The sequence below is a fragment of the Acomys russatus genome, chromosome 16 (genome assembly GCF_903995435.1).
Source record: "Acomys russatus chromosome 16, mAcoRus1.1, whole genome shotgun sequence".
Lineage (NCBI taxonomy): Eukaryota > Metazoa > Chordata > Mammalia > Rodentia > Muridae > Acomys > Acomys russatus.
The window spans coordinates 35,168,516-35,312,694 of NC_067152.1; the positions used below are offsets into that span (position 1 = coordinate 35,168,516).

The 144,179-nt window shown below is 47.5% G+C and overlaps 1 protein-coding gene across 1 annotated transcript; it reads right to left on the reverse strand.

Annotated features, from left to right (window-relative positions):
• Positions 1-43,167: 43,167 nt before the first annotated feature.
• On the reverse strand, positions 43,168-111,950 carry Rgs9 (regulator of G protein signaling 9). The gene is made up of 19 exons (XM_051158949.1): positions 111,731-111,950; positions 96,367-96,463; positions 91,570-91,620; positions 90,629-90,735; positions 90,354-90,405; positions 90,046-90,104; positions 88,343-88,419; positions 84,690-84,771; positions 76,726-76,788; positions 67,796-67,825; positions 66,611-66,672; positions 65,809-65,922; positions 64,250-64,365; positions 58,768-58,855; positions 57,946-58,084; positions 54,817-54,902; positions 52,227-52,344; positions 44,581-45,065; positions 43,168-43,318 (listed from the first exon to the last, which is right to left on the reverse strand). The coding sequence occupies exons 1-19, from the start codon at positions 111,785-111,787 to the stop codon at positions 43,168-43,170; spliced, it is 2,034 nt and encodes a 677-aa protein (XP_051014906.1). The 5' UTR covers positions 111,788-111,950.
• Between the last annotated feature and the right edge of the window lie 32,229 nt (positions 111,951-144,179).

Here is a 144,179-nt window from a genome sequence, read left to right on the forward strand (position 1 = left end):
ATGATGCTAGAGTGCCTGCATACACACACACACACACACACACACACACACACACACACACACATGACAGGCCCCTTATCTTCCATAAAGATAACTGTTCCCTCCTCCACTCCTTCCCTCCCTTCCCACAAATATTTACTGTAGTGTAAAATTGTTAGCTCATAAAGCAGTCGGGTAAACAAAGGCAGAAAGATCAGTGCCTGTTGTGTGGCTAGCTCTGCAGGAAACCAAGATTAAACAACCCTAACCCGCTTCCAGGAGAGCCAGCTCCGTTGATATTAACAGGTGACCCGATTTAAAACAACCATCATAAAAAGGGGCATTTCCGGGGTCAAGTGAAGTGCTTGCAAGCTCAGTCTGGAGCCAGATTCCCAGATTAGATGCTTTCTTACATTGCAGAGCAGCGCACGCCTGTCAGCTCTGCCCTCCAAAGGGAGGGCTAAAGCTGAAACCCTCTGAGTTGGAGGCCAGCCTGGGCTCTCATTGTGAGACCTTTTCCCAAAGTAAATAATAATAATAATAATAATAATAATAATAATAATAATAATAATAATAATAAACAATAATAGCCTTCTCTCCTTGCTATCTGTGTCACAAGATACTTACTGAGAAACTTTGTGACTCAGTTTCCCTATTTGCAAATGGTGTTGAAGGAATTTTAACAGAGCTGTTTTGTGTAAAGCGTGTGGATTCACACTTACTGCAGAGTAAGCATTCAATAAGTGTCTGTGTGGGATGTGTTTTTTTTTTTTTTAACTAGTAATGAGGTTTTTTTAATTGTATTAATTTATTCAGATTACAACTCAATTGTTATCCCATCACTTGTATCCTCCCATTCCTCCCTCCCTCCCTCCCGCTTTCACCCTATTCCACTTCCCTAGGTCTATGACCGAGGGGGATCTCCTCCCCCTCTATATGGTCATAGGGGGACATGTTTAAAGGTATGTTTGAGTTTTATTTCAGAGCAAAACTTCTCAGAGCCTTTAACCAGTTTAAGTCTGCTGTGACCCACCCCCTTTGCAGCAGGGAGTAGGCAAAATGCATATTGGTTTCTAATCTCTCTTGACCACTGTTTTACACAAGGCCCTTTAGAAAGCAGCAGACACTTTGTGAAATGCAGCCTTAGGGCAGTGTAGGGAAGAGAAGGGAAGGGGGACAGGTAGTATGCTTTACAATAATACGGTTGCCCAGCAGTGTGCCCACTGATGTGCAGGATCTCTCCAGACTGGCTCCAAGGAGGACCTGCATACCAGAGCAGTGTCCCTAGGGAGCATGAGGACCTAAGTTCAAATCCCCAGCTCTCATGCAAAAAGCCAAGTATTGGTCTCTCTCTCTGTCTCTCTGTCTCTCTCTGTCTCTCTGTCTCTCTGTCTCTCTGTCTGTCTGTCTGTCTGTCTGTCTCTCTGTCTCTCTCTCTCTCTGTGTGTGTGTGTGTGTGTGTGTGTGTGTGTGTGTGTGTGTGTGTGTGTGTGTAAGAGAGAGAGGTATATGGAACTCTCTCGGTTGGCTCCCTACACACAAGCTCAGACCTGGTACAACTCTGAGAGCCACACATCCTGTTGCAGTGAGGAGTGGAGGTATAAGGACCCGTATCAAGCAAACAGAACATCATAACGTGGGAAAATATGATGCATTCTGGGAAAACCTGACCTGGTTTGGTGGGATGTGCTAGCTATTCTTGGTTGTTAGACACGTGGGAAGAGGAAACCTTAACTGAGAGATTCCCTTTATCATATTGGCCTATGAGCATGTCTGTAGGACATTTTCTTTATTGCTAGTTGATAAAGGAGGGTCCGGCTCACTGTAGGCAGTACCATTACTAAGCAGATGGGCCTGGGCAATATAAAAGGGTAGCTGAGCAAGCGAGGGGTCACAATCCAGATGCAGCATTCCTCTGTCATCCCCGCCTCAATTCCCACCTGAGTTTCTGTTCTGACATCCCTCAGTGATGGACTGCAATTGGGAAGTAGACGTCCCCGTGTGCTGTTTACTCAGGTATAGGAAGAGCAGCCAAGAAGGAATGTCTTGTGTAAGCTGTAGAGCCAGAAGGAGTGGGCAGACAAGAGAAGATGGTGTGAACGTGGGAGACGATGGTGTGACCAAGGGAGAAGATGCTGTGAAGGGCTATGGCATGGAGGGGTTCCTTAGGAGGACTCACTTCTAGTCATCATTTGATATGTGTCTCCTCAGGATGCCCAGCATCAAGCAGCTCAAACTGCTTGTCCTAAAACAATAGAAAAATCTCCCCTTCTCGGGTCGCAGGCTGGAACTATGAAACTATGATGTCTCGTGACAGCTTCAAGGGAGGGGACATCTCCACCTTGTCCAAGCTTCTTGTGGTTACAGACAGGCCATTTCTTTCTCTTCTCCCATTCTTATTCAGTCACACCACCACCTCCACCACCATCACCACCTCCACCACCACCACCACCACCACCACCATCACCACCACCACCACCACCACCCACCACCACTACCACCATCACCACCACCTCCACCACCACCACTACCACCACCACCTCCACCACCATCACCACCTCCACCACGACCACCACCACCACCATCACCACCACCACCACCACCACCATCACCACCACCATCACCACCATCACCACCACCATCACCACCTCTACCACCACCATCACCACCACCACCACCACCATCACCACCATCACCACCACCATCACCACCTCCACCACCACCATCACCACCACCATCACCACCACCACCACCACCACCACCCACCACCACCACCACCACCACCACCATCACCACCACTACCACCGCAGCCTTGCATGCCCTAAGGGCTCTTGTCCTAGTGGATCAAAGGCTCACCCTCCTGAGGAATGAACTCAACTCTTTCCACCCGCCATGATCCTATTTCCAATAAGGTCACAGTCTGAGTTTTTGGAAATGAGATGAGTGTAAAGAGGATGCCACCTAACCTTGAAACGGGAGGAGCAACATGGACAGAAGCTCTGGCCAAAGATGGCATCAGAGAAGCCAGAGTCTTTTGAGGACAGAAGCAGCAAAGATGTGGCTAGAGGGGGAACAAGCCTGGTCACCGAGAGTTTCAGGACCCAGGCTTCTTTCCTCTGAACACATATGCCTCGCTACCTTGTGGAGGATGGTTTGTGGAGATCTAAGTTAGGCAAGACGACATGAGAAGACTTCAGAGTGGAGGAGAGACCTGAGAGAGGGTCTGGCCACAGACATACAGACAGACATTGCAACTGGGCATGAAGGTCCTGACTTCTTCCTTTCTCTGATGGAGTGGACGGCTATACACTGGATGGACCCAGAAGCCCAGGGTGGGGTTCCTGATCTGAGAACAGGCCCACCCACAGTGAGAAAATGAAAAACAGGGCTACGAGATGAACAATTTCCTTCCCAGATTGGACTAGAATACACTGAGCCCCAATCCTGTGGTCTGAGTGAAGACATCTCTAGAAGGACCCTCAACATCTCCTAGAAACTTCTGGAATGTTCCTGGAGGTGGACTTTTATCAGTAAGCTGCAGAAGAGCCTCTGCTACTGTCTCCAGCGGAGTGGCTGAGGTCTCTCCATCTGTGGCCTCTGCCCCCTCCTCCCTAGTGCTCCCTAAACACAGAGGTGGGAAATATAGACAAGAGCTTTGATGGAGAATGCTGGGGTCAGGAACTGGGGGAAAGAATGCCAATTATAAAAGGGCTCTAGTGACAGGAGTTAAGATGTGGGTGGCAAAAAAATAAAAAAAATAATGTGGGTGGCTGCAAGTTGCAGGGGATTTTTAGAGTTAAAGGCTTTCTGAAGACACTTCTTCAAGGTCAGGAGGGTCTGGGCACATCTCATGACTGCTGCCAAGGATTTTTGGAGGGCAGGACCTTCTTCTGGGAACCAAGGATGGAGGAATTCTCATGGAGTCCCTTGATGGTGGCAAATTCCATCTTTACCCATATTTTCCTCTTCTGGAAATCAAAGCTCAAGGACATTCCATCTTGGGGTGGTAGAAACAGGACTCTGGGTCCCCATTAGGAACCATGTGGCCATGGGCAACTGGCCAAGTGGATGTGGAGAGGGACTCAGATGCCATGCACAGTGTGAGGCACCTACAGTAGGTGCCTACTGTCACTGCCCCCACATAGTCCCCGCCGGCGGAGTATCTGGCTAGCCCACCGCATGGTTGTGCTCTACTGAACACACATTGAACCACTTAAGTGAACGAACAAACAAGGACCAGGGCTATGTAGCATATTTGTCTTGTGAGCACAAGGACGTGAGTTTGGTACCTGGAGCCTACACTGGCATGGTGGCATGTGCTGAATCCTCCCTAGCCCTGGAAAGATGAAGGCAGGTGGATGGTGAGGCACACTAGCCAGCCAGTTCAGTTTAGCCCAGTGGCTCTCGACCTTCCTAATGTTATCACTCTTTCATACAGTTCTTCATGGTATGGTCACTCACCCCCAATCATAAAATGATTTTGTTGCTACCTCATAACTAATGTTGCTACTGTTGTGAATCACGCTGTAAATATCTGCTCTGTAGGATAGCTGGTGTGGGACCCCAAGGGAGTCAAGACCCACAGATTGAGAACCACTGGGCTAGTGGAAGAGCTCCATGTAAGTGAGAAATCTGATTTTTAAAAAAAAAGAAAGGTAGATGACACCTGAGAATGACACCCAAGGTTGATCTCTCACCTTCATCTACATTTACACATATGTTACATGTTACACACATACATACACACATACATACACATACAGAGAGAGGGGGAGAGAGAGAAAGAGAGAAAGAGAGAGAGAGAGAGAGAGAGAGAGAGAGAGAGAGAGAGAGAGAGAGAGAGAGAGGCTGATAAGACATCATTGAAGACATCATTGTAGAATTGTATATATGGCCTTATGGAACTGGATCAGTAAGATTTCATTCATTCATTCATTCATTCATTCAAGAAATAATTATCAAAATACCACTATCTGCTAATCACTGTAACAGGCTTGAATGATTGAGTGATGATGCAGAAATAAAGGGCCGTGGAGCTTGTGTCCTAAGGAAAGGAGACATGTGTAAGCAATCAGATAAATAAATATATATCAGTGGTGAGTGTTAAAATAAAGGTGATTCATGGAGAGACATAAAAGGACAAAGGTGACCTGTGAAGTAGGGATAGCATGGAAAACCTTAAGTCAAGCAACCTTTAAAGAGAGAAGAGAATGAGTTGAGTGGCAGAGATGCAGAGGACAGCAGGCCAAGCAGAGAAATCCATACTTGAAAGTCCCTGGATACAAGCAGATACCAACAAGAAACCAGAAGATGCATGACCTATGACCAATTGTAGCTGGTGACAAATAATGATAATTGGGCTCTTTCCAGGTATAAGATGAACTGCTTCACATAGACTTAACTGTCCCAGAGCCCTATAGGTGTAGACTTTCACCATCTTCCTTTCATGGGTTGGAAAACCTCTGCATGGCAAGCAGGGTTAACTGGTCAAGACTCACCCAGAAGTTCTTGACTCAACGTCTTCCTTCCGCTTTCCCATCCTGCCTCCAGTTGTCTAACACTTTTCATTATCATCAAAAAAAAAAAAGACCATGGAAAGAATCATATGTAGACAGAAAGAAGTGACCAAGATGCATCTACAAGCCAATGAGCAAGGACCGCCATTGGTCACTAGAAGCTTAGAAAGATGCGTGGAACAGAGTCTCCTCAGTGTAATGTGCCAATGCTTTGATTTTTTGGACATCTGGCCTCCAGAGCTCCGAGAGAATAAACTCTTGTTGTTTTAAGCCCTCAGCCTTGTGGTGATTTGTTATGGCAGGCCTAGGAAACGAACACAAACTTGCATTGAGTAATGGAACCAGCCCTGTACTTAGAATCAAATGACTCAAATTTGTAGCCTAGCCATGGACTTCCTCATTGTGGGTCCCTACACAAAGCCCTCATCCTCAGCAATCCTTAGTGTCTGCCTCTGGAGAGGAATAGGGTGTTACTATTGCCTGGCTCTCAGCATTGTGGCACGCATGAAAGGAAGTCCAAAGGTAGCAACAATGCAGTTTAAGCCATCTGGAGGAGTTGGCAGAGCTCCTGCTACACAGAGGGTGGCTTTGAGGGAGGAGACGACAGCCTGGAGCCCCTAATGCTCAGGACTGGTCTCAGAAGAGAGGTCGGAAGTAGCAGCGCCCAAGCATTGGCTTCCAAAGGCACCAGTGTGTGTAGTTGGCAGAATGGCGCCTCCTGACATCACCCCCTGAAGAGGGAAAGTCCAGCTCCTGGCCAGGCAGAAGTAACCGTTTGGAGAATGAGTCAAGGAGCCCTGGTACTTGGATATTGAGTCATTACTTCCTGCCAGGAGTCTGGGTGTGTGTGTGTAGGAAGGAGTCTTGTGCCAAGGGAGTCTTTGGGCTTCAAAGCCAAAGCAAAGGCAATTAACTTTATGATGGAATTAGTCAGGAAACTGTAAACCCAGGGCATTACCCCTGTACAGTAGATTCTTTTTAACACCATGTTAGAACATACTGAACAGTCTGGACCATGCTTCCAAATTTGTCTCTTAAATATATATATATTTAGAGTCTAGACAAAGTCACGGTGATTTCATTGCCTCCCTGGGTCTTCACCAGGTGGAGGCATGTGTCCAGTGATATTTCAGATCCTGGACCCCCTAACTCTCACTCTACCCAGATACACGTGTAGCTTCTACTTCCCTCATTTGGGGAAGCACAGGCCATAGAATAGAGATGGTCAGTTGCATAGTAGATCAGATACTGCTGTAACTCAACCTCCCACAATGACTCAGACTCGCCTGGCCCCACATAGTCTCAATGGGTGAAAGCATACTTAAGCATCCGTAATGTTGTCTCATGGGACATAAACCATGGATAGACATGACCAGTTCCTAATCATAAAAGGATCAACTACTATCTCAACAAAATATAATAATTCTGGACATGTATTCTCCTAATATCAGAGATCCAAAATACATGAAGCAAAATCTAACCAGACTGTAGGAAAAAATGGACAAGTCATTATAAATTGGAGATTCCAATTCTTCTCTTTCAAATATCGATCAGTTGTAGTTGTGGCTGAAATGTACATTGTCTCCCACAGATTTCTGTCTTTGAGCACTTAGTCCCCAGCGACTGAGCTATGGTGGAAACTGTAGAATCTTTAGAGGTGGGGTCTAGCGGGAGAAAGTGAGTCACTGCTCAGTAAGCCTTGGGAACTATGGTCCAGCTGGTTCCAACCTAGTCTACCTGCTTTCTTGACTGCTAACTTTATGTAACCACCCGCCATGTGTTCCCAGCACCATGGAACCATCCACCCCACCCCTTCCCAGCATAATGGAATGTACTCAATAAATCCTTTCTCCATCGGATTGTTTTCATTGTACATTTGGTCTCTGTGACAAGAAAATTAATACTCCTAAAATGAGACTAAGAAGTGAGGTAGAGCTGGGCGTGGTGGCGCTGTGAGTTCAAGGCCAGCCTGGCCTACAGAGCAAGTCCAGGACAGCCAAAGCTACACAGAGAAACCCTCTCTCATAAAACAAACAAACAAACAAACAACAAAAAAGTGAGGTGGCTGCTATGACACAGCTGGCCATGTGGTTCCTATGCTTTGGAATTGGTTTGTGAGAAGAGGGTGGGAGAGTTTGGAGAGGCAGGCTAGTGAAGTCCTAGAAAGCTGCAAGCAGAGCTCGATGAGCCATTCCGGGGGGAGTGTGGGTGACTGGAATGCCAAGACAAACTCAGGAAAGAAGAGTCACGCTCATGAGGATTCAAAGAGGAACAAAGATGCCACCAGGAATCGCACCACAGGCCATTCATGCTGCATTCTGGGAAAAAATCTGGCCTTGTTCTGCCCATGTCCTGAAAATCTAGGTGAAGCTGAGTTAAAAGGTAATGGGATAAGTCACTCGGGGGAGGAGTTTTCAGCAAAGCGGAACATCCAGGCTGTGGCATGGTTACTGCTCACCGAATTCAGCCAAGTTTACCGATAGTGTGAATTCAAATCAGAACATAGAGCAGAGGGGAAAGTAGAGTGGAAATCAGGGCGTTTGGTAAAGAAAGACCTGTGAACAGACATAAAGTTGCAGGCAGGTCACACAGTGCAGTTCAAACAACACACCATAATTGTTAGAAATCAGTGCGATTAATTTTTCATTCAGCACTCTGCACTGGGACAAGAGGGAAAAGAAAGACCTGGTCCATCGAAAGCTCCAGGGGTAAGAATGCCTCCAGCTTACCTTGCACAAGCAGGAAAGTTTTCTCAGGCTCCTACAGGAAGGCTCCCAGAGCCTGCTGCCACTTCTTCCAAGGGACCAAACAGGCTACATCTCAAGCTGACAGCAGAACTTGATGTCATCCACGAGGTGCTGGCTGTGGAGGTCTGCAAGATGCAAGAGCAAGGGGACTTGTGCCAAGGTTTCAGAAAACCACTAAGGCCAAGCAACATGTCAGGCTCCATTTTTCTGCAAGGAGCCCCAGGAGGAACTGTGTGTAAAGCTGTAAAAGCGACACGTGCGTTTCAGCAGAGACTCCAGAACACGGGCACTGCACTCTGGAAACTTAACTGAAATGAGCAAGGGATGAAGAAATAGATTCACACAGAAAGGCTGTGGTTGTGTGGGTTGTACAGCTTGGAGACCTTAAGAGAAGATGAGTTCCTGGCTATCTTGATTGGTGTGCTGAGTTTTCAGATGTAGGTAGATCAATAGATAGATAGACAGACGGATGGATGGATAGATAGATAGATAGATAGATAGATAGATAGATAGATAGATAGGAGGATGGACGGACAGACAGACAGACGGATGGACAGATGGATGGATGGGTGGATGATGGATGGATAAATGGAGAGAGAGATATACTGATCAGTAGTAGTAGGTAGATAGATGATAAATAGGTAGATCTATAGATTGAATTTTATAGCATTACTACTTGTATGAAACCCACATATATAGGTTTACAAAGTCAAAATTTGTCTAATTTTAGACCTATGTTCAGTTTGTTTTTTGTAAATTATTCCTCAATAAAGTTATTTCTTAAAATGTCCTAAGGCTCTAGTTAAAAGGATAAGAGAAAAATCCCAGCTTGGAAACCTTGTCTTGAAGGTTGTACAACTTATCTGGTGCCCAAACTCTGAGATAGCAGGCGTCAGTTGTATAGGCCTAAAATGTTGGTTTGGGGTCAGTTTCTCTGGGAGAGGTAGATGTCAAGTGTCTTGAGTAAAACTACCTTCAAAAAAGGAAATGAATGTGGAAATGAATAGTTTGCAAGCAAATGCAGAGACTGTGCTGGGGCAGAGCGATAGTGGACTTTAGATACTCACACCATCTAGACATTAGACGCCCTCTCCCGCCACGTGAGCCCATCTGGGATGATCTAAGAACTAAGGCCCACAACTAACGGTCAACTTGGAATGGAGGGGCTGGACAGAACCACTGGACCCCTAAAAATTCACTAAGCTTTGCTGAAGGAGTTCGGTCACAGCATTCAGACAGACTCCGCTCTAGGGCTAAGACCAGGGTGAGCAGCCCTAGTTAGAGCTTGCCGCTCAAGAGCCTGGCGAATATGTGGCTACCGAGGAGGAAAATGTCTGTTTGCTTGCTTGCTTGCTTGCTTGCTTGCTTGGTTGCTTGGTGTTTTGAGATGGGAGTCTTACCATGTAGCCTAGGCTAGCCTCAACATTCTTGCCTCAGCCTCTTGTGTACCATGATTACATATGTATATCACAACCCAGCTACAGATAATTTTAGAGAACTGGAAAAAAAAAAAACCTCACCAGCCCCATACACACTAAAGCTTGTGTTTTACATTATATACTATTTTCATCTCCTACCCAGGGTCTGCAGATTACTGGCTTTGGACTGACTCCAGCCCACTGGCATTTTTTTTGTAAATAAAGTTTTATTAACATATAACCCTACCCATTCCTTTACATATGCTCTGCAGTAACCACAGTGCCACATCACAGTTGCTCAGTTGTTTGATTACCACAGATGCCAAAGGGTCTATAAAACCTAAAAAGTATTTGCTATCTGGTCCTTAAAGATAAGATTGCAGATTATAATGTTAATAGTCTATTTCATTAAGTAAGCAACAATATATTTCACCTAAAAAAAAAAAAAAGATAAGTCAGGCATGGTAGCTCATTCCCACAATCCAAGCTCTTTTAAGGGCTTAGGTTGGAGAACTGCTGTGAGTCTGAGGGCAGCTTGGGCTATATAGTAAGTTTGAGGGCAGCTTGAGGTAGCAACATAGTAGGGACCCTGTCTCAAAAAAAAAAAAAAAAAAGGAATTGAAAGGCTAACAAAATATGATACAAGCACACAGTGGAATGCTACTCACTCTTGAACAGAAAGGAAACCCTGCTACCGGCTACAACATGGACAAAAACTTGAGGACATTTTACTGACTGAAGTAAGTCAGTCACAAAATAGGCGGATATGGGTCTGATTGCAACACGTGGGGGCACACGTAGTCTGATTCTTGAAGACAGAAAGTAGAGTGATGGCTGCCAGGAGCTTAGGATGGGGTCATGGGAATTAGGTGTTACCGTTTAATGAGCACAGAGTTCCTGCTATGCAGGCTGAGGAGAGTTCCGTGGGCAGATGATGGTAACGGCATTGTAAGGATACAGATGCAGTCCATGCTGTGGGACTATACAGTTATGAGTGACTACAAGGGCAAATGTTACACAATGCATGTTTTCCTGCATTTAAAACGAAGAGGAGAAAAGACTTGTCATATAGAATATGATTTTCCACAATTTTAAAAAATTACATTGTATTGATTGATTAATTGGTTGACTGATTGTGTGGTGTGTACATGTGGACTATGGCACAAATTGTTGTAGTCAGAGGGTGACTTTTGGTAGTCTATTCTTTCCTTTGACCACGTGGGACCTAGGGACTGGACTCAAGTTGTCAGCCATGGTGACAACTGCCTTTTCCTGCTGCATCATCCCGTCGGTCCTCTACAAACATTTAAAAGTTTAAAAAAAAAAAAAATCACATCAAGGAATCATCAGACATCATCCCTTCTCTCTGAATAAAAGACATAGAGGTAGAAGCTTCTAGAAGCCCCAAGACATCAGAACCACGTGCCAAGTGGCAGCCTTTCCATGTATTTTAAGGGGGATCATCCAGTCACATTCCTGCTTGTTATAGGCGAATTCCCTCCCTTCGGGCTTAAATGAAAGTCATGGAGCTGAGTGTGGGAGTTGGGGGCGGGGAACAGGGCTTGCTGAAGGAGGGACTCCCTGAAGTGAGCCGTCCAACATGGTTGACACCCAGGTCTGACATCTCACCCGTTCAGATCAGTAGGGATCTGTTGGGAGAACCCCAAAAGACAACAGAAGCAGATAGGGAACATCCTTTGAAAAAATTAAAGCACTGATGGGTGTGTGTGCACGGGGGGGGGGGGGGGGGGTGTTTCTCCAGCTTCCAAGGCCCCATATGTTTGTGCAGGTGGGGCAGATTCACCAGCATGGGCCGGGGCTCTGAGGGCCTCCAAGCAGGGTCTGCTACCTGCTGCTTTGGTGACCTTTGGCACAGCCTGTCATCGATTTGAGCCTGCTTCCTGTATGTAACCGAGACGCACTGGGTCGTCATGACAAATCAGGCCAGTGTTGTATAAAGTTCCCAGTGTCAACCAACTCACTGGTAGATGACAGGCAGGTAGTGCATTTTCCTGCAGGCCACTCCAAAGACTGACCTGTCATCCCCTCAAACCCAAGGAGGGCTCTTTACCGGGAGGGTGGTCTGAGTGGGGTTAGCGGACACCTGCTCCAAATATCAGGATTCAAGCATCTGAGTAAACTTGCTCCCATCCTGTGCCCACAGGCCTGCCAGGGTGATGAGTGAGACCATTACGAGAAATCTCACAGGTCAACTGACTTCTAAGTTAAAAAAAAAAAAAAGACCTGGGTGGCACAACCTAGGGCAGAGCTGATTGTTGTGGCAAGCTGATCTGCAGGCTGTCATGGAGCAAATGTCACGCAGTTTGTTAGGATGGAGCCTTTTCAGCCAAGAAAAAAAGAAGCTGCCCGTCCACAGGTGCTTCTGAAGCACAAGGCCACCCCCTCCTGGCCTATGAAGGTATTGCACCTGTGCAGCAGCCTCGGAACTCCTTGGCCTGGGGTAGCAAGAGCCAGGTCTGAAAGGCCAATGCACCCTAACTGTTCGCCGCTGCTTTATAGCTAAGGGAAGAGACAGACTCATTCTTGCAATGCTAATGGTACCGGGATGTAACAAGATTCTCTTCTGGTGGGAGATGGAATGAGGTACTGTTGAGCTATTAAATTGGATGGGAGAGAGGAGGAGGAGGGGGGGGGGAGGGGCAGGAAAGGGAGGGGAAGGGGTAAGAAGAGGAGGAGAAGGCCCTCTTGAGGGTGCCTTTGCATTAGGAAATGAAGAATCCTCAGTCTTCTTTCTGTGTGTATGAGTGTCCTTCATGGTGGAGCTAGGGAGATGGTTCCATGGGTAAAATGCTTGCTGTGAAATTGTGAGACTCTGAGTTCAAATCCCAAGAACCCACTTAAAGCTGGTGTGGATCCCCAGAACACATAATGCTCGGTATGAAACCATGCAGCTACAATCCCAGTACATCTCTGATGAGGTAGGGACAGGTTTTTATGGGACTTCTCGGAAGCATGCAGCCCCATTAGTCTGTCACACACAGTGACAGTCAAAAAAGTGGATGGACACCCAAAATTATCCTCTCACCTCCACTCTTGTATGGTAGTACACACACACACACACACACACACACACACACACACACACACACACACACACACACACACACACACACCAAAACAGAAATCACAAATGGAAAGTATAAAGCACTTGGCTGTAAGCTACTTCTTCTCATCCCATTTGCAATCGTGCCAGTGCATCCACAAGGGAACATCCACTTTCTCCTCTTTTTCTGAGTACAGTTGAATTGTCATATGACACTTTGTTGAAAATATTAAAACCCAGAGGTCACCTGAACCAAGCTTGAAAGCAGAAGGTATTATTTCGTCTCTGAGAAGTGCATATTTGGAATATTAACGCAAATTCTTTGGTGACAGACGTGCCTTGTTGACAAAGGCAGACAGAATGTTTGAAGGGAGGTCCCACTTTAATTTTTGACAAGTGCTAGGAAGGGTTACTCTGCAGTTTAAGAGACAGAAAGAATGAAAGTCAGCTTGCAGCGAAGAGAGCGAGGAGAGGGGACAAAGAGACAAGGTTGGCTTCTGGAAGAAAGTCACTTGATTTCTGCCTCTGCTGAGCCTCTCTCTCTCTCTCTCTCTCTCTCTCTCTCTCTCTCTCTCTCTCTCTCTCTCTCTCTCACACACACACACACACACACACACACACACAAGACAGAGAGAGAGAGAGAGAGAGAGAGAGAGAGAGAGAGAGAGAGAGGTGAGTATTTCTCTGTCAGATGTCCAGAAACATGAAAATCATCCAGTCACCCAGCCAGGGAAGATAAATGGCAGAGCATGAGCCTCGCCAAGGGCCCTGCTGACACATGAGCTGAACAGGTGCCCCTTACATTGGACGATTAAGGAAAATCCTGGAGTGACCAAGAACGAGTCTTGAGGCTTCTTAAGCTCTCCTGGGGTCCTGCTGATGGTCTAATTCAACTGTTCAAATCCATTTCCATGGCTTCTTCTTAAAACCTACCCACAATTCACATCCCATCAAATTTAGCTGTTCAGAGTGTTGGAGCAAAACCTCCAATCATTACAGAACCTTTTCATTGCTCCCAGAAGATATTGTACATCTATTGGCAGCCACTCTACCGCACCCCCAACCCCACAGCCCTGGGAAACTACTAAGCTCCTAGGGATTTGCCTGTTCTGGATCTTCCCTATAATGTAGCTGGTTGTGTCTGACCTCTGAACTTTTCCTAATGTTTTCAAGGTTCACCCAAGTGGTAGCATGCATCAGTACTCCTCTCTCTCTCTCTCTCTCTCTCTCTCTCTCTCTCTCTCTCTCTGTGTGTGTGTGTGTGTGTGTGTGTGTGTGTGTGTGTGTGTCTTTCTCTCCTATCTGTCTCTGTCTCTCTGTCTCTCTGTGTGTGTATGCATGTGCATGTATCTGAGTGTGGAGCAGAGGACAACCTGTGATGTCAATCCTTGCCTTCCAACTCTTTGACACAGGATCTTTTACCACACCGTGGTGTGTGTGCCAGCCAATCTAGCTTACAGGCTCAGGAACTCTGAGGAGTTCTCCCAGCTCCTGCCGCCTCTCCCACAGAAGTACACACAACTTTACAGTTAGTTCTAGGCACCTAAACCCAGGACCTTGCACTTAAGCATCAAGCACTTTACCCACTGAGCCATCTCCTTCAGCCCTCATTTCTTTTTTTTTATGACTTAGAAGTAGTTCATTGCAGATGATACTACACCTTGTTAATTCATCAGTTCATGGATATTTGAGACTCAGTTCCTGCCAGGCAATGGTCTCCCGGAGGCTAATGGAATCCCACAGGGCTCCGGTTCACCATGGCAGGTGAATGGCATTAGTGCCTCCACACAAATCAGCACAGCCAGGGAGCACTTTGTACCCACCTGTCTTCATTATGGAAGCGTACAACGGGTTTTCAGTACAGGTATGGATAGTAACAAAATGCAAGCTTGCCTGGAAGAATTAGTACACTCAGAGTGGAATTTTAAAAATATTATCTTGGTCACAGAGGAGGTAAGTCCAATTACCAATCTCTAAGTTTCCACATGGACCTTCTGGTATTTCAAAACCTGTTCTCATCCTAAGAAATGCGGGGGGACCACTGCTTTAGTCCCTTCCCGTGGGAAAAGGCTGGAAGAGAGTAAAAGGCATTTGATGTAATCAGAGGGCAGTGGTTTAACAGGAATCAAACCTCAAGACAGAGCTGTTCTATGCTCCATGCTCGCCAGCACTTAGCTCTACTGCAATCTATCTTGAGAACTTCCTAATGCAGCAGATTAGCTTTATTCTATGCTCATGGATCCCCCAGAATGAAGGAACGACAGCCACACTTGTCCTAGTTTCCTTTCTAGTGCTGTGATTAAAAAAAAAAAAAAAAAAAAAAAAAAAAAAAAAAAAGAGCCAGGCGGTGGTGGCTCTTTAATCCTAGCACTTGGGAGGCAGAGGCAGGCAGATCTCGGTGAGCTCGAGGCCAGCCTAGTCTACAAAGGGAGTCCAGGACAGCCAAGACTACACAGAGAAACCCTGTCTCAAAAACAAGCAAAAAAAATCAGAACAAAAACAAGTTAAAGGACAAAGAGTTTATTTGGCTAACAAGCCCTGGTTGCAGTCTATCACTGCAGGAAGTCGAGGCAGCAGGAACTTGAAGGAGCTAGTCACATCACGTCCACAGCAGCAGAGTGCAATGAATTCACTCATGTTTACTTGTTTACTTGTGCTCACCTTCACTTTCTCTTTTCATACAGTTCAGGGTCCCTTGCCAAAGGGATGTGCTGCCCATAGTGGGCGGGTCTTTCAACCCCAATCAACATAGTCAAGATAATCCCCCAAAAAACATGCCCGTGGGCTAACCTGATGGACAGAATCCCCTCATTGAGATTTTCTTTCCACCATTCTAGACTGTTAAGTTCACAATCGAAACTAACCGTCACAGCTCCTTCCTCTTTTGAATTGTAATCGTGTAGAAGGTCAGCGCTGTTGGCACTTCAAAATATCTACTTTAGTGATTGTGTCAGTAGCAATTATTTTGCCATAAAGTTTTTAAAAACACTTTCATTGCTATTTTTACTTTTTTCCCCTCATGTGTAAGGGGCATGTGGATATGCATGTTTGCATATGTGGAGGCTCACATGTGTAGAGGGCCAGGGATTGCAATCAAGTGTCTTCCTAGATCACACCCCATTTTATTCACTGAGGCAAGGATCTTGCAATGGAAGCTGGAGCTCACGGATACAGATAGTCTGGCTAGCCCATCTGTGGATCCCCATCTCCAGCTTCTGAGTGTTGGGGTGGTAGGTAGGCCACGCCCACTTGGCACTACTATGTGAGTTCTGCGGATCTGAACTCCTGTCCTCATCTTTGACAAGCATTTTAACCTCCGAGCCATTTCCCCAGCCCTTACCACAAACTTTTCATCAGAACTACAAAACAAGAAAGAAAATCAATTTCCGTAACTTAATGGAGAATGGGTGAGTTACCTGACACCTTCCTGTTGGATGTCTGTCTTAAGGGTACACATTGTAGGGCCCTGGGCAATGATTCTCAGGAATAAATAATACCAGCAGTGTCTTGATCCCAGACCCCATAGCTACCTTGATCATGGGGCATCAGGAAACCAATACTTGGACCCTCAGCCTCAATTGCAAACTAAATCATACACATCTGCCCTGGAAAGGTCCTAAAAAGATGGCTAGTAACATACACACATACATACATACATACATACATACATACATACGTATGTACAAAATAAAATTTTTAAAGGCTGAACAGGTGCATCAGCCTTAAATGCCTCATGATTTGAATGAGCCTCAATGGGGTTTGGTTACCATACCTAGGCTTTAAAGGTCTGTATGTTGTATGTTTTTTAAGAAAGAAAGGAAAGGAGTAAGAGTGGTATGGGAACAGAGGGGGGGGAGGGAGGGAGGGAGGGACGGAGGGAGGGAGAGAGAGAGAATGTGCCAGAATGCAGGCATCCCATATACCTCAATTGTAACTAATGTGTTCAGGTTAAAACTTGCTGGGGAGGGGGGCGGTCCACCCTCCCTCTTTTCCCTTACTCCCCTTTGCTCTCTCCCCTCTTTTCCCACCACTTTGTTTTCCCTGTGAACCCCTTGAGTCCACCTGGCCTAGGTCCCGCCCCTGCAGTCTGGGCCCACAGCTGCCTGCTGAGCAGAGAGGGCCGACTCCATCTCATGTCACCCCCTGGGCAGTTCCTTGGCAGAGATTTGAAACATTTCTATTTAAATGACATTTGAACAAACGCAGAGGGTTCGGTTGCACTTCAATCAAATTCCGTGGGATCCAGTTGGGAGCCTGGTCCCTGTGGACAGTGTGCAGGGAGTTCCCTGTGTTTTCTGATTTGAATTGCTTTGTTCTCCTTCCAGCAAGGGGGAAAGAGGGGGATACATTTGGCCGAAAATGAAACATTTCCCTTTTAAGTCAAAAACTTGAACATGGCTTGGAGGAGAGAGCTTAAGTTCCATCATCCCCGGCCCTGAGCAAAGCAGAAGCATGCCTGTAATTTCCTCTCTGCGAGGGGCGGGAAGCCAGGGAAACAGCTTCTGGGTAGAGCAGCCTGGAGCCCTCAGCAAGGCTGCTTGCTTCGCATGCTCAGGGGCCATTGCACAGAAATTGCATTCTGCAAGGCAGCTGGATCGAGTTCCTTTGGAAGTCCACACAGAGCTGCGCAGTCTCTCAACTGCTGGGAGAAGGAAGAGGAAAGAAGAAAGGAAGTGAGGCGCAAGAGAGTGGGGGGGGGGGGCAGGAAGGAAGAAGGAAAAAGGAGGAGGAAGGACAGAGTGGGGAAGGGAGGGAGGGGGATAGAAGATGGCAGCCTCTCTCTTAGTGTGAGAGGATTCTGCCCACCTGGTGGGAAGGAGGGCGTGGCTGCAGGAGCCACATCGCCTCTGTAGTCAGCACACAGAGAGATGAAAACTGGGACTCAGTTTGCTTTCTCCCTTCCCCCTTTCATTCAGGCTCAGGACCTCAGTCTATCAGGTAGTGTGGTGCACATTCAGGCTCCCTCTTGCCTCTCAGGTTAACCCTCTCTGGAATTGCTCTCACAGGCACGCCCACAGGTGTGTCTCCTAGGTAACTCTAAATCCATTCAAGTTTAGAAGATTAGCTGTTGAGAAAGGAAAACACCTGCAGCTGTCCTGTGCCCTTTCACCTTTCTCCCCACTCCCCCGTGCCTGGATGGGCACCCACAGCACTCACTACCACACAAGCTCCTTCAGGTCTTCGTTAGACCAGCTGCCAGTATCTGCGGGTTCTGCCCACGCGCATGCTCAGTCCAGGCCCATCAGCCACCGCAGCCCTGGTTATATGATCACCACGGCAAGGAAGAGAAGGAAGGACAAGATCTTTAAGGAACTCCTCGAGTTTGGCTTTTTAGGAGGAAATTGAAGCAGACAACCTTCTGGGGAGTCATCCATTTTGAAAACCACTTGAATAATCAAGTGATAGTATTTAAAGAAATTGTGCCTGGGGAACTCAGTTGGGTTTTACCATTTTACAAGTGATAAAGAGGGCACCTAGAGCCGGGCATGGTGGTGCACGCCTTTAATCCCAGCACTAGGGAGGCAGAGACAGGCGGATCGCTGTGAGTTCGAGGCCAGCCTGATCTACAAAGGGAGTCTAGGACAGCCAAGGCTACACAGAGAAACCCTGTCTCGAAAAACGAGAGAGAGAGAGAGAGAGAGAGAGAGAGAGAGAGAGAGAGAGAGAGAGAGAGAGAGAGAGAGAGAGAGCACCTAGAAGGATCCCATCTTCTAGGTAGAAAAGTGTCTTATTCATTTGATCTGTGGCTCACCCCTTTCTCTCAGGAAGCCTTGACCTCAGGAAATGTTTAATCGGTAGGCATTTAGATGGATGGATGGGTGGATGGACGGGTGGGTGGATGGATGAATGGATGGATGGATGGATGGATGAATGGATGGGTGGATGGATGGATGGATAGATGGACAGGTGGGTGGGTGGGTGGGTGGATGGATGGATGGATGGATGGATAGATAGAAGACCAACTTGACAAGTACTGACAAGTATGTTCTGTCCTTCCCAGGGTCTAAGTGTTCTTTCCCTCCCATTCCCCTCCCATGTTGAGTCTACCCACCAGTGCGCATTAGGTGGCGTGGCCTTCAGGAAATGATTAGCCCATGAGTTTGGAGCCCTGCTGATTTCTCAAACAACAGCCCTGCCCCTTTTCACTTCCACCATTGGAGGTCAAGCTTGAAAGCACCGTCCACAAAGCAGCAAGTAGGGCTACCACACACCAAGTCTCCTGGGCGGGGCTGTGATTTTGGACAGCGTAGCTTCCAGAACTGTGGGACATAGTGATATTCACAAAGCACATGGTTTGCAGTATTTTCTGGTAGCGGCGTGAAATGGACTAAGACAACTGGATTATTAAATTGACCAGAAGTAACTGTCAGAAACAACACAGAGCCAGTCCAGGATGTCTTCTTCATTTAAACTCTTACTAAACATAACTCCCTTCCTTCCTTCCTTCCTTCCTTCCTTTTTTTCAAGGCATGATCATTTATTTGTTACTCTTAAAGATTTATTTTTGACTGGACTGAGACTTAGAAGTAGAAGCTCTCAGCCAGGACAGCCTCCGTGTCTCGGCAATCTGTTCCTGGCGCTTGTCTTTGGCTTCCTTTATTCTCTTGGCCGCAAGTTTAGCGTATTCTGCAGCCTCCTCCTCGTTTTTCTTAGTACGCTGTTTCTTCAGAGCTATCCACAGATCGGCTTGTGTTTCCTCTCTCCAGTTGTCCCTGGTCTATAACAAGAATGCCCCTTACTCAGCAGCAGGCACACTCTGCAATGGGTCAAAACACCTTGCTTCCTGGGAAAGCCTTGTTTGTTGTTCCCACCACTGATCCGGACCGCATAACCCTTCCACTTTTCACCCAGAGCATCAGCAGCTACGTCTGTGGCCGTGCGCTTCTCACAGAATGTACGAAGCTCAGGTCCAGCGTCCACTTCAGTGAGCTTCTGGAAAAGGTATTCAGCTTCGTCTTGACACAGCTGACCACCTAGTAGGCGCCACGAAAAAGAGTATAACTCCCTTTCTTTAGGGCCTGGCCTTGACTCTCTTCATGTGCTCAGAGGAGAAACATATACATATGCTCTGCAACGATTTCACATACTCAGAACCTTGGGGAAAAAACTCCAAGGAGAACATTGCAACTTCTGATTAAATATCAGAAGACTTTGGGTTAGAAGGAACTAATTTGCTGGAGAGATGGCTCAGTGGTTAAGAGCACTGCCTGCTCTTCCAAAGGACCTAGGTTCAATTCCCAGCAACCACATGGCAGCTCACAACTGTCTGTAACTCCAAGATCTGACGCTCTCATATCAATGGACATAAATTAAAATTAAATAAAATATTTTTTAAAAAAAAGAAGAAGAAACTAATTCAGCCTTGTTGAAGCCCGAATGAATTCCCCAGAATGCGTAAACCAAAAGCCCAGGCATCCATTTGCCTCACGTATAGCTGAAATCAAGGCCACAAACAGCACAGTGGGAAGCTTCCTCTCAAGGGTGGATAGAAAAGGAGAGGCTGGGTTTGACCAGTGCACAGTGCAGACACATGTGTAGAAATAGCCCGCTGAAACAGATTAACAGGTACAATCAATGCATACTAATAAATAATTAAAGGACAAGCTCTGGGGGATAGACAGAGTACTTATCAGATAAAGACACTGACTGCTCTCATTCTCAGCCCCCACATGGTGACCACAGCTGTCTGTAATTCCAGATCTAGGAGATCCAATGTCCTGTGTGTGCCCACCTCCTTCAGCATCTGCAAGGGCTACACAGACATACATGCAGGCAAAACACCCATACACACAAAACAGAATACACTTTCTTTTTGAAGTTAAAGAGAAAACTCAGTCTCTCCATGCCCCAGGTTTGCTCCTCTCTGTTTGGCCTTCTTCTTGGGACATTTGTTAAACATGTGGCCATAAAAAGATGCTATACAGCATATAACACTGAGCCTTTTGGTCCTTTCAGCCATGGCCATGGTGAAAATATCATTGTCTTTCTCAGTGGTTCTCAGCTGCAGTCTTACCACTGACCCTATGGGCCTGGGTTGCGTCAGGTGCCCATTCCTGAGCCAATCACTGCGAGGAGAAAATTGGAAGGGATATTCTGATTGGTCAATAGTGATGGTTGATTAAGAATGGAGCGGGAATAATTAGAAACATGAAAAGGGGAGGATGCTCTATCCAGAAGGAAAGATTTGGGGTGGGGGCACAAAAACACCTTCCAGCTCCGGCAGCCACTTAATGAGTTTCTCTCCCCTGCCCCTTGGATATGTTCATCTTCATAAAAACCATAAATACTCAGGGATGCTTTGACTGAAGAGCGTTGGGAAGCTAATAACTCGTCGGTGAGGTCATTGCTTAGCATGCATGTGGCTTTGTGTTCAAATGCACACGCACAGTCTACCAGGAAGGTAAAAAGTCTTTGCACTGCAAATTGACAGAGGACATTAACAATGACACAGAAGAATGGAAAAACAGTCTGTGTTGACACTGCAAAACCTACTATTGTTGCAATGTCCACACTGACACCTAAGATGATCTATTGCTAGATTCAGTGCACTCTTTTGTCAAAAATTCCCATGGTGTTTTTCATAGAAATAGGGAAAAAGCAATTCTAGAATTGGATTGTAATCACAAAACTCCTAACTGGTCGAAGTCCAGCTAGTAAGGCTAGTAGTACCATACTACGCCATCTCAGACTCTACTACAAGACTGTAGTAAGCAAAGAGCTTGCTTAGTTGTCTGCCATCACCAAGTGGCAGGCCCTGTCCTGAAGATGACACACATTTTGATTGCAGGACACAGAGACATTAACCTGCAACTGACCTGGAAACTTCTTCCCTGCCAGCCAGCTTTCACAGTGCCAGGGGTGCTATGCATTCTGGTAGGGGAGCTACCAGGTCTTTCCTACACAGAGATGGACTGTTCTAGCTTGCTTTCCGTTGCTGTGATAAACGCTGGGATGAAAAGCAACCGAGACAGGAAAGGGTTTATTTCCACTCAGGGAAGCCGGGCCAGGAACCTAGAGACAGAAACTAAAGCAGAGATGTTTTGGTTACTTTTCTGTTGCTGTGATAAAATGCCACAACTTTATAGAATGGAATTTATGTTGGCTCCCAGGGAGTGTCTTAGAAGAGGGGGCATAAAGGATGTAGGAGGCGGAGGATGGGGGAGAGCAGCTGTGGTGATCTGCACAAGACTTGCATAAGATCAAGCCCATCAGCCTTCTAGCATGGTGGGGGAGTGGCACCGGAGGCTGGCTTCTACCTGCGGAGATACGGGCAGCTGATGGCTACTGTGGAGGGGAGAAGAGCCCTGCGTTCTGTTTTCTTAGAAGAATAACCCCTGGCAGGTTGCCCACAGCCTGGTTGGTGGTCCTGTATGCATATGTACACAGGCAGCACTAATCAGATTCAGTGGGAGAGACAGAGACAGACAGACAGACAGAGACAGAGAGACAGAGAGAGAGAGAAGAAAAAGAAGGCATGAAGGTAGGAGACTTGTTGGGGCATCTAGAAGGAGTGGGAGGGAGAATGAGGTGTGGGTATAACCCAGATTCGCAGTATACATAAAGGAAAATGTCAAAGAATAAGTAAAAAACAAGCTTTAAACAGAACAGCGTGGTATTGGTAAAGAAAAAAATGAATGAACTAGTGGAACAGAACAGGGTCGCAGAAATTCGCACATATGTGGTTCATTGACTTTTTTCTTCATTGGCTTTGTAGGGGTTTTTCTTTTCTGTTTTTAAAACACTGTAGCTCAGATCTGGTGCTCACTATGTAGCCCAGGCTGGCCTTGAACTCAGGGTTCAGCCTCCCAATTTGATGTCTGACCGATTTGCCAATGGCATACAATGAGACTGGACAGTGTGCTGGGAAGTTGGATACACACACGCGTGGTTCTTGCTGAAACCAAGGCTTAAAGAGAACCAGGAAGGTGCGACTGATGAGGCCGGGACAGCCATAGGAAGACACACAGGGAGAAGAGACCACTGTGTGGCAGCACCTGGCCAGAGGGAGGAAAGCAGCACCCAGTCACAGCAGCGAGTGTCTACCAGCTGCGCAGAAGACCACTGTTCAGAGGCAGCCAAGCTTGTGCTGGATGAGGGGGCTGCTGCTGCAGCAGCACCTGGCAGGCTGGGGGATGTTGCAACTCTCGTGAGGCCTAGCTCCTAGATTGCCTTTATACCTGTATCTCAGACTCCCTTAACCGTGGTGACCAGAACCTGCCGCAGCTCCATACCACTCCAAACAACCTGCCATGGTTTTCTTTCTGCTCCTCTCTAACACGTACATGCTTAGGCAGGTAGCTAACAAAGGAAGTCGAGGTAGACATATTGTACCTTAGTGGGTACCTGAACTTCTGTAATTGGAAAGAGGGCTGGAAAGATAGCTCAGCACTAAAGAGCACCGGCTCTTCCAAAGGACCCAGATTTGATTCCCAGCGTTCACACAGCAGCCCGCAAATTGCCTGTAATTCCATGTTCAGAGTATCCAACAGCCTCTTCTGGCTTCTGACGACAGTGCATGCAACTGATGCACAGACATGCATGCAGGCCAAAGACCCACACTCCTAAAAATCATAAGAGTGTGTGTGTGTGTGTGTGTGTGTGTGTGTGAGAGAGAGAGAGAGAGAGGGAGGGAGGGAGGGAGAGACAGAGAGAGAGACAGAGGCAGAAAGACAGAGGCAGAGAGAGACAGAAAGAGGAGTACATATGCTATGACATCCATGTGGAAGTCAGGGGACAACATTGTGGGTCCCAGGAATAAAACTCAGGTTGTCAGGCTTGAACTGCCAGCTGTCACTTTTACTCACTGAGCCATGTCACTGATCCCTACATACGTTTGAGCAAGGAGGGGAAAACACCTAGACCAGTATCTAAAAAAGAAAAGAAAGAAAAAAAAAAAGCAATAGAAGAAGCTAGATTTCTACCATCTGCTGAAGATGATAGTAACTATTGTTTCAAATAGCACTGCCACCGGGTATAGCGGGGCACACCTTTGACCCTGGCACTCAGGAGGCACAGGCAGTGGATCTCTGTGACTTTGAGGCCATCCTGATCTACGTTGTGAGTTCCAGGTCAGCCAGGGTTACACAGTGTGACCCTGACTCAAAATAAATAAATAAATAAATAAAAAGTGCTGTCTATAGTAGACTTGACTAGGACTTCATAAAAAGAGAATATAGCCAAGTGACCGACAAGCATAGGGAAAAAAGCATTTATGTGTTTAAATTCCTTAAAATAATATCATGGGGCCAAAATAGAAAAAGGCAAGTAAAAGCTTGGTCCAATCACTTTGATGGTAATGATTCACGTAGGACATGCATTCACCCCACAACTGAGCATCCCATTCCTCAGAAGAAGCTCAGAGATCTGCTCCCCCAGGCTACGTAAAAAGGGGAGGAGGGATGGATAACAGAATCCGTCAATTTTACTTTCTCTACTCTTCACACACAACATGTATCCACTCAGTGGACTAGTAAATTCTGCTCTGCATATGTTTAAGAGTATGCAGATGACACGCATATAGGTATATATGTGTGTATGTATGTAACAGGATGATAGATAGATAGATAGATAGATAGATAGATAGATAGATAGATAGATAGAAAGATAGATAGATGATAGAAAGATAAATAGATATCTGCTCAATGAATATTAATTAATACTATATACAAATATTATGATAAATCTCAGTAAAATGCCTTGTGATCCATCTAGATAAATTTTAAGAAGTCTCATCTACATGAAATACAAAAACATTCTAGACGAGTCTAAAGCGTTAGATGTCAGGGTCATGACTACTTCTGTTAAAGGGGACATCGCGGGCTGAGGGCCCAAGAGGGTTTCTGGGTGTCTCAGAAGACGTGCTCCTAGAGCTGCAAGCCCCCTCACACGAGAGGGTCCCCTTTGTAAAGTGTCTACGCAGCTGTACCCTGGTTACCCTATGTACTTTTGCACTATTTATGTCAAACTTCTATGAAAACGCACCTTTCAAAAATACTGCCTGTTTGGAAGGTACACTGAGCAGATCAATGCTGCTGTGATTCATGTGCCTTTGCCTTTTAATAACAGTCCCGTTCTCTCAGAAAACAGTCCCTTTCACTGTGACATCAGTGTCATCCATCAGGCACGTCCGTCCTTGCCGCTGTACAGACAGCTGACCGGTCTCACGCTGACCGGCCCTTTGTGCGCGCGGTCTGCTGTTTATCATCAAGGCCAGCTCTGCTCAGCACCTAGGCTCACACGCAGCCTCCTGCCCCTTCCCCAGACGCTTGGCTAGTTTTGTGTTTAGCAGATGAAGTTCCACTGATAGACAGCGGATGAAACAGAAAGATCACAGAGTCCGAACCTCATGCCTCCTGACTGTCACCGCCCTGCACCAGCCGTTTGACTTACTCTGAGCCTCGAGTTTCTTATCTATAGAACACAGTAATGGCAGTGCCTACCGCATCTGAAGAGGCCTTAGTGAACACGAGTGAGCTTTGTTACTGTCGTTGTTGATGGAATAGGAGGAGACAGGTTTCAAATTAGCTTTTTTTTTTTCCCCCTCCGAACTTCAAAACTAATGTTTTATTGGGGAGAAAAAAACACATGAAATGCACACAAAAGAAACAAGAGCTAAAAAAAAAAAAGAAAAAGAAAAAGAAACAAGAGCTGAGGGGACCAGTCAGTCAATAAAGTGCTTGCCTCGAAAGCATAGAGATCTTGAGTTCAGTCCCTAGAACCCTCGTAAGATGCTGAGTAATGTGGTTCACCCTCCTAACCACAGTGCTAGTGTAGTGGAGACAGAGAAGACCTATGAAGGACACTGGATGGCCACACCAGCCTAACTGACGGGCTTCAAGGTACCAAGAGAGACTCTGTCTCAAAGGAGGTGGACAGAGGCTGGAGAGACGGTTCAGCGGCCAAGAATGTCTGCTGCTCTTCCAAAGGACTGCAGTTTGGTTTTGAGTACCCACAAGGTGGCTCACAACCATCTATAGCTGTAACTCCAGGATAAATGACACCTTCTTCTGACCTCTGCAAGCACTGGACACATAAAATATTTTTTTAATAGGCGACCACATTCCTGAGCATAACACCCAAAGTTGTCCTCTAGCCTTCACACACATGTGCATTCGCACCTCCATATACATGTGCAACTGCATGTGTACACATTTGTGCACATGCATACACACACACGCACACACATTGTTTTTCTGGAATGTAATTCTGTGGTGGGAGAACAAAGCCTCGAGAAAAGCTGCATTCATATTAATATATGAAAGATGCCAATGGATTGAGCTAGAAATGATCATAATGAGTGAGTTAACCCAGAAGCAGAAAGACTCAAATGGTATATACTCACTTATATCTGCATACTAGCCCAAGGGGCATGTCCCACGAAAGCCTTCACTTAACAGGAAACTGGAACAGAGGGGAAGACATCCTATTGGGACTCTAGATGAGAGAAGCATGGGAGAATAGCAAAGTAGAAGGATCCAGAGGGTCCTAGAAACCTACAAGTAGAACATTGTGATAGGCAGATTTGGGCCCAGGGGTCCCACTCAAACTAAGGCACTAGCCAAGGACAATACAGGTGGTAAACTTCAGACCCCTACCCAGATCTAGCCAATGGACAGAACATTCTCCACACTTGAGTGGAGAGTGGGATATGACTTTCTCACGTACTCTGGTGCCTCACATTTGACCATGTCCCCTGGAGGAGGAGACCTGGTGGCACTCAGAGGAAGGACAGCAGGTTACCGAGAAGAGACTTGATACCCTATGAGCATATACAGGGGGAGGTAATCCCCCTCAGGAACAGTCATAGAGGAGGGGAATAAGGGGAAAAGGGGAGGGAGGGAAGAATGGGAGGACACAAGGGATGGGATAACCATTGAGATGTAACAAGAATAAATTAATAATAAAAATTTTAAAAAAAAGAAAGATGCCAATTGCTAGAGAAAAACTGGATGCCCTGTCCCACCTGGGATTCATACAACAAATAGAGCTGGAAAAGCATATGCTATACAAGTGAGGGAAGAGTGGGTGTTATGTCAGTGCCCTATAACTGGTCATAAGGTTCCTGGTCCAATGCCCTTGGGGCTTTCCTTCCTACCTTCTGGTCCAGCGTATTCTCAGAGTGGTTTCCCTTTCTTAATAAACTGTCTCTCTTTCTTTTCTAACCGTGGGTCCTTGGGTGACTTTTTTTTTTTTTTTACTGTGGCACACAAGAACCTGGCTACTTCAGCGGGTGCCCCAGGATCCACATCCACACCTATAACACGCATCTGTGTGTGTGGTGTGCCTACATGGATGTGTGCATTTGCACAGTGCAAGGGCGCAGCCACAGATATGTGCAGGTGCACCTCGAGATCCCAGGTTGACGTCAGGCGTCTTCCTCCTTGGTTCTATACCTTACTCATTGAGGCAGGCTCTCTCAGCTGAACCAGAGCTCACTCATAATGGCTGATTTAGCTAGACCGCTTGCTCTGAGGAGTCTCTGCCTCTGCCTTCCAAGCAGCAGAATTATAGGCCTGTGCCACAGGCACCTGGCATTAATGTGGGTGCCAGGGAACCAAACCCACTAAGCTCGAAGGCCTGGTTTTTCCATCCTGCAGTGCATTATGGGTCCATCCCTGCATCATCACAGAATCCTTTTTTTTTTTTTTTTTTTTTTTGGTTTCTGAATCTTTATCAACTGCTCATCACACTGTTCTACAGAGGTACCATTTACACTCTGCTCAGTGTAGGAGGAGTAGCTTGTTCCCCAACTTCTATAGCTACAAACAACACAGGCATCAGCATCTCTGGATGTGACCTCCTCAAGCGGTTCAGAATCTCACCGGGCTTCAGTTGGAAAGAAGTAAATGGGATTACATACGTGAGGTATCCAGAAATGACGTCATCAACCAAGGATGACGGGGATAATAAAGATGGAGACCAAAACAACAGAATGTGTCTTATTTGGTTCTTGAGACAGAATTAGCCCAGGTTAACCTTCAGTTCACCATGTAGCTGAGGCTAGTGTTGACTCATCTCTTAATTCTACTGCCTCTACCACCATGCCGGGGTGACAATAGAACTTCTTATAAAAACAGGTCTTCCTTGAGACAAAACTTTGCAGATGGCTAGTCTTCTGGTAAATAACTTACTTTGCCCTCAGAACCTCCCTGCCCAGATCCTCTCTGCAGGCTGACACACACCATCTCCCAGCTGCTGCGGGCACTGACTACAAAAGGCTCAGAGAAGAAGCCCGAGCCATTGTCTGAAAAATTGCCATTGGCCTAAGGAACCACTTAAGTGGGACACTTCTGAAATGTCACCTGCTACACACCCACACACACACACACCATAGCCACAGCCATCGGATGACTGGTGTACAGTACTTAAGACCCCAGGGGAAACACCATTCACATTGCAAAGCACCCATGCAGCCAGGGAAAGGTCTGACTTCACCAGAGCCCTCTCTTCACCGGCCTGCATCCTTCAAGTTTCTGGCCCAGAGTTTTCTCTCAACCGTTCGCAAGAGAACCCTTGTTTTGAGTGACCCCGCCCTAAGAATACTTCCTGGGGAAGTGTATGAAATTAAAACAACGTCTTTTACGTCAAGCAGCATAGCCTGGGAGCTCAAGAGTGAGATGCTACTTAAACCAGGTTCGACATCCCGTAACTTCCTGTTTAAAATACTCGCAAACTTAAATGCAGCAGATTCCCACATCTAGCAACAGAGGAGCCTGTGAGCCACTTCATGACCAACAACAGGCCAGCGCTCAGAGGAGAATGTGACGTTCCGTGACCCCACCACCACTACCACACAAAGAGGGGCCAAGCAAGCTACCTAAACGGGACCCAAGGAAGCCAGGGTGCCTTGCAGGGCTGGCAGGCTAAAGGCAAAAGACGATACCATCAGGACAAAGTTCAGAGCAAGGCCAAGGTGAAAAGTGAACTGTCTGACCTGGTTCACAGGCACCCGCAGGACAAGGACGTGCATTGATACGGAGCCACCTGATGCTTGCCCAGTACAAATAGCCATAATCAAGACACCTGCTACCGCCTTTGGGTGGATGCGCCAATGCCTTTAATCTCTTCCTTTCTTTCTCCTTCCCCCCTTGGTGACTGGAGTACCCACTCTGTGGGGCCTTCTGCTAGAGCCATACTGGTAATAGTGACAAGACTTTGATGCCCCCCCCCCACCCATTCAACAGAATGTTGTTTAGTTCAAAGTGAGGAACAGAGGCAATTCTTTGCTTTTAAATTATTAGCTCCCTGAGTCTTCTGTAATGATATAGTTTGACTGAAGTGTGCAGTTTATTAACTACATAAAGACGACATTATCAGAGCGGAGGAAGGCCGCTGCGAGTTTTGCCTTTCAGCCTAGCAGCAGGGGTTCCTGATACTTTGATCTCAATCAATGCTAAATGTCTTTGTGAGATAGAGGGAGCTGGCTGAAATTATCTTTGGCAGGGCGGCAGCATCAATTATTCAAGCCCTTTTCCTTATGAATTAAAGTGTTCTTCAACTTCTACCCCACTTGTGGGCTTGGGTGGGGTTTTTTTCCCCCTTTTATTGTTGTTTTTCTAGTCAGGAAAGGCACTTGGAATAAATCTCCAGGCACTTGATAATCATACTCCAGCTGACCTTTGAAAATCCACACACACACACACACACACCCTCCTCCTTCCTAATTGCTCTCTCCACCCTCAGTTCCCGCCCCCCCACCCCGGTCTTCTCTGAGGCAACCCAAAGGACTCTTCAGAGAAAAGGGCACCGTTGTTTCCATTGGGCTTTGTGCCAAAACGGTCAGCAGAGACCAATGAAGTAACCTCTTGACAAGAAGTGTCCGTTTGAAGCTCAATGAAGCAGAGGCGCCCGCCCGCACGCCACTTGAAGCCCTCCTGGCTGCCCTCAGCAGCTCACTGGCTCCCCGGAAACGGCTCCATTCTCAGATTGCCCATGTGATCCTGAGCATGGTGCCTTCTGGGATGTGATCTTGAAACTACAGACTAATGTCCAAGAGGGAGTCATCAAAACAAACTAGGAGGTTGTATTAGGAAGTGGAAGACAGGAAGAGGAGGGAGAAAAGGGAAAAGGGGGGAGGGGAAGGGGGAAGGGAGGAGAGAGGGGAGGGGAGGAGAGGAAGAGAGGGCAGGGGAGGGAGGAAGGAGGGAAGGAGGAGAGGGGAGGGGAGGGAGGAGAAGGGAGGAGAAGGAAAGGGAGAGAAGGGGAGGGGGAGGAGAAGAGAGGTCAAAGTGCATTTGATGTGTAGTCATCCCTCAATAGCTATAGCAAATTGGTCCTAGAACCCCCTGAGATACCAAAATCTACAAATGCTCAAATCCCACGTACATTTGATATGATTTCTTTTTTTTGTGTGTGTGTGTAAGAACTTGCTCTGAGCACTGTCCCTCAAATAATCTTAAATAAGCCTAATTCGTCTCTAGGTTGCTTTTTAATATAACGGTTTTATTTATTGTTTGTAAATTTCATGCAATATGCTTTGACCGTATTTCTCTCTGCCTACCCAACTCCTCCCAGATCCTCTTCCACCTCCTCAACCCACTCAAGTTTATTCACCACCCCCTCTTCAGAAGAATCCCTTGGGTCCAGCTTGTATGGCCTGGCTCCTCTTGAGCATGGGCCCTGCCCTGGAGGGTGGTTGATATACCCACTGTCCCTCCACTGAAGAAAACGGATTTTCCCCTCTCTCCCAGAAGGTATCAGTGGTAAATCGCTTCCTGTCTGGGGCTGGATTGCCCCCACCCCATGCTCCTCCATGCTGGGATTTTATCTGGCTTGAACGTGTTTGGGTCTTGCACCTGATGCTGCAGCCTCTGTGAGTTCATCTGCTCTGTTATGTCTGAAAAAGACTGTTTCATCCACCTTGGTTATCTCTAATACCTGCACTAACACAAATATGGCATAAGTGCTTGTCCTCCATATTGTCTAGGGACAGTGGCAAGGAGGGAAGTTCTGGGCATGCTCACCAGGTACAGTGGTTCTCGGAATATTTTCCAGTTCGGATGAGTTGAATCTACAGCCCCAAGATCGGCAGAGAGAAGGGGTTGACTGCTGTGGGCTAAGGATGGCTTTTGGACACCTTTACTCTGGCTCACTAATCTTATCCTGCCCTTGTCCTTTCAAGTGTGAGGAATGGCCCGAGGAAGTACTAAAGCAAAGCGAGGGGCTGGAGGAGATGAGGCAAGAAGCGAGGAAGGGAGCAAAGGGGGTACTATTGCCTCCTCAGTGATGGGGGGAGGGGCGTCACTAAAGATGAGTCCCACCAGGAACCCTTCCCGAGATTCTGTGGGACATGGTTTGGAACTGTCTCGTTGAAGATGAGAAAGTTGAAGTATTGCTGCATCCTCTGTTGAGTAGGATCTAGCCTAGGCATGAGGCCCCTAGCACTAGACATCAGAAATATTAAGTGTGCCCACAGGGCAGAGACTACCCTTAGGCAGAAAGATGTTACACAGAGCATCCCTGTCATAGTGGACGGGGGTGTTCTACCAAAACCCTGGGGTACACCAAAGGGATGCACATGGAATGCCAACAGCACTGTTGTCATGGGATTTCTTACCATAGGTGGCAGTCAACAAATGCTCTCTGTCTCCTCCTGACTGTGGATATAGCAAGCTGTTCCTCCCACCCACCTTGACTTCCCTGCCATGATGGGCCATGACCTAGAACTGTGAGCTAAAACAAACCCTTTCTCCTCTAAGTTGCTGCTGTTAAGGTATTCTATCACAGCGGCTGATAACCCAGCTAGAACACTGTCAATCACTTAGAAGCCATCTCAGCAATCAAATCTAGTGTCCTGGTTTTCCCGGTGCCTGTAATTAAAATAAATCTGTTTTTACACGTATAACGACCCCAACCTGTAAGCATAGTGGTTCTCGCTCACATATGCCAAAGAGGAGCCAGTCATTGAAGATTGAAGTTTCATTTTAGGTGTATATAACATGTTTAGAATAAAACAGTGTGTTGGAGGGTATCAGGGATACTGTCCACGATGTCCAGTATCTACTCATGGTCTTGGGGTGTGTGCTCTGCTGATAAGTGGGGTTTGCTGTAATTGGGCCAACGCATTTGCTGATGAAAATCTGTGACACGGGAGGGTCGCCTCACAGACTATAAACACAAGATGCCCCCCAAGCAGCCCTCACACTCAGCTTATTCACTCTGGATCCTGTTCTCCTCCAAGACTCTTCTAGATCTCTCTCCTCACGCCATCAGCCATCTTTCCCTTGTGTCTCCTCTCTGGGGAAGCAGAGGCCACCAGAACAGAGCCCTCTCAGGAGCCTGCTGCTGCAACAGATGGCTCTCGGCACAGATGCCTGTGAGCTCAGCCCCCTCGCTTCTTACTGAAAGGCAATCTGTCTGTGCTCCAGCAGAAGCCCATTCCCCCTTATGCAGCAGGTCTCATCCCCTTTCACACACTTCGGGACACAATCACTCACTCCCCTTTTTCTCCCTCTACATCTTCTTCCCGCACCTAACTATTGGGCCTGTCCCACCAAAGTAGGAGCAAGCCAGTTTTTCTCCCACCTTGAAACCTCTCCCACCTCCTCGGTCCTATAAGCAGTGCTCTTGTTGCTCTTCTCAGAACTTCCTGAAAGTTTTCTTGATGCACCATCTTCTATCTCCCTCGTACTCTCTTGAATGAAAAGTCCACTGGGCCATTGCACACCCCTCACTTCCCCGAAACTGTCATCATCAATGTAACCAGTGCTCTCTACCTCACCAAAGCCATGAATTGGAAAACTGGCCCATACCTTATTTGACCCATCAAAAGCACTGGACAGGCCTAAAGGCATAGCTCAGTTGGTAGAACACCTACCCAGAATGCAGAAAAGCCTGGATCCAATCCCTAGCATCCATTGTGCTGGTGGCCCACCTCTAATCCCAGCACACAGGAGGCCAGAGCATCGGATGTTTAAAGTCTGTGCTTACCGTGCCTTAAAAAATGAAAACAATTTAAAAAGAGCATGAAACAAAGTCATTGCTCTCTCTTCTGTGAAACACTTTCTTTACGAACTTCCAGCACTCTGGTCTTATGGCCTTTCTCCTCCTCATCCATCACTGTTCCTTCTCAATAGTCTTTGCTTGTGATGCCTGGCCTCTTCAGACTGTCTCCTTGGAGACCTTTTATCTAAACAGCACTCGATTGCTGATCCTATCTACATATGGGAAACTTGGGGGCTGGAGAGATGGCTGAGTGGTTAAGAGCACTGGATGCTCTTCCAGAGGTCCTGAGTTCAATTCCCAACACCCACATGGTGGCTCACAACCGTCTGTACTATGATCAGATGCCCTCTTCTGGTGTACATGAAGACAGTATACTCATATACATAATAAATAAATATCTTTTAATAAATAAAATAAGGGAATATATACTCACTTATATCTGCATACTAACCCAAGGGGCATGTCCCACGAAAGCCTTCACTTACCAGCAAACTGGGACAGAGGGGAGGACATCCTATTGGGACTCTAGATGAGAGAAGCATGGGGGAATAGCAAAGTAGAAGGATCCAGAGGATCCTAGAAACCTACAAGTAGAACATTATGATAGGCCCAGGGGTCCCGCTCAAACTAAGGCACCAGCCAAGGACAATACAGGTGGTAAACTTTAAACCCCTACCCAGATCTAGCCAATGGGCAGAACATTCTCCACAGTTGAGTGGAGAGTGGGATATGACTTTCTCACGTACTCTGGTGCCTCACATTTGACCATGTCCCCTGGAGGGGGAGACCTGGTGGCACTCAGAGGAAGGACAGTAGGTTACCGAGAAGAGACTTGATACCCTATGATCATATACAGGGGGAGGTAATCCCCCTCAGGAACAGTCATAGGGGAGGGGAATAATGAGAAAATGGGAGGGAGGGAAGAATGGGAGGATACAAGGGATGGGATAGCCATTGAGATGTAACAAGAATAAATTAATAATAAAAATAATAAAAAAGAGGTTAAGATGTTTTTAGGTCTAGATAGATGTTTTAAGTTGATAATGATGAGATATGACAGATATTGATTTACATTCAAAATTTTAGACTCACTAAGATAGGAAAGATATTTTCTTCAAAGCTTCCAAATATAAATAGCCAAAACACTATGAACATAAAAAAATAAAAATAAATAATAAATAATAAAAAAATAAAATAAGGGAAACTTCCAGACTTTTAGCTCAGGTACAAAGGCACTCCCCCAAGCCCTGGACTGATACTAACTTCCCTACTGAATGTCTACTAGGTACCTACATGTAACAAGGAAGTCCTGATCCTTTCAATAAGTGTTCTTTCTAGCTTGCCCCACCAGCCACAAAGAGCCAAATGGTCATGTGTGTTTGCTTTTCTGCTCCTTCCCAAATTGTGGAGTTGTTCTTCAGCCTTCCTTGTGCTCGTATCCCATATCTAAGTCGCCAAGGATACCCTTGGGTTTAACATCAGAACAAAGAGATGGGGTGCTAGCTCAACTGGTCAACTGCCTACTAGACAAGCATCAAGACTTGAGTTCAACACCCCACAACCCATGTATTAAGTCCAGTGTGGTGGTGCATGCTCGCAATCCCGGTGCTGGGATTAAGGCAGAGACAGGCAGACCCTTAGGGACCCTAGACAGCCAGCCTAGACAATTTGGCAAACTTCAGGCCAATGAGAGACCCTCTCCTAAAAACAAGGTGAGGGACAACTGAAGAATTGCTCTTGAAGTTGTCCTCTGTCCTCCATGCCCATGGGAACACACACACACACACACACACACACACACACACACACACACACCATCACTCACCCCATTGCCACCTCTCAGTTCTAACATACCATCGTTTCTCACTCTGCCATCTGGCAGCCTCTCAGCTTGATCCTGGCTTCCACTCTGTCTTCCCAATCCAGTCTCGCCATGACAGCCAGAGAGAGAACTGCAGGTCAGCTTGCATGGCTTTCCCATGAGAGAGTTCCCAATGGTTTCTCCTTGGGTCCAGAACATGTCTCCTCAAATGGGTCTTCTGGGTGATGTCTTCCCAGGCTGCTTAACCAGACTCACAATGCACACCCTCTCCTCTCTATCTCCCAGCTCTATTTCCGACATTTCAGTACTTGGTCTTCTTAGTGCTCTGGAATGTGAAGACACGCCATTCTCTTGTCACTTGATAGAATGAAAGCATCCCAGCATGGGTACCAGTTTTCAGCTTGTACAAAGGCCATGAGAGGAGATGGCAAGTTACGTGACAAGGAGGTTGAGGTGCACTAACCATTCACCTTACCTATCTTCAGTCCCCTAAATCCCCCTCCCAGCCCCAGAGATGAGTGTTATGCAAGGAGTGAGTGGGTGATTCTTGAAGGAGTCATCACAGCATCTATTGGTCCACTCTTGCCTTCTTTGCCATGGCTTTCCCCCGTAGCTTTCTTCAAGACCTGACTTCTGTATATTTCCTTTCCAATTGCTCAGTTCCTCATGACCCTCCAATGACCTCCTCTACCCGTTATGTCCCTCATGTCCCTCAAGGCCCTGTCTCCAGCCTTGTCTCCCTTCCTGGAGGCCAGTTTAGCATTTGCTAGCACGAGGCCACAAGTATGTCTTCTGCCTTCTTTCTCCTCTTCCCTTTCTTCATCCCTTGGAAGGGCAGCCCCATTCCCCAACATGCCAGTCCTCACTCAGTCTCACCTCCTACTCTCCTAACTCTCTTCGCTGTGAGCATTCTTCCCAGAGCCCACGCTGTGCTCCCTGGTCACCTATTTCTTTCTTCTCCAAGCCCCGGGTTGTCATGTCACCCCAGTCCCTTTCCATCTTTGATTCTATGTAAGGTTCAAGTTTACCCTGTCTTCACTTCTCAGTCCTTTCCTCATTCTGTGCCTGTTTCTTTCTTCTAAAGTGTGGTTCCAAGCACACACTGTCTGGCTCAATGGCCCCTTGTGGCTCCTGGTCACCTGTCAAATCCAATCCAGCCTCTTTAGCTGTCCTGAGATCACCTCAATGGCTGCATTCTCTCTCGTTGTCCCTGCGTGCACAACCATACCACCCCTAGTTTTTCTTCTCTCTCTTCTTGGTGTCATTCACACTCCAACCCAGCTTTGCCTGTGAAGACTCCAGCCCCACCGAGGTGTTGGTTCCCACTCTTGAGTTGCTATATTTTGTAGCAAATGATCACATTCTGTACTGTATGATTCTAGAATACACTTTAGCTCCCCTAGTTCCTGGGAAAGTCCTTGAGGGGTTAGGGCTACAGTCATAAGAGCCATTTGCACCCCCCCCCCCGACTACTGATCGTACAATGTGTCCTTAACTAATGGGTATTGGATGGATGGATACATCTGTGTGTATTTGTGTGTGTGTGTCTGTGTGCAGATGTATGTATGTTGTCATCTGTGTGCATATGTGTGCAAGTGTGTCTGTGTATTTATGCATGTGTGTATGTTTGTGTGTATGCATGTGTGTCTGTGTGTGTGCATGTGTGTCTGTGTATTTATGCATGTGTGTATGTTTGTGTGTCTGTGTGTGTGCATGTGTGTCTGTGTATGTGCATGTGTGTCTGTGTGTGCATGTGTGTCTGTGTGTATGCATGTGTGTCTGTGTGTGTGCATGTATGTCTGTGTGTGACATGTGTATTTCTGTATGCACATGTTTGCTCATGTGGAGACCAGAGGCTGACACTGGCCATCTTCCTCGGCGTCCCCAGTCAGTCTTCACCTCTCTCATTCAACATCTAATCCACTGATTCTTCTGAAGGGGCCTGGCCAGCAAGCTACAGGGTCACACCTGCCTCTGCCTCCCCAGAGCCTGTATTACAGATGCCAGCCACCACAGCCAGCTTCTTACCACGATTGAAGTTTATAACTGAACTATCTCCCCAGGATGAACAATTCCTGATGCTAACTAGCTGAACTAACCAACTCATGTGTCTTTATAAACCTCTTTTCCTTAGCTCTGCTCCTCACAACCCACACAGGCATCTCATCTGAGCTTGTCTCTCTTCCGTCTGTGTGTGCACATCCTCTCATTACGGAGCCATCTGACCCCTCTTTCTTCAATCCTGATCGCTTGCCCTCAAGGGTTTTGAGCTGACTCCTTCAGATTAGAATCTCAGGGCTAAGACTACTTCTGAGCATCTCCTCTGTCTTTCTACCCTCCGCTTTCTGCTTCTGGGGTGATGCTCGGGGCCCTGGAGCAAAGGCAAAGCCTGGTCCCAAGGCAGTGTCCCCTCAGAAGCAGCCAGAGAGCAAAAGAAACCCTGCCTTTCCTGAGATCAAAGCTTTATACGGGCAGGATCGCCATGGCCTAATGCCACGCTGCTATGGCAACGTGAATTTTAAGCAGTCACCAACACAGCCGGTCTCTTCTATGTCGGCAGCCCTGGAGCCAGCCTCTCCAGGTGGGACTGCCACAAGAAGGGACAGGCTGGCCCCCAGGCATTGGAGGCATTTTCTGAGGGCAGACCAGCTCACCTTGTGGCTGACATGTGAGGCCTGACTGGCTAGGGGAGGGGGAGGCCAGAGGCATGCCATTATTAGGGAAGATACAAGAGTACCAGCAGCCTCAGAGGCAGAACCCCAATATGTAGACTGATAGAGATCCCGCCTCTGTCTCCTCAAAGACAGATTCCTCTGTGTCTATGGGGTCTTCCTAGTCTCTGATCTCAAAGACTCCATGCTCTCTCTAGGAGATAAACAATTGGTGGCATAATAAAGATGCCCTGGCTTGACTATGGAATTTGACACGGGGGCCAATGATGACAGTCACACCAAGCACATCATGCTGGGTCACCTCTTGGGGCTGAAGCAACGTCATATGTTTAAACGCACAGTCCCTGGCTGGTGGCGCCCTGTGAGATGGTTACATAGGCTAGGTGGAGCCTTGCAGGGGGGGGTGTAGTCACTAGGGGTAGCCTCTGCGGTGTTATAGCCTGGCCCCAGTTCTCACTCCCTGCTTCCCTGTAAGGGACTGAAATGTAATCAGCCAGCTTCCTGTTTCTGCGACCATACCTTCCCTGCCTGTTGCCATGTCTCCTCCTCCATGCTAGACTCTCTCACTAGAACTGCAACCTAGAACAACCCCATTCTTCTCTAAACATTTTAATCACAGTAACAAAAATAAAACTAACGCAGGGGTCCAGAGGACGGGCAGGGAGTCACATGGCCGGAAGTCTCTCTGGTCATCTCCTCCACTCTCCATGTCCTCCTAAGGCTAGGAATTGACAGAGGGCTCAGGATCCTAGCTTTGTTGGCTTCTAGAGGGACACGCTGAGCCCCAGGTGTCTGCATGCTACAGTAGATGCTGGCACACTGTCAATGTGCCAGTGGCAGTTGTGGCCAAGATCTAAGAAACTGATCACCCTCCCACACATACGTGTGCTCTCTCTCTCTCTCTCTCTCTCTCTCTCTCTATATATATATATATATATATATATATGTGTGTGTGTGTGTGTGTGTGTGTGTGTGTGTGTGTGTGTGTGTGTGTGTATGTATGTATGTATGTATGCAGGTGCTCTCAGAAGCCAGAAGAAGGTGTTGGATCCCCTTGGAGCTGAGGTTGTAAGCAGTTGTGAATTTTGATTGGAGAATTTCTCCTACTGGTGAGTAGAGAGGTCACACCTGCAGTGTAAGGAAGGTGATGCTATTGCCGCACACTATAGTGAGGAATAAATTCATATGCGCGAGAATTCATGAGGGCTCTTTCAGTGAACCTGCAAGCTGTGGGTGGCCAACTCCCTAACGGCCCGAGACCAAATCCTGCAGGACAAGATTGCTTGGTACCACTACAGGTAGAGTGGAGGGAACAGAAGTCGGTAGGTAGATGACTGACAACATTTCTTTCCTACACATTCTGTGCAGACCACTGCTGGCATCTGCCCAGGCCTGGGCCACACAGTGGCACGGTTACAGCAGCTGAATCCCAGGCTACCTCAGCTACCTCATCTCCCATGTCATCAGTGAGGTTCTCAGACTCTCATGCTCATCAATGGCATCAAGACTCCCCCTGGCCCCCCCCCCCCAGTTTCACCACTGAACTCCTGTTATCTTCCAGGGCACTCTGGTCTCTTTAGAGGTCATAAGACTCTTTCTCCTTCACTGCTGCCTCAGTACACAGCCACAGCCTCCCACACGTGCGACACACTGACACTCCATGCGTACACAGACAGGATGTGGGCACGTGGCCAGGGAGCCTGTGTGCGTAAACTTCCCCTAAGCAGGGCCTTGGCAGGGCCTCTGAATTCTTCTCCTCCCCCCCACCTCCCCCCACCCACCCCCCACTTATACAAGGAGTCCCTCCCATCAGCAGAGAAGCTGAAAAGCATGGTTATTACACTCCTATTACCCCATGCTGGCCTGCCTGACCTGGCTAGCCCAGCGCCCAGCTTCCCTTCTCAATAGAAGAACTCACAAAGGCCCTCAGGCTTCCATGAATGAGACTCTGTTGGTCTTCAGCCCAGGGTATTCGGGCTGGCCACAAAGAGATGCTACCAGGGTAACTCTCCAAGGCTGGGATGCTACTGGGCCCTTCCAGCCTCTCAGCCCTCACCCAATGCCACCAGGGATGGAGTCTCTCTCCCCTGACACTATATGCGACAACAGATAGGAAACCCTGCTGCCGGGGCTGTTGCCAAGCTCCAACGAGACGAGACGAGACGCTCCTTCAGATGGATTTCCTCTATAAGTGACTACAAGGGTTCTGGGGAGAGAGGACAAGATGACGGCGTACACTACAGAGCCCACTCCTCTCACTGCCCTCCTCTGAAGAGCAGGCAGACCTCCCTCCATCCTCCATTTCCAGCACAGAGCTCTGAACAGAAGAGGGGAAATCCCAGCCACCTCTCTTAGGGATCTGTGGGCCTGAAACTCCCTCTTCTGGTGAACTGGGAGGAGGACGGACACCGCTATGGCAGGCTGGGCCCCTGAGTCAGAAGTATTTAAGGCTCCCCAGTCACCCTCCTCAGATGATCCAGCCAGCCCACCGAGACCCCAAAACATGGCCACCACAGGTTCCTTACTCTCCTCTTATTTCTAGAAAACAAGCAATGCTACGGTTCACGCAGCTCACCCAAAGATTCCATTCCCAGAGGGCCAAGGGGCAATTGCTTTGGGGTCCCTGGAGAAACTTGTTGTGGTTGTAGGTCGTCAAGAGCGGGAAAACAAGCATATCCCTGGGGCCCTGGCAAGTGGGATTAGTTGCTGATAGCAGACCCTGTCCCTACCTCTCCCGTGACTTAAAAAGCAAGAACACACAGGAGGTACCAGCCACCATCAGGTACCTGGTCCCCTAAGGGGCAGGCCTAGCCATGATGACTGTCTGGAAGTCACTCCGGAACTCATCCACTGAGAAACAGGTGCTTTGCCCTCTCATGAGGTGGCTGAGGAGACCATTTATATGCTTCCAAACAATCCCAGACACCCCACAGCTCACAGATGAGCAAAGAGAAGCCATGTCCCCAGTGGGAAGGAAGTCTGACCCCGTCTTCCATCGGGGAAATAAGTCCATCCCAGCTGGCCCCAGAGCAAGGAGAGCAGCTGCGAAAGGGAATGGGGTTAGACAGACTCAGGACCTCTCTCAGGGTTTGGCATCTGGCAAGCTTTTGTGCAACCCAAGGTAGCAAAAAGCCTGCTATACCGGTTAGCGTTTTTTTTGTCAACTTGCCCCAGTCTCGTGGTCCCCGGGTTTCCTCTCTTCCTTTGAGTCGGCTTGCCCTGGACTCTCCCGTCTTTGGGCAGCTAGCTACATGTCTGACATGGAAACGTGCCGTACATGAGCCACCTCCTACCTCCTGAGGCCTGTTTGTTACTGAACTTTAGACTATCTTTGCCGGTACATCAGCGGATGCCGGAACCTTGGTCGTTAGCCCTAGGGACTCAGAATGGCTTGCTTCCCCTCAGAATCATGAGGGACGAGAGGCACTGCCCTATAAGCTCAGACACCCAAGTCCAGACTCGTGCGTCCCCTTGTTTCTGGACACACTGGTTATGGTAGGTTTGGGGGTCTAGGTTGGCCTCACTTACACTCTCATTTTAAGGGAGCTCTGCAAATAAAAAAGCATCAAATAAACCAGCCCCTGCTCCCCTTCCCCTCCCCCACTTCACTATTTCAATGACAGAAGATGAGGAGTGACGGCCTTGTGGGTCCAGCGGTATAGATTTGCAGAATCTAAACTGAGCAATGCCCCTGAAGAGGTGAAACACGATCAGTTTCCCCGCAAGGGTCGGCAAGCCCACGTTTTGCTCACACAGCTGCCCAATATTAATTTTTAGAAGCGCATGTGTGGAAAGATTATTGAGCAGCCCCCAGTATTTACATCCTGCATATGATGAGCTGTCAGAGGTTAAAAGCAAGTCAGGAGCTCTTACCTGCTAATTGAGTTCTGATGCACTTCAGGGTTAAAAGCGAGCAAGGTAATGAGTGCTTTAATAAACCACTAGAAGTTTCTTCTCCTTCCAGAACTCTCCATGTGAGGTCGAGAACTGTTCTACTCAGCATTTAGTTCTTAGTCTCTGCCCACGGTGAGATCCCACCACAATCCCTGGAGGACCCTGGGAGACAATACTTCCGGGGCTGGCAGGAGCCAAAGACAAAGGTATAGATTGAACTCCCAAATTCCTTCCTCCCTTCCTCCCTCCCTTTCTTTTTCTGGTAAAGAGTGTAAGAAAAAAAAAAAGAGAGAGATTTAATCAATATGACCACATCGGGAAAAGGGACAAAGAGGTTGTGTTGTGGAACCCCTCCTCACCTTCCAATAAGAACCAAGGTTTCTCAGTGGTGGTGCTCCCTCGTATTTTGGACAGTCTTTTGTTATGAGCTCTGAGCATTGTGGGATATCAAGCAGCAGCCTTACTTACTAGCCACTAGTAGCAATGCCCACCCCCCACCCAACCTTGACCTTCTAGATTGTTCCTAGGCATCATCCAACATCCCACAGAGGGACAAAATTGACCTGATGGAGAACCGTTACATGGTTCAGTGCCAGGCACCCAGTAGAGACTCACTTAATAAACACCTGTTGGATGAGTACCAGTGGGGAAAGGTAGTCAGAGCATACTAAGGCCCACACACCTCCAGCCTGGTGCAGTAGACGAGAAAAACGCAGTGTTTCGCATTCCTTCTGCAAAGAGTAAATGACTGAAGCCCTGGTTGCTGCAGCATAGCAACCCTGCAGGGTCCCAGCCAGTGACTACGCACAGCTGAGGTCTGATGTAGGACCATTCTCAGGCTCCATGGGACTTCTCTGACAATGACCTTGACTCGGGGATGCCCTACAGATGGCCTGTCCAAAACATTCTTGCTATTGACCTGTCCCCGCACAGTCCTTCCCTTCTCCCCCAGGTCCCACTCTTCAGTGGTTAATCTGCGTTGTCAACTTAATGGCAACCATGCCCATGTGTCTATCCGTGGGGAGAGTTCCCAGGAAAGTCTAACTGAACAAGAAAGACCCATCCTGAACACGGGTCTTCACATGAACAGTACCATTAGCTGGGGTCTCGGACTAAATAGGAAACAGAAGCTGAGCTGAGCACCGCTGCCCAGTCTCTCTGCTCTCTGTTTCCTGATGGCAGAGACGATGAGACCAGCTGCAGCAAACTCCTGTTGCCATGGTGTCTCCGCCATGACCAGCTGTATCCACAAACTGTGAGGCAAAACAACCCTTCCTTTTTCCTTATGTTGCCTTTGTCAGATGTGTTGTCACAGCAAGGAGAGTAGCAGCTAAGAGCTGGGGAGATGGCTCGGTGGGAAAGAGGCCCTGCTGCTCTTCCAGAGGACCCAAGTTCGGTTCCCAGCACCCACATCAGGGAGCTTAGCAGTGCCTCCAACTCCAGGCTCAGAGATCTCTGCAGGTACCTGCACTTATGTGTGCACATACCTACACACGTCCCACACACGTCCCACACACATCGTACACACGTCCCACACATGTCCCACATTTATACACATAATTTTAAGAAAGGAAAGGCAGAAGGAAGGAAGGAAGGGAGGGAGGAGATAAGGAAGAGCACATGTTTTAGTCTCTCTCAAACCAACCCTGTTTTGTGAACATCTTAGAGAACCCAGTGTTCTAAGTGACCCCTGCCCTAGCTATTGCCCTTTCTGTGCCATGCCACCCTGGGGAACTGCCACCTTGGAACTCAATTAAATGAAGTCCTCAGGTCCAAACCAGTTCATCACGCTTTGATGTGACTCAGTGTCCCTTATCCACAAAACTGAAGACATGAGTTTAAGTCACAAGTAATGGGTTGGGGATACTAACAAACCCAGGAATGTACCAGCCCCCCCCCCCCCCCGATCCAAGAAAATCTTCCAAATGACCCATTTATTGGTTTTAAGGCAACAAGGGATGCATTCTGGCCAAGCAAGGGGAAAGTCAGGGAAAGGGAAAAGGTGGGAGTCAGCCGGAGCACATGGTCCTTTTACCCCACCCCACCGGCTTTTGCCAGCCCTCCGATGCCAGTCTAATGCATGAGTGTGCCCCAGGTCTGATGGTGTCTGCTCAGCCTGCCTTCCCCTCTGACAGGCTCTCCCAGGGACAGATGACTTCCTTGTCTGTGGTCTGGTCACCAGACTCTCCTGCCCCAGTGTCATCGGAGTCCATCAGGCAGGGCCCACTGTCAGTAGGCATTTCCATCTTGATCTGGAAAAAGCTTCAGGCACAAAAAGGAAACGGGTGATGAAACAGGGAGAGTAAGTAATCCCCACTGTCCCAGAGGGTAGCATGCCAGAGACAGTGACACTCACAGCCACTGGCTCTGGGAACTCCTTTGACTGGGAGTTATATATATATTTTTTCTGCTAAATGAAAGATGAGCCCAAATATGCCTTATTTTGGTTTTTCAGTCTTTATGGGTTTGATGATTTCAGCCTGTCCCTGTGGACAGTACTTAATCCCCAAGCCCATTTAAAGGGTCTCTTGAGGACACTGGAAAGGCAACCTTTAAAAAAGCCCCATGCTCACGTGTGAAGTGGGACAGTGGCTGTGGAGCTAGACCATTCTCCCAGCAGGGGCCAGCTGAAGGAATCACCCAGGATCCAGTCATTTTCTTCAGCAACAGAGCCAACCTCCCTTCCTCTTCCTCTAAGCCACACAGGCAAGAAGGGGATGGTAGCCAGTGCTCCCTGCTGTCGCCACACCCACTCCACCAAAGAGGTAATGCTCTCTCAGTCTCCGTGGCAATCTAAGACTTCTGCCTGACATTTCTTTCTCTGGGCCTAGGCAAAGGGGCCAAACGTAGGGTTGTGTTGATTGGTGGGGGGGGGGGGGTGCATCTGAATGTCCCCTCCAAATCTCAGTGAAGCTGCAATTTAACTCTCAGCTGTGGATCCAGGTACTCTCAAAACACCCCTCTGGGCCTCTGATCTGCACAGAGAGACTGCCTCAGGGCATGTGGGGGTCTCATAGTTTTCCAGACCTGGAAGCTGACACACATTATCTTAGGCTTCCACAGGAGCAAGTACCTCTTTGAGGCCCCTTAGGAGAGCAGGCAGGTAGCTATGAGAACTAAGGAAGCCATGATACTTAAGATACAGAATGAGGACAAGCCGGAACCCCTGAGGAACTGTGTCTTGGGGACATCATAGTCGAGGGTTACTTCTGAGGCCCTTTTCAAATGCAGTGAATTTACCTGACTAGTAGTCTTGGGACTGGGAAGATATGTGGAGGAGATCGGCAGATAAAGAAGGGGGAGGGGGGAATGCCTGCCCCTTTCCCATCTTTGGAAGACGGAGAGATGAGGGAACTGAGTTTCTGGGGACATTCAGTGGTTTAAAGACTACTCGTGTCTGGTCTCCACAATCCTCTTCATTTCAGCCCCATGGCTCCAACATTACCATGAAGCCACAGTCGGTACCCACACCCACACCCACACCCACTATCCGCATGCGCACACCAGCCCCTTCGGTTTCTTACTTGGCTACTTTCTTGGGTTTCAGCCTGGGCAGCTGTTGGCCCATATCCCCCAGAGGCTGCACCTTCCCGTGTGAAACAGCAGGGCACTTGGGCGAGAGTCTGGCAAAAACCGGTGATGCCAAACAGCCCCTTCTCAGAAATCTGCCAAGGGACAGGGCCGCACGGGCCTTGGGAGGGGCCCTGGGCTGGCCACGTGGTCCCGGGTGGTCTACAGAGGTCTCGCTGCTCTCAGTGACTGGGGGCCCACAGTTGACACCAGACCAGCTGGTTTCCCCTTTGGTCTCCAGTCCTGAAGAACTCTCCAAGGCCACTCGGATGGGCGAGGGGCAGATGGCGATGCTGGGACGCCGGATGAAGCGACTTGGTGAGGGAAAGGGCTTCCTGGGGGAGCGACAGGATGGGGAGAAGGGGCCGGAAGGAGAGGGAGGCACGCAGGTCCCTGTATACACCGCCAGGTGAGGGCTGGGAGCCAAGTGCTGACCTGACTGTGGAGAAGGAAAAAAGAAAATTCAGTAATGAGTCACGTCTCTAGCCACCAGGGCTGACAGGCTAGCCTCATCTAACTGGATCTCCTTCCAGCGGCGACAATGCAGATCTGTTCTGGCTGCCTCCTAGGGGGATTGATTGAAAAGGTGTCTGTGATAGTGGCACAGCCATACAGAAACCTATTGCTAGGACCTATCTGCCACAAAGTGACCTTCTCCCAGGCCTGGGACCCTGGAGTATAATCACGATGAATTTTATTACCCCTCAACTCAAGTCTTTCAATGCCTTGTATCCTTCCTATACCATGTCAACTTTTCTTGTTTTTTTAAAATATATTTTATTAATTTATTCATATTACATCTCAATTCTTATCCCATCCCTTGTATCCTCCCATCTCTTCTTCATTGTTGACTGTAGCTTTAGACCTGGTGGCATTTGACACTACTTTGTTGTTTTCTAGGGTGTGTGTGTGTGTGTGTGTGTGTGTGTGTGTGTGTGTGTGTGTGTGTTGCTGGGAATTGAACCCACGAGTTTGCTCATGCTAGGCAAGAGCTTTGCCACTGAGCTGCATCCCCACTCCAAACTTGAACAGTTTAACTTTAACAGCACAGTACAAATGGGGAGACCAGCAACTGGCCCCCTCCTGAGCCTCCATGCCTGAGACTGCACCCACCCATGTCCACCCTGGAAGTGTGTTAGGGGCTGCAATCCTAGCACCTGCCCAGGCCTCCTCTTAAGACTGGGAAGGGAAAACTGAGGGAGGAAAAGGGGCTGGGTGTAGAGCCTCGGTGGCTTACAGGAAAGAGGCAATTCTAGGGGAGGAGGGGAGTCTATGGTTCAGCAGAGAAAGGAGAAGTACCTCATTGTTTTGGCCATCATGGCCCCAGAGTCCAGAGTGTTGGGAGGGGTGATGGGGGGGGGGGGTTAGGGTCTGGCACTTCTTCAGCTCAAGGAACCTGAAGCTTAGTTTTGTCCAAGTTGAGCAAGGAAATTAAAGATAAAGTTTCCACTGAGCTCTTCACTGTCCCTTCTTCCCTTGTAGGCCACAAGGGTCATTGGTGTGGGCTTCTGGGTCCCTTCTAAAGGCCTGCTATTGTCATATGCTACACAAAAGCTTGTCATGGACAGGAGTCATGAGGAGAGGTGGGTGGTGTCTTCGGAACAGCTGAGCCACTATGGCTTCCAAGAGAGGCCTAAAAGGGACGACAGTGAGACAGACATTCTCTGCAACAAGCACAGAGATGTCTCGCTCAGAGCGCTCTGCTCATCCCTCGGACCCTAAGACTGAAGGAGGTTGCCTGAGCTCTGGGCAGGAGGCCACTGACTTCAGAGTAAGGCCTAGTCTCAAGGTCACTCCAAACAAGTCAGGCCCAGGGTAGAGTCAGGTGGACTCAAGGGCAGTGGAGAGCAAGGAGCTCATTTGTTGCACAGCAATAGAAAATTAAGGTATGACTAAATGCCCTTCGGAGCCTAGGTGTGAGCCAAAAGCCCCTGATGTCCCCACTAACATGTGTTGCCATCCTATATGGTTTCTATGTCCTGTAAAGTGCACACGTACACACACACACACACACAGAGACAGAGACAGACAGAGAGAGAGACAGAGACAGAGAGAGACAGAGACAGAGAGAGACAAAGACCAAGAGACAGAGAGACAGAGAGAGATCAGTGAGGTACCTACTAAGCTCACTTGAACCTCACTGCCCTGGAATGTGTCATGTGTCATGAACTCCTAAAATCACTCCACCTCACAGATAAGAAGTCTGAGGTTCCTGGAGACAAAGGGACTTAACCAAGGTCCTAGGGCTCCACTACCGCTTTCTCCTCCTCTCCCCTCCCTCTCTCCCTTCCCCCATCTCCCTCCTTCTCCAGAATCCTCTCCTCTTCAGGATGGATGACAATGCAGGTAAGGAAGTTGGCCACTACCTTCCCTTCTCCACTTACCGGGCCTGAGATGGTCCCTTCTGGCCCAATGGCCACTCTCCCAGTTGGTGCACGATGGGTTTTTTTTTTTTTTTTCCTAGCTCTTTCTCACAAGGAAAGCATGAGCTCCCACTCTGTTCCTTCCCGTGGAGGCCTGAGCTTGTGCTCGGTTAGCCAGTCCTCCGCTTCATGCGCCATCGACAATGATATGAGCAGCGAAGCAGTGGCATGCAAGACAGGTGGCGAAGAAATGCGACAGGACACAGACAAAGCAGAACGTGCTTTAGATTTGGTGTGAGCAGCTTTTTTTTTTTATTGTGCAAGAGGGACCAAGAGAGGGATGCGGGGGTGGGGGTGGGGGAGGGCATGAAATGAGGTGGTACATTAACAGGAAGACACAATCACAGGGCTTTTCATGAAAGACAAAGAAGATGGTCCAGCATCTCTACTCATTTTTGTTCTGTCAGAAACTGGTTGAGAAACCAAAGACCTGTGACGCCCCCCCCCCCCCACCGCCACAGGCAGCATGCAAGGACCCACACTCCCTTCAGTCTCTTCTTGTTGTCCCCTCCCCTCCTTCTCCAAAAGCAAGTAAAGTTGGTCCCATAAAGACAAGTCAGCTTAGGTAGTCATATCATTGCTCTGGCTAGTCATCTCACTGAAAACTATCGGGCACAAGACCTCCCTAGCTGGGACTGGCCCTCACTTCAGCTATAAAACTGAGAGCCCCAGGTCTGCTGGTCACTACACTGCTATTCATCAGCCCTCTCTTGGAAGCTGTAGTTAGAGGCTGTAATGCCTCAAATATCACCTAACGCTGTCTAGAGAGTACAAACGACCCTCAGAGAGCAGAGAAGTGAGATGGTTTTGGGGACAATAATGATTTAAATATTCCTCAGGTAATACCTAAACACAAAAGATTAACGGTTCTATGTGTTGAATAACACCTGACATAAGAAAGCAGCTGCTTACGTCAAGGACTGGAAGCATATAGGGAATGTAACCATAATGGTGGTGATGGTGGTGATCATGATGGTGGCGGTGGTGGCGGAGGAGGTGATGGTAATGTTGATTCCAGTGCTGAGGATGATGGGAATGGTGGTGATGAGGATTGTTATGAAGGTGGTGACAGGGAGATGGTGATGATAACATTGACCTTGACGGTGGTGATGATAGTGATGCCGATGGTAAAGACAATGGTGACTGGGATGTGCCTGGCATGCAACAGAGACCAAATATAGTTGTGGAATGTTGAGTGGTCATGACGCACAGAAGGAAACTAGTGCTGGACCCTTCTTTTTTATTTGTTTGTTGTTTGTGTTTGTTGAGAAAGGGTCTCACTATATGGGACTTGTATGTAGAACAGACTTGCCTCAATCTCATAGAAATCTGAGTTGTCTCTGCCTCTCCAGTGCTGGGTTTAAAGCTGTGCACCACCACGCCTGACCTAAGCCTCACACTTCTAATCGCACATCTTCTAGAAGTTTCTCTCAAGCCAAACAATTCTCTCCCAACTCTTGGCATTTTACACAGTTAAACACAGACAATTCCGTAATCACACTCTGCTCATGGTACAGCCATTCGCGCGCGCACACACACATACATACACACACACACATACACACACACACGCACACACACACACACTGAGGACAAAGACCAGTTTGCATATTTTTATCCCCCATAGTCCTTCTACTAATTCTTTTTTTTTTTAAATGGTCTTTACGGGCCACTTGTCCCTTAGTCCCTGCACTTTGGAGACATAGCAGGCAGAGCACTGTGAGTTCGAGACCACCCCAGTAAATGAGTTCCAGTCTAGCCAGAACTTGTCTTATATTGCAGACTCTACTCCCTCTCTCTCTCTCTCTCTCTCTCTCTCTCTCTCTCTCTCTCTCTCTCTCTCCCTCCCTCCCTCCCTCCCTCCCTCCCTCCCTTGTTAATTGCTGCCCTCTCTACAGACCTTCCTTTGTGTAGATCATGCTCGGATCCTTATTTCTTCACCCATTGCCTAGAAAATGCTCACCTACTCTGTCTAGTGCCTGTGACTCTCAGTGATCGCAGGACCAGTGATGAGTAGGTCCCCATTTATGTAGGAAAGAACGTGAATCAGGACACTGTTGCCAGTCAGAGAATAGCAGGCCTGAGAAACACAGGCATGGGGAGAGGGATGGCAGGTGGACAGACCAAAGATGAACAGCATGGTGGCAGCAGTGCTCTGAGGAGCCACCACGCTGCTGGCGCGATCTCAGCTCTCGTGGAGTGATTAGGAGGGACACCAAGCAGTCTCTGCTTTCCTGCTTCTCCAACTTTCCCACTAAAGTAGGCCAAACAGCAGGAGGGCCGGGTAAACATGCATCCCCCAGGAGTCTTAGGCGGGGCAGTGCCTGAACCTGCATAGTCACGCATGAAATGGCTTTGATGTCTCCAACGTTAGCCTTAAAAATTCATGCACATCTTGCATTCTATTTCATAATATATTTATGGTTGTTTTAATGTAAATTTTTTAAAAATTACCTAAATTTCCTCCTATTCTGAATATTCAAGTAAAACTGGTTTCCCAGTTCTGGAACTGATCTTGAGACAGCCCCTTTTTTCACAAATGACTAAGACGCAGAGAAAGCCTGTGAGCCATTTAAGAATGCATGGCTTGTGTTAGAACTGGGACCAGGACCCAAGAGGCTTCCTCAAAATCCAGAGCTCATTCGTTCATTCATTCATTCACCCATCCGGTCATACAGCACACATGTGTAGACCTTGCTTGGTCTTGGGTATCAGCCCCCAAGAGGGAAGCTAGATTTTGTCCCTTTCCTAATACCACTCGGTTTATAATAGTTCATTACCAGGCGCTTCTCCTGGAGGGCTTCAACATTCTTCAAAAGAGTGCTTAAGCCGGGCGGCGGTGGCGCACGCCTTTAATCCCAGCACTTGGGAGGCAGAGGCAGACGGATCTCTGTGAGTTCGAGGCCAGCCTGGTCTACACAGCGAGTTCCAGGACAGCCAGAGCTGTTACACAGAGAAACCCTGTCTTGAAAAACAAAAAAAAAACAAAAAACAGACAAACAAAAAGAGTATTTAAAAAGCATGTCTCTTGGTGCCGTCTCAGAGTAACTTGTGAAATTGGGGGGTGGGGGTGTTTGGTCCCCTCTTTGGGGTGGGTGTTATCTTGCTAGCATGGAACCAGTGACCACAAACTACTCACACTGGCCTAGACGGACTTCAGTGACCTGGCCCCGCCCACCTCTGGCCCCGCCCACCTCTCTTGTACCACTTCCTCCTCAGCCACCAGGCTCCATCCACCTGGGTTTTCAGTTCACTCTGAACCATTTCTCATATCTGGGCTTTGTCCATATAGTTCCTCTCTGTGGGGCATTCTCCTTGCTTGGCCCATGTCCTGGGACAATTCCTTCTCATCCTCTGTCCCTCTCAGTGCTTCAAAGAGGCATAAGTTCACACAAAACACATCTTGTTTACGGTGGTCTCACATCCACTTCCTGTATAACCTATTCATGGGTTTTATCCTCTTTTTAAGTTAATAATTATTACAATGAGCTCAATTCTATGCCCTTCCTATATCCATGTATTTCTCAGTGGAACTCTGACACATTTCTACTAAAAAGAGTAGAGCCTATTCCCTCTTGGACACAGGATCTCATGTGGCCCGGAGCGGCCTCAAGTTCACTATATATGTCAGGATGGCCTTGAGCTCATAGTAGAACCTGCCTTCACCTCCCACGATGTAGGATTACAGGTGTGTACCACGGTGTTTGGTTTTATGCGGTGCTGGGGCTTGAACCCATGACTTCATGCATGCAAAGCAAGCACTCTACCCAGCGACATGCACCTCCAGCCCTGCTTCCTCACCTCTTTAATCTAGGAGGCTTCTGTGACTTTCTCTGGCCAAGAAAAGATGGGTGAGACCACGGGGAGGCCATATGCGGTTTTTTTTTATGGTCTCCCTTGCAATTCTGCCACCACCCTAAGACCACACCTAGGTAGGGCTGTTGGAGGATAAGGGGCACATGAAGCAGAGTAGACATTCATTTCAGCTTCTGTAAGCCAAAGTCTTCCAGTCATAGGGGAAAAGCAAGCCAAGAACAATAGAGCCATGGAGATGACCCCATAGGTACGAATAACAAATGCTTACTATTGCCTGTCACTCTAGTCTGTGGCCTAGTACTGTGCTACCAAGGCAACTGATAGTTTAATTGCTTGCGTCAGTCCTAGACCACAAACTCTACAAGAGAAGAAAAATGTCACCCTTGTTCATGCATGGGCTGCACATAGAAAGTACTCAATAAATGTATGAGACGTGTGAGTGTTCCTGCTTTGGAAGACTGGTCCCGTTCTCTTTTGCCTACAGGCATATGGGATTTACTTATCTTCAAGGACAACCTTGTGGGACTCAAAGTCATGGATTGAGCTAGCCTCTCCCCTGAGCACTGAGATAGCCTAGTCTACAGAGCGAGTAGCTCCAACATCTAGAAAATATTGCCAAAAGTTTATCTGATATCCACCGTCCTTCCTCCTGGACGCAACCATCAACCATCAGTGCCTTTGTTCTTTGACCAAAAAGATACCCTCATCAGGACATTTCTGCTTGCCACCTCTGGTCTGAGCCCTTCATTCCTGTAAGCTGTTTATTTGTACATTAATGCAGGAGGGCATGGGAAAATGGAAAAAAGGAAGTAACCATGAGCTTAGACAGCTCCCTAGGAAAGGTGTCCCAGCCACGCCTGCCTAGGCAGGTATAGCAGAGGAGACCAGGGAAGAGCCTTGCAAGACCCCTGGGGAGGGCTCTCAAGTTGCTTCCAAAGTGGCATCTAAATTGGAGAGACAGGGTGAGAAGTTTCGCAAAGCTATCCTAAATTCCGAGAAGTAGTCTTAGAGGGTGCAGGGTCACTGTCTGGATAAGGTGTTGCACCATGTAACAACCCTTTTCCCCTATGCTTCTCCCGTGTGAGCTCCCTAGAGTGACATGGGTGGGCACTGCTACTAACTTGGCCACCTGGAGTAGGAAAACAAAGCTGTGTAACTCTTGGCCTGGGAATGCATTCTGAAGCCTACAGTTTGCTGACAGAGAATGGGCCTTCTAAACACTCATCCTTTTATGGGGGGCGGGGGTGTCATTGCCTCTCCCAAGCCTACTCTCCACTACCACCACGCCCACTAGCATCAGAAATTCATTTAGGAGGCAGCTCCTTTTTGAGTTGGCTCCTGCGGTCCAGCTTGCTCATGACCTGGGTGATGTCCACGGTGTTGGCTGCTTCGCGAGCTTTCTCTTCTTCTTCCAGTTGCCTCAGGATGACAGGGCTCGGGCTGGATCGTAGGTGACGCCTCATAAATGGGAGGGTGGAGCTACATGGAAAGATAGATGGTGAGTGGTTGGTAGAAAGTCATATTGCTTGCCCAGCGACACTGACATCTCTGGGGGAAGTTGGGCTAGAAGGTTAGAATCTGGACATATCCCCTCATTTTCCCAGTGAACTTCCAAGAGGACCTTCAGAACCATGGTCCAACCTTAGTTCTTTTTCCTCCAATGGAGGATGGGACTACAGTGAATACAACTGATACTAGATTTCAGGAGAGGCACCAGGGAGAGTCTTCAGGTGATGGTGATGGTGGTAGCAGACACATCTTCTACAATTTAGGAATGGATTTGTCTTTAAGATCTCAATGTTATCTCTGAAATATCTTCAAAGAAGAGGGTCCATGGGCTTGGGTGATGGGTGCCTGAGAGCTTGAGTCTTGAGGAAGGGTAAGAGCCCAGGGCACTGGTTTAAAAAGTGAACGTGCAAGGATGTGAAGGTAGCTCCCTTGAGAGAGTAGGGACCAAAGCCTGATCCCCAGACCCATGTAAAAAAAAACAAAACAAAACAAAAAAACAACCAGTGTTGTGAGGCGCAATTATAGTCCCAGTGCTGGGAAGAGAGGAGTATGTGGAATGCTGGGGTGTTCACCAGCCACCCAGCCTGACCTACCTGATTAGCTCTGGGCCAGTGAGAGCTTCTATGTCACAAAACCAAAAATCAGGGGATGGAGGAATAACAGCTAAGGTTGTCCTCTGACCCTCACAACCATGTACACACAGAGAGAAGTAAAGAAAGCTGAGCTGTCCCAAAGGGCTGGGCTCCCACGGATGTCTCCTCAGAGGACTAGTAGGTAGCAGGCTGCAGCCACCCTTTCCCACATGCCATACCTCAGGATGAATTAGAAATGTATTCCAAAGCCAAACAAGGATTCCTGTGATCAAACTGACTACCACATCCTAGAAACCAGGATAAGGCTTAAAGGGCTTATGGCATGGAGCTGAGAGATACAGCCTCGGGGCCCACATGGATTTGGGGAGCTAGCATTTCTATAGCAGTAACAGACTAAAGACCCAGGATCTACCCCCAATTTCTGGACTATCTGAACCCTCAGATCCCTTGTCTCTACACCAGAAAGGTAGGATGCCTTTCCTAAAAAGAACTAGCCACTAGCTATGCTGTCGGCTCTATCAAAGAGGACTTTGATACTTGAACTTCTAGTGGATTTTCTTATACCAATGAGACATGGAATGGATTCCCACCTCCCCCCCCCATACACACACACACACACACACACACACACACACACACACATCGCATCCCTGCCTGGATACAAGTCAAGTGTCACACTGTGTGAGCATTCATACCTGATCTCACACACAAGGATGACAGGATTCCCAGATTGTTACACCCCCTTGCCAAAGTCAAGTGCTCCTGCTGGGGTCTCTGAATTCCCATGCCTGCCCCCAACGTATAACAACGTTAGGACGGAAGCATGTGACAGTCAACATCCTACCCCATGCCCAGCTCCTTTCTGGCAGAATTTCTGGAGTTATTGTGGCTCTTTATTGGAGTTCCTGGGGCCATCGGGCTCCCTTCCTTACTCTGTAACCCTAGAACATTGCCACAAGACCTTCTTCCCCTCACAGGGCAGGTGTCCTCAAGGACAAGGTGCTGTGTTCTCTCACACGATCCTTTGGTAAAATCTGGCCCTCTCCCCGTCCCGCCCACCCCTTTTGAGTTGACTGGAGATGCTGGAGATGGGCCCAGCATTGATTGAACAAACAGGAAAATTTATTAACCACAGAAATACATGGTCCATGGGTGACTATGTTTTGAAGAAGGAAAAAAAAAAAAAAAAAAAAGGCCTGCCAGAGTTTCACAGCTTTGTTCAAGCTGTTATTTCTTACTCTTTTAAATCTTTAAATAATCCTTGTGGTACCCCAGGTGTATGTAGAGGGGGAGGGAGTTCAATTCACATCTCAGAATATGATCCATTGTCCCAGTGTCTCTATAAGATGAGGTGATCGAAATTTTCAACTAGTTAACGGACTTCTAAAAAGTAGTCCCCAGAGGTACCAAGAATACTTGGGGTGTTACTGTTGGCTTCTCCTAACTGGCTAGCATTTTCTCTCAGTGTGCAATTTCCGGCTCCCCCTCTTGGGTCTCGGAACACTGGAGATACGAAGGTGTAACTTAATTTACTCTGATTCATCAGTTTGGTGGGGTGGATGAAACAAAACAGGAAAACGAGATGCTTCCATTTGTGGTACTCGTAATTACCAGTCTGATAATCAGGGCCCCTCAGAACCAGAATCAGGGAAACAGAGCTTACTGGAGGGAAGCTTGCTGGAGGGCATCTCTAAGCAAATGAGGCACTCATTCACTGCACAACACTTTCCAGCCCCCAACACTATCATCAAGCAAATCACCCCTCTCTAGCCATTTGGCAGAAAGAGGCCCTCAAGTCTCTAAAGTAAACAGCAGGCAGCGGGCAGGTGATTAAAGACACTCCACTTGCCTTCTCTTGGTGGTTTCCTGCGGTTCGATAGCTTTGGCCAGCATTTCTTTATAGATTGGAGATTTTAAATAGCGAGCATAAGAATCCTGGTGGGAACAAGAGGAAAACAGTGGTGATGAGTCAGGGAGGAGGGATGTATGGGATGGAAGACTGGTGATGAGTCAGGGAGGAGGGATGTATGGGATGGAAGACTGGTGATGAGTCTGGGAGGAGGGATGTATGGGATGGAGGACTAGTGATGAGTCTGGGAGGAGGGATGTATGGGATGGAGGACTGGTGATGAGTCAGGGAGGAGGGATGTATGGGATGGAAGACTGGTGATGAGTCAGGGAGGAGGGATGTATGGGATGGAGGACTGGTGATGAGTCAGGGAGGAGGGATGTATGGGATGGAGGACTGGTGATGAGTCAGGGAGGAGGGATGTATGGGATGGAAGACTGGTGATGAGTCTGGGAGGAGGGATGTATGGGATGGAGGACTGGTGATGAGTCAGGGAGGAGGGATGTATGGGATGGAGGACTGGTGATGAGTCTGGGAGGAGGGATGTATGGGATGGAGGACTGGTGATGAGTCAGGGAGGAGGGATGTATGGGATGGAGGACTGGTGATGAGTCAGGGAGGAGGGATGTATGGGATGGAAGACTGGTGATGAGTCAGGGAGGAGGGATGTATGGGATGAAGGACTGGTGATGAGTCAGGGAGGAGGGATGTATGGGATGGAGTAGCATATGCTTGCCACTTCTGAGCCCTCCTCTCCCCACCACTCTCCTTCCACCACCCTGCCAAGACAGCAAAGTTAAGAGAATCTGTTTCCTTGAATGAGGGGCGTTTAGGGAGGTGCTAAGAGCCCCTGTCTTCAGCTGTGGAACCTAAGACCAAGCGGTATCAAATTCTCCCAGAAAACTCAAATGCACATTCCTGGGGTCACCCCAGTCCTTCCTACTCTTGCACTCCAAGGGTGGGACAACCCTTTAGGACCATAGTTCATCACCCCCAACACTAGGATCCTCCTCAGAGTTGTGAGCTGTGGAGAAGGAGAGATTGTATCTGGGACATCAGCTGAGGAGGGGGAGATCAGCTGGGTGCTCTCTCTACCTCTCTGAGCTAGCAGGCTTTCACCCCAGCATCTGGCTCCTGAGTCTTTATTGGTAAAATCAAACATTCAAGATTTTGATAAAAACAACATAACCCTGTTAACACTCATCATTGGCCGGTGTTTAGGGTAGAAAGGCAAGATACTACAGTGCAAAATAACCGAAAGAACCAAGGCTTAGACTTTTCTTGGGGATGATTCCTAGGATCTGAACAGGGTAGGGAAGTTGCTCCCCAATTTATTTCCTAGGCAGCTGAAAACTCCACTTACAAGTAACATGGGACAATGCCCATCACAGCAAGCCAGCAATTGAGAGCAGTCTCAAAGATGCATTAAATCCTAGAGATGAGTTGGTGGTAGAAACCCTTATGCAACCTAGAATGGAATCTGGGAATCGGGATAATGAAGCCATTGAGTCACGTGGCACTTGTCATCACACGGCCGCTGGAGATACGGAGTCCACTGCAGACAGACATGAGACGACTCTGCCTGATCCTGGCTAGCATGCATGTGTCGGAAGAGGGTGTGTGAATCTGCGCATATGCATGTCGTGGCCAACACTGTCCTCCTTGGTCGTTCTCCACTTTATTTTTGAGGCAGCCTCTTGCTGAGCCTGGAGCTCACGTGCCTTGGCTATGCTGACCAGCAAGCCCCTGGGGTTCTCCTGTCTCTGTCTCCTAGCATTTGATGTGGGTGCTGGCGATACAAACTCAGGTCCTGGACCGGGCAGTGGTGGCGCACGCCTTTAATCCCAGCACTCAGGAGGCAGAGGCAGGTGGATCACTGTGAGTTCGAGGACAGCCTGGTCTACAAAGCCAGTCCAGGACAGCCAAGGCTACACAGAGAAACTCTGTCTCGAAAAACCAAAAAACAAACAAACAAACAAACTCAGGTCCTCATGCTTGCACAGAAAGCACTTTGCCAGCTAAGCCCTCTCCCTAGCCCCTGAAAACTACATTTTTAAAAGTCAAAAACAGTTTTAAAATACACTAAGGAGGACTACTATTAAACAGACCTCATTACAGATCTTCTAGTAAGAAAAAACACAGGGAACACCCACTGGGGAGAAACATGCTAAGAAACAGCTGAAGTGGTTTGCCAAAAGTTGCAAGTTTAGCAAAGGTGCTTATCACCAAACTTGATGACCTGAGTTTGATCCGAGGATTTCACATGGTAGAAGGAGAGAACAGACATACAAATATACACACGCAATCAATTAATTAAAAGTTTAAAAAAAATAATCAGGCCAGGAAGATGGCTTAGTGAATAAAGGCACTTGCCAACAAGCCTGAGAACCCTCATGGTGAGAGAGAACTGACAGCAAGTTGTTCTGAGAGAGAGAGAGACAGAGAAGAGACAGAGACAGAGAGAGACAGAGAGAGAGAGGGAGGGAGGAAGGGAGGGAGGGAGGGAGAGGGGGAGAGAGAGAGAGAGAATTATTTTCTCTCAGATTCTCTTTAAGTTTTCGTTGACAGTTCCTTGGAAGCTCCTCCTCTGTTCCCATTCATTAGTGATCCAGAAGCTACCTGAATTATCACAAGGTCATACCGAACTGTCTAGACACTAAAGCCGCCAGTACTGTGTTTGCTCAGGCCCATGAGAACTGTGACCATCCATGGTAGAGACCAAGAGCTGGGCCTCTGGACCAGTCAGAGGGGAAGCTGGCCTCCTATCTTCATCCCTGCTGAGACCTCAGGCAAGCCCCGACTCTGGAGGAGGCTCCCTCAGTCTCACTCTACACAGAGACCGTACCTCAGCAATTATCTTAATCTGCCTTACCATCACTGATCCTACCTGCAACAGAACTACAGCATGAGGAATCTATAGCCACAAACAGCTTCTGTGGTGATTTCCAAGGCCAGAGGAGCCTGGAGGTCAAGGAAGATCTATGCTGATAGATAAGGGGACGAACCAGCGGGCCGTTCTTCCTCGTAGCAGAACCAGCCAGGCAGCATCCACATGTCACCTCCCTTCTCTCCTGGTAACCATGAAGGGGCTCCCTGGCCACTGAGCATGCTCAGCACAGGCCTGCCTACCTTCTTCATAAGCATGTAAATGTGGGTCTGTGCGGCATCCAGCACATAGCGGTGGGGGTGTCTCAGCCCCTTCACGGTGATGTCCATGGTCTTGCCGTCTATATTGATCCATCGTCTTGCGCCTGGCGCCAGGAACAGCCTGGGGAGGGAGGGAGATGTTGTTGCAACAGGCCCACGGTGGTTAGGAGACACTGGAGAGTTTAAACTTTGAAGGGGTTGTCAATCAACTTGGCCCAGGAGCCAGAATATGGCCATGGAGGCCTTGGGGATGGAATGTTTAACCTTGATGTTCTAGGAGACCAAGCCAGAAGCTGGTGGGGGGGACCTGGGGAGGAGGGGTGGGGTGGGGTGGGGTGGGGGTCTGTGTAGTTTGGAGGATGAATCGACTTCCAGGGACACTGGAGAAATAGCCCACTTGTTGCTCTTGCAGAAGACCAAGAGTTCAATACCCAGAATCCCTATCGGTTGGCTCACAAGTGCCTGAAACTCCAGCTCTGTGGGAAATCCAGAACCACCTTCTGGACCCTGAAGACACACACACACACACGATTTGCACTGTGGTCCAGGGTGCCTTGATTTCGTAATCCCTGGACACAAATCCATGGGAATAGGAGAATCCCACCACCCATCTCACTTGATTTCCTTCCTTCAGAGGAACCCTCAAACCCCCCAAACACTGGGGAGGCACTTAGGGCATGGCACATCCAATGGGTGATGCTGACCAGAGCCTAGCCAGCCACAAGGGTGTGGGTCCGCCCCCTACTCCCAACCTCATCCCACCCACATGAGGGAAGTGCTCCCCAAGATTCGACCAATCCTCACTTGTAAATCTCCTCTGCTTTCTCCTTGACCTTGGACTGATCTCCATACTTCAGGTCCTCACAGGCCTCCCAGAATCCCAGGTTCTCCCCTGCGTGGGGAGGACGGGTCCACGGAGACGACGGCCAGGCAGGAAATGAGTGGAGAGAAGATGAAATGAAGGTCAGGGTAGCTCAACTCGCTTGTTGAGTGTCCCTGCAAGAGGAGTCACTGAGCACAGGGACATCAAAGCGCTGCATGTCACCTGCGAGCAGGAGCCACGACACCTCACTTCTAGGATATGGGAGTAGGTGGGTCCCAGCAATGGCTTGGCCCATAAGTGGTCTCTGCCGTAAACTGGACTGACTCTCACCACGCTTGAAGCAGCTATCCACTCACAACGTGGGTGCTGCTCTGCCCTCCAATACAGAGGGCACAACTCCTAATAGCCTCTCCCACATGCCCTCCTCCTAAATTGACACTTGTTTGTTTACTGGTGGGTATGGGTGTGGAGCTTCAAGGACAAATTGCGCAGTTGGGTGTCATCATCATGTAGGCCTCAGAGATTGGGCTGGTGTCATCCGGTTCAGCAGCCAGCACCTTTACCCACTTACCAGCCATCTTAACAGCTCCCATACTCTTTTTGGCTGAGAATTTGTCTACAGCAAACACTCCCAAAGCAATCCACACAGGCTCATAAGCATGTATGCTCCACTCTACAGCGTCCTACACTCTGCTTGGCCACACGACCATGTGACTTCTGTCTGCTTTAGTTGACTGTGCATAGGGACCCCCACCTTCTGTGCCCTTGGAGGCTTTGTCAGCTCATGACAAATGCTTAGAGGATTCCTGGCTACAAGTCACCTTTAGTATCACAAGAATCAGAGGGATTTTGCTCCTCTAGACTGAAGGAAAGAAACAGACCTTCAAAATCCTTCATCTCTTCCCAATTTCACATTCGCTTCCCAGTTATTCATCGAACCAAAAAAAAAGGTCTGTATATGTTGGTACGATTCCAAGTATTAACTTTACATGAGAAAATAAAGATTATGACATCAGTAAGCAAGTAAGGATGTGTGGTTATGTGTATGTGTGTGTATGTGTGATGTCTGTCTGTGTGTGTGTGTGTGTGTGTGTGTGTGTGTGTGCATACACGGTCTGAAGTGCCATGGTAACAAGAGGACCCTCTCCTCTGCTTCCACGGTATTTCCTGAAAGCCCTCAGTTACGTCAGACTGGTAGAGGCTGCACAATTATTTATGAGCTAAAATTTGTCTCATAACTACAGAGCCAGATATTCTTTGGACAGAAATCACAGGCCAATGCTTTTCTTTAATAGGCAATTGATCTGACATCAAGACCTCCTGCTTATAGGGGAACAAAACCAGTTCATCGCTTAAGACTAAATTAAATGAGCAATTATTCGCAAAAGGCAAAAAGTAAAACCAACTGAAAAAGCTCACGGAGGAACAACACCCATAGTTTACAGATACGTCTGCCATGAAATACGTTCAGAGATAAGGATGACACGGAATCTCTTAGCTTCAGCTTCACTGGAAACAGCCCAGAGCTACCTGAGGGACTCTCACTGAGGTGGGGGTGGGGAGGGTTCCTCAATCAGATTGGCCTGTGGGATGTCTGTGGGACACTGTCTCGATTGATTCTGGATAGAGGAGGGCCCAGTCGACTGTGGCTGCTGCCACACCTGGTCTCGTGGGCCTGGGCGGTATAAGAAACGTAACTGAACACTAGCCTGGAAGCAAGCCAGTAAGCAGCACCCCTTCGTGGTTTCAGCTGTTTCGAGTTCTTGCCCCCAGCTGCCCTCAGTGTGGACTGTGATCTGGGACTGTGAACCAAAATATGCCTTTTCCTTCCTAAGCTGCTCTTGGTTCCGTTTATCACAGCAACTGAGAGCAAACATGTGATGTTGCATGCGTGGGCCTTGAAGGCACTGTGGTTGGAATGAGACCGATCCCCAGAGGCTCATAGACTTGAATGCTTGGTCACAGGGCGTGGTGGTACTTGAAAGGATTAGGAGGTGTGGCCTTGTTGGAGGAAGTGCATCTCTGGGGGTGGGCTCTGAGGTTTCAAAAAGCCCATTCCAAGCCCAGAGTTTCTGTCTCTGTCTGTCTGTCTGTCTGTCTGTCTCTCTGTGTGTGTCTCTCTCTCTCTCTCTCTCTCTCTCTCTGTCTCTGTGTGTGTCTCTGTCTCTGTCTGTCTGTCTCTCTGTGTGTCTCTGTCTCTGTCTGTCTGTCTCTCTGTGTGTCTCTGTCTCTCTCTCTGTCTGTCTCTCTCTGTCTGTCTCTCTCTCTGTCTCTCTCTGTCTGTCTCTGTCTCTGTCTCTCTCTCTCTCTCTCTCTGTCTCTGTCTCTCTCTCTCTCTCCCCATGCTGCCATACTCCCCACCATGGTGATAATGGACTAAACCTCTGTAAGCCCCAATCAGATGCTTTCTTTTATGAGTTGCTGTGGTATGGTGCCTCTTCACAGCAGAAGAATATTAACTAGGACAGAAGTTATATCAAGTGAAATAGTCCAGACACAAAGGGACTGATTCCATGATTGCACTTGCAGGAGGTACCTAGAGTGGCCAAACTCAGACAGACAAGAAACAGTGGCCACTAGGGGGGCAGGAGGATGGGAAGTTGGCAGTTGACAAACACATAGTTTCAACTTGGGATGATTAAAAAAAAAAAAAAGCTCTCTGAAAATGTGGATACACTTACTGTTCACTAAAGTGTGAACTCAAATGGTTAAGATGGTAGATTTTTATGTTATATGTATTCTTACTAAGAAAGAATTTAGACGAGGAGTCAAGGAAGCAGCTCAACCCATGAAGCCACCGATGTAGAAAGGTGAGGAGTGGGGTTTGGATCCCCAGAACCCACCTAATGCTGTGTTGCCATGGCAACCTGCTGGTAATGCCACCTTTTGGGAGGTGGAGACCGTTGGATAGCCAGACCAGTCATATTGGTGTGACTTGGTTCAACTGAGAGTCCCTGCCTTGATGACTAAGACAGAGAGAGATAATGAGGACTCCTGGGGTCAACCTCTCAGGCCTCCACACTCAAGAGCAGACATATGTACATGTGTTTTCACACACACAGGAATACATATACACACTCATTTTAAAACATTATATAAATACATTAAAACACTTATAAGAGTATTCATTGCAGCATTCATAATGCCGGAAACAACCCAACTCAAGAGCTGGAGAGACAGTTCCATGGGTAAGAGCATTTGTTGCTCTTTCAGAGGACCCAGGTTCAAGTCCCAACACCCACACTGTGGCTCATGACCATCTATAACTCCAGTTCTAGAGGATCTGCTGCCCTCTTCTGGCCTCTGTGAGTACCAGGCATTCACAGGGAGTACATACATACTTGCAAGCACAACACCCATGCTCATAATTTAAAAAATAAATAAACAAATAAATCCTTTTTTAAAATTTCAAATCCCCATGGATTGATGGATGGATGAACAAATGTGGTTCTGCTCACACAATGGAACCTGTTTCAGCCATAAAGAAGAGTGGAGAACGCTAAGTAACAAAAGGTTGCATTACCTCATGGTCCCCATCACAAGAAGCGGGCAGAATAGGGGCTGAAGGAGAGGCCTGCGTAGTGAGCCGGGAGGGAAGAGCCGGATATGGCTTACAGTGGGTAAAGTGTTTCTCTCTGAGCTGCTGTAGAATTAGCTAGTGTTGGCAGTTGTACAGCACGGTGAAGGTATAAAACAACAAAACCATTAGCTTGAGCCCAGGGTGGTAGGCTACACAATCCCAACACTTCAGAGACTGAGGCAGGAGGATTACAAATTTGAGGCCGGCCTGGGCTGCATAGAGACCTGGTATCTAAATAAATAAATAAAAATACTTGGGAGAATGGGGCAGGAGGATTTGGACATCAGGGTCATCCTCAGCTACAAAGTGAATCTGAACTCAGTTTGGGTTACATGAAACTACATTTTTAAAAAGGGAGGGTATGAAATTTCATATGGGTCATACCTAAATTTTGTTTTAAGTTAACTAAGATATATACTCCCTGTTCATACATGAATCCTTCTGAATATCCCAAGGAGTCTGTCAGTCAGTAATATGGTTTCAAAGATGCAAGGAAATTTTTCTGGATGCTTGCTACCTCTTACCGAAGAATGGGGCAGGTGAACCTCAGCATGCACTTTATCTATTCGCCACTAGATGGCACTATTTCCATTTTGTCACAGGGAGCTTCGGAGTACATTCCTTTCCCATCCATCTTTTTTAAAAGGTTATTACATTATTCAATTAGGCTTATTTAGAGAGGATGATTTACAGCAATCCATGTTCTAATGCAATGCTCTGTCTCTGGCCGCCATCTGACTAAAAAGGCATGTCCAGTACGATTTGCTTCAGGAGCAAGTCCACAGACTAGCTGCTCTAGGGTCCCAGACCCAATCATGAAGCTCCCCAGAGGTGGGAGTCCACAAACAGATATATGAATCCCATAAAAGCCAGTCTTTCAGCAAAGGTAGTGAAGAAATTGAATGTGTAATCTGTTCTGATCTGGCTTCATCGTGTTACTGGATGTTTCTCAGTGGATGAGACACTTAGCAACAGACCCTCCTCCACTAAAGTCCACATACTCTGAAGGCTTGAAAAAACAATGGCAGGAGGCTGCACTGGATGCCTCAAATCCCCTGGGATGCTTTCAAGACTACAGCAATTGCAACTCAATACAATTATAAAGGCACCCGCCCCTCTGCTGGGTCCAGATAAACAGATCTCTGCAGGACTGGGAGATGGCTCAGCAGTTACGAGCACTTATTGATTGCTCTTCCAGAGGACCTGGGGTTCAATTTCCAGCACCCATATGGAGGCTCACAACCCTGTACCTACAATTCCCCCAGAGTACATGATGCCCCCTTCTGGTATCTATGGGTACTGCATGCACATATACAGTGCCAACAGACACACAGTGTTGGCAAGACATCCATACATATAAAGTAAAAATAAAATAAATCTTAAAAACAAATGAAAAGATATCCATGGTTGGGTTGAATATGCAGAACGTCTACGCTAAAGACAACAGGGGCTGACAGAGAGACGGGGGTGGGGTGGGTGCTAGCTTGTTCAGCTACCTGATCTCTGAAGCTGATCTAAAGAGCCAGAGGCCAAGGGAGCAGATTAGAGGAATTCTGGGCAGTGAAGGGAGGGAATCCAAGAAGAGACCAAGCCTTGAGGATTGTGAGTGAGGCTAAGGCAGATTGTAGAGACCATATAGTCCCCCTCCCCACAACTGCAGTGTCTTTCTGAGCCTATGGAGAAGGAAGTACCTGGACTCTTACACCTGGCAAAGCAAGAGGCCATGTTTAAAAGCCTTAAAAAAGTATGGAAGTGCCCTTTGGGAAACTCCTAAAGAGCCTAGGCTGGGCATTAAAGTTAGAGTTGCTTCAGAAGAAGAAGAGGAGGAGGAGAAGGAAGAAGAGGAGGAGAGGAAGGAAGGAAGAAAAGAAAAGAGAACTCACCACTGAATTCTTTCTTGAGAAAGTACTGGAAGCTCTGTCGACCCTTGGGGTCTCGAATCAGTTCACTGAAGTTGAAGGCCCATCGCTCTACCCGCATCTTGGTTGGGACTTCCACCCTGCAAGGATGATGACTGGTAAATCCAATACTCCCTGGGAGATGGGGCTATATTCAGTCCTGACTCAGGTGAGAGTGTTAGGACCAGCCTCCACCAACCTTCATGAGGTCCTTAGTCTCCACTTGATCTCAATTCTGCTTTACCCTTTAGCCTCTGCATAGACACACACTCCAAGCAGCCACTTACTAAGAAGATGCAGCCTCCGAGTCCCCTGGAGTTCACACCCATGATGTGGCCTCCCAGAGCTGAGGACCTCTGTGCCAAAAAAACATCAGGGGGAAAAAAAAAAACTCGGCCTGGAAACAATCCATGAAGGGTCAGGCTGCCACCTTCAAGCCAGGATAGAATTCCAGTGACATACGGGTGAGAGATGCTATGGTCACAACCACCAGCCAGGCACCTGCCACTCACCAAGATTTCCCTCTCGCCCTGAAGGCACATGAATGTTTGCGCCTGCATCATTCATGATAGTTACAATTCAGGAAAAGCCCAGTGTCCTTCCACAGACAAATGAGTGTGCATGCAGCATATCCTCACAAGCAACACCATTGATCCATACTGAAATGGAATGCTGATCCGTGCTACCGCATGGGTAAAGTCCAGCAGGAAGTGACAAGTGCCCAACAAAAGACCACACACCCTACGATTTCATCTACAGGAAAAATCTAAGATAGGAGAATACGCGCAATCAGAAAACAGACTGACTAGAGGCCATCTAGGGAGGAGCTAGAGGGCATGCAGATTTGCACAGGGAGAGGTGACAGCTAAAGGGTACAGATTTCTTTTAAAAAAAAAACAAAACAATTGGAGTAAGGATTACATTACTCTCAGTTTAGTTGTATGCTTTAAATGGGTAAGTTGTATAACATATGAATTACAACTCAAAACAACAACTTGAGACAAGGCCTTGTGAGTTCCAGGTTGGCTTCAAGCTTGCGGTGCAGCTCAGGATCCCTGAATGTCTGATCCTCCCAAGTGCCGTGATTACGGGCACGCACAACCATTACATTGTGTTGGGGGTTGTACCTGGGCCTTCATGGATTCTACCAACTGAGCCACAAACCATTTGGGCTGGGGAGATAGCTCAGTGGGTAGAGTATTTGCCCTGTAAGTGTGAAGAGCAGCTTGGATCTCTAGAAGCCATGTAAAAACCAAGCAGGTGTGGCAGCCACCTGCAATCTCCTCCCTCGGGAGGCAGAGATGGGATCGCTGGTGAAAGCTCGCTGGCTAGACTAGCCAGATCTGGGGGGCTAAGGGTCCAGTGAGAGACCATGGCTCAGTAAACAATGTAGATAGGTAGAGACCTGATGTCAACTAAAGGCCTCCATACACATGAATACATATACCCACACACATGGGAACAAACACACACAAACACACACACACACACACACACACACACACACCAGACTTGTAAAATATCCCAACATTTGAAATACATACAATTTGGCATTTAAATCCCAGAACTGGGTGTCATCGGTTATCCAAGGATTGCTCGGAAGGCAGCCTGACATGATGGCGTCATTGGACGAAAACTGCTCACTGTACTTGACAATTCTGGAAAGTAGATAGAAAAGGGGTTTTCTAGAAGCTCAGCCCTGGAAGACAAGGTGACTGCATGGGCTAACTGGCCAGCTTGCCCTCTTGGCAGGCATCCATTTAGTTACATACTTATTACTGCCTTCTCAGAAAAACGTGCAACAGCTCCTGGGATGGGCAGTGATCTGGAAAGATCTGCCCTGTTGTACTTGGGAAGTAACGCTGTTTTCTCCCAGTCCTGTTCCTTTGTTGATCTTCTGTCCCCAGTTCAAACATGGCCTTGCCACATGTCATCAGGAGATTCCAAAGCTGACCTGGTTTGTCTGTGGCTTGGTGTTCATCTTGGAAGCTTCTACTGCCAAAGAAGAGCCAAGGCCACTGTCCCTTTAGATTCTGCCTCTGGCAGGATAATGCCTGTGTTTAGGAACTTCAATTGACTACCCAAACCCTTTGGCCTTTAATGCTTTTCCTGACGTCTGAGGAAGAGGCAGCGCTCTCATCTGTGTGAGGAAGAACCACGCATGGGCTCCTGCCATGAACTCCGCCCACACCCACAGACATGTTTTCAGGGAAGATGGCACATTTTAGGTGTAAAAGCTATTGGAACCTAAAGTCAATCTGCACATGGCTTGTCACATGTGACTCAAAGCAGACATTCCCTTGCATACCCGTTGCTCTTGCTTTAGAAGACAGCTCAGGGACATACCCTCCAAGGGACACTGAAGACTTCACTGTGGACCTCATTAAGGCTTGTTGGTAATACATGATCTGGAAAAGAGACGGTTGTTAGGTGGCATCTGTGATTTGTGTGTGTGTGTGTGTGTGTGTGTGTGTGTGTGTGTGTGTGGTTTTTCAAGACAGGGTCTCTCTGTGTAGCCTTGGATGACCTAGACTCACTTTGTAGACCAGGCTGGCCTCGAACTCACAGTGATTTGCCTGCCTCTGCCTCCCGAGTGCTGGGATTAAAAGTGTGCACCACCACGCCCAGCTTGACATCTGTGATTATTAATCATGACTATCAGCTGGACGGGATCTGGAAGCACTTGACAGACAACCCTCTGGGCGTGTCTATGGGGACGTTCTCCATTGGATTGAGATGGGAGGATCCACTCTAAAGATGAGCAGGAGTCCAGGATTGACTGTGGATGCCATGTGACCAGCTGCCTCATGCTCTTGCTGCTGTGACTCCCCCCCACCCCACCCCATGTTGGACCGTATCCCCTGAAACTATGAGCCAGAACAAACCCTTCCGGCCCTAAGTTGCCTTTGTCAGGTGTTTTGCCATAGCAACAAGAAAAGTAACTAAAATAATCTCCAACTCCCCACCCTTGCATACAATGAACTCTGATATTATATGTGGATCCAAGACCAGAGGCCGTTTACCCATATCAACAGCGCTCAGGCCCACACCTCAGACTTCCAGTTAGTATTCTCCTTAACCCATCAGCTTGAGAAAAGACAACAGCTGGCAGGGGGATGGGGGGGGGGGGGTGTCCCAAGGAGCACGGAAGTGAGATAATGGAGCTATAGGCTTATGTCCTGCAGGAACTGGCCAAGTTGGTAGCTTGTCACCCTGGGTAGATTCCAGATGGATTTGTAAGTGCAGGGTCCAGCTTAGGGATGTGGACCCCACAGCCTTGGCTCCCACAGTCCTCTCTCACCATCCCTCAGATGTGTGGCTTCAAGGGACATTTCACATCCCGAGCCTCGGCATCCACCCCATTCAGACCTCACCAAGGATCCTTTGCTGTCTATAATTTTGGAAACAATTGTCTGAACGTTACACATGGATCTCATTTTGTTGCTGAGTGCGGAGCATAAAATCAAAGTATGCATAATTTGTTAGATGATTTTTAAAGTCAAGCTTCGGTGGAACTGGGAGGCTAATTACCTCTTTTCTGACAGCAGTGATTGTTTGTTTCTGCAAAACAAAGAAGAAAACCCATTAAATTGGTGCCATTAAATCCATACAGTTCAAATGTCCATTTGAAAAATAAAAGGCACTGCCTGTGAGAAAACTGCTCATCTCCTCATACTTAAAAAGTATGATCCCCCATCGCTGCCACCTCCACCTGTCTCTGTGCTACCACCAGAGACTAGCAAGAAGATGAATAGCAAGAGAAGAAATATGTACGACTATAACTTCATTCTAAAAACCAAGGTGGATTAAAGAGCAAGTTTGGGGGTGGCCTTGCTCTCCTATTTCGTCTATAGAAACAGCTGAAAAGTGGGAGACAAAGAAGGAAGCCTGGGCTCAGAATATGGCTGGGAAGATACAAAGTACTCACCATCACAAGCCTGACAGCCCAAATTTGGCCCCTGGAACCCATGCAAAGGTGAAAGGAGAGAGACAACTCCACAGAATTGCCCTCTGACCTGCATGTTTGTTTGTCAACTTGACCCAAGAAGGAGTTATCTCATGTAGGGTACCACAATTGAGAAAATGCATCAGTTAAGACTGCCCTGTGGGTAAGCCTATAAGACTGTTTTCTTAGCTGGAGGTTCGGTGTGGATTGTGGGCCGGGCCACCCCTGGGATGGCGGTCACCGGGTGTGTAAGAAGGCGAATTGGGCAAGCCATTGAAGCAAGCCCTCCTCCATGGCGCCTGCCTCAGTTCCTGCCTCCACATTCCTGCCTTGACTCCCCTCAGTGATGGACTACTTACCTGAGAGTCAATGAGCAGAAATAAACCCTTCCCTCCCCATGTTGTTTTGTCACAGCAATAAGAACCCTAAGACACTGTGGAAAGTATGCATTTACACACACACACATACATACATACACACACACACACACACAATAAAAAAAACAGATAAAAATTGTTAATAACTGGAAGCCACCTCTCACTAAGACATAGAAGGAGGGACAAAGATGGAGAAACTAGCCTGGACATTGAACATTTGTCTCTTTTCTCACCAGAAGAGTTTTGAATGCATTGTGAGGTTCACTCTCAGGCATTAGTAACAATTTGACTAACATTACAAACTGAAGAAAATTAACAGCCATGTTTCTAAAAGCAAAACGAACAATTAACAAAACAAAAATGAAGCCTACGGCAAGACAGAGTTGGGCTGTAATGTGGGGAGATCATGTGAGGATCCCACGTCCTCGTGGAAGCTATCAAAGCAAGTTCAAGTTCATGCTGGGGATCCCCCGCAGAGTGCCCTCTCTCCAGACTTTCTGAGTAAACAGAGAAAGGATGACTCCAAGGCAGGCTTCCCATTTAGGGTCTTGGAAGCACCTGGAACATTCAGATTAATCTCCAGCTGGACTCCCCAGGTCTACAATCCTCCGCAGAAACAGGCTTTCCTGCTGCCCACCCAATCCTTTGAGGTTAGGACTTTGGGAACCCCAGTCTTAGTTTTCTGAGATGCAGTTATATCCGAGGGCTGTTTGGTACTGACCCTGACTCTGCAAGCTGAGCCTGATAATTCCTGCCTGCCTCATATTGACGCTGCTAAATTAAACCAGAGTGCATTAGGAACAGGGTCACACTGGTGAGGAGGGCGCTGCTTCTTCATAGACATTGCAAAAGGATCCACTGATTCATTGGCTCAGAGGTACAGGAGCTACCAGGGCCCAATGTGGGATGTCAAGAACACAGCTCTCCTTTCTCACTCATTTTAACTGATGGTGCTTTTAGAACATTGCTTCTCAGGAAACCTGTGGATTGTTTCTGTGGCAGTGCAAAGTTGAAGGGAGTGATCTTAAGTTAAAGGTTAGGTAGATCTTTCAGTTTTGAACTGCCACATCTGAAATTTTCTTTCATAGATCATCACAACTTTTCTGTGCATGACTGTATTTTACAATGTATATGCCACCGTCAGAACACGGTGGTTTCTTTAGAACCTTGTCTAAGGCAGGGTAAGTCCTTGGCAAATACCAGATTGACGATGGCTCTGGTGTACTTAGGAGCTTAAAAAGATAAACTTTTTGTGAGCTTCCTCCTTTTTTTGTTTGCTTGTTGTTGTTTTGAGACAGGGTTTCCCTAGCTATCCTGGCTTTGTAGACTAAGCTGGCCTGAACTCACAGCGATCCTCCTGCCTCTGCCTCAGCAGGCAGTCTAGACCAGTGGTTCTCAGCCTTTGTAGCATTCCCTTTAATGCGGTTCCTCATGTTGCGGTGATCCCCGACCATAAAATTGTTTTCATTGCTACTTTGTAACTGTAGTTTTGTTGCTATTGTGAATTGTAATGTAACCGCCTGACACGTGGGTTATCTGACACGTGCAATCCCTGGGAAAGAATCATCCGACCTCTCTCCCCAAAGGGGTTGTGACCTTCAAGTTAAGAACCACTAATGTAGTCTTAGTAATCTCACTTATCCCCGCTCCCACTCTTTCTCAGTATAGGGCTTTGTTCTAGAAGGCATGCATTTTGAACAGAAAGGGACCCTGGGACCAGAGTAGAAATGTATTCAAATCTAGTAATATTCAGGATGCTCCTGTTAGGGGATTGTTGGGGTAGATTACTTGAAATAGCATCTAAGGATCTAGGACTTTAGCTGGAAGAGGAGCTGGACTCTTGCACAGTGATTACCCCTCAGCAAATGCAAAGCAACTTACACTTCTTTGAACTATTCAAAAGCTTAAAGAAGAGAGATTTTTATGGCTGATTTTATGCTGAGGAGACCAAGGCTCTGTGTTGGAGGTTAATCTGCTGTGCTTTCTGTCTCTGTGCCCCAAGTTTGCTATGTAACATTGCCTAAAAACCCTGTTCCTGTTTGACCAATAAAGGCCAACACACCTGGGCAGGGCAAATGGGATAGGCATGGCTAAGGTTCCCAGGCTTTGGGAGACAGAGAGAATCTTGGGAGGAGGAGAGACCAGAGGAGAAGAGCAGGAGGAAGGAGGCCAAGCCATGGGTTAAAGGAAGAAGCACATGACCAGCATGGATGGAGACTTGGCCCAGATGATGATAATTAGCAAGTATTTGGGATTATGGATGGAAGGTAGCTGGATAGAAATTATTAGAAGCAGATGGCATGGGATTGGGACAGGGTATGAGATACCTGCCCCACTATAGGAAGTAGTTTAGGGGATTAATACTTGCCCTGCCCCAGGTTAACTAAGGCTATTTTAAAATATAACAGGTGTCTGTGTCTTCACTGATTGCTAGCAGGTTAGAAAATACCTCTGTAAACCGGGCGTGGTGGCACACACCTTTAATCCCAGCACTCAGGAAGCAGAGGCAGGCAGACCACTATTGAGTTCAAAGCCAGCCTGGTCTACAAAGCAAGTCCAGGACCACCAAGGCTAACAGAGAGACCCTGTCTCGAAAAAAAACCAAACTTAAAAAAAAAAAAGAAAGAAAATACCTCTGTAATAATAATTATAGGGCTAATAATAAACACTATCAGGCCTTACTTCTAAATTAAACACAACAGCTCTAGGTGGTTGTTGAAATTGATACCTGCCACAGAAACTTCTGGCCAATTGTTGGCTCAACCAAAATTCAAACCTGAGTAGTGACCCATGAGAAAGAGGAAATCACTGGCTCTACTGCCTCTCTCCACCCTGCCTGCTCTCTTGGCCATATCCCTTCCTTTGCCTTGAGCTAGGAACGCTGCAGAATGGAATGGCTGTCCAGCCTTTCAATTTACAACTAAAACAAAGAGAACAAAAGCCTCAACCATGAGATGAGATGCAAACACAGAAAACACAATTCAATACACTAATGATGTGGAAAAAAAAGAAACAATGCACAGCTAGTCTATGCTCAGCAGCCTGTACCTTAGACACCCTCTGTCAGAGAACCTGGGACCAGAGTCAAACTTCCTGTCTTCCACTGCCACACAGCCAGCCCTGGGGCCCAGGGATGCTTGGTGCACAAACACGGAAGAAAGGAGCAGGGCTGTGGATGTCCTGTCATTCTCTGGGCTCCACAGGGAGCTGTCATTGGAAGTGACAGCTACATGCACACACTTTCTTGCCTCCTCTGCTGACCTCCCTTGGATTCATCACCACGTCCAACCCAAACAAAGCTTCATGGCGTAGGCTTCCCCACTGGTGGCATCATGTCGGTGTCTAGGTTTCAGGCTTGGAAGAATTTTGAGTTGGGGATGCCGAAGCCCAGGCCTCCTCACTTCTATGGTGGCTTGACCATGCGAATCTCAGCTTTTAATTCTGGCTCCACACACACCTGTCCATGGGATTAGTCATCTCAGGGGTGACACACAAGCATCCTGTGTGCACAGTGAGGCAGATGCATAATGAAATGTGTGCAGAATGAGGCAGTGCAGGGAAAAGGTTCTAGACTTTTCTAAAGGGTGGAGAGCCAATCTGACAGGATGAGATAGGGATGATTCGGGGAAAACGTGTGGGCTTTGGGTCCAGGCAAAAGTTGAAATCCTGGTCTTGTATGTTACTGGACAGTTTTCTTGGCATCTAAAAGCCTTTGGTTTCTCATTTATAAAAGGAAAATGGGGGTTAAGAGGGATAATGCACATAGGCAGTTGGCATATTGCAGAGACTTGATATATGTATTGCCATTAATTAGGGCTGAAATATGACACGTGTGGGGTGTGATGTCAACTCTATTATCGTATAAAATACCATTCCGGGCAGTAGTCAGAACATGGCTACACTGAAAGATATCACCACTGTTTACCAAAAACTCAAATTTAACTAGGAATCGTTTGGGTTTTTTTTTTGTTTGCTAAACTTGTAAACCCACTATCAATGTTATTACTACTTAGCCAAAAGGTCATACAAACATCATGCTAAAGTTATTAAAAATACACACACCCACACACTCTATGCACTTCAGAGAAAACCACCTGGAGACAGAATAGGATGAATAAACCTTTTTTTTTTTTTTTAACCCTGGAATTCACACATATAGCTACTCTACTCTTGGGTGTGGGCTCTCCTGGAACAAAGCCATTTCTATACCCCCCACTTTACAGAGATGCTCTTCCCCACACTAAGAACATTCTGCCTGAGGACACTGACAATTTTCCACTCCTGAAATTCTAACAACTTGTTATTTTCCTCTTGTGGGGATTTCCCAAACAGAGACAGATTTGTTACACGCCTCCTCGTAGCCTTCAGAGGCGGGGGACAATTGTCAGGGAAGGGTAGAGGGGTCAGAGCTATGCCCGAGAACCACTGCGGTCCCTGCCAGACTGAAGACGGGGAGCCAGAAAACAGACAAGCAGAGAACCTTGGGCAAGGCAGCCTGGTAGGAGCCTGCAAACAGAAGTGAAGTGGAACCCTAGCTGGGAGGACAGTGAGGACCCCGGCCAGGCACAGAGAGCAGAGAGAGGGACAGAAGTTACAAACAGGAAAAATCCAGAAACTGGAGCTGTTCGTGCAAAGTGCACAGAAAAAGAGAGAGAGGGCAGCCGTCGGAGGAGGATCCAAGGGCATTTGTATTTTAAGAGTGAGAATTTTGGTGCTGGCATGGATGCAGTACTTGGGCTGGGTGATGGGAGGAGCTGGATGCAGTACTTGGACTGGGTGATGGGAGGAGCTGGATGCAGTACTTGGGCTGGGTGGTGGGAGGAGCTGGATGCAGTACTTGGGCTGGGTGATAGGAGGAGCTGGATGCAGCACTTGGGCTGGGTGATGGGAGGAGCTGGATGCAGTACTTGGGCTGGGTACTGGGAGGAGCTGGATGCAGTACTTGGGCTGAGTGATGGGAGGAGCTGGATGCAGTACTTGCGCTGGGTGATGGGAGGAGAGGTGCTGACCTAAATTCTGAATTGCAACCCTAGCTGAGCTGCTTTGGGCAAAGAGCTAGATTTCTCTGTTTTGGTTTTGTCACGTGAGAAATAAAACTGATCATTATCTCCAGACCTCAATAGAGCTTCTGAAAACCACATGATGGGCCTCAGAGCCCGTCAGGCAGGACTTGGAGTGAGTTTTAGTAGTTCCCATGCCAACGCCACTATGTCCAAGCTGTGTGTCTTTGCACGCACTTTCTCTCCCTCTGGACCAGCTTCACGCACTAACAGGGATGGCAGCCTCATTGTTTTGTGCCTGCTTCGGTGCAGGTGAGTCTCTGAGCCAGGACTAGGAGCACTTCAGCTCTGTGCATGACACAGGGGGCCACCAGTGCACACTAGGGTTGCACTACCCTTAGCCAGCCACTATCACACGGAAAGCCACAGGGAGAAAGCAGTCCCTGCTGGTGGGAGCAATGCTCAATGCTCAATGAAGACTCTGTGTTGAGCGTTTAGCAGCTCATGACATCTAATACCCAACAGCCCCATGTCTCCCTTATTTTCAAAGACTAGCATGCATACCCATGCGCCCTATGCTGTTCCCACAACAGATTATTCAACGAGAGGCAGAGGGGCTGAAGTGGTGTGGTTTTCCCTTTGTTCCTGCTACACCTCCTCCCAGTATAGAGACATGAGAAGGTATAAGGACAGAGAGGCCTAAATTCAGTGCCCAAAATGGGGTCAAATGTCTATAGATATAAAAGCAAAGGGGGCACTATTTAGAGGAAGGGGACCAGTAGGAGACGGGCAAAAGGGGGACGGGAGGGTAGTAGGGGAGGTGATGAGTAAGAACAAAGTTTAATTTTATATATATATATATATATATATATATATATATATATATATATATATATATATATATATATTTTATATATTTTTTTATATATATAATTTTATATATATATATAATGTGTACATTATATAATGAAAGTATCATAATAAAACTCATCGCTGTGTATGCTAACCTTAAAACTTAACTGAAACTAAATAGAATCATAACCAAGACACCAGTAAAGGATGAGACTCCGTAACCCATCCCCTTCACAATGCAATGACAGCTATGACAAGGACAAAGACAGCTGCTCTCAGAGGCCTCATGTGTTGTCCTGGACATGTCTATAGATGGTCCTGATCAATCTCCTGGTGGACTACTGTTAGGCACATGTTATAGATTAGGAAACTGCAGTCCTGAAAGGCTTGGCCAAAAGTGGCAGAGCTGGTTCCTTCCTAGGGTAGGGCTAGCTCTCTTGTGTTGCCATTCATCCTTGGGTAATAGTGTGACCCTGCCATGAATGGCACTAGGTGGCAGTGTAAGCCTTCCTGGTGTGGAGGAAATGAGGCAGAGGGGTGAGTATGGCAGGGCTCACAAGCAGATCAGTGTCCAGCCTCTATCCAGGGTTCTCCTTGTAGGGCCAAATGTTCTTTAGAATGAAAGAGGGAGGTGGAAAGACAAAATGCACTTGACTGTTTGCATGCCCTAAAGAAATTTATGTATTTCTTTTCAGTTCTTATAAGTATATATACTACACACACACACACAGAGAGAGAGAGAGAGAGAGAGAGAGAGAGACAGACAGACAGACAGACAGACAGACAGACAGACACAGAGACTCCATTCTCATGCTCAGTAGCCTTTTGCCTTTGTTTAGAGGAAACAGAGGTCAAGAATGCCCCTGTGTCCTCCACTGAGTTCTCTGAACTGAGACAACTATCAAACCTTTGCCTTCCCAAGGCCTCACAGAAGACTCTCCAGGCTCTCTGTGACCCTCTCCTATCACTGCAGGAAAGGGAAAGATAGAGCCACCTGGTCGTGAGAACTGTTGCCATAACACTCAGCCCCAGCCCCAGCCCCAGCCCCTCCATGCACAGGGAATTTGATGGACAGTGTGCTGCAGGAGAGGGGAGGGCAGCTTGCATGCTGTTTCTTCTTCCTGCTCCACATTGGCCACTGCGCGCGCACGTACACAAGAAAGAGAGCTGGTGAGAGAAAGACAGAGAGAGGTGAGTGTACAGTAAAGCGGACACCGCCGACGCAGAACCCACCACCATGCACACCCGTACTCCGCCTCGCATCCAGTCTACGCTCTACTTCCCTGTTCAGGGCATCGCCAGCAGCTGGCACACCCAGGTTTTTTTAAACAAAACCTTTCCCTCCTGGAGGCCAGGGAGTATGGAGATGCACCCTGGGTGAGAAGGCCAATTGGCCACGCCCCTCAGAAGCCATCCAACCACAGCAGAGATGGAACTGTCCATAGCCAGTCTCCCAAACTGACTATGTGAAGGTCTCAGTCTCGCCTCCCCACGCCCCACGTGGGCACAGCTGAGCCTCAGTCAGTCGCCACATCCCACCCACGTCAGAGACAGTGACGTGCTTGCTGCCTCCACACCCCCTCCTCCACAGGAGAGAGGTTTCCAGAGCAGTGCATAATCCATTAAAAAAAAAAAAAAAAAAAAAAAAAAAACCTCTCCCACCCAGGTTCTGTATTTTACTCGATGATTCTGTCTCCATAGCAACTGAGCCTACAAGACCTTGCCACTGATCTGCTATCTGACAAGGAAACGTGGAAGAGGCTGCTCTGGAGAATGGCAGCTGGAAGCTGGCTGATGTGCCCTAAATGGATCAAAGGAAGGGTCATTTTGGACAAGAGTCCTAACAATGCCCCGGTGATGCTCTCTAGAGACTCTAAGTCCCGCTCCACACACCACAGTGCTATTTTACCAGCCGCATCCTGCTCCCCCCCCTTTTTTTTTTCTAATTCAGGTTCCCCACTCATGCCTTGAGACCAAGCTGTAACAATGGCACACTGGGCTGAAAAAATCTCATTATTTTCAAAGCGTGGAATGACTCAGGTGTCGTATGGCCTGCCCTACCCTCCTTGTCCATTCATTCACTGTGGCTACTCTCTACCCAGGGCCCTTCCCATGGCCTCCTTCTGCCCTGACCCTGATAGCACACAGCCATATATCAGACCCTGCTATCAGCAGCAGTCTCCAAGGAGAGAGGACAGTGCCTCACAGACAGACATGTGGGCTCCTTCCCAAGCTCAGAACCTAGCCCAGACCCTGTCCAGAAGGCAACAGACGTACCTGGTTTACCTTAACTTCGTTTGGATTGGTCACGCGGTCCAGGCCGTAGTCTAGCACATTGTTCATTCCAGGCTGAATGGAAGAGTTATCAATACAAGGGTCAGCACAGGAAGTCTCTGGTTTCTGATCAACTCTAGATCTTGGTCTTTGCGGTCTAGCGCACAAAGAAATGTGAGGGTGTGTAAACCCCAAATGAGCCAGAGAGCCTTCCTAGGGCTATTTGGTCTATGACCACAGATCCCCAGCACTCAACATAGTGAGAAGGAGGGAGGGAGGGAGGGAGGGAGGGAGGGAGGGACAGGTGAATGCCTCTTCTTCACCAAAGGATAATGGATAGATAGCCTGATGGATGGAGGACAGATGGGATACATTGTGGACAGATGGACGGATGGATAGATAGATGGATGGATGGATGAATAACAGACAGAATAGACTGTGGACACATAAATGACACCAAAGATCAATAAGACTTCACTATAACTGATCCCAGGGACCCCTAATTCCTCCTGTGGGTCTCCTTTACCACACCCTGCAGTTGCTGCCTAGGCTGGGTAAGGAGGAAGTGAGTACTGCTTCCGTCACGCACTATCCTGGTCCAGCCCTGATTTTGCCATTTCCCAGGTGTGCCAGACATCCCGGAACATACTTCTCCCTGTCTTCGCTGGCCCAGCCACCTGAGAAGCAAAGACAAGGCCTTCTACCTGACAGGTAGGATTTATCACCATAGAGTGTGACGCTGTCAACACGGAGTAGCTATCATTGAATAGGGGCCTGGTCACGCATGCAAAGGTGTAACCAAACCCACGTCAGCAATCTTTGTCAGTTCCCAGTTCCTCCGGTTAACCCCACCCCATACCCAGTCTCACTTGGCCTCTCTCGTCTACTTGAGGGCAGCAATTGAGGTTTTTCACTTCCTTCTGTACAGGCAACTGTCAGCATGTACTGTCAATGAGGCTGACTTCACAACAGCAGAGAGATGGCACCCCCCCACCTCACCCCACTCCCCCTTCAGATCCGGTCCCATCAGCAGCACTCAGAGCATTTTCAGTTCAGAAGTAGGGCTGCTCCAAAAACCTAGGACATCTGGCTAACTTCAGATCAACACAAATAATTTATGTCCCAAACCGTTTTGGAGGAGTTGGGATATAAATTGCTTGGCTGTTGTTTTGTTGTTTCTTGGTTTGGCTCTCGGGGGGATGGGAAACAGACTCTTTATATACCAGGCTTGCCTTGAACTCACATTGAGGCCCAAATAGGTCTAAAATTCACAGTCCTCCTGCCTCAGCCTGAGATTACAGGCTCGTGTGACCATGCCTAGCTCCAATAGCTTAACACTTCTTGTATACTTTTATTAAAATAAAATAGATTTTGATGGCAAGTAAATTCTGATATAAACTACTTTATGCAAAATAATTATTTCTGAGACCAAGAAGTGGCTGAGTGGGTGAAAGTGCTCGCCAGACAAGCCTGACAATCCGAGTTCAATCCTTAGAGCACTATATGAAAAGCCAGAAGGGTATGGTGCACACCTGCAATCACAGCCCTCCTCCAGTGAGAGGGGTGGAAAGACAGGAGGACCGGCCAGAAGCTCACAGGCTGGCAAGCCTAGAGTCCTCACTGCGGCTGCAGAAATGAGGGACCCTGCGTCAAAACAAGGCAGGAGGAAACCAGATCCAAAGGCTTTCCTCTAAGTTCTATGCCTGTGATGATGATGGTGATGATGGTGATGATGGTGATGATGGTGATGATGATGATGATGATGTGTGTGTGTCTGCACTCACACACACTACGTTAATTAATTAATTTAAAAACCAGATGCCCTGTATTCAGCTTGCTAATAATGACATCCTAGCTCGGCAGGCTACCATAGAGGCAAATCCTGGGCCTATAGACTATAAAAGGTTGGGAGAAGGGTAAGGAAATGATACTCCCATCCTCACCCTAACTGTTACCTAAGGACCTTGCTCAATACTACCTATGTTCTAGACCCTGTGCTAACTCTTGAGCCCAGCAAATATGACATGAGACTCCTGCTTTGGGGGCACCCCCCAGAATACATAGGGAATCATTTCCAGCCTTGGGGAGGTAGGGAAGCCCTTAGTAGTCACAACAAAATACGTGACAATTATGATTAATGTCATGAAGATACAGCTCTGAAGTCCCTGACAGCCCTCAAGACAATCTAACCTCGTACGCAGGAGAAGGAAGGATGTGGCCACCAGACTAATGCTTGCGCCGAAGATGGCAGCCAGGGATTTCCCCCTACATCTGCTGCAGAGAAACCCCCCACCAGCATGACTGAGGATAAATTTCCCATGCACGCAAACTTTCACACTGTGTTGTCTAACGCGCCTGCACACATTCTCGACTTATGCATTCCTGCTCGCGTACACATATACACTCCCGCGCATTTACACGTACTCACACATGCTCACTGCACACTCACAGCCCACCCCCGCAGTGACCTACAGCCTCTTCTCCCAGGCAGCAGCTGCCTCAGCAGTTCCACGGAGTCATCCACTGCAAGCCTGAGCTGGCTGTTCAGCTGCTCCTTTGATCTGGCCCCACAGACTATAGAAATTAGGTGGCCTGGGGCTCAATAGCATTACACGTATAGCAGAAACCAGCTCCAAGGCCACCTCTGCTGCCCGGACTTATGGCCACCCTGAGCTTTATCGTTTTGCCATCCTCTCCAGTTCTAGCTCACCACCACCACCTGACCCCTGCAGATTTCGTCACCAGCTCTAAGAGACAGCCAGACATCTTTTTCTGGCTGTGCCTTCATTTTGGCCTCTCTGTGGGTAACAGCACCTTAAGTTCCAGTTAAAGAAGCTGTAGTCCCAGCCGCTCTCCTGTCCAAAGTCTCCTAGATGATCACAAGAGAGGCTCCCAGGTTTGTTCATGCATGCATGCATCCATCCATCCATCCATCCATCAGGCAGTTAGTATGCCTTTATCCTACTGTAATGACCACCAGCGCTACTGGACTACAAGTGAGTACTTAAGTGAAGATGACCCAGAGTCGGTTATCAATAATGCAGAATAAATAAACTAACTGAGGGCCTGCCTGCCAACTAATTGCGATGCCTACTGCCCTGGTGTCTTCACACTGAGAGGCTTTGAGAGACGTGTGAGCTATGAGCTTCTCTCCTTCTGTTGGAGGAACTGTGAACACCAGGGTGTGACATCTCAATTACATCCCCTTGGGCATGAACAAACAGAGGCAATTTGCTAAGTGCCTTAGGGTACAAAGCCAGAAAACATCCTCTCCCCTGAAAGCCAGGCCTATGTGATGGCTGTACCCTCAGAAGACACCAAGTCACGGTGGGGGGGTGCCCCAGTGGCTCAGAGAAGATACGGGAAACCCCAAAAGCATGCCTTGACCTTCATGAACTCTTGCTTTGTGAGTGCAGCTATGCCTGTCACTTTTTAATAAAGATAATACTATCTTTGGAAAAAATAAATCATGTCTCATGCTAGGGATATGGCACCGTTGGTGGAGTGCTTGCCAGGCACACATGAAGCCCTAGGTTCCATCCCCAGCAGCACATAAATTGCACATGGATATAAAGACAGGAGGATCAGGAGTTCAAGGTTGTCCTTAACTACATAAAAACAAAAACAAAAACAAACAAACAAAACCTGTTTCTCCTGTATTCGCTTATATCGTTTTTATCAGGCTTTGATCTGTATCTTGATCCATTTAGGTCAAACTCAGTGAATGACCATGTCTGACCTCCCGTTCCAGTGGTGATGATTTTCTGGATACGGCATCAGACAGGTGTCCTTTCTTCCTCACAGGCACACTCAGCGCAGACTCAATGATGTCTACCTGGCCTTGCGTGCCCAATACTCCTTTCCTGGTAGTCAAGGCCCAGTAAGGATCTCACAGGTGAAGGGAGAGACAAATGGAGGGCTGAGAAGATGCCTCAGTGGTTAGAGCTCCTGCTGCACACACATGAGGCCTAGAGTTCAGAGTCTAGAACCATATAAATGATGGATAGGTACGGCAGGCAGCCTGTAACTCCAGGCTTGGAAGCCAGTGAGGCGATCACCAGAGCAGATCACCAGCCACATCAGCGAGCTCTGGGTTGGACTTCGAGGACAAGCCTCAGTGAGTGAGAGGGAAAAAAAGCAATGGAGGGTGCTTCCTGATGTCAACCTCAGGCCCCTCCGTGCACACACACACATACACACACGTGCCCCTGCGAACAGCAACCATGCACATATGCAATACATGCGTGCGCACACACATGAGCGCACGAGGAATTGCAGAAAAAACAAAGAAACCCATAAATGAGCATGTGAGCAGCTCATCTGAGAATCGTGGCCACGTCATGCTCTTAATCTAACAGGTGGTCTCAGTGGGTCCACAGAGCCCCTGCTCGGCAGCCACACAGCCAAGTGCTTGGCTTGCTACACTGGCTCTTTTCCCACCGTGCTGAGGTTTGTTTGGGTCTCCTGGAGACAGTCTGGCAGTCTGCGTGCTCCATGGCTCCCTAAGCAATCAGACAGACTGTTCTATTCCAGGCAGAGATCTTCCCTGGACAGAACAGCATCTTCCCTGTGCCGGCCAGCAAGAGGTGAAGAGTATTCCAGCCAAGTCGGGGAAAGCAGTGCCCCCCATGCAGTCCTCCCTCAATCCTGATGCCTCCTGGGTTACAACTGAAGGGGCCAACAGGGTGGGGAGACTAGACAGCTGGGGCAGTTTTGTTTTAAGACTCTCTCAACAATATCAAAGCTTCATTCTAAACTAGGGCAGCCCCCACCCACCCCGCCATGCTATCAAAGCAGCCAGGCTTGTTTGAACACAAATGTTTATGTTTATGGAGCACTAGTGACTCAGAAGGTTACAAACAAGCTAAAATACATGAGCACATCAAGTGACATTGTCACGGGAGGCAGAAAGGACATGGGGACTAAGAGAGAGGACTGTATAGTTAATTAAGTATGTGGCTTCTGATCCTCTAGCACATTTGAGATATGTATCTGGGCAACTTACAACATCCCTAAGCCTCCGTTTGTTTATCAGTAAAAGGGAATAACACTGCTTTCCACATGGGACTGCAAAGAGCAAATAAAGGAAAGAAAGCAGAATGCTCAGTGAAATGTGAGTTTTCAGCTCAGATCTGGTATGTTGATAAGAACAGTGATGATAGCAAGGGTGGTGGCGATGGTGATGGTGGTGGTGCTGGTGGTGGTGCTGGTGGCGGTGGTGCTGGTGGCGGTGGTGCTGGTGGTGGTGGCGAGGGTGGTGGTGGTGATGGTGGCCGTGGTGGCGGTGGTGGTGGTGGCGGTGGTGCTGGTGCCGGTGGTGGTGGCGGTGGTGGCAATGGTGGTGGTGGCAATGGTGGTGGTGGCGATGGTGGTGGTGGCGGTGGTGATGGTGGTGATGGCAATGGTGGTGGTGGTGATGGCGGTGGCGGTGGCGGTGGTGGTGGCGATGGTGGTGGCGATGGTGGTGGTGGTAGTGGTGGCGGGGGTGGTGGCGATGGCAGTGGCACTGGTGGTGGTGGTAATGGCTGTGGTGATCTGGTGGCAGTGGTGGTATTGGCGGTGATGGTGGTTATGGTGGTAATGGTGCTGGTGCTGGTGGTCGTAATGGTGGTGATGGTGATGGCAGTGGTGATCTGGTAGCGGGGGTAGTAATGGTGGTGATGGTGCTGCTGGTGGTGGTGGTAACGGTGGTGATACGATGGCTGTAGTGATCTGGTGGTGGTGGTAGTGGTGGTGATGGCGATGGTGGTGTAATACTGGTACTAGTAGTGAAAATGTGAAGGAGGAGATGGAGGTAAGACGGTTCCACGTTGATAGAGATGGGGGAAAGAAATAGGGGAGGTGGCCATGTACATTCCACGTCATATGTGCTCATTGTCCCAGCTGTGAGGAGCCACTCAGCCGCTTCCCCCAATGGAGGCTAAGAGCTTATACCAGGAAAACAAAGGAGAATCTGGGTGGGCTGTTGTCCATTTCTTTCCTCTGTGCCTCCTGGATAAAGGAACCGTGGCGAGGAGTGAGGAGTTCGATGCAGCTCACCGAGCACCCTGACTGGTATTTTGGAAGGACTTACAGCCACAGTGGCCTTCTCCTACCACGGGCGCCCTGCATGCCCAATGGGGCAGCTGTCCTCCACATGGAAAGGATGGGAAATGGCTCCGTTCTGGTGCCATGGGGCACATGGCCAACTCAGAAAGTAAATGTGAACCTAGCATTTCCTTTCTTCCTCAAAAAGTTGCTTCCAGAGCCCGCAAGCAATGTGAAGTTCAGAAAACAAGCTGACCACCACCACCCCCCAAGCTTCTAAAGTAGAAACATTTAAGCTCTAGGGCTCTGAGCTCCATCATCCACAGCCAACTCCCAGGAGCCTTCGGGGTAGGCCCTGAAGAGGACCCCTGAAGCAGAGATAAATCAAATAGGCTACTTGGGAATCAAGCCCAGAACCTTCATGTCAACAGCATAACATCCAAACCATATGCCACAGTGGCAACACCTAAGGAAAAATCCATTGGAAGTGTACAGAGAAGATGGTCAAACCAGCCAGACTCCAGTGGGATGGAGGTCAGGCTTTAGCACCATTCCTCACTCAGTTCACTCCCCATTCCGAGCACCCTTGGTGATTGCAGGAGGCAAGGTCAAGGAAAGAAGAAGAGAAAGAATGGTTGTTTTGAAAGCTTCACTTTCCTGAATCTCTGTCACCTCTCCCACTTTCTGTAACCCAGAGGGAAACTGAGGCAGCCGAGCTAACTCTAATGGGAGGCTGGGAAATGAGACTGCCATTTCCTAACTGAGGTGGGACAGGTTACATCCATTATGGACAGCCTGTCTCTTGGAGCCATTAGAAATCCCAAAGCCGAAGCGAGGCGTGGTGGCGCATGCCTTTAATCCCAGCACTCGGGAGGCAGAGGTAGATGGATCTCTGTGAGTTTGAGGCCAGCCTGGTCTACAAAGTGAGTCCAGGGTAGCCAGGACTACAAGAGAAACCCTGTCTCAAAAAACAAAAAACAAAAACAAAAAAAGAGGGTGGGTGGAGAGATGGCTCAGAGGTTACGGGCACTAGCTGCTCTTCTAAAGGTCTTGAGTTTAATTCCCAGCAACCACGTGGTGCCTTACAACTATCTACAGTGAGATCTGATGCCCTATCCTGGCACACAGGCATACATGTGGACAAAGCACTGTATACTTAATAAATAATCAAATCTTAAAAAATAAAAAAATGAAATAAAAAGGAAAGGAGAAGGAGGAAAAGGAGGAAAGAAAGAAATCCCAAAGCTGTGTTGAAGAGATGGCTCAGCAGTTAACACCACCGGCTATACCTGGATCCAGGTTCCATTCCCAGAACCATAGGTAGTTCAGAAACATCTGTAACTCCAATACCAGAGGGTCCAAAGACATCCTTTTCTGACCTCCAGGGGCACTAGGCATGCACTGGGTACACACACATACATACATGAAGGCAAAACATCCATACATATAAAAAGAGCTCTCAAAATCCAAGAGGCAAGGTGCTCCAAGCAATGAGGAACTTGCAAGCATGCCCAGTCCTCCCTTCCTCCCATCCCAGCTGCTGGTTTGGACCAGGGAGGAAACGACAGAGCTGAAGACAACCAGGGCATCGCTGGCTATGCACACGGCCTGCTCTCAGTGTTTCATTTTTCTCATGAGTGACCTGTTTTCTCAGATTTTTTTTTTCTTCCCTTCTTTTCCCAAGGAAGAAACCACAATAAACAACAAAAGGCCCAAACCCTCACAAAAGAGGAGTCGATTCCAGCTGCTCAGCACCCAACACTGACAGACAAGCCGTAAGGACCCCACCAAGACACAGCAAGAGGCCTCTTCACCCAGGTAGGCCACACTGAACAGATCCTCCGGCTAACCCGGTCCTAACCCTAGAGGGTGGGAAGCCGGAGGCAGCTGTGCTGAGTGGGTACAGGAGAGTGCGGAGGGTCAGAGGAGGCAGAGGAACTCGTACTCACGGGGCTTCGGTGCACCAGCCAATACGCCTTCTCCTGGCAATCCAGCGCGTATCTGTCTGCCTTGTTCCTTTCCTTTCCAGTCCTAAAAGAAGAAAAAAGGAAAAGAAGATTAAAAAGAAGGAGGAGAAGAAAAAGAGAGAGAGAAAGAAAGAAAGAAAGAAAGAAAGAAAGAAAGAAAGAAAGAAAGAAAGAAAGAAAAAGCTATGTTCAGGGCCAGCAGCACTTGGCATCCTTTGATCTAAGATAGCCTCCATTCTTGATGACCTGGACCACTTTCCCCATCTGCTCAAACAACTCCCAAGTCCCATGATGCCCGCAAACACAGCCATCGCTGCTAATATCACACTTGTGACCCAGCTACCATTCCAATACGGTTGACTCCTTTGACCCTGGTTAGTTCTCCCAGGGAACTTTCCAGCCTCACATCCTGGTGGGGTCCTTACAGCTTTCCTGTCGCTGTTAAGTACTGAAAACTGAAGCAAAGATGAGGAGATGAAGGCTAGACTCTCTCCAGTACTCCTTCATGGTACTCGGCTGCCATGACTTAGCTGGTGTCCCCATGACCAGCTCCAGAATCAGATCAGTGTCGCCAACGTCACCACGGAGTGAGCAGAGATGACCATGTGGGCCGATATTTAGCCTCCCCGGCTTCATACTGGCTTCCCTGCTTTGGCAAATAATATGATCAACATCTTGACAGCCCACACCAGCACTATAACAGGGGCAATGACAGACTCTGGAAGTCCTGTTTTTCTCCTTATCTGCTGTCCTTCTCTCTCACTCCCGTGAGTTGGTGGCCAGTCCGTGCTTTTTCTCAGTCCTCCAGGGACTGTAAAAGGTTATCCTGCTGCTTTGTCTAACCATCTCCCCCTTGCCACCGCAGGAGGAAGTAATGTGGGGCCTCCCACACCAGAAGGGAAGAAGTCCTCATTATCACGCCGAGGTTACCATTCACGCCCACTTCCAGGCCTAGCTGTGCTCACGTTGATTAACGTCTGTTTTCCCCGGCAACGGGGAACATGAGATGACGCACACGCTCTCCGCACAGCGGAGCCGGTGGATTTATTTCCCCATTAATGGTCTGTGAATAACATAATAGCATCTAAAGAGCCAGATGGGTGAGCAGCGCCATTCCAGGAGGGTGTCCTACCAACCTCCTCTGGAAATTAAATACAACACTGTTGCGGCGCCCCTCCCCCCCTTAACAACCTAATGGATTTTCCACCAGGTTAAACAGCCTGAGTCCTCGGGAGGATGGACTATAAGCATCCTAAAGTTTGTATGGTTCCTATAATGCTAGATGGTCTTGTAAATAGAACCAGTCTTTAATGACCCCATGGGCCTTTCTGGTTTTGCTCATTAGCCACTATGTGATACGTATGAGAGCAGGAGAGCCGTGACAGATGCAACTCAAAATAGCCAGTAAATAAGGAGTTCATTTAGTTGCTCATATGCCTTTTTTCCCCCCACAATTGCATTGTTTAACCTTCTATTCATTGATGGATTTATTGATTTCCCCACTACATTCCAATTAGTGGGAGTCAAATCATAGCCCCAACCTTTGAGTGGCTTTTAGGCCAAGCATTACATGGACATTCAAGAAGTAAATACAGACTTGCTATGTTTTACTATGAGTTTTACTATGAGAAAACATTATGGGAACTATCAAGCAAAGACCAGGGTAATCTCTACAGTACATTTGAAATGTGTCGCCATGCCGTTTCCACTGATGAAGGGGTCTATCTCCCCTCCCCTTAGAGCCAGCTGGGAGCTTGTGCTGCCTCTCACCAACAGAGTGTCACTCATAGCATGTGTAATTTCTGAGGCCCGGACACAAAAGAAAGAGCTGCCACACTGCTGCAAGAAGAGGAAAAAAGGAAGAGGAGGAAGACAGAGGGAGGGTCTCAGCGTAACAAAACCCACCCCATGGGCCATCTAGCTTGGTGGTGGGATCTTAAATCTGCAGTCGGAGGCAGCCTTTGAGTTAAGTCAGAGTTAAGGGGACACTGGTGTCTCAGAAGAAAACGAGGCTTTTGGGAATTCCCCATCCCACAGCACCTGGGTGAAGAAAGCAGGGGAATTTCCCAGGAGTCTGGGTTGCTCAGATTTGTCTAAGGCTGGTGGAGGAGGAAAGTGGGAGGCACTGAACAGCTCTGAGCTGCAGCACCTGAGGGGCTTGTGTCAGGGTGTGGGGGTGGCTGGGATCGTCCCACTCACAGCGTAGAAGTAGAGGGTGTGGAGGGGCTGCAGAGGGAGACACAATTCCATCTCTGTGTTCGTGGGCCAGGCTTAGAGCTAGAACCCACTAGAAATGAAAAAAAAAAGTGCACTAAATAGAATTTAATTGTTCTAGCTCATCCAAATGACCTTGACCAAGTAATTTCAGCCTCTCCAAGCCTCAACTTCCCAACTTAAAGAGATAGGGAGAGCTGGTAACTGTGAGTCTAAGCATTTCTGCCACGCCACTTTAAAATACAGTGGCACCCATGAACACCAAATGAAGCCCTGTAAACAAATAAATATCAATGGCATGATAGAAAGTTCCCTCCGTGTCGCTTTGTCTCAAATGTCAGACAGAAACATGCCAGTGGCTAAAAGAGCAGTGGCAGATTTCTTACCAGTGCCCCACAGGGATGTGACAGTTAGTGTTTACTGTCAACCTGACTGTATTAGAATCACCTAGGAGGCAAATATCTGGCCATGGCCATGAGAGTTTCTAGAAAAGTTTCACTAAGGTTGGAAAACCTATCTTGAGTGTGGGCTACACTTTCACAAGGGATAGACAGAATAAAAAGTAAGCCGAGGCACCAGCATTCATCCCTCTCTCTGCTTCCTGTGTGTGGATAAAGCGTGGCCAGCTGCCTCGCTCTTGCAGCCATGACTTCCCTGCCACGATGGACTGTAGCCCTCCAAACTGTGAGCCAGTGCGCACTCCTGTGCACACTCCATTTCTAAACTTGCCGTTCTGGACCCTGAAGTGAGAGCAAGCATATCAAAGCCGCAGATGTGAGTAAGAGATGAACCTCGTAGGGCCCATGAGTTGTTCAGAGAGGATAAAGTGTTGCCTGTTCTACACCTCACCCTCTGCTCCAGCCACAGAAGATGCCTGTGCAGAGCACTCTCTTGTCCCCTTAGGTCTACATGCTTAGAACATCCTCCCTCTCCTCCCCGCCTCCCTCCCCCTCCACCAGTATCCTCCACAGCTTAAGGATTCTGCATCCTCGGCTCCCTCTGCAAACCCCAGCTGCATGACCCTCATATCCCTGGCAGTGTGTGCTGACCTGTTGCTCATTCTGACCTGGTGGGCTGTGTCCTTTGTTTCCAAGCCCTAGCCTGCTGGTTATCACACAGAAGCTCATTAGGATGGTTTTAATCTGGAGAGGCAGAGACAGGCAGATCCCTGGAGTTCTCTGGCCAGCCAGCCTAGCTTCCTTGGAACTAGAAAGTTCCAAGCCTGTGAGAGATTCAGTTTCAAATAATAAGGGGGCTGGTGCTTGAGGTATCAGCAAGGTAGGTAATCTTGTAGCCTGCGCATACACAGAGACAGACACAAACACACGCCAAAAAGAATTTAAGTTCAGTAGAACAGAGGGAGACAGGGAGGAGAGAGGAAAGCCAGTCAGTAGAGAACCCTGGGACCACTTTTCACTCACCGGTACTGCTCTTTAGCCTGCATGATGACAAAATCCCACTTGTAATTAATTTTTTTGTTTAAGAAATCATAATTTTCCTAGAAGAGAAAAAATAAATAAATAAAATGAGGACAGTAAGCCTTATAGGGTAAGGCCACAAACAGCAGGGCAGAACTCATCCAGTCAGCAAAGGACACTCCTGGCTCCCCACAGCTCAGTGTCTCCCACAGCTTCCCAGCAGTACTCATAAGAAGGGTGAGACTCTCAAACGCCTTTGCATCAGGACCCCGCTTTCCTTGCTTTCGTTTGCTTCGTTTAAAACAAGTGTATCCCAAAACCCGATTAGGAAAAATGGAGGGGGAGGGGCAAAGTATAGCCAAGAATGGGACTCAAGAATCTAGAAAGTGGCACAGGCCTGTGATCCCAGCTCCTCAGGGAGCTGAGACAGGAGGATCATCAATTCAGCTCTAGCCTGAGTAAGATAGCGGGGACCCTGTCTCAAAACAAAACAACAACAACAACAAAAATGGTTTTCAAAGAGCTGAGGGTACAGCTCAGACCACTGGTCTACTAGGAAGAGAAGGGGAGGGGGAGGGAGAGAGAGGAGGAAGGAAAGCCTTCAAAGTGTGTACGGAACCTTCCACAACGAAATCCAATATCTTGTACTATTAATATGTGCTAATAAAGAAGACTTCGCAAAGATAAACCCTGGACGTGACATGATGGGTGGATACGGATAGGTGTGGACAGGTTTTAAAGAAATTACAACCCATAAGGATTATTGTCTTTGCCAGATATGTCAGCCTTGTGCACTGGGCAAATTTCTGTTGTCAACGTAACACAACCTAGAGTTCCTGGGAAGAGAGGGAATCTCAACGGAAGTGGGACACTGTCCTGTGGGACCGTTAATTGATGTAGGAATCCCAGCCCACTTTGGGCAGTACCATTCCTAGGCCTGTGCTCCTATGCAGGCAGGTGGTCCTGTACCATACAAGAATGCTAGCTGAGCATAAGCCAGCAAGAAAGCCAGTAAACAGCACTATTTCTCCACAGTTTCTACTTCGGTTTCTGCTTTGACTTCCCTCAGTAACGGACCGTGACCTGGAAGTATAAGCTAAAATAAACCCTTTCTTCCCAGAGTTGGGTTTTTATGGTCACGATATTTATCACAGCAACAGACTGAAACTAAGATACCGTCTGAAGTTTCAGGCGCGTTCTTTGGGAAATGTGATTCACTGCATGCAAGCCAAAACTAAGTCTTTCCTACTGTTCTCACTCCGTAAATTTAAGTTCACATATGTTAATCCAGGGCTGTGTGTTTTCAGGTATATTATCTCGCTTTACTGCAACGAAAGGAACAGGATAGCCCCCAGTAAATGCATGGAAGAGAATATGTTTCAGTAAGCTGTAAACAAATCAATGGTTGGATAGATGGATGGATGCTAAGTGGAGGGTGGATGGATGGATGTGGATGGACAGATGACAGATGGACTGATGGGTGGATAGGTGGATGGATAGATGGATAATGGTAGATGATGAATGGACGGATGGGTGGATGGATGGATGGATGGATGGATGGATAATGGTGGATGGTGGGAGGGTGGAGGGCAGATGGGTAGATAAATGAATAACAGCTAGATGGATATAACAATGTAGAAAAAATGAAATATCTCATGACTACATTCTACTCTGTTATAAAACTCTACTTGGATACGACTCTGTACCTTTTCATATTCCTCTAAGATGCCTTTCTTCTTGATATTTCGCTTGGCTAGATAAATGGCTGGAAAAGAAAACAATGCCATTTTTCATCACTGTCATATTCCAAAACCCTTGGGTAGCCAGAAAAGATGCTCAGCCAACTAGGCTCCTTTCCCCTCCCCGCGCCCCTGCCTCCAGGGATGCTTCCAATACAGATGTGAGCTGACATAAAGGTCACGATGACAGCTACACAAATGTCACCCAAATACAGCATGCAAATCAGCAGTGTGTTAGGTAGGAGCAGAGGCAGGCAAGTCAGTGAATTATTTACCATAGTCTGTGTCTTCAGCTGGCCACTGCTGGGTGGGCCAGAAGTATGGTGTCTACAAAAGAAAGCAGGGAAATCATGGTTACCTATCGGGCTGGGACCTCACGGGTCCCCAGCCTGGGACCGCACGGGTCCCCAGCCTGGGACAACAACAGTATCCCAGCCCTCTGTGCCATTTCTAAATTCCTTCTGGATCTCTGAGGACATGAGGGCAACCGGTTAACCTTCCAGGTAAGATCTACCCCACATTACCACCTACGGTCAAGGTCACGGCTCACCTGAAACCGGTAGAGACTGCTGTCAGGCTTGAGGATGAGATTCTTGGGGTCTTGCAAAGGATAGATGTAGCCATACTTGACAATAAAGTTGCCCAAGTTTTGTGCCTCTGGGGAGAAGGAGTTTCCAGATAAAAAGTAAGAGTGGGGGCCAAAGCCAAACCTCATGGCTCAGCCCCTGACCCCCAGACTCTTAAAGAGTGTGCCCCATCCTTACAGCATAAAACCTAAGGAGTTGAACAGAGATTCTTTTTTTTTTTTTTTTTTTTTTTTAAGATTTGCTTGATTTTTTTTTTTTTTTTTTATGTACCTGTTCATGCATCTGTATGTAGAACATGGGTTTGTGCATGAGCATGTCCGTGTGTATAAGCCAGAGGTCAATGTCAGGTCTCTTCCTCTACCTCTCTCCACCTTGGTTTTTTATTTTTTTATTTTTCTGAGACTGGGTTTGTCTGTGTAACCTTGGCTGTCCTGGACTCACTTTATAGACCAGGCTCACCTCAAAGTCACAGCGATCTGCCTGCCTCTGCCTTCTGAATGCTGGGATTAAAGGCGTGAGCCACCACGCCTGGCTCTTGGTTTTTGAGAGAGTGTCTCTGACTGAACTTGGAGCTCACTGTTTCACCTAGGGTGGCCGGCCAGTGAGCCCACAGATCTTCCTGCCTCACCTTCAGCTCCCAGGGCTGGGTTTACTAGCTGCCTTTTACAAAAGGGCTAGGCGTTTGAATGCAGGTCCTTCGGTTTACACAGCGAGCACTTTGCGCACTGAGCCACCTCCCCAGCCCATGCCTGTGCTTCTGACTCTGGCTGCTTCATTCATCAAGATCCTGTCCCTCCAGCCGAGATGTGCACTTCTTAGTGACTCCTGCAAAGCCTCCTTGCGAGTTTTCCCCTTTTAGTCCTGCATGCGCAGCAACCAGCAACTGCATAGGTGAAGGCCTCACCCAGGTTAGAGATCCAAAGGTGCTGGATGATCCATTGTAGGACGTCACCCCCTGCAGAAACAGAGACGTATCTGATCAAAGTCCTAATCTCTTAACCTAGTGCAGGACCACCATGCCCTCCTCCCCAAACTGCATCCTCTCAGTCTGCTGGTGAGCCTGTCCCTGAGAGACCCCATCATCCATTCACTCAAATAACTCAGAGCAATTCAGATCCACCATGACCTGACCCCGCCAGATCCACTGCTTACCCTCCACTCTACACTGTCTTTTATTCACTTTTCTTTTTCAACAGTCTCACTAAGTTGCCCAGGCTAAGCATGAAGTCACTCTATACAGTCCAGGCAGTCTTGACCACCTAATTCTGCTTCTGTCTCCTAAGTAGCCACACTCAGTCTTTATCTCACTCTCGGTATTTATCTTTTTAACTATGAAATAGTTTAAAACAGACTGAGTCTAAATATAAAGAAAAATAGCAGCCGGGTGTGGTGGCGCATGCCTTTAATCCCAGCACTCAGGAGGCAGAGGCAGGCGGATCACTGTGAGTTCAGGGCCAGCCTGGTCTACAGAGAGAGTCCAGGACAGCCAAGATAACATAGAGAAATCCTGTCTCGAAAAACCAAAGGAGGAAAAAAAAGAAAAGAAAAGAAAAATAGCTTCGAGGCCAGCTAGGGTTCGGAATGGACTTTGGACACACATGAGTGAGCCAGAACCAGGGACTGGAACTGAAGAAGGGTTGAAGGCAGAAATGGTTCTCCTATATTCAAGTCACCAGGTGTGACACTCAGGAGACAGGAAATTCTAAACTCAAACCTTAAGGTTGGTGCGAAGGTACTTTAATCAGAGTGGAGGAGGGAATCTATTTTAGTAACGTTTTGTAGGTTGGTACAAAACTTTGGAAAATAGAATGTGGGCTCCCTTTGTACTTTTGCCTTGGGCCCTGCAAATCTTAGGTTCTGGCCTGGAGAAACTGCAGAGTTCAGATTGCATAAAACAAAAGGCAAGGGAGGCGGGCAGAGATGAGTCAGGAGAGACCAGGCACTCGGCTACACCTCTCTGAGGAGTTAGGCTCACCTAAGGGTGGAGACAAAGTAAGTCCGGAGATGTCTAGGGCTGCTGTAGAAAATGCAGGGGTTCTGAGCTCATTTCTCAGCCTGAGGCCGCTGACCTCACAGCCAGATGCCACGTGTAGAAGCAGCGGCATCTTCAAAGAAAGACAAGGTGTCGGAAGCCAAACCCCCAACTCAGACACCGCTTTGTAAGTACCAAAGGCCACACTCCCTGCATCCTCAGCCTGATACCCAAAGGCAGAATCTAGTCCCTGCCTGCAAGGGAACAAAGCATGCCAAAGAAGGCCACACCTTCAGATCCCATCATCTGCCTCTTAAATAATACTTCCCTCTTTGGGGGTCAGGAGAGGACATTTCTTTTATAATCTTCTAAAGAGGTCCATTATGATCTACTTGTATTCCCTGGACAATTATCTGATCCAGTCGTGGTTAAGTGTGAACCATCTATACCTTTTCCTTATGTATTTTGTAGACTAGGATGAATAACCAACCTCTGTCTCCATCAGTGTCTCCATCAACAGCCCCACACGCCAGACCATTGCCTCCTGCATCCTTTACCTCCTGTAACTCTTGCTTTGACTCACGTCCCCCGCGACACCCACCCCAACCACCACCACCCCCAGCTCCCAGTTGGCTGATCCAAAGCAAAACTCTTCCTCTAAAACCCTGCTTAAAATCCTAGACCTGCGTATGTCAAGCAACGTTCCAACTCCACGCCTCTCTTTAAAGGCAGGCAGCTTGCGAGACCGCCTCAGGCAGACATCAGGCTGCTTAGCACTCTCCACTGAGGAGCCCAGGGCTTTCTCATCCACTTAACTGCTTCCTGAAATAGACCAAATGAATTTACAGTGCCACCACCACCAGCATCTGCACCGTGGGGACCATGCTGGCAGCATGGCAGGCTGGCTGTTCAGGCTCTGCAGCCGGTTCTTTCCCGGAAGCTCTGGCTCCTGCCGTTGGAGAAGCTGGACGCACATTTGCCATCATTGGCTCTGCCAAGGCAGGATGGGGGCTCCTCCCTGGTGGTCTGTTTCTACAGAAGGTGGAACTCAAGCAAAGACAGAGCAGGTGGGAAACCTCACCCAAATCTAAAAAACTACATATAACCTATGTTGGGGTGGGGAGGGTGGGAAACACACACACACAGACACGCGCGCGCGTGCACACACACACACACACACACACACACACACACACACACACACACTGACATGGGATAAGAAGAAGTCTAAGTCTCAATGATGGACTCAAATTCAAGGTCACTCATGAATAGGCTAGGTGCCATGGGGATTACTTCTTAATCTCTTTATTGTTTCAATACTGGGGATCGAACCTCTAGGTCCTCACTCATGTGAGGTAAGAGCTGTACCACCGAGCCACAGCTACAGCCCTCTCAGCCTTTCTTATCTACCTATAGCTCCATCTGTAAAACAGGGGCCATCATGCCTACCCCTCGCTTTATCCAGCGTGCTGGCAGACACAGAGGAGGAACCGCCAACTTTCACAAGCTGTCACACGCTCGGCCCGTGAGCAGCATGGTCTCTTTCATCCCTGCCACCTTCCTCTCAGACAGGCTTTTCTGTTGCTACTTTCCCAGTGAGAGTAGGGGCTGAGAAAGGAGTACTTGAGGGAGTAAGTCCCAGGTGTTCCTCTCCTGTCTAGGGGTCTTTACACAGCTACCTCAGAACTGACTCACACATTCAGTACACTTTTGTTAGCCATCCTTACGCACACAGCCACTCCAAGCACTGGGCTGGCAACATAAGAGACACACACACACACACACACACACACACACACACACACACACACACACACGGAAGGGTCCTCTAGCCCAGAGTTAGCAAATGCAAGGCAGAAATGGCAGACAGCCACCAGGATGCCTTCAAGGACAGCTGCCTCTTAGACAAGGAGAGTAAGATACTCCCCCCAAAGCCTGCCTATAGGACCCCACACTTTGCCCTCATCTTGGCCTTCTCATTGTTACACATGAATGGTAGCCCCCTGTCTGAGAGAAATGTCACAAGAGTGAATGAAGGTGTGCTCCTCAGGGAGGGCCCAGCATGCAGCAGATGGCTGACGGGTGGTAAAAGCCTGCACTACCCCCTCCTCATGTCTGTTAGCACCCGTAAGAAGGTTGGGATAGGTATGGCCATCCTTAGGACTTTTTTTTTTAACTAGGACACATTCAAAGCAATCAGAAAGGTGATGAGAGACAGCCTGTCTCTAGAACATAAGGCTGTGAAAGGGGCGTTGTCCAGGTGCTGGAGACTGCTCAGCTGATAAAGTGACTCTGAGGGGGTTTTTTTGGTTCATTTGGCTTTTGTTTCGTTTTTGTTTTAAAAGCCAACTGTGGTAGCAGGGATGCTGGGGAGACAGACAGGCAAGCTCAAGGCCAAATAGGGGACCCTGTCTCACAACACAAGGTAGCCAGCGCCTAAGGAGCATGATCCTCCACACGCATGTATAGAGAGAGATGAGGGGAAGGAGAGGGAGGGAGAAATTGAGTGAGGTCATAGGTAGGGTCAAGACTGCAGGCTCCCAAATCCCTGGTTCCGAGAAGCTGTCTGCTTCTGCAGGCAACATGCCTTGCTGTGACATCGTCCAGACTGCAGAACTGCATCACAAAGCAAGCTCACAGGGAGAGCAAAACGCATCCTTATGCTCACACCCAGCACCCCACACACACACTAATGCCCCCAAGTGAGATCCTGGAGTACCCTTAAACCCTCACACAGGGGAAAAACTAGGGGTTCCTCTGTCCTCACAGGAAAGCTCAAACACCCCAGTCTCCCAGCCAAACAGCAGTAACTATTTTAGTTTTGTAGACATAATGCAGTCTGGGCACAGCCGTATATTTGAGCTCTGTAGCTAGAATGATAAAGCAGCTGTAACATGTAACAAAAATAAAACTTACTTACAAACAGGCTGTGGCAGTTTGGTATGTGTCTCAGTAAGATTTCTATGGCTGTGTTAAAACACCGTAACCAAAGCAGCTTAGGAAGGAAACGGTTTCTTTGGTATGTATGTATACATACACACACACATACGCGCGCGGTCATAGTCCATTGAGCAAAGCCCAGGCAGGAACCTGGAGGCGGGAACTGAAGCAAAAGCCATGGAAGGACTCTGTTTACTAGCTTGCTCCTAATGGCTCCTCTCTACCTCTCCTCCTCTGTCTCTCTCTATATATATATATATGCATGTGAAGGGTCATGCTCCTCAGGTCCCAGGGGTGGCATTGTCGTCCCCTCCTCCCATGAGCTGGGTCTGTCCATATCAATCACTAAGTAAGAAAATGCCAGGTTACCAAGAAGAGACTTGATACCCTATGAGCATATAAAGGGGGAGGAGGTCCCCCTCAGTCACAGTCATAGGGGAGGGGAATAAGGGGAAAATGGGAGGGAGGGAAGAATGGGAGGATACAAGGGATGGGATAACCATTGAGATGTAACAAGAATAAATTAATAAAAAATTAAAAAAAAAAAAAGAAAGAAAGAAAAAAAAAATGCCCAACAGGCTTGCCTGCAGGCAATCTGACGGAGGCCTTTTCTTAACTGAGTTTCCTCTTTCTGGCTTGAGTCAAACTGACCAAAACAAACAAACCAAAACAAGCAAGCAAAAAATAAAATAAAATAAAAAAGCAACCAGGACAACACGTGCGCTCACGTTTACCAATCCCCCCTGTGGCTTCTGTTTCAAGTCAGAACCGAGCGGCAAGCCACATCACCTGTCATGGCGTGAGGGACGCTGGTGACCAAGACTCTCTGGTTCTGCATTCTGACTCCCGTCTCTGGGTTCTGCATGTCCTTCACAAGTGCTTCGATCTGCAAGACAGAACAGGAGCGGCCTGCTGAACAGGAACATTCCAGGAGCTTTCCAGGGCACAAGCGGGATCCAAACATACAGAGTGGACAGACACTGAGCGGCTATGGTACCGCCAGAACCGCACCTGTCCTCTGCAGACGGATGCCTCCCTCACTGGGAGGACGCGAAGAGATGGATTCTGACCTGGGGAGTGTGCAGAGGCTCGAGAGCAGACTACCCTCAACAAGAAAGATTTTGATGGACAGAAAATGAGAGACATGCCCCCCCCTGACACAAGCAGAGGCACGGGCGGGAGGCAGTGCCCTGTGACTCTGAGAGGCAGAGAACGGAGAGGGATAGAGTGTGGGAAGTGGAGGCCAGGTCATAGTCGCCTTCACATGCCAGTGGTCCCAGCAGCTGTTACTGGAGAACATTTTGGAAATGTGCCCATAATAAAGATAAGACTATGGAGGCAGGAAAGGGTAAGGTAGTCCCTGGCCCACTCACAGTTACTTCAACAGGGCAGGAAAGAAATCATGGGGCTTCATCAAATCATGGGGCCCCATCCCATGGGCCTTCGTCACTTCCTCAAGCTGTCCCGAATGATAAGCTTCTGATACCACTAACATGGTTCCTAGGATCCTTTTCTTTTCCTCTGATAGTCCAGTAGGATTACCCTAGCCATTCTACTCAAAGCTACAACTTCCACAACCCTCAGATCTCCTGGGCCCTGGTTGCTTTTTCTATAGCACTCAACCTCTAACACACAAAGTGGTTTCCTTTCATATATTGTTTATTAGTTGTCTCTCCTTGCCCCTGGAAATATAGCTTGTGGGAAGCTGGCCTTTGCTGTCAGTGAGTGCTTCCTGCTGTATTCCAAATGCCTGGAGTAGTGTCTTATGTAGAGGGGTGCTAAACTAGCATCAGATACATAAATTAATAAATGAAGCAAACGAGCCAACTAACCAGCAAGCGGAGGCAGTGTGGAGAAGATGGTAAGGAGGCGGGGCTCTGGACACTCTGGTAAAGGGAAAACTAGATGCACTTGTTAAGTGGTCAGGTAACTGAGTGAGAGTGACAGAGAAGGTTACCAAGGTTTGTGCCTACCCAACCAGAGTGGTCAGTTACCAGAAGAGAAACTCACAAAGAACGGCTGGAAATGCAGCTCTGTGTTAGAGCACTGCCTAGTACTATGGAGGTCCTGGGTTCAACCACCAGTGCACAGAGGGGAAGGAGAGGGGAGTGAGAAGACAAGAGGTATTGGCATTTTTTTAAATCTATTTTATTGGGTTCTTGTACCACTACCTTCCTTCCAACCCTTATTCCATCATAATCCCTTCCAATCCCCAACACTAGGTAGGAGAGAAAGAAGGTTAGAGGAAAGACCTCTATAGGATAGTTGGGTTCCTTGGTGCAAGTCCAGTCTTCATAGTCAGGATATCCAGCAAACCAGCAATTCAGCAATAGCAAAAACAGCAAACACAGCAGCAGCGGAGGCAGCAACATGGGAAGCAAGCAGCTGCCACGGGCCCTCTTTGGGCTCCCCCGTTTATACCCTCTCCAGAATCCCCAGAATTAAGGTATCTGTAGCTGGCAAAGATCACAACCCCTGCTAGTGCACAAGGCATACCATAATCACCCGCTGTGAAGCAGCCTCTCACACCATGCCAGGATTAAAAACAAAACAAAACAAAACAAAAAAACATATTCACATAACATAACTGGGTTTTTAAAGAAACTGAAACTCTCACTACAAGGAGGGGCTGAGAGGAGAGAAAGCAGGAGAGAGAGAGAAGGGGGGAGATAAAAGAAGGAACTTCTGCTTTGGCATGCCTCCAAAGGGCTGCTGAGAGACTCACACTATCAGAAGATGAATGCCTCAAGCACAGAAAAAGTAAGAGTCGGGAGACAAATTAAAAAGTAATGAACAGCCGGGAGAGCGTTGAAGCCAAGGAACATTAACAAATATTCCAAGGAAGCTTGAAGCATAGAAAGACATCACAGGGAGATTACCTTGGGCTCACTTTTAATGGCTACAAGACTTTTATCTTCTGCCGGGCATGGGAGCACATGCTTGTAACACCAGCGTTCGGGAGGTAGAGGCAGGAGGATCACTGCAAGTTCCAGCCCAGCCATGACTACATGGCGAGACCCTGTCTCAATAAAACCAAAATAGAGGGCCAACAAAATGACTTAGCAAGTAAAGATACTTGCTGTGCAAGTATGGAGACCTGGCTTTCATCCTCAGGCCCTTATAAAGGTGAAAGAAAAGAACCAACTCCACAAAGTTACTCTCTGATTTCCTGCACTGCAGCACACATACCAAACACTCCACACGCAGACAAACACACAAATAACAAATGTGTTTATGTCTTTTTTAAAAACCAATAGATAAATTTTTCCACAAAATATGGTGATGACACATGACAGTAACCCTAGCACTTGAAAGATGGGGACAATAGGATTGCCACAAGTTTGAGACCAGCTTGGGCTACAGAGTGAGTTCCAGGCCAGCCAGGGTTACATAGTGAGACTTTGTCTCAAAAACAAAACAAAACAACAAAGCCATGGTTCCACTTGGGAAAAAAACTAAATGGAAATAAAATCAGGTGAGAGATATTTTAAGCAGAATAGATGTTTTATACACTCAAAAGAAACAACCTAGATGTTTCCATTGCCATTTGGTGTTTGTGGTTGATACTAAGTCTCATGTGCAGGGATCCAAACTTCACCCCTCTTAGGAAACCCCCACTAATAAAGAGACCACCATGCTTCCCACCTAGACCACCAACACTTGCAATGGCCATCAGTGCTTCAACAAACAGGTATAGCCCTGGGGGATGCTGGAAAACAAAAGAACAACAGTGGTCCATAAGCAATCAACTCTCCATCCTCTAAGAGGATAGTGCAAGATCCCAGCAGATGTTAAAGACACAGCTAGGACTAAATCCAGGATGTATTGATTTGTCCTTAATATGTGTAGCAATGATGAACTTTAATTTACCCAATGTACAGGAAATATTCTGGTTTGGTTCTGAAAGGTTCTTCCAAAGACACATGTGTTGAAGGCTTGGTCCCCAGATCTTTGCAGAAGGGGGCTTTGAGAAAGTAACTGGATCATGAGGATTCTGACCAATGAGTTAATCCATCTATGAGCTCATAATCTGACAGACTATTGGAGCTGATAGAAACTTAGAGGTTGAAAAGGAGTTGGAGAGGGGAGGGTCCTTGGAGACATTTCCTTCCAAGCTATATCCTGTCTTGCCTGCCCCTCCCTCTCCCCCACTCTCTCTTTCTCTCTCCCTATTTAGTAATGTTTGGACTAAGGTTGATCCCAAGTTAACAATGGAGAAAACAGAAGTCTCTGGTAAAGAGAAAATAATGTAACTATACAATGACAATTGATCTAAAAGATGACGTGAACCCCATAAGCTCTGCAGAGGGATGGGGGGGGGGACAAGCGCTCCCAGAGTGAATCTCACGAGGCACACAGAAGGTGGGCAATAGGAAGAAGAGCAGAGGGTAGATACAGGTCTCCGGGCCACAGGCTCAGGACATGAGCCAATAAATGAGAACAAGGAACTCCCTCGGTCTATCCCCGGTCCACAGCTCTATCCTGAGGCCTGAGAGCTGCGCACACCTGGACACAGCCTCAGGACCAGCCTGCACACATCCTCACTAAGGCCCAAAGCAAGCAGCTCCCCAGTTTACTAGCTTTTTCTCACCTTAACAAAACGTGACTCTATCACCACTGTTTTCCCGTGACATAAGCCAACAGACAACCCTTCTGACGCTGTGCGGCTGCCATGATAAGCAAGTCCTTTCGCAGCTTGAAGATGCTTGTGGTCAGAAGCAAAATGCACCCTAGGTTCTCATCCCACCCTCTCTCTGGGGTTCCCTCCCCTCTTCACTGAAGAGCTTGGGGCAGTCCATTTAAGCTCATGGGATCTCCTTCCTCTTCTCTAAAATGGGGACCATGGGAACGTGTGCCTCACTAATTTATATGGTTTGATGAGAGCTTGGTATCTGATTAAGCAACTGCTAGAATGCTTCATAGGATGAGGTGTGTGTGTGTGTGTGTGTGTGTGTGTGTGTGTGTGTGTGTGTGTGTGTGCATCTACTATATATATAAAGATACATAGGGTCAATATCCCCTATCCAAAATGCATGATGCCAGAAGTATTTTGGATTTCAGATCTGGGGAATCTTATACTTGGCTTAACCATGGCATTTCTCAGAGATGAAAACCCATCACACCTAAACATGAAATTAATTCTTGGTGCATATACTGCTTTTGACATGTGGCTAAAAGAAATGTATGCACTGTTCTAAATTATGTTTCACAGGAACTTGGTTTTTTTGTTTTGGGGTTTTGTTTGTTTGTTGTTCTTTTGTGGTTTTTTTTATTTGTTTTAGGGTGTGGACTTTTTTGTTATGGCATCACGTTGACGCTTCGGATTCTGGAGTGTTTGGTGTCAGGGTCGTAAGTTGTTTTGATTAGGGATGCTGGGAGCATAAGCTGCCATGCTTACATCATTCATATTAACAGCATTCATGCCGCTGGTGCATCTTTGGAACTCAGCAACAGGTCTATTTTTAGATGCCCAACCCTATCACTGAAACAAATTCAGGTACTTATTGAGCACTGGGAGGGTACAAAACAGTGAAAGGCACACCTCCAGTCCTCAGAGATATACCCCCAGTCCTCAGAGATACACCCCCAGTCCTCAGAGATACACCCCCAGTCCTCAGAGATACACCCCCCAGTCCTCAGAGATACACCCCCAGTCCTCAGAGATATACCCCCAGTCCTCAGAGATACACCCCCCAGTCCTCAGAGATACACCCCCAGTCCTCAGAGATACACCCCCCAGTCCTCAGAGATACACCCCCAGTCCTCAGAGATACACCCCCCAGTCCTCAGAGATACACCCCCAGTCCTCAAAGATACACCCCCAGTCCTCAGAGATACACCCCCAGTCCTCAGAGCTATACCCCCAGGCCTCAGAAATACACCCCCAGGCCTCAGAGAACAGCAGAGACAGTTACATCAAAATGAGTTATCCAACATAAAAGCAAAGAATCTGGGTGCCAGGAAAGCTCAGTTCAAAACTCTGCTCCAACACAGATATAAGAAGCCTTAAGTTGCTAAACCTGGGGGCAGGTGGCCTAGCTCAGTGGAAGAGCACATGCTTAGCATGCATGAAGTCCTTAGTTTTAAACTCAGAACCCAAACAAGCAAACAAAAAGCTGAAGCTCAACGTTTTATTGGTGTATTTGAATCTCCATAAACTAGACTTACAACCCATATCATCATGGAGAGTCTGTGAGGATTAAATGTGATTAAGCATTGAAAGCATTAAGATACACTAATACCAAGGCAGGTGTGGTGGTACACACCTTTAATTCCAGCACTTGGGAGGCAGAGGCAGGTGGATCTCCATGAGTTTGAGGCCAGCCTAGACTACAGAGTGAGTTCCAGGACAGCCAGAGCCATTACACAGAGAAACTCTGTCTCGAAAAACCAAAAAAAAAAAAAACAAAATAAACCACTAATATCTATGAGATCAAAATTACACACTGAATTGTAAACCAGAAAGCAAAAAGGGACAATGCTGGCAATATTAAGAGCCAGATGATGAAGGTAACTAAAATTACCCCCCAAAAGTCTGTAAAGAGTGTGGGTAGAATTGCCCTTGCTCGTGAGGACTGGGCTGCACTCCAACAGGGGGATGGTATGGAAGAGCACTGAGCCTCTCCACACAACAAAGTGGAGAGGGTGATGCTTGACTTGCACTCTTGTGTACACAACAATGCTCCAGACGGTGGTATAGACATGGCTCAAAGAAATTTATAGTGGGCTTTAAGGACCTCTGTGTGACCCAGCCATCCCACCCCCAGACACTCAGGTAAAGGAGCTGCAATCAGAATCTTGAGAAGAACTCTGCACCCACAAGTTTATCCCACTATTATTCACAATGGCCAAGATGCGGAAAGAATGCAAGTGGCCATAAGCAAGTGAAAAGATAATATGTGATATATGCATGCCAGAAGACAGGTCTGTAACACTCAAATATATGGGTGAGCGGTGCGAATGTAATTCACTTTGGAAGAGAAATAAGTCAGACACAGAAGTAGACAGGTCACTCACAGAAAGCACTGTTAAAAGGCAAAGTTGGCTTAAAGAACGCTGGTTGCCAGGGGCTAAGAGGGGAAGAAATGGGGATTTGCTAATTGGTGGGTATAAATTACCAGCTAAAAAAAAAAATAAAAAATAAAAATAAATAAAAATAAAAAATAAAAAATAAAAAAAAGAAAAAGAAAAAGAAAAAAATACCAGCTAAGAGGAGTAAATCCTATCAACATGCTATACAACAGTTTTGTTTTGTTTTGTTTTGTTTTAAGTTAATAATGCTGGGCCATTCACTTAAAAGTCTGTTAGAGCTCGTGATAAGTCTTACCACAATAAAACGAAATTAAAAAGAAGCATGAGACTAACCCAGCTGCAGTGGAGGTTGAAGATCATCCAGGGAAAGCCTGACCTGGAAAGTGTTCCCTGTTAGCTCCCACTCAGCCATCTTGCTCTGAAGCTGGAGAGCTCCCGCCTTCTCAGGAGTGTGGGCCCATGTCCTCATTCCACACTCATGGGTAGCAGGTAGTATTTTATAGCTTTGCGGGAAGACTAGAATTTGCAGATGTGCCACCACCTCAAGATACAGGCTGGGGCCAGGTGTGTGGCCAACGCCACTCCCAGACACGGGCCAAAGCTCAGCCTAAAGCAGAGACCCAGCAGCACCAGGGGCCTCGCGCTCTACTGTCTGCAAAGAAATTTCCCAATCTCACAGCTCCATCAGGAGAAGGAATTGCATTTCAGGGTCTGGGCAGTTGGCTCAGCCCATAAAGTGCTGACACAAAACCATGAGGACCCAAGGGCAGCCTCAGTACCCCAAGACCCCCATGTAAAACTCTGGGCATAACCCATGCAATCCTGGAGCTAGAGAGGCAGATCCCTGGCCTGTTCTAATTGGTAAACCCCAAGACCTAGTGAGAGGCCTTGACTCAAAAAAAAAAAGTAGATGGAGCCGAGCGGTGGTGGTGCACACCTTTAATCCCAGCACTCGGGAGGCAGAGGCAGGTGGATCACTGTGAGTTCGAAGCCAGCCTGATCTACAAAGTGAGTCCAGGACAGCCCAGGCTAACACAGAGAGACCCTGTCTCAAAAAACAAAACAAAACAAAAAACCAAAAAAAAAAACCCAAGTAGATGGTTTCTAAGGAACAATGCCCAAGGTTGACTTCTAGTCTCCACACACATATGCATATATACAAACACACATGCAAGTACACACACACACACACACACACACACACACACACACACACACACACACATACACACAAACTACAGCTTCAGTATTTGGCCTTCTGTGAGGTAAGAGCCTGAAAATGTCTCAGGCCAGTCAGAACCAGAGACCGGATCAGGGACTGAAGATTGAGGGTGAGAGATAGCCGCAGTTGGTGAGCTGGCCAAGGGACCAAGGAAGCCATACGAATAGGAAGGTGCAGAAATTGGGGGGAGGGGTCATCACAGTTGTCACAATACTCTTAGTGATGTAAATTTCCAAGAGTTCTTAGCTGTCTCAGATGCAAAGAGGAAAGAAGTCCCTGATTTTCCTGATGTTAAAGCTAAGATTCTTTTTTTCTCATGTTAGTGCCGAACTGAAAGGCTAAATTCACTTAAAATGTATGTGAGTGCATGTGTGTGTGTGCATGCTCGTGTGTGTGTGTGTGTGTGTGTGTGTGCTCGTGTGTGTGTGTGTGTGTGTGTGTGTGCTCGTGTGTGTGTGTGTGTGTGTGTGTGTGTGTGTGTGTGTGCACATGTGTGTGGAGGCTGGAGGACAACCTTGGCTGTTGTCCTTCAGGTGACCAACCTTGTTTTTGAGGGTCTCTCACTCATCAAGCAGGTTAAATACAGAGCTGAGGAGGGCGGAGGTTCCACCTGTCTGTGCCTCCCTGCACTGGGATTAAAAATGTGCATCACCACACATGCTTTTTTTTTTTTTTTTAAATGTGGTTTCTGGGCATGGAAGTCGGGTCCTTGTGCTTGCAAGCCAAGCATTTTACGGAATGAATTATCTTCCTCAGAACTGTTTTGTTAGTGAAACAAGGCTATTTCTTGCAAACAAGGGTCCATAGATTGGAGAAGACCCTGGGTCCTAACTTAATAATTAAAAACCCTGAGTTTCCCCCAACAGAAAGTCCCCAGATTTGATTCCTTGCCTTTGCATTAAAAAAAAAAAAGAACTAGTTATTAAGAATTTGAAAATAACCTTCAGAGAAGGAATAATGAGAGTTATTTTAAAAATTACAATGAGGGAGTCAGATTTCTTTCTAGCAGGTGTGTCACCCTTCACAAAAAGGAGATGCCCGTAGGAGGGGGTTCATCACACTTGCCTCAGGGAACATTGTCAGCACACTGGGATTCCAATCAATTTTTCTCAGACTTTTCCCCCTCATAAATTCCTCTGAAGGGGTCTCCCCAGTCACTTAGCTGACAGGATTCTTAGCTTGTGGCGCCATCTCTGAGAGACTGTTACAATTTAAAGAGTGGTCCCCAAATTCATGTATTGAAGTCCGACAGCCTCAGTATCTCTGAATACATCTGTTCTGAGAAGTGGGATCTTTAAAGAGGTTGTGGGAGACAGGTGGGGGCAGGGGAGGGACAGGCATGCACTCTCTTACCCAGTGCTTGGCAGGCAGTGGCAGAAAAATCAGGCAGTCACTGCTAGCCTGGATTACTGGGGCTGGCAAGATGGGTCAGTGGGAAAAGGTGCTTGCAACCAAGCCCTGCCAACCCAAGTTTAATCTCTGGGAGCCACAGAGTGGTAGGAGAGAGCTGACTCCCAAAAGCTGTCCTTCAACTTCTACGTGTGTGTAGTAGTGTAAGGGCACACCCACAAATAAACTTTAAAATGTAATTTTCTAAAAAAGAGTATTTCTAATGGAGAGAACAAACCAAGAGCCAGTGGTAGGGCATGACCTTGCTTTCATAAAACCTTGGATTCAATCCCCAGGGATACCCCAACACACACACACACACACACACACACACCATGCACACACGCACGCATGCAACCACACATGCCAAATAAAGTCACATGCGTAGGTCCTGCTCCAGTGTAATTGGTGACCTTCTGAGAAGAGGATTAGACCAGAGTTGAGAAGATGATGTGAGGACACAGAACAGCTATCTACAAATCAAGGGGAGAGGCTTCTGAGGAACCCACGCCTGCCGCAGGCCGAGCTCAGATTTCCATCTCAAGGACTAGGAGAAAGTGTGTCTCTTTATTTAAACCACCCCGCCTGCATGAGGCTTCTGCTGTGAACTTTCTCCCACTGCCCATCTTCCCTAGATAAAGGACAGCCACATCCATCCCCACCTTGATCCCAGGAAGACCAGCTTCCAGATTCTCTCAAGATAAAGAGCCAGCCAGGTCCCGTTCCCAGGCAACACAGAAACATCATAAAACCAGGCCACTGCTGTGTCCCCACCCCAACCCCCCCGTGACCTCGGATTGGCCTCCTAGATGCACACGTTCCAGACTGAAACTTGGCTGCGGGTGAGCTGGGGACCCACAGCATCATAAAAGGATCAGAAGCGATGGTTTTGATGGCTCCGACATCCCACCTACCACGCCCACACCGCTCTTCAAATTAAGGAGCTGTCTGTCATTCACAGTGGAAGATCTCAGGGGCTGGAATTTTCCTTAACACTGGAGAAGGCTCCCAGGGGGACAGTCATAACCAGTGCTTTCCTACACTGAGACACAGAAAGTGACCCGAAACCACAGGGTTGTGACCTTGCAAATACGCTATGGTCAGCTCAACTCGATAGACTAAAGCCGAACACTAGCGCTCGGTGCCCGCCTACTACGTGACAGTCTTGCCCCCAAATCTGTTCCTTTCACCCTATTCTTAGCTCAGCAAGACATGGCAGACAACCCCAGCTAAGGACAGTGACCACCTTCTGTCGGTTCTGCTTTTGTGTCTTGCACATCTCATACCTGGCCACTAAGTCCTACCCCATTGGAAAGTCCTCAACCCACTATGGACTACAATCCCTGCCTCAGTTGGTCCTCAGCCCTCAGTGTGTTCTCCAGCTCATCCTCCTAAGTGATGAGATTAGGAATCCATCCACCATGCCCATACTGCCCCTTACATTTAAAAAAAAAAAAATGTCCCACAGACATTTTGAGTGGGATCATTATTTGTTGGGGATCTGTCAGGTGCATGGTAGAGTATTCCATGTCAGTAAAATTCACAGCCGGGCATCCATAATATATCCAGTTGTTTTCCAGTGTCCCCAAGGGCTATTACTTCAAATGTGCCTTCAAACCACCACACAAACTCTTCTAGAAAGACTAACACTTGGGCTGGAGATGTAGCATAGTTGGTAGGGTGCCTGCCTAGCGTGTGTGAAGCCCTGGGCTTTATTCTCAGCACCACATAAACTGGGGATGGTGGCACACATATGTAATATCAGCCCTTGGGAGGTGGAGGTAGGCGAATCAGAGGTTGTAGGCCATTCCCGACTGCGTAGGAATGTTTAGGACAGCCTGGGACACACCACACCCTGGCTTGGAATCAGCGTTTTCCAAAACACAGCCAATATCAAAACGCTCTCCTGCTCTCATCAGAATCGCCCCTGTAGCATGTAAACTAACCCATCGTATTCATCCCTGGGTTTAGAAACATCAAGCGGCATCTCATTAGCCGCAGAAAGCATCAGAGCTTCACCATGTCGTGTGAGGCTCTCCAGCTGTGAGCCTTTCTTACCTCCTGCCTTCCCACGCACCCACCTCAACACCTACCCCCCTGTCCTCTCTGTGCCTCATAGTGCAGCCTCCAGGAGTTTTCCATATCAACAGGCTACCCTATGTCAGCCTAAAATGTTGCTCATCTTCCCTTCTGCCTGGAAAAACATCAATAATTTCCCTTAATTCAGTTACAAGCCTCCTTGTGAAACCTCACTCCCTCAAGCACAGCACACTGGGTGCATCCTCCAGCCATGTCTGCCATAACCATGTACCAAGTGGCTCGGGCTTTGTCCAATACGTCTTTCTCACTGGGCTCAGGGCTCCTTGATGTACCTTAGCATCTGGCACCCAGCACTTCACTCTGTATACCAAATAAAAAGGATGGCATGAGAGAGTGATACCACCCTCCGCCCCAGTCTCCTTTACACCTGTGCTTCTCCATGGCTCTCTAAGCAGACATGAGAGGCTGGAAGCCACGCAGAAAAGTCAAGTCACCTAACAGAGGGCTCCTTCCCCTGGCATCAAGGAATCCCAAGGGCACTGCGAAGTGGAAATGGCAAGGATGGTGAGTGTATCCTGTGCTGGTATCACACACCAGCACCAAAGTAAAGAGTCCGTGGAGCCAGAGCTACACTCTTCAGCTCACCACGTCATCAGCTATAACCCCACAGTGAAGCCCCAGCAGGCGGGTCTCCATCGCTCTGTCACATCTGCCTTTTTGAGCCAAGATCTCACACTCACTCTGTAGCCATGATGACTAGGTTTTGTGTCAACTTGACACAAGCTAGGGTCGTCTGGAAAGAAGGGGATCTTAATAAAGAAAATGCCTCAATAGGGTTAGGCTGTAGGTCAGTCTAGAGGGCATTCTGAGACTGAGAACCAGTGTGGGAAGGCCAAGGTCACCGTAGGCAGTGCCGACCCTGAGACATCAGGCTGAGGAAGCACTGGGGAGCAATCCAGTAAGCAGCACTCCTCCATGGCCTCTGTTTCAGTTCCTGACTCCAGGTTCCTGCCCCGACATCCCTCAGTGATGGACTGCTACCCGGAAGTATAAGATAAAACAAACCCTCTCCTCCCCAAGCTGCTTTTGGTCATGGTGTTTGATCATAACAATAGTGACACCCCCCCCCCAACTAAGACAAGGATGGTCTTGCCCTTCTGATCCTCCTGCCTCCACTTCCCAAGCCCCAGGATGATGAGCATCCACCGCCATGTCTATGTATCTGGTCCTGGGGAGTGAATCCAGGCCTTCACGCACACTAAGCAATGATGCTACTAACTCAGCCACATCCTTAGGCATCAACACACCCTGAACATGCCCTGATGTAAGGTCACTCTCTCCAGACACATGAGCCTGAGGTGGAAACCCTTTGACTGACCGGAGGGACACGCCTTCTGAACACCATCCATCTACTGGCATTTGGGAAGAGCTCCCATTTCCAGGGTGTCTGGAGTAGTGGGGGAGCACAGGGGACCCTTAAATTAAATTCCCACTGAACTCAGGGGACACGAAGATAGCTCATGACTCATCTGGATTACCACAGTGGGCATCTTAATTTACACTCGGCCATGTCACTTGTCTGTTTCAAATGATTCCCTCAGGTGGGTGGGGTATTAACCTGCCTTCAAGGCATTCTTTATGGGGGGACCACCTTATTGTCCCCTCTGGCTCCTCCTACCTTTCTGCCTACTTCTTGTGGCTTCAAATTATGTCTACAACAGGCCAACATATCCTCGGACCCACCAGATTCCCTGTCTCTTTGCACCTCAGCACCTTAGGCACCTGCTGTTCCCTCTACCTGCAGCCCCTCTCTGCCACCTCTCTGCCTGCCTGCCTGCCTAGACTCTCCCACTTACCCTTCAGCTCTTGGCTCGGTGTCCCCCAAAGCACACAGGCCTTCCCCCAACCTCCTCACCTGTCCTACACCATAGGAAAACACCAAGCACACTGTATCGCACTTGCACAGGCAGGACCATGCCTTCATTGTCTCCAGGTTCCGCCTATGCCTGTGTGACTGGCCACTCACTTCACCTCCCTGAGCCTCAGTGTCCTTCCTTCTCTGTAAGGGACAATATCCCTTACTGTCTGACAAAGCAAAGGAGAAAATGCATGCAAAGCCGTGTCTACCTTGAACACTGGATACACCATAACACATGCTGAATGCGTGGACCATGGTACCTGTACCTGGGCCCACTTTCTGCTATTCCAGGCATTTCTCTAAAGGCTGGTGATCTAGCTCAGGTGGGTTAACTGCTGAGGCTTTCCTACCACAGGCTCCGGAGCTTCTGTAGATCTCTTTTTGTCCTCTGACCTAAGGGGCTCTGTGATCCAGCCCAAGACCCCATCAGGCACAGATGGGGTGCAGACAGGATCCTTACCAGGCATAGAGGGGGTGCAGACAGGATCCTTACCAGCATAAGGCAGAAAGGGAAGCAATACAATGGGTGAGGAGGGCAGAGTCTGTAGATTCAAAGAGGGAAGCTGCACTCCCCGCTAGAGTCAGAAGAGCCTGCTTCACAGAGGAGTGGGAAAGGGTATGGGGTTTTCCTAGAGAAATGAGGACATGCTTGAGTGACATCTCAGAGTGCCTGGGCTCCTTTGCTCCTCTTCTGGGAGGGCAGGAGTGGGAGGTGGGTAAGAGGTAGAGCCATGAAGATGGTGGAAATGGGACCCTGAGCAGCAGCCAGGCTGCAAAGCGTGGACACTATCCCATGAGCCTAGAAAACCAATTAGGAAGGGTCGGGTCATGTGAAAGAGGTCACTCCGTTTGGGAAAGAAAAACCAACGGGGTATGAAGGATGTCATGGAGGACGGGAGAGGCGGTGAGGTGCAAGAAGGAGGGTGAGAGCAGAGGCTGTGTGAAAGAATAGGCTTGAGTGGGAGTAAAGGGGAGATGGAGGGGCTGGAGAGATGGCTCAGCCGTTAAGAGCACTGACTGCTCTTCCAGAGGTCATGAGTCCAATTCCCAGCAACCACATGGTGCCTCACAACCATCTATAATGTGATCTGATATCCTCCTCTGGCCTGCAGGTGTACATGCAGGCAGTGCTCTATATACATAATAAATAAATAAATAAATCTTTAAAAAGGGGGGGATGGAATAGAGGGGATGGGGCAGGGTGGAGAAAGGAGCGCTGGGGTAGAAGTGAGGGAGTCTGAGGTAAGGTCTGAGGTAGAGGTAAGGAAGGTCAGGAAGGTTGGGATGGAGGGGAGAAGAGGACAGGCTGGGGTGGAAGTGAGGGGGTGTGGGATGGGGTGCAGAAGGTGGGGGTAAGGTATGCTGGGGTTGGGGGAGGAGGGGCAGGAGGTTGGAAAGCAAGGTACCACTCAGAAGGCCAAGGGGAAGGGTGCTTAGGAATCAATAAGGACGTGGGAGCTCCAGAGAGCTAAGCCTCCAAGCCAGGGCCGTCCTGCATGGCAGGAGAAGACAGTCCTGGGACAGAATCCAAAGATGCTGTTTGACTTTTGTCTACCAGACTTGGGCAGCTTCTTGTCCTTCTAGGAGCTGGGAGCTGCACTATCTCTCTTCTGAGCGAGGCAATAGTCCCTTTTGTTTTCGGCATCACCGTCACACCTCTGCTACCTGGCTTCTTGAAGGCCAGGTATGACGAATGTCCTGATGTGCCCAGGTCTGATCAGCTTTTAACATCTTGTAGATTAGCACAGTTAGTCACCAACTGCACCCAGTTGCTGAGCTCCAGGGGCTCAAAGCAGACCCAGCTTGTCACAAAGCATCGGGCTAATTCTACTCAACAGGATAATCCTGTAAAAAGTGGCATGAGGGCGAGATAAACAAGTGACCTGGGACCTAATCCTGTGAGTGCCTCTTCCCATGCTTTCTAACTCAAAAGCCCAGAACAAAATGAACCACTTTGTCCCCAAACACATACCACATAGGTACATCCCACCTCCCACATGTCCACCGTGAACAGACACCCTGTGCTGGCCATTTGCCATCGACAGGAAAAGGTTCCAGCTGTACAGAAAATACACAGATTGTCATCGTCCAAGGGGGGGGGGGGGGCTCTTGATGCCACAAATCACATTTTCCTGGTCGTTTTACACACACACACACACACACACACTAAAATCCTGCTATTTGGTATTGGTAAAAATGCTCAAAATATTCACTTAATTGCTGATTCCTTATAACAATATCGGCTGTCTCAAATCCCCGCTCAGATTCAAGCACTTCCTCTCTGAGTAACAGGTTGTTTTCGGCCTCCAGCCGACCATCACAGCTGCCTACAAATTCTCCACTATAAACAGTTTACGCGAAAACCTAATCAGTGTAGTTCTTAAATGCAACACATACAGCAACAGAAGTCATTCAGCACAATTTGGGCAGCACGGGCCGTCCTAGATGGACGCCCCCCCCCCCCCCCGCCCTTTGCCCAATCTTCTCTTGGTCACTCCACAGACTGCGTCCCCGCCCACTTGCCAGGGTCCAGGTGGGGACACCCGGGGTACCTTTTGGAGAAAAGCCATCCTCGGCCTGTACTGCTGGCCTTGGTGTCGGATCGTCATTCTGGACCCTGGATGAATTCACGACCACAACACGAATGGGAGCGAAAAGGGAAAACCCCCAAGTTCACAAGCCAGCCTGGTTCCCTCCAGCCTGGGCGTGGACTGGGAGGCTCAGGGAGCGGAGCGCGCAGGGCCCAGAACGCCGCCGGCCGCCCCTCGACTCTCCCTCGCACCCGCCGACATGCAAAGCAGCTGGAATTCGCGCCAACCAATCAGAGAGCAGCACCGCGCGCTCATTAGCATGCACTGCCCGGGCTCCCACCTGCCACCAGGGGGCGGCGTCCGGCTCCACCTGGACCAAGCCTCAGGTAGGAAGGATGGATCAGGGATGCTGAAACTAGAGCATCTGCCCCAAGGTGTTGGGGAAACCTAGGAGAAGTTATGTACAGAAGTGAGACGGAGCACGCACCAACAAAGCACGGCGGGAACGCGGCTTTCCGGGACAGCTTGCCGAAGGATTTGGCATCTTTGGATAAGTCAGCGCTAAGAATTTCTTTATGGGAGAAGTGAAATTTTTAAATAGGTCCACGGTATCCAGTAAAGTGTCCATTAAGTGTTTAGTAGATAAGTGAGAAACGCTGTGATTGTTCCTCAATGAATAGTTAAGAAAAAAATATCAGATGTCGACTTTCATTTATTGACCCAATAAATAGACTAATTGGGAAGATGATTACAAGAGAAGACATGAGGGAGGTAGAGGAAGGCTGTAGACACTCTTTAGCCAGATGTGAATCTTCGGGCAAATAATATATTTCTTCTAATTCTTGCTGCTTCTGTTTGTTTGTCTTAAGCAGACTCTTAAAAGAACCTTTAAATTAACATTAAACGTGAACAGATGGAGCAGAATAGAGGCCTCTACTCACTCCACACAGTCATAGCCTCCCCCAAGGTCAACGTGTCTGGGGAGTCTGGTATACATGTCACCAATGGATGAGCCTATACTGACATATATCTAGAAAAATGAAAGGATGAAGCCCTACTTAGTCCTCAAGACCTTTTTAGCTTGGCTGGCTCATCAAGAACGCTACCCTGTCTACACAAGCGGGATGGGTATCCAGTGTTGAATCTAATATGTTTAAGTTTAAAGAGAGCAAAGGGATTTGCCCTGGTGGAGCTTGGTCAACTGGTCTACCTGTAGAATATAAGCCCTTACATACTAAGTTTTCCCCCCCCCAGGCCATATTTATCTGCAAGAATCTGTTGAAAGCTATGGATACTCTCAGAAAACATGGCCACATACATATTCACATAATAGTGACTCAAGGTTGCAAACAAAGGGCTTCCGGGTTTACTGTTACACCGAACACACATAAATAAATAAAGCCTGAGGGTCCATGCAGTACCAGCATTTCTTAATTCTATAAGTTCTGAGTAGAGAAAATAGAAGTGCCTTCCTGGGATGGCAGATTGGGAGCTTCAACTGTTCAGCAGTGAAGAAAGGCAAAAATGCAAGGAATTGTGCTCAGTTCTAGAACAGGAGTGATCTTAGAAAGCCTCCTACTGTCTCTGCCACCTCTTTTTCTACCAAGCTTCACTGTCAAGCAATCATCACATTTTGGAGGACCTTCCCTTAGCTCACTGGACCAGAGATGTTTGGCAGGTGTGCCAAAGGCCAGTCCCCAGTCTGGGAAGTGGTACCACAAAGCTTAAATTGCTCTTCTTTGATGATTACCTTTGCAAATGTCAACTAGAGCCAGATAGATATGAAATCGAGTCATGAGGAATCTGAGGTCAGTTGCAAGCTGAATTCAGAATGAAGTAAAGATGAAAGATTGAGCAGAGGAAGGCAAAAGGCAAAGAGAAGGCAATGCGAGCTACAGAGGGACTGCGAGGCAGGTGAGAAGGCCATTGGGGCAGAGCCAGGCCAGGGCCTTCCCAAGGGCAAGAGTGTCTTTGGGAACCTCCCATGTAGCTAAGTCTTTTTTTTCTTGCAACCAAAATGTTCCAATACGTACTTTGATATTAAAGGTTTAAGGTAGTGCCCTGGAAAATAAATTGATGCCATTAACCTATTTAAACAATAATTGTATCATATGCCGGGCATTGTGCTGAAAAGTTTGGCATTCATAGCAAACTATAATCCCATCTTCGTCTCAAGGAGTTTACAGTGTCATGGAGAGGGAAAAAATAATTGCATAAAAGCAGTGCAAAACACAATATAGACATGTCAGAAACCGGACAACACAACACAGGGCTTTGGAAAGAACTTTTTATCTTGTCTGAGTGGAAGCCATTTGTGATGTGTGGGGCTTTCCAGAGAAGGGGTTGTAAAGAAAAGGGGGCTCAAGCAAGTGAAGCAGGAAAATGGAGGCATCAAAACAGAACAGGAAAGGACGCAGAAGCAAGAGTCCGCACAGTTGGAGGGAGGCAATGAGGAGCTCGGTGAGCACCGGATCAAAATGTTGATGCAATGGGAAGCAGCCGAAGGGGAGATACTAAAGCAATACAAGGGTTCTGTATTGGGGATAGCACTGTGGGGAAAGAACCTGCCCTGAAGGCATGAGGACCTGAGTTCAATCCCCAGAGCCCATTTACAGAAAAAGAAGAGAGAGAGAGAGAGAGAGAGAGAGAGAGAGAGAGAGAGAGAGAAGAGCATTAAAGTACACTTACAACTCTAAAATTGGAAGGAGACATCCAGCTCCCTGGAGACCCCTAACCAGCCAACCTAGCCTATACAGTCAGCTCCAGACCAATAAAGACCCCATTCTCTAAAAACAAACAAACAAGCCAGGCACGCCTTTAATCCCAGCACTTAGGAGGCAGAAGCAGGCAGATCGCTGTGAGTTTGAGGCCAGTCTGTTCTACAAAGCAAGTCTAGGACAGCCAAGGCTAGACAGAGAAACTCTGTCTCAAAAAGCCAAAAACAAACAAACAAACAAACAAGGTGGCTGGCTCCTGAGGAAGGACATCAAAGGTTGTTTTCCAGCCTACACACACACACACACACACACACACACACACACACACACACACACACACACACACACACGAGTATGTACCTCTACCTTTCCCACAGCCAGGCATGGTGGCGCACGTCTTTGATCCCAGCACTGAGAAAGCAGAGGCAGGTGGATCTCCGTGAGTTCAAGGCCAGACTGGTCTACAAAAAGAGTCCAGGACAGTCAGGACTACAAGAGAAACCTTCTCTTGAAAAAAAAAAAAAAAATGGGCTGGAGAGATGGCTCAGAGGTTAAGAGCACCAACTGCTCTTCCAAAAGTCATGAGTTCAATTCCCAGCAACCACATGGTGACTCACAACCATCTCTTCTGGCCTACAGGCAGAATGCTGTATACATAATAAATAAGTAAATCTTTAAAAAAAAAAAAAGAAAGAAAGAAAGAAAAAAAGAAAAGAAAAGAAAAGAAAAGAAAAACCCTTCCCACACACAGACATGCCTCCTCACAAACACACATTTACATGCACATATTTATACACACAATAAATCTTTGTAAAGCTGACCACCGTGATAGGAGTGGTAAATTCATCTATTGGCAGTCAAATAGTTATGCTGGTCAAATTAGAGACTGTAGCCGTACGTAATCAATACCTCAATAAACAGATTGACCTCAAAGCCAATGCTATCTGCACCAAGTCAGACAGGCACAGTACCACTAATTAATCCTTCTTTGACTTGATTCAGTTACAATGGCTCTGTCATCGTCCTCTTCATCACTATTGTCTTGTGTCCTCGTTATCATTAAAAGAGTGTGATTCAGAGCCTAAACTTAGATCATGGTCCTAAATGTTAGGAAATAAAATCTCCAGCATCATGGATCTTGTTTCCAAAGATAAAATCTACCCTAAGTATGATGATGTGTCATTCACACAAGACGCAATGCCACTTGACACCTGGGTTGAAGGTCATCACAACAGACTCTCCTAGCTTCTGTAGTGCAGTCCATTGGGCTGGGGATATGGACTTTAACAGACATGTCTCTCAGCCTTGTGTTTCTTTTACAGCCTGGGATGGAAGGTAGAACCTTAAAAGGTTCATTTCCTAATGGTTGATCTATCTGACTGTTTCGAAGCAGAAAGTTCCATGAAGTAATTTCTTAGAAATGGGCTAAAGGAGCCACTAGAAGATGTGGAAAAGCCCAGAGAGAAGCAAGTGTGAGAAGGTATCCCCAGGACCAAAGTGGAAAGGAAGGAGAGATGGTACCCTGAGTAGGAGACAGTCTTCTCAGAGACTCGGCTATTGCCAGGACACAAGTCTTGGGGAATAGACACCAGGTGTCTGTCTTTCTGCCCACAGTCTCCTGTTGTGGCCAGCCACTGTTGCAGTCCACAATGACGGGGTCAGCTCAGCCTGGATGAGGCCAGTCGTTAGGGTCAGCCTCCAAGAGCAGAGTCTGACAGAGCAGCCCAAATGACAAACTGTGAGGCAGCAGCAGAGGACACAGATGCCTCTGATGGCATAGATGACCAGAGATGTCTTGGAGTACGCATCACTGGGACTCAAGTTACAGACAGTTCTGAGCTGCCACCTGAGTGCTAGGGATTAAAGCCTGGTCCTCTGGAAGAGCAGCTAATGTTCTTAACTGCTGAGTCATCTCTCCAGCCCCTTTATAGAATTTTTTCGGTAATTTATTTATTTAATCACTTTAAATGATCATAGACTCCTCCCTTCTCTCTTTCCAGTCCGATTCTATAGAATTTTTTATTGGCACCATGGAAAGGCACTTTTACAATGGAAAACAGACTTGATTTTTTTTTTTTTTTAAATCCCTGAGGTTCATACAGGGGTGTGAAGGTCTCAAGACACAAAATATGTGGGGCTCTGTCTCTGGCTAAATGGGTAGCACTTTAAGTAGCTTTATCAAGGTATAATTGGTATGCAATACACTGTTCATGTTTGAAGTGTATAATCAGGTAAGTTCTAACATATGTACAAAACAATGCGCACACAGTCAAGGTAGGGAATATATAAATAACCCCCAAAGGTCTTCTTGTGGCCTCTCCCACATGATCCAGACCTGCTTCTTGTTGCTATGGATTAGTTGACAGGTGACTTTGATCAAATTACCCAACCTCTTCCTCTCACTAATAACAAGAAGGATCCAGACTTGAATTTAAAGCAGCCTTCAAATCTTAAAGCCTATGATGTCAGCATTCGAAGTCAAATTCTATTTTTTGTTTGTTCGGTTTTTTGTTTTTTTGTTTTTCGAGACAGGGTCTCTCTCTGTGTAGCCTAGACTCACTTTGTAGACCAGGCTGGCCTCGAACTCACAGAGATCTGCCTGCCTCTGCCTCCCAAGTGCTGGGTCAAATTCTTGTTTAAAATAAGCCAACCCCAAAAGATTGGCAGTGACGGTCAGTCCTCCCTACAAAGTGAGCCTCTCTGAACTCAGACCACAGAAGATGTCAGTCAGATATTCGAGAGCTGAGCACTAAGCCAGGTGTAGTGGAACATGTATTTACTCCCGGCACTCAAGAAGCAGAGGCAGTCAGATCTCCATGCATTTAAGACCAGCCTAGTCTACATAGTGATGTCCAGGCCAGCCTAGAGCTAGTGAGACCCTGTCTCAAACACCAAAGAGGGGGGAGGGGAACATTCTACCACTGACATACCTGAGTCATCCTGCCACAGTAATCACAGAGGTATAGTCATGGGGGGATGGGCAAGAGAGACCCATTTCAGCATATTTGTATTTATCATGTTGAAATGTAAAAGTAACTTTTATTTCCCCCACTCAGTTGTTGCCTGGGTGGCTTCTGCTAACCTAGGCCTAGGCCTCAAAGCTTCTAGGCTCCATACAATCTAACCTAGACCTAGAATGTGTTCAGCCTCTGAGACTTACTGCTTAATAAGCTCACCTGGCAGTTTTACCAAGACAGTAATAGAGAGGCGGACTGCAGAGAGAGAACTCAGGTGAAGAAGGAATGAGCCAGAAAATGAGAAGAAGCCAGGAGATTAGAGCACATTGCTGAGTTAGTTTAAGGCCAAGCAGAGATATTCTGGACCAAGAGAGAAGCCAGATTAAATAAATCAGCTGGGAGAAGAGTTTGAGTCAGAACAGCTGAGTTGAACCAGCCAGCCCAGAGCTCAGAAAGCACAAGGGTGAGTTTATTAAGCAGTAAGTCTCAGAGGTTGAAAACAGTCTAGGCCTAGGTTAGATTGTATGGAGGCTAGAAGCTTCCAGGACTAGGGCTAGGTTAGCAGGAGGAAGCAGTAAGCCTCCCAGACAACAACTGAACCAGGAGTATAAAAGCTACTTTTACAAATAATGGAATAAAACCCCACTATTTGCTCAAAAGTTCCCAATCTGAAAAGTGTATTACAAACAGAATGTATACAAGCTAAGAGTCTATGATGGCTAATTTAAATTGTCAACTTAATCAGAGAGAATTACACCTGAAGATTAGCACAACATATGTCTGAAGGCAACTATGACAGACTATTAGATCATAAGAGCTCTGACCTAATGTATGAACGACTTCCATGATGGATTCATAACATGATAGTGTTGAGGCTGGGGAGATGGCTCACATAGTACAGTGTTTGATATGCAAGCATGGGGCCTGAGTTGGCTCTCTTAGAACCCACATTAAAAAGAAGAGGAGAGCCGGGCGTGGTGGCGCACGCCTTTAATCCCAGCACTCGGGAGGCAGAGGCAGGCGGATTGCTGTGAGTTCGAGGCCAGCCTGGTCTACAAAGTGAGTCCAGGACAGTCAAGGCTACACCCTGTCTCAAAAAACCATAAAAACAAAACAAAAGAAGAGGAGTAGGAGAAAGAGGAAGAGAAGAAGAAAGAAAAGCTTGGTATGTAGTACACAACTGTAATCCCTGAGGGGGAGGAGACTGGAGGATCCCAGGGTCTTGCAGGCCAGCCATTTCGTCTGAATCAGCAAGCTCCAAGTCCCATGGGAGATGCTGCCTCAAAAAATAAGATGCAATCAGGCTTGGTGGGGCACACCTGTAATCCCAGCACTCTGGAAGGTAGAGGCAGGCTGATCTCTGTGAGTTCAGTGCCAGCCTGGTCTACAAGGTGAGTGCAGGACAGCAATGGCTATAACACAGAGAAACTCTGTCTTGAAATAAATAAATAAATAAATAAATAAATAAATAAATAAATAAAATGGGGAATGATTAAGGAATACATTGAACATCAATTTGTGCACCCTCCCCCCAAATAAATAAGTAAATAAATGGATAGATAGATAGTAGATAGATGATATGCCATATGTCTCATATATATATATGTTATAGCATTATTAGAAGGTGGTGAAAGGAAGTAAGTAAGGCCTTGTTAGAAAAGTAGGTCACTGGGAGCATGTCCTTGGAACTTTTTATTTTTATTTTATTTATTTATTTATTTATTTATTTGACTTTTTGAGATAGGGTTTCTCTGTGTAACCTTGGCTGTCCTGGACTCACTTTGTAGACCAGGCTGTCCTCAAACTCACAGCGATCCGTCCACCTCTGCCTCCCCAGTGCTGGGATTAAAGGCGTGAACCACAATGCCCAACATCCTTGGGACATCTTATCCTGACCATTTCCTGCGTCCTTTCCTTCTCTCTGTTTCTTGGCTTCCATACTGTGAAATTTTCTCCTCAGTGCACATACTGCCACTGCTGTAATTCTCTGTTCAAGTGCATGGAAGCCAATGAACACAGAGCCCTCAGAATTCACACACCAAAATAAATCCTTCCTCCTTTTAAAGCTGTTGATGGGCCAGAGAGATAGCACAGTGGAGGAAGGTGCCTGCTGCCATGCCTAACAACCTGAGTTGGACCCCTGGGACGTACATGGCAGAATGGAAGGACTTGAAAACTGACCTCTGACCTACAAGTGTTTGCCATGCTATTCTTAAATACACACACACAATCAATCAATCAGTCAATAAAAATGTTTTCAAAGGCTATGCCAGGCATGCAAAGTATCTACCACAATGTCCTCCGGTGAGCTGCCCTAAGATCCTCCTGAGAGCTGTGGGGACCCTGGCATTTCTGTGACTCACATATACTCCTCGAAGCCACCATCTTCCTTTGTAAGGAGCTGTGGCGGTTTGGATAAGAATGGTCCTCATAAGCTCACACGTTTGAATACCTGTTCTTCTGTTGGTGGCTGTTTGGAGAGCTAGGAGGCTTGGCCATGCTGAAGGGAATATCATATCACCAGTGACTGGCTTGAGGTGTCAAAAGACTGTGTCATTTTGAGTTCCATCTCTGCCTTCTGTCTACAGATCAAATTGTGAGCTCTCAGCTGTTTCTGCCACCACACCTTTGTCCCATCCATGGACTCAAACCCTCTGAAACCGCAAGCCCAATTAAATACTTTTTTACAAGTTGCCTTGGTCATGGGTGTTGTGTCACAGCAATAGAAAAGTACCTAAAGCCGGAGCCAATAACATCAAGTAGCAAGTGTTGCTTTGGTCACTTTCCAGAGTAAGTGGCTACCCCCAAGTTCCTGCTCCTTCAGCTTTTTCCCTTGGTTTCTTAGGAGGCTGGAGGGAGTACAGGAACATTATATACCAGTGACACAAACAAACAAAAAGCTCTAAATCCTGCAAACATTTTCCTTTCTTCTCCTTCTTCTTTTTACTCGGTTTTTAAGATAGGGTCTCATGTACACTGTATTTCCTTCAGAGCTAAGGCAACTTTAAACTCCTGATTAAGGCACCTTTAAATTCCTGATTATCCAGTTTCTGACTCTCGAGCACTGAGGTTAAAGGCATGTGCCACCATACTGGCTTTTCAATGGTGCTTAGTCAGTGTTCTGTTTCTGTGAAGAAACACCATGACATAATAAGACAACTCTTATTTTAAAAAAAAAAAAAAAAAAAGCTTTTAATCGAAGGCTCGCATAAAGTTTCCGAAGTTCAGTCCATTATCCTCATGGTAGGAAACATGGTGGCACATGGACAGAGACAGAAATGATGTGGAGAAGCAGCTGAGAGCTTCATCCTGATATACCGTTGCAGAGGGAGACTCTGAGCTTGACAGAGCTTTAGAAACTTCAAAGATCAACCCCGCCCCCCCATGACACATTCCCCAACAGGGCCACGCCCACTCCAACAAGGCCACACCTCCTCAAGCGGTGCCCACTCCCTGTTGCTAAGCTTTCAAATATGGGGCCATTCTTTTTCAAACCGCCACAACTGGCCTGTGTCTACAGATGGGGTCTCACTCTTTAATACAAGCTTGCCTGAATCCCGCTAGGTAGTGTGGGGGGGGGGTTGTTTTGTTTTTGCTTTTTTTTAATCTATTTTTATTTGGTTTCTTGCATCTCTTTCTCCCTTCTCCACCCCAATTCCTTCCAACCCCCAACACCAGGTAAGAAAGAAAGAAGGCTAGTGAGGAGATGGGGCGTTCTCTTTAGCTACTTCCTGCTGGTTAGGGTCCTTGCATTTCTTGGGTCAAGTCTCATCTTCCTTTCAGGATATGTCCAACTTCTCACTAAACAGCAACAGCAACCAGGAGCAGCAGCCAGGAGCAGCAGCCACCTTCTTCTTTCTTGGAGCTCCCCAACCCCATCTCTCTCCTGGCTCTGGAATTCTCTCTTCAGAGTCTTCAGAATTAAACTCTCTGCAGCTGGCAAAGATCATGACCCTCTCAGAGCCTGCATAAGACAAATAGTCTGTTGTTGTCGACAATCTAAAGCAGCCTAATATTCCACACCTGTGATTAAGACAAAACTATGTTTACTTAACATAACTGAGTTGTGGAGGCAGGTTGGAGTTTTTTGGGTTGTTGTTGTTGTTTTTTTGTTTTGTTTTTTGTTTTTTTTTTTTTTTTTTGTTTTTTTTTGGTTTTGGTTGGTTGGCCTGGCTCATAACTGAGTTTTTTAAAGACAGCAAAACTTCCACCACAGTGTAGCCCAGGCTGACCTCAAGCTCACAGCACTCCTCCCATCTCAGCCTACCAAGCAGCAGAACGACAGGTATAAGCCATTCCACACAATGCCCTGCAAGAACAAGTTTTGGCATCTATCGCTCACACTTAGATGTTTTTGAAGATCATCCGCTCCCACCTTGTGCTCTTTTCTTTCGGTTCCACCTAATATTGCTTTTCTCTGTGTCTGTCAATCATCTGTCTCCATCTCATTACAGCTGCTGAACCCTCTGGTTGAGAGACAGGGAATCTGTGGCTAGAAAATCTAACTGGGACAGACTATGAAAGAATAAACCATATTAGGGAGGCAAGTGGGAGGCACTGAAGATATCTGAATAAGAGAGAGACGCATAATAATATCAATCCTTCAGGAAAGGTGGGTCTGTTGGGGGATGGTCTGATGTTTTTAATGCTAATTACTGTTTCCTGTCTCTGTGACCAACCTCTGGGTCTCTGGGATTGTGCTTTTAGCCTGCTTGGCCATACTACCACTGGGATCTTTCTTTCTCCTTCTCATCTTTGACAGCTCTTTGGGTTCAAAATTCAAATGATCCTGCAAACAGGAAGTTAGGTATTTTGGTGGTTGTCATTCTAAGAGTTCTAAATGACATCTACACTGTGAGTGTTTGTAAACTAATGTTCCGATCCATCTCTTCCACTATAGAAATTTTTGAGTTTCAGATGACATGGTTCCAAGGAAGTCTGGTACAGTGAAGAAATGAATGCCAATGGCATTTGTCTATTGGCGCCATCAGAAGATAACCATTTGCCCTCTAGAAAGGGCTTCCGGTCTAGCCTGACCTTACTTCTCAATGCACTTCTGGCCTAGCCTGACCTTACTTCTCAGTGTACTTAATGAAGAACTTGTCTTAAGACAAGGTAAGACTTAAGACATCTTAAGACAACCCCCCTCCCCTGCCACCTCAGGCTAAGAAGTTGGTTCAGTGGGTAAAGTGATTACATAGCAATTACGAGGACCTGAGTTCAAATCCCCATACCTATGCAAAAGCCAAGCTTGGTGATACAACTGTTATTACAGAGCCACAGGGGAGGTGGAGATAGGCAGATCCTCAAAGTGCACTAAACCTGTCATTAACTTCTGGAGGGGTGTGTGTGTGTGTGTGTGTGTGTGTGTGTGTGTGTGACAAATGTATACACAACACAGAGAGAGAAGAAGAAAGAGAAGACAGATGAGCCAGGTGTGGTGGCACATGCCTTTAATCCCAGCACCTGTGAGTTCGAGGCCAGCCTGGTCTACAAAGTGAGTCCAAGACAGCCAAGGATACACAGAGAAACCCTATCTTGAAAAACCAAAAAAAAAAAAAGAGAGAGAGAGAGAGAAGACAGATGGGGAGAGAGAGAAAGAGGCCCTCTTTACTTTGAATATGTTGGGCTTACACAATGATAGCTGATATTCTGAAGGCAAATTTGATCTCTCTAAGGAAAAATGGTTATTTCATAACCATATGCTAACCCACATGGAAAGAGCTGACCTACAAAGGAGGAAAAGGAAGCAGCAATTCAGAAAGTGAGACTTCAGATAAGTCTGTTGCTGGAAATCATGTGACCACATATGGCAGTGAGTCTAAGACAAAGAAAAAAATGAAGTCTGCAATCTCCATAGATTAAATGTCTTTGGGGAGTTCAAGACAGGGTTTCTCTGTGTAAATCTGGCTGTCCTGGAACTTATTTGTAGACCACCGGGCTGGCCTTGAACTCATATTAATCCTCCTGCCTCTGCCTACCAAGTGCTGCGATTAAAGGCATGCACCACTATGCCTGGCTACAGGAGAATTTTTTAATTTCATATGGTTCTATTTACTTTTTAAATGTTAGTTTATTTATTTACTCACTTAATGTGTGTCTGTGTTTGCCTTCATGAGTTTGTTTACCACATCTGTGCAGAAGCCCACAGAGGCCAGAAGAAGGCGTCAAATCCCCTAGAACTGAACTCACAAGATAGCGCAGGCCTTTAGTCCTAGCACTCAGGAGGCAGAGGCAGGTGGAACTCTGGGTTTGAGGACAACCAGAACTACATTGAGAAACTCCATCTTGAAAAACCAACTAAATAAATAAATAAATAAACAAGCCTGGGAATCAAGCTTGGTCCTCTCCAAGAGCAGCAAGTGTTCTTAACTTCTGAGCCATCTCTCCAGCTCTGTATTTACTTTTTTGTTTGTTTGTTTTTGTTTTTCGAGACAGGGTTTCTCTGTGTAGCCTTAGCTGTCCTAGACTCCTTTTGTAGACCAGGCTGGCCTCGAACTCACAGCAATCCACCTGCCTCTACCTCCGGAGTGCTGGGATTAAAGGTGTGCACCACCACGCCTGGCTTCTTCTTCTTCTTCTTCTTCTTTTTTTTTTTTAATTGTCAGGGTGTATTGCATTTTTTTCAAAAATGCCCAGTTTTTCCTACTACATTAGACTTCAACTTTGTTTTGTTTTAAATGGAAGGGCACCATCACTGGAGTAAAAATTGTGTTCAAGACCCAAGGTTCAAAAAAAGTGAATAAAGGCTGGAGAGATGGCTCAGAGGTTAAGAGCACTGGCTGCTCTTTCAAAGGCCCTAAGTTCAATTCCCAGCAACCACATGTGGCTCACAACCATCTTTAATGAGATCTGGTGCCCTCTTCTGGTGTGCAGGTGTACATGTAGGCATAACATTGTTAAATAAATTAATTAATTAATTTATTAATTTATTTATTTATTTATTTATTTATTTTTTAACCTAAATAAGGCATAGTCCTGCTCTCAGAATACTTCCAGTTGATGTAAGACATGAAACAATTTTCAGGACAATGCAGTAGATGACATTGGGATGTGTGGAAAATAGAAAGAAAAGAAAGGAAAGAAGAAAAGTAAGTGAAATGAGGCACAGGAAGCACTGGTCGGAGAAAGGACTGTAGGTGGGAAACGACATGGCACTTAGTTATTCCAGCTACTTCACCACTCAGCTGCCCTACAAATCCTAGGAAGCGTTGCTTATTAACAAACAAATTCGCTGACCTAGAGAGAGACTACATAACAAGCTACAAGGCAGGATCGCGCCGCGCTATAGCAGCTCAATCAAGGCCCTTGCAGCCTGGCTCCTCACTTCCTGCTTTAATGTGTTCCCAGGCTGGAAAATTCTGATTGAACAAGCCTGGAGCATGTCCCACCCTAGACGTGCATTGGCAGCTAGCTGACTTCTGACAAAATTAGAGAAGGGAGGAGGAGGGGGAGGAGGAGGGGAAGAAGGAGAAGGAGGGCGAGGAAGAGGAGGACAAGGAGGGGGGAAGAATCTTTGTGTTAAAATCAGGAAAAAACAAAGTGGAAGTTAAACAATCAAAATCAACACTTGTCTATTGTAATAGTAATAATAATAATAATAATAATAATAATATAAAAAATAATAATAATATACTTCGGAGTGCTGGGTAAGTGTCTCAGTGATTTAAAAGCACTTGCTGCCCTTCCAGAGAGTCTAGTTCAATTCCCGGCACCACAAGGTGGGTCACAGCTGGCTGTAATTCCAGTCCCAGGGACCTGACCCTCTCCTCTGGTCTCCACCGCCACTAAGCATACACACGGTGCAGACATTCAGGCAGGAAAGGTACTCACATTAATAAAGCAATTTCTTTTTAAATTACTTCAGAAATGAAGCTTTTCCTTTCTTTAGTATTGTTGGCTTAGAATAAATTTTCCACAAGTGGCATGCCATGAGTAAAAGTGAACATATTACTCGGGAGGCAGAGGCAGGCTTTTCTCTGTGAGTTCAAGGCCAGCCTGGTCTACAAAGTGCGTCCAGGACAGCCAGGGCTGTTACACAGAGAAACCTCGTCGCGAAAAACCAAAAGGAATAAATAAATAAATAAATGCTGGCCAACTTGAACCTCTGAATCAACAGATGAGCCAACTGGAATCAGGAAAGGAAGTAGAGGGACAGCTGCGTCTGCGCATGCCCAGGGTGTGAGGGGCCAAAGAGACTGGTTCAGTGTAAAGAGCCCAGAGCTAAAGTGCCGTACGGGCCTGAGTTCAAATGCAAGAGGCTTCACAGGTGAAACCATTTTATTTTATCACCATCTTTGAGTCGTCGTCATGAGCATCATTGAGAACGGTTTCCTCTGTGTGTTGCGCGAAAAATAGACTATGTCTCAGAATATGGGCTGAATGGATGGTTAGCTCACCGGCTAAGAGTACAGATCGACTTTACAGAAAATCTGAGTTCCATTCCAGCACCCACATCCGATGGCCCACAACCACTGATAATTCCAGCTCCGGGAGATCTAACGACCTCGTCTGGCCTCCGAGGGCATCAATACACAAGTACACACACACACACTTAAAACATAAAATACAGCCAGGCGGTGATGGTGCATGCCTTTAATCCCAGCACTTGGGAGGCAGAAGCAGGCGGATTGCTGTGAGCTCGAGGCCAGCCTGGTCTACAAAGAGAGACCCTGTCTCGAAAAACCCAAACCAAACCAAACCAACAACAGCAAAACAAACAAACAAACAAAAACACCCACAATTTTAAAAACACATGTGCATATACACAAACACATAATTTAAAATAAAATATATTTTTTAATATATGTACTGGGGGTAATAAGGGGTAGGAAACTGCTGACGATTTAGATGGTGCCCTACTTGTTTTCCAGTATTATCATTGTTGTTTTGTTTTAGTTTTCTCTTTTCCTTTCTTTCTTTTTTTTTTAAGCAGTAATGGCAGTGGTCTCCCATCCTTTCCAGGTGACTCTGTCAGGTGTGCACCGGCACCAGAAGGCGTCCCCCCAAAAGCTTGGCAGGCGCTCCCTTATCGCCCAGGGACCAAGGAGACGCGGAGACCTCCAAACTCCTAGAGAGGAAACTCCTGCGAGGAGTTCCGCCCTTGGCTTACTTCCGGCCCCGCCCTACGAGCTCTGCTGCTGTGAATTCTGTGGCGTGTGTGTCCTAACGCTTTGCTAAGCTCTCCTTCCTGGGACTGCGGGTTTCGCCTTACTGCATCCAGCAGTATTGGAGTGTGAGGAGGGAACGCCACACCAAACTCTCTTTCTCTTGGGGGTTCCTTCCCGGGCACCCCAAGCTGTGGCCGTCTTCCCTTTCTGTAGCCACTCATTTTCAGATGGATTGTAGAAAACAATGGTGACATTTAAATTTAAAAGGATGTGGTTTAGGGCTTGGTTTTGGTGAATCGGAGACAAAGATTGGCTTGTTAATAAATAAATAAAAATCAAGTAACTAACAATATACTTTAGTTTTGACTGGATGTGATAGAGACGGCTTGAGTCAGTGATGACAAGTTAGGAGCTTGGAAGGTCTATGCAGAAAGTCCGGTGAGTGAGAGTCACAATAGTCTAGCAATGGGAGAGGGGAGTGAAGATGTCAGATCCACGGTCTCGCCCAGGAGAAATGCAACTGCCCGATCCGCGTTGGGTTACTTAGCTAGAATACTTAACTTGCCTTAGTTCTTTGTTTTCCCCCCACAAGCGGCTGCTTACCACAGGTGCTTCCTAGCTGACGTTTGTATCTTTCATTTGAAACGAGACAATCTGCTAGGATACCCAACTGTGTGTGACTGTAGAGGGCTACGTGTTTATTTATACACTTGATAGGCCTTCCAATACTTCATGAAGACGCTGTGGGGTGTTTTATGCAAAGTAGCTTTGCTACAGTGGGATCCCAAGGAGGAACTAGATCCCGAGACAGACGAGTAGGTTTGAAGTTTGAACTAGTGTGTTCATATAACAATGTGAAAACACTCCTGGAAGACTTTAAGTAATTAGAACTTGCTCAACTTTGTATAGTCTGCTGTACCCCAAGATTTTTCACCACAAACCTTTGAGTAGCACCTTATTAGCGTGGCTTCATGGTTTTGTTTGTTTGTTTGTTTTGGTTTTTCGAGACAGGGTTTCTCTGTGTAGCCTTGGCCATCCTGGACTCACTTTGTAGACCAGGCTGGCCTCGAACTCACAGCGATCCGCCTGCCTCTGCCTCCCGAGTGCTGGGATTAAAGGCGTGTGCCACCACGCCCGGCTGTTTATTTGGTTTTTTTTTTTTTTTTTTTCCCGAGAATATATCTTGGAAGATGTTGGTATACAGAAGCCAGTCACCTGGACAATGCCCTGTGCAGACGGCACTCTCACTTCCCAGAAGGCATTTCGCTCACGTCTACTCTGTGGAAATCCTATGACTAGGTTTCAGTAAAGAGAGCTCCAGTCTTATAAACATCCAAGAGAAAGCACCACACGCCATCAAATATTTAGAAAAGGAAACGAGGGGCTGGAGAGATGGCTCAGCGGTTAAGAGAGCGGTTTGCCGCTCTTGCACATGGTGGTTCTTAAACATCTGTAACTCCAGTCTCAGGGGATCTGATGCTCTGAAGAGGGCTTCTTCAGGCACTGCCTGCAAATGGTGCACATACATACACGCCCACACACACTCAGACACATAAACCTACACGCAAGCAAAGGAATGACCAAAGTACCTTTGCGCTTCTCCCTCTTTGCCTGCCCTATGTACGTCACAGACAGTTGATCCCCAGTATTATGGAGAAACATAAAGCTATTTTCAGAAAGAATGAAAAGAATTACTCGCGGGAAAATGTGAGCTTGGCCAGATGGAAATGTTGGGTTTGTAAATGAATCAACACAGAATTGTACTGAAGAAAATTCTAGAATAAAACCCACTATCTCTCCAAGGCTACGAGAAAAAACTAAATGTTCAGGGGTGATGGCACACGCTTTTCATCCCAGCACTCAAGAGGCAGAAACAGGTGGATCTCTTGAGTTTGAGGCCAGCCTGGTCTACATAGTGAGTTCGAAGCTCCCTAAGGCTACATAAGAATACCCTGTTTCAAAGCAGGGGTGGGGGGAGGATATAAGAAAAGAATATGAGAGAATCATAATAAAAGCCAGTCACAAGATAGAGCAGCTCTGAGAAAGGAAAGTCAGAAAGATGAAAATGTTAGGTCTGGCCCAAGTAGGGCTACATTCATCCAGAGGCTTTGATGGAACTGGAGAGTCTACTTCCAAGACAGTACTGTCACATGACCATAGGCAGGAGGCCTCGGTTTCCCAACACATGGTCCTCTTCATCAGCGCACTTGAGGATCCTCACAACACAGCAGGCTCCCCTGGAGTAGGTGAGGAGGAGATGGAAACAGAAGCTGTAATGTCTTTTATAACCTCATAGCCTAGTGAGAAGGCATGAGCAGGGGGTTCAGGGGTCATTGGGGACTGCCGTGGAGGTTGGTTATGTTAAGATGGTATGTCAGGGCCAGGCATAGTGGCGCATGCCTTTAATCCCAGCACTCGGAAGGCAGAGGCAGGTGGATCACTGCGAGTTTGAGGCCAGCCTTGTCTACAAAGGGAGTCCAGGACAGCCAAGGCTACACAGAGAAACCCTGTCTCAAAAATAAATAAACAAACAAACAAATAAAATTTAAAAAGATGGTATGTCAATTTGCAAATAATAATAATAATAATTTTTTTTTCCACTTGAGACAGGGTTTCTCTGTGTAGCCTTGGCTGTCCTAGGTTCACTTTGTAGACCAGGCTGACCTCAAAGTCAGTTTGCAAATAAAAAAATTCTTAAAAGAATTTTATGCATGATTTAGTGTACTTTGACCAGATCCAACCCTCACTACCTGCTCCCATAGCTCCCAGACCTACCCTCCTCTGAACAAAATCTCCTCCACCTTGTCCTCCTGGTGCTCCTCTTCTCTTCAACTCACCAAGGCCAGTTAGTGCTGTCCATCCACACGTGTGCATGGTGTAGGGCTGCAGATGTTTGTCCATGTTGTTCAAGCATGCTACTCATGGCACAATGGCATCTACTTGGTGACTGCATCTCACTGGGAGGACAATGCTCTCTAGCCAGAAGCCGCGTTTGGGACAGCAGGACAGCTCAGTGGACAAAGGCACTTGCCGTGAAGCCTGACCATCTGAGCTCAACGCCGGGAGCCCACATAATAGAACAGAACAAATTCTTACAAGTTGTCCAATGACCACATGCATGCTATGCCATATGTGCATGCACGTGTGTACATATGTGCACACACAGAAATAAGTATCACCCCAAAGGAGCCACAGACTTCAGCCGTCTTGATAGGGGTTACTCTTGTAAGTATGTGATCTGTAGAAGCTATGCCCATGTGGCGGTTACCAAAAAAATATGGGTGGCTAGACACAGTGGCACAATGCCTCATGCTGGCATTCAGGAGGGGAAGGCTGGCAGAACTCTGTGGGTTTAAGGCCAGCCAATGAGACCCTGCCTCAAGAAAGAAAGCGATGGGGGTAGGGAATGAGACTTTTAAGCTAGGTTGATTTCCAAATATGTCTGATATGGATCTCATTGGATCTGAGCCATGACCTGGAGAAAAGATGGCTTGACAGACAGACTCCAGCTGCAAGGGCTCCTCCCTTAGAAAGGAATGCCCAAAGGCCAGGCGTGGTGGTGCATGCCTTTAATCCCAGCACTTGGGAGGCAGAGGCAGGTGGATCGCTGTGAGTTCGAGGCCAGCCTGGTCTACCAAGCGAGTCTAGGACAGCCAAGACTACACAGAGAAATCCTGTCTCAAAAAAACAAAAAAAAAAAAAGAAAGAAATGAATGCCCAAAACTGCCCTGACAACAACAGCTTTCTGTTCTAACATCCTTCCAGGGTAATGGGTGGCACCTGTGGCTCCTGGAGACTCTCTCTCTCTCTCTCTCTCTCTCTCTCTCTCTCTCTCTCTCTCTGTGTGTGTGTGTGTGTGTGTGTGTGTATCCCCTGCAAGAAATGACAGGGGTGGATGGGACAGATCCACCTTTTATGACAACTTGAGTGTTATAAATAAAACTATTGGAAAGTACGAACTGTTAATGCAAAGAAGCTGCATGAGGCGTGCGGTACATGTACTGGAGAGTCCCAAGGCAAACTAGCTCGGTGATTTTCATAGAGGATTCAGCATATGGTCATCTGCGTGGCTGTGATGTGTTACAGTAAAAAGACACAAAGCAAAACTAGCAATGGGAAAAGGCACACGGGGCCATCTAGAAGCCAGTGGGTACCAGCTTCCAAGAGTCCTCGCTCAGTGGAACCAGGCAGGATACAATTCACCCTTTGGGCTATGGGTCACAGCAAGTGTGAAATGCCTGTCTGAAAGCTCTTCGGCATCTTGGGGCTCAGTCTCATTGGGGTGATGGCCATTAAGGAACTATCCACGTGGCATATACCGAAACTGCAGAAGTAGAGCAAGTGTTCAGCATTGCACTGATGGTCTACACAACAGTGCAAAACTTATTGGAGGCTCAAGGAAAGCCCCTAAAATCCAAGCCTCTAAGTGCAGCCTAGCTCTCCATGTACACAGTAGGAATGGTTGACACTGACCAGAAGCCACTCGGCAAAGGGTTAAAGAGAAATGATGCTTGGGAACCAGCCTTAAAGACCAGAGCTAGCTGGATGTGGTGGCACACACTGATAGTCCCAGCACTTGGGAGGAAGAAACGGGAAGGTCGGAAGTTCGAGATCAGACTCATCTATATAGTAAATTCAAGACCACTCTGGCCGACTTGAGATCCAGTCAGCAAGAAAGGGAAAAGGGAGGAGGAAAGAAAAGAAAATATGAGACAGAGGCTTCCAGCAGAGGGAGCCTTAACAGCAAAGTTGGAGAGGCAGAGGCAGCCCTGCAGAAGCTTGGATGGTTTGGAGTGACTGGGAGGTGGGTATGGGTAAGTTAAAGCGAGAGAATCCAATTTGATGATGTTTTACTATTTCCCACTTGTTGCTATATCCTTAATAAACTCACTCCTTCCGTACTGAAAATATGGCGGTTGTAGGTCCTTCTCCAGACGACACATCACAACACACCAAAATAATTTCCCTCCGGCTCTCTTGACATCCGTTTTTGCCTGGTCAAGTTGGTACATAACATTAGTCATCATCACAGAATCGCTCCCATCACGCCGCTTTCGTGAGCTCGCGTCAAGGCACAAAAGGTATTGGGCAGAAGAATCGCCTGCTACATAGTTAAGCAAAAAGATCAATCCCTTCTGGTTGGGTTGGGTTGGTCTCTTTCCTCAGGCCTCAGGGGCAGATGTGGCCTCAGCATTGCAGTCTCCGTGAGTACCAGAGAGTGCCAGGAGAGATGTCGTCGCCCTAAGGAAGGTGAAGACCAGTGTCCTTCCAGGGAACAGTGGCCGTCTCCCAGGCCCACTGTGAGCCTGAGGTAGACTGGAACCTGAAGCTGCTGAGTGTCAGCGAAAGCCAGCCTCTGAGTCAAGGCCAGCACTTTCACCCTTTCCTGTCATTACAGTGGAGGAGATGGGTGGGAGAGAACCACAGGTTGAAGGTCGTGGTCAGGCTTGAGTGTTCCAGATTGAAAGTCAAAGGCAGCCACTGGCAATTCGAGGTCAAAACTAATCACATTTCTGGGTAAGAAAAGAAAAAAAATGGTGAAGCAGAGATTGACATTTTGAGTACGCCCACAGGAAGGCCAAAGCCTGTCCTCTGGTGACAGCCATCTAGAGAATCGTTGACAAGAGAAAAATCAGACACAACAGATTAAGGACAGGGTCTGCCATTCGTTGTGACATCGGTGAGGTCACTAACCTGCTCCAAGTCTTGGGTTCTTCATCAGTAAAATGAGGAGCATCATCTGAGCATGCTTCAAGATCCTACCCAGCTCCTGTTCCTGAACAGGGGCCACCTAGTCGCAGAGCTTCGGCAGCAATGGCATGTCTAAAAGATCCTTTCTGCACTTCCTATGGGGTGGGTTGAGGTTATCCTGATAAAACAGTGCTTATTTCTCTTAGCTTATTTCTTAACCTGGCTGTCACGCAAATAATTGAGACTCTTTTATAATACAAGGCGTCACAACACAATCTGAGAAGTTTAAGTCTGTTCTTAACCCTCAATACTATTCTGCCCTTCTCCCCACAGACATCCCAAAGATATTTGTACTTTCATTTTCCTCAGCTCCAGTTCCTTCCTCCTGATCTTCCTTGGACCTCTCCCCATGGCTGAATGCCCTGGGTCAATCTCCTGCTTCCTCTTCTAGCTCCTCCTTCCCTGGTGGGCAGGAAGTCCAGCCCTATTCTCTCCTCTGCTCATCAATTGCCTGTAAGCTGCTTTATTGGCATACCAGGCGGATAATTGGGGAGCAGATTATATACATCTATACAATGTTTAGACAGGAAATCAATATTTAAATGACACAATAACCTAAGGCCTACAGGGATGGCACAATACTTCTCTGGGAATTTCTTTCCTTAAAATTGAAGAGTAGAAAGAAAAAATTTTTGAAGAGTTGGGGCTGGAAAGATAGATGCAGAAGCAAAGTGCTTGCTGTGCAATCATGAGAAATTGAATTCACTTCCTAGCCCTCATGTAAAAAAGACAGGTTCTGGGGTGAAGAGATGGGTCAGTGGTTAGGGGCACTTGCTTTTGCAAAGAACAGAGGTTCAGTCCTTTGTAACTATATGATGTTCAGAACAACTCCAATTCCAGGGGATCTAATTTGGTCTTCTGCCTTCCAAGGGCAGCACACATGTGGTACACATATGCACGCAAAACACTCACACACAAAAAGAAAATAAACCTTTTTTGTTTTGTTTCGTTTGTTGTTGTTTTTTTTTTTTTTTTTTTTAGACAGCTTCTCACTGTGTAGCCCTGGCTGACCTAGAACTCGCTATGTAGACCAGGCTGGCCTTAACTCATAGAGATCTACCTGCCTCTCCCCTTCAAATGCTGGGATTAAAGGTGTGTGTGCCACCATGCTGAGTAACAGATATGAAAAAATGTAAATAAGCAATATTTTTAAAAGCCAATCATAGTGGCACATAGCTATCATCCCAGCTCTGGGGCAGTGTTGGCTGACAGATCTCTGTGGCCATCTGGCAGCCAGTCTAGCCTAAACAGCAAGTACCAGGGTCCTAAAGAGAGATCTTGTGTCAAAAACCCAGGTGGATTGTTCCTGAGAAATCACACCCAAAGGTGACCGCTGGCCTCCACACACAGGTGTGCAAACACCTGCTCTTGTGCGAGCACCCCACCCCCACCCCACACACATGCCCACTAAATAAGTAAACGATAAAATAATAACATTGTCTTTGCAGATCTGTGAGGAAGAATGAGACACATTGTAGAACTCTGCTACAGAGACTCTAACAATAGGTCCTCAGTGGTTGCTGACCTAACCATTGCCGAAGACGTAAAATCTGCCAATGTAATGTAATGTAATGTAATGATTGCTGACCTAATGATTGATGACTGCTCAGATTTCATGCTCCATGTTCCCTCCAAGACAGTTAAAAAGTTCCAGTTGCCTGATCAGGCAGCCCTGCCAGCAGCCTCCCCAGGTCTAATCAACACTGGATGCCAAGACACAGCTAACAAACGGTGCAATCAGAGGGAGACCCTGATGCCACGCACAGGCTCCCGGGCTCCAGACCAGTTCAGGCAACAACACTTAAAAGGCATGCTGATAAGGTCACAGAAAAAGGGGCCATGTGCAGAGGAAGGCAGAAGGTTGGCTTGGAGCCCCTGGCTCCATTTGCTTGAGCAATGTTGAATTAAACTAAGGTAGGCATGTTGGCTAGAGGAAAGAAGGCAGGCCACAGATGGGGCGAACGGGAAGGTTCCACGAAGAAGCAACATAGTGAGACGTCAGACAACACCTCTTCAGAAAGCCATCTGCTTGGATCTTAAGTAATTTTGATCCTTTAACTACAATTTAATGTTTAATGTATATAGCTGGGCGTGGTAGCGCACGCTTTTAATCTCAGCATTCAGGACACAGAGGCAAGCAGATCGCTGTGAGTTCAAGGCCAGCCTGGTCTACAAAATGAGTCCAGGACAGCCAAGGCTACACAGGGAAATCCTGTCTCTAAAAACAAAAACAAAAAAACACAAAACAACAACAACAAAAAGTTTAATGTATATTGCCACATTTTGTTTGTGAAAAAAATACAATTTAATGTTTAAAGTATACGTTCCACATTCTGTTTGTCAAATCCTATTGACATTTAATTTTCTTTTCTGAGTGTATAACAGTACATATATACTGTATGTATATTTCAAGCAATACTGAGAAACTATGAGATGCATATACATACAATTAGTGGAAATTGCTACACATCATATATGTATATATAAAATAACATATATGCATGATATGCATCATAATGTGTGTGTGTGTGTGTGTGTGTGTGTGTGTGTGTGTGTGTGTGTGTGTTACATTGGCTCCCTCATCCGCATTCAATAATTTCAGTGTTTTTCAGCCTCTTTGCTCTCACCCCATATAAGATGTGACACTGGTCCTCGGTTGGAAATGCACTGAATAGCAAAGGGAGAAAAGAGAAAGGCACACTACTTTTGCCAAGTATATTTTTTCTACCTTTTTTTGCTGATTTTATAAAGCAATAAGCAACAGCCTTCAAGATAATTTCTTAGTCACAGATCTGGACAATAGAAGTGTGTGACCCTAGACAGAAACATGGAAATGCAAGGAGGAATGAGAGGAGAGGACCAGGAAGGGCAAAGCCAAGTGTAACCACGAATGCAGATGGTACCAAGCGAGCAGTCACGACACCTTGTAGAGTTATAGAAGTAGCACCATGTGGCAACAGCACAGACGAAGAAGGAAATAGCAAAGCCTGACATGTACTGAGAAATCAGCGAATGTAATCTATATTAGACAGAAATAAGCCAACATTGCTGGAGTGATTTGAATAAGAAACGTCTGCACCGGTTTAGGTATTGGAACTCGTGGTGGCCAGTTGGAGATGCTGTTTGGTAGGTTTAGGAGGTACAGTCTTGCTGGAGGAAGTACACCACTGGGGGCAGGTTTTGAGAGTTATACCCAAGTCCCACATCCATCATGATCTCTGCTTCATGCCTGGGATTGAAGATGTGAGCACTCAGCTTCTGGCTCCAGCCACTAGCCCTGCCTGATAGAACTTTAATCCAGAAACTGGCTGCTGTGGTAAGGGATCACATCCAAAGGCCTGGGTCTGTGTGATCCGGCTGGAATGCACACACTCCACAGACCTTTATCACTCTGGCTGGAGGGTACCCACCCTTGGTACACAGGTTTAATCACAAACAACAAAAGCAATGTTAGTTTGTAGAAGGAAGCACTGATGTCTGAAAGTGATGTCTAATTGAGAGGCAGACAAAGTGACAAAAGAGAGAAAGATCTGACAGAATTGGATGTGTCCAACTCTCACAAGAACAGAGAGGAAAGAGAGACAACTTAAGCTTAAGGGAGAGCAGGAAAGAGAGAGACAGAGACAGAGACAGAGACAGACTGAGAGAGACATAGAGACAGACAGAGAGAGACAGATAGAGACAGAGACAGACAGAGAGACAGAGACAGACAGAGAGACAGAGAAAGCAGTTTTACTGGGACAGTTGTACAGACAGGTTGCAAACAGAGAACAAGCCAGACACAGGTGAAGACAGACAAATGAGCCAGAGAGTAAGAAGGATCCAGAAGGTTAGAACAGATTGCAAGAGTTAGTTTGAGGCCAAATAGAGCAAAAAGTCAGAAGCTGTGAGATGCCAGATAATCGAATCAGTCAGCTAGGAGAGGAGTTTGAGCCAGAACAGCTGAGATGAACCAGCCAGGGAGAGTTTAGAAAAAGTTAGAAAGGGTGAGCTTATTCAGCAGTAAGTCTCAGAGGCTGAAAGCATTCTAGGCCTAGATTAGATTGTACAGAGGTTAGAAGCTTCTAGGACTAGGCCTAGGGGTTAGCAGACAGAGGCAGTAAGCCTCGGAGATGACAATTAAATCAGGAGAATAAAAGTTGTTTTTACACCTGCCTATTGCTGCCATGGCACCCGTCATGATGAGCTCTTAGCCCTCTGGAACGAACATGATTTTTTTTTTTTTTTTTTGTATGAGGCTTTGTATGAGGTATTTTATCATAGTAACAGAAAAGTAACTAGTACAGTTAATTGCATATTATCTAATTGCCAGAAGAAAAAATAGAATAAAGTCGGTGGATGAAAATGAAAATAGCTAGGCGTTGTGGCTCATGCCTTTAAACCCAGCACTCAGGAGGCAGAGGCAGGTGGATCTCTATGAGTTCCAGGCCAGCCTGGTCCACAAGTAAGTCCAGGACAGCCAAGGCTACATAGAGAAACTCTGTCTCAAAAAACAAAAGAAAGAAAGAAAGAAAGAAAGAAAGAAAGAAAGAAGAAAGAAGAAAGAAAGAAAGAAAGAAAGAAAGAAAGAAAGAAAGAAAGAAAGAAAGAAAGAAAGAAAGAAAGAAAGAAAATAGTGAGAATTTACCCAACTAGGGCCTGGGGGTGCAGCTCAGTGATAGAGCATTGCCAAGTCCTGAATTCAATTTGTGGGTACAACAAACTGTTATCCAAAGCAGGAAGGTCCACATACTTGCATGGTACTTTTCTGTGGCTGAAGGTTGGGGTACCAGTATGGGCACCCTGTGCACCATCTCACATATTGTGTGTTCTGCATTGGCTGGTCCTAAGTTGTTCCCTTTATAATAAAGCAGTGAAGTGATTGGCACAGCTCTGTGACTTGTTCTAGCAAATTGTCACACTAAAGAGAGGTGTGGAGATCCTGTCCAGGACTTGTGAGTGGCATCTGAAGTGGGTGGCAGTCATGTCGGTCTGAGCCCTTATGCCTACTGTATCTGCTGCAGGCTCGGTAGCATCAAAACCGGACTCCATTAAATGGCTTCCTAAGGGAGGGAAAATAACTTTCCATTGGGAGAACAGATGCAGCTGAGTGGGTGGGACATGCCAGCAATTCCAGCACTGGGGAGGGTGACAGAGGCAAGAGGATCAACATTTTGAGAGACTAGTTTAGTCTGCATAGTGAGCTTCAAGCTAGCCAGGACTATATAGTGAGACAGTATCCCAAAGACACACACACACACACACACACACACACACACACACAGTACAGATGCAAAATTAAAAACGAAACATTAGTGAATAAAAGCAAGTAAACATCTAGGCCTTATTCCAGAAATGCAACTGTGATTTAATATTCTAAATTCAGTCAAGCTGTGCTGGGGTTCAATCTCCACCACTGAAGAGAAAGAATTACCTGAAATAATTCCTCACATTAATAGAAAAATAACGTCGTAAAAGTCATCCTGATGGGTACATATGAAGAATGGGGAACATGGTTTTCAGGGAATTCCTCTCGCTCTCAAAGTTCTGCCCCTGCAGTGAGAATTCATTTTCAGGACTAACGTGTTACCAGGCTTACCTGAGTGGTAATCGGTTATGCTTGTAAGGGCCTCTAATGTCCTAAACCTTCTTGGCTTTGCAGTAATAACTCCTGTCGCTGGCATCGGTATCAGGTCAGGTGCCCTGGTAAGTCATGGGGCAGGGGTGTGCAAGCATGAAGCAAGGTCACAGAAGGCTGAGCAACTCATTACAGAGCTCAGTGCCGCTGGCTGGCAGGACTGCGACGTGAGCCCAGACAGTGCAGCTCTGGGATTCTTACCTCTTTACCATTCTATCACTGCACACAGAGAACCAAGCTTAATGCTGAGCGTTAAGCGTCAAGTGGACCTAAGTTAGACACAGGGCAAAAGGCCAAGGGGAAGGGAGGGGTGGGGCTGGGAGACTTAAAGAAAAGTAGCCTCCTGGCCTCAGGAGAGAGTGCTCAGCAGGTGAGAGCACTTGCTGCTCTTACAGAGATCTAGGTTTGGATCCCAGCAAGGTGGCTCACACCTGCCTGTAAGTCCAGCTCCTGGAGATAGGATGTCCCCTTCCAGCGCCTTGAGTGTCACGTGCATGAGTGTGCTGCACAAAAACACATGCAGATGCATACAATGACTCTATCTCTTTGAAAAGTAACATTTAAGCAAAACCTTTTAAAAGAGGAAATGTTTGTTCTTTAATGTTCGTTCTTTGGGGTTCGTTTAAGACTGCCTCTTTCAGCCGGGCGTGGTGGTGCATGCCTTTAATCCCAGCACTTAGGAGGCAGAGGCAGGCGGATCGTTGTGAGTTCGAGGCCAGCCTGGTCTACAAAGTGAGTCCAGGATGGCCAAGGCTACACAGAGAAACCCTGTCTCGAAAAAACCAAAAAAAAAAAAAAAAAAAAAAGAAAGAAAGAAAGAAAAAAGACTGCCTCTTTCACTGTAACCCCATCCTGGAACTTACTCTGAAGCCTCCCAAGTGTTAGTGGTTCAGGTATGACGCCCCCCCCCCCCCCCGCCACCCACCACCACCATCACCACTACCACATCCAACTAAAAGTTGGCAATTTTAACTAGCAGAAAATGAGAGTCTGAGTCTAAACTGATCGGGCCATGCTGTGGGAACACAGCTGACCGCCACAAAGGTCAGTTTCCCTTTTGCAAATGATAAGCACGTTTAGCAACATCCAGGTCCCTCCCTAGACGTCATGTATGACTCAGCCCTGCAGGCGGCTACCATCCACGGTCCCTCATGGCACTGTGTGTACTCCTGATCACAGTGCTAGGGAGAGAGAGAAATCCGGAGAATTTGCCGATTGAGGTGTGAGCCTGGAACGAACACACACACACGCACGCACACACACACACACACACACGCACGCACGCACGCATGCACGCACGCACGCACGCACACACACACACACGTACATTCTGCTTGTGGCCCATCAGTTCGAAGAGAGGGGAGCTTAGTGAGAATATTCAGCCTCTGCTACTGTAGAGGACGTCATGCCCCAAGGGATATAGGGATAGCAATGCATGGTGTACGTGTGTGTGTGTGTGTGTGTGTGTGTGTGTGTGTGTGTGTGAGTTTGTTTTATTTTTGAACACTGAGACAGGATCTCAGATATCCCAGCTTGGCCTTGAACTTGCTGTAGCCAAGGATGACCTTGAGCATCTACTATTCCTACCTCCACTTCCCAGCTTGGTGAGATGACAGGTGTGTGACATCGTGCTAGTGCTGAGTCGTGCTCTGCTGGAGATGGAACCAAGGGCCCCAGGCATGCTGGGTAAGACACACACAACCAAGTGAGACACAGCTCCAGCCCTTGCTTTAGAAGATTCTAGAAAGTAACAAGGAAAAAAAAAAAGAAAGAAAGAAAGAAAGAAAGAAAGAAAGGTGTGCAGAAGTGGCAGACCAGAGCAGGTTATAGCAACAGCTCAGGTAGAAAAGATGAGTGTGGCTGGTGTGTCTGAGGACATGAACATGTGCGTGCTCTCGTATGTGGGGACTAGAAATAATTAGGGGAAAGCAAGAAGACACAACTTGAGGGTTTACTGCCACCCTGCCAAGCCGCCAGTGGTAACAGCAGCCAAAGCAGGTTATGCAAGAGAAACATCCTGTTTGGAAAGAACTATCAGCGCGTGGCCTGTAGCTGGACCACGTCTCCTGAAATGTCTAGGAAATCTTACTAGAAGCACAGCTTGAGCTCCTGGGAGGGAGGGAGGGCCGCCCAGGATGACACAGCATACACCCAAGGGTAAAGATAAATGCTGTTGAAGTACACAAGGAAGTTAGCCTCGGTCCTTTGTAGTCTCTCAGAGCTACTCCCTAAGACCTGATACCTGCCTGTACCTGTGATGCAGGCACAGCGATGGGCACCACATTTGCACACCACTCTGTTTGTTGTTGTTGTTGTGTTTTTTGAGACAGGGTTTCTCTGTGTAACCTTGGCTGTCCTGGACTTGCTTTGTAGACCACGCTGACCTTGAACTCACAACGATCCGCCTGCCTCTGCCTCCCAAGTGCTGGGATTAAAAGTGTGCACCACCACGTCCATCTTGTAGGATAGTCTTTCTACACATGCAAGCCAGAAGCATGTTAGCCCATGCACACTGCTCACAGCCTCATTGTTCCGAGTTATGCTTACCTCTAGATGTCGCCCAAACGGGTGAGGAAAAGACGCAAGACTGAGTGACTTTGGTGTTTGCAAACCTTTCTCCTGCTATGAGGAGAGGAGCTGGGTAGATAATAAAGACAAGACCCACCAGGACAGAGGGGTTAACTCTGAACTGATGTGTTGCCTCTGTCCTGGGTCTCTGCAAATTTCACTCTGGCTTCCAAGATTGCCAACTCTCCGAATAAAGCCCAGCTTACAAATCCGATTTCTGGTGGGTTTTACGCAAGTGATGGGTGCACCAGGCTACTTATACCAGGAGCTAGCTCTCTGGCTCCTGCCAAGAAAGCAGAGTTACCTGGCCAAGCGTCTCCCTCTGATTTCACTGTTGTAAGCGGCCCATCTTCTAGCTCACCATGCTGCTGCCACAGAGCGCTACATGAACCTTCCACTCCCCGGGGTCCTTTTAACACGCAGTCGTGCACCTGTGGGCTGAAGGAAATCAATGCTTTCCCAGCTTCGGTGGGGCTGAGAAATAGAAACTGTCAGTCATCTGACTACACTGAACCTCAGTATTTGCATCCACAGTGGGGGGAGGGCACAGTAAAATTTAATGCCTGCCACATTTCAAAAAGGTGGCTGTGAAGGACAAATGAAAATAATAAATGTGGCTAGATATGGTGATGGGAGGCTGAGATGGGAAGATTGGGAGGTAGGGCTAGCCTGAGCTACATAGTAACACCCTGTAGGGCAGGGAAAGAGAGGAGGGAGTGATGGAATGAGAGGACTGAAGGAGGAAGAGAGGAAGGAAAGAAGAGAGAAAAGAGGGAAGAGATGGACAAAAAGAGAGAAAGGAAAAAAGAAGGGGGGAAAAAAGTCTCAGCTAGACAACATTATCCAAAGAGATTTAACCGAATGCTTCTGTGGATCCACCACTGGGATTGCTGTAAGTAAGCAATATAATGTCTGTCCCCCCTGAGCTGGGATGGCAAAGCCTAAGGCACAAGATCAATGTACCCCCCTGGGAGACATTCCAGATTGCCAGGGAGGGCCGAGGAGCACTTCCTTGAGGAGGTGGGTTCTGAAGGCAGTTCAGGAAACCGAGAGAGAAAGGAAGGAGACGCATACTGACCTCGCCAGTCAGAGGGAAAGAGCAACACAATGCATCAGAGAGCTTAGTGGGGCAAATCTCACCTGCCCCCTTTGCCTCAGCCGGGGCGTGGGGCTGCCCTTACCCTACATCCTTACCCTGCGTCAGCACTAAGAGTTATGAGTTCTTGCTTCAGTATTTCTTGTCAAACCAGCATCTACAGCTGACTGCAGTCCCGAGGAACCATCCAAAAATCACATGGACAGGGAAAGCTGCAAAGGATAGACAAATCCCCTCTCCCCCCCTGCCACCACCACCACCCCACCCCCGCTTGGGCTCTCCAACACAGCACCAGCCCCTCAGATGGCATGCAAGCCCCGGCTAGCCTCCTCATGCGAGACTGACTACTACATGCCTCATCTGCAGGAACATTTTCTTGGGCTCGCAGAGTCGTTTGGAACAGAAACCATTCGCTGTGGCTCCATGCAGAGCTGTGGTCCTTGACCCTTCCAAAAGTGTCACGGTTCACCTTGGGCCACAGCCTAAGCCATGGGCTCCATAGTGAAGAGACCACCATGGTTGTTGGAGAGGGACTTCCGCACCTAGGGAGTGTCCAGGGGAAGCCACCATCTGTGGGGTCACCCCTTCCGATGCAGCCATCTGTCCCTGCTTCTCCAAGACAGACAGAAAGACAGACAGACAGACAGACACACACACACACACACACACACACACACACACACACGGTAAATAAATATTGTGGTTGATATGGACCCACAACTATGCATTCAAGTGTTAATTTCTTGCCCTAGGATCTTTACTGTTCTACGAGCAAATGCTCACATGTACCAAGTGATGCTGTGTAACCTTGCCTCCCAGATTATCCCCGATTGCCCAACAAAATTGCCTATAGCTAGGCTGGGCAAAAGAGAGGTAGGTGGAGCTAAGGTTCCAGGGCTTGGAGAGCAGAAGGAGCATCGAAGAGGGAGGAAGGAGAAAGGAGATAGCCATGGGTTAGCACGAACAATAAACACGTGGCTGGGAGGAGCTTGCTCTGGGGATTGGCATGATGGAGAGAAGCAGCCCAAATGGAGCATGTGCAAGGATGTATGGGAATTTTGGATGGGATGTGTGGCTGGGTGGTAACAACCTAGCTTGGGGGGGGGGTCAAGATCTGCCCAGCCCCACTGTATAAGGCTTATTAAAAGAACCTAACAGGTTTCTGTGTCCATTTATTTTTAAAATACCGGGCTAAGGGATAACTGCAGCCTTAACAGTTATATGAATCGATATCAAATATTAATAATTCCACAACAAATAAGTATAATAAATACTGCTGGGCATTATTTAGCTCACGTTTCCATACTGTAATCCTAGCATTTAGAGGGTGGAGGCAGAAGGGTCAAGAGTTCAAGATCTAGGAGGCAGAGGGATGGCTCAGGTGCTAGGAGCACCTGCTGCTCCTCTAGAGGACCGGGAATTGATTCCCAGCACCCACATTGGTGTCTCACAATTGTCTGTAACTCCAGTTCAAGGGGCTCTGCCACCCTCTCTGACTTCTATGGGCACTGAATTTGCATGTGGTGCATAAGACATACATGCAGGCAAAACACTCATACACATTAAAGATAATAAATACTTTTTATAAAGAGTTCAAGGTTCATCCTTATCCCCATATGGAGTTCATATAGCCTGGGCTACATGAAACCCTGTTATCACAAGAAGACAAAGGAGGAGGAGGAGGAGGAGGAGGAGGAGAAGCAGTGGAGGGATGGGCACAAACAAAGACCAGCCAAATTACAATAAATCAAAAATGCAAAAAGCATAATGGCGTCCTCAAGGCTGAAGCGGTCTTGGCAAGATGACCTCGGTCATGTCGTTGCCTCAGTAGCGAAGGAGGGGAGGCACTGCAGGCGGGGGAGTCCTCTCTCGGTGGGGGGGGGGTCCTCTCTCAGGAGGCACTGCAAGGGGGGGGGGGGCTCTCTCAGGAGGCACAGTGGTACTTTTGGGTCCTTCGCTGTGCAGTTGTCTCTCATCCCCACACCACCTCATCCCCCTTAAGTAGACTGCAGCTTCCTGGCCTCGAGTTTCAGATCCTTGACTTCTCCACAATTCTTTCCAAAAGCCACAACAAATACTCCCAAGAGAGCGATCGGCCGCAACCCCCTGTGTCCCTACTCTAGGCCTAGAGTGTCCCCTCTCAGCTTCCAGTTGACTAAAGCACAGCGCTGAGCATATCTAAGAAGCCAAGTAGTAACCGAGTCTCCTTTCTGCCCCATGCTCCCAGCTGCTGTCTGCATAGCCGTCCCTCTCCATAAGACCTCAAGGACTGGAATTTTCCTACAAACCAGAGAGGGTTCCCTAGGGGACCATCATAATTATGCACTTGGCTGAGGAAATCTGTGAAGAATGATGCAAAACCACTGTCCTCTCGTTTCTGGTAGACGTACATCCTACTACCATTCACGGTTCCCATGCCCAAGTCCAAGAGGGCTCAGTAGCTGGATCCAGAAACACCTGCCATTTCTCTTGCATTCCCAAGACCAGATTAATGTGTGTCTCACGTCTTCCAGAACCTTCCTCCAGAAGCAATACTGCCCATTGGACATAGCTATGTTGTAGTTCCAAGCAAGAATGAGCCTGGAACTGGTCCCTAGGGACATTCACGGTTCTCCTTCATGTCACCTTCCCTGACTTCAGAATACTCTCGCCCC

Excerpts from the sequence above, each read along its gene's own strand:
- Rgs9 (XM_051158949.1), bottom strand. The coding sequence starts at position 111,787 with ATGACGATCCGACACCAAGGCCAGCAGTACAGGCCGAGGATGGCTTTT. Across the intron at positions 76,789-84,689 it reads GGCTGGTGCACCGAAGCCCC|CCTGGAATGAACAATGTGCT; the intron begins GTGAGTACGAGT and ends TCTTCCATTCAG. Across the intron at positions 54,903-57,945 it reads TTTACATGCTTATGAAGAAG|GATTCTTATGCTCGCTATTT; the intron begins GTAGGCAGGCCT and ends TGTTCCCACCAG.